Consider the following 144179-nt stretch of genomic DNA (forward strand, 5'->3'; position numbering starts at 1 on the left):
CCAGACCTTGACTTTTTTATATAAAAAAAACATCTAAAGTCATTAAGTTCCTGAACAGAAACAGTCCATGTAAAATTCAATTTATTATGCCCTATTATGTCTACCTTACACAATATCATGTAACATACATGAAAACTACCTACTAAAACCAAATACTAACAAAGCTCTGTTAATAAGACTTAATCTAAACATCTTCACTTAATTTAACCTATAAGAACCAGTCTTATGAAGTATTTTTTAAACACTTGCCATTGAAACTATTTCAGAAAAATATAGCAGCCTAACTCAATTATCACTTCCATTTGATGTATCCTTCTTTTATGAAGACAATACATCAGTATAAAAATGATTGACTGCAGATTATTATTATTACACCTGAGTGTAGGAAAATTACTTTGCTAAAAGAAACTTCTTGTGAGTATTGAGAATTAGCAATACCATATAATCAGAAAAAGAAGCAGTGCAAATTTGTCAGTCAAAAGTTATCCTACATCCATATTTATAACACTGAATGCTACTATCCAATGACACTCTTAATAAGATACTATTCATATGAATATAACATGAAGTAGAACTCCAATCTATCCAGAAGATTTCATTTTTTTCTGCAAGAATAAAATCCATACATGACAGAGGCATGGAATATGGTAAACTTCCCCTGTAATTTACACATTAAATATCAAGTAAATTTGTACATCTAAAATCTTAACCGGGAAATAAATAATTTCCCTTTGAACCAGTTATATACACTAAAACTTGCTAACATTCGGTGTTGGGTAAAATGACAACGTTTATGTAAGAAGCCACTTAAAAATAATTTACTACTGTATATCAATAGGCTTGTGTTATTTCCATTGAATCTGGATGTCTAGGTTTATTGACAGAAATATTTATACTTCAGTGCTGGAAGGAAAACTGTAATATCAATCAACTATGCCCTGTTATAGAATTAAGTACCTGGACTCGCATCAAACATCAAACAATGGGTCCCAGGTCAAATAACTTTATGAATAAGTTTTGGGAGTGCAGGAAGTGAAATACTAGACTTACAAATCATCAATATTACTCTTTTTGGCTAAAATATTATGAATTTCAAGGCAATATTATAATTGTTAATTACTTGACAAGTATCATACTACAAGTTTGAGAAGCGTGGCTTTTAATTGCTCAAACTTCAACTGTTTAAAATCTATGACCAATGAAACTGTACTATCTAATATTAGCTACTGCTTCACTGTTAAGACTGAGAATTTACCTTTTGAGAAATATTTGTATATCTAGAATGATCTGTAGTATACAGACATGAAACTAATACAGTACAGTAATGACAAAATCTATGACAATCTCACCAAAAATAATCTAACAACAATCACTCTTTTATGGGAATTCCTTCAATACTGTACTTTTTTAATAGCATATGCTCAACAATATTCTACACTGTACATAAGCTACCCTATATACATATTCATTACCTACTCTATAACCTACCTGGTATTGTAAGCTTCTGAAAAAAACATATATATATATATATAAAATTATGAAAATTTTAACTTAGCTTTAAACTGATGTCAGTAAATTATTACACCCTCCATTCCTGTTATCAGCTTTGATTGATATTATTAATTTCATCTTGTGCCATCAGCGTTCTTTAAGCTTCCATCTATTTCCCATATTATTAGGGGAATCAAGTTGCCCACTGGAAAGTTTTTTTGTTAACTGGCTTCAGCTTTTGAACTTCGAAATGTGCAGGTGAATACATGCATCTGAAAAAAAAAATATCTTTACTGCAAATAGTATTCACCTTCCGTTCATAATCTGACTCTTGATAAATAATTTGATACAGTTACTTTTAGCATTATCCATTAGAATATCTAGCATATTCAACTTCATCTTTAGAGATCAAGATAACTGAATGACACTTTTGAACCTTAACCTTGACCAAGCTTTCATGTTCTTAACAAAAATGTCTGAAGGAAGAATACTGCTAATAACCTAAGTTTGTAGAGAAAACAAGAATAAGAAAAAGTTGAGCTTGGGCAATTATCCAAAACTATAGTAGCAGCCATATGTTATATGTGATTGGTGCTTTCCTATTAAGTCTATTCTTTAAACAATGGTCTTATGAGTACTGCTCCCTGGGCTATTTTCCCTGTTGGAGCCCCTGGGCTTAATAGCATCCTGCTTTTCCAATTAGGGCTGCAGCTTGGCAAGTAATGATAATTATAATGGGTAATGTTGCATTTGGAGTATTAAGAAGTGAGTAAGATTAAAATCTAACAATTATATAGGTTAATAGAAAATTAGGTATAATTATATTTTTCGGGTATAATAAATGGAGGATATTAAAATCTTTTCAAATGCATTAGCTATCTGAAAAGGTTTCAATGAACTAATTGTTTTAGTACTTGGATTCAAAGCCAATGAGTTTTAATTTTCTGATGGATAGAAGCAAGCCAATTATAGATAAATTGGTCCTCTCAGCTCATATCAGACTTTGCTATTGATGTGTTGTTTAATAATCGTTCCATGGCACTGCCCAAAATGACAAATTTGGAAGTAATATGATATTTTCATAATAAAATAAATTTTTGAACATACTTACCTGGTAGTTATATATATAGCTTAAGTCCCTGACATCACGGCAGAATTTCAAAACTCGCGGCAATCGCTGATTGGGTAAGCAGGTGTACCACCGGTGCGCCCTCTACCCAGGTACCTAGAACCATTCCAACTATTCCTCAGATCTTCTAGGCCCTTAGGTCTCTAGAAGGGAGGAGGGTGGGAATCAAATTATATATAACTACCAGGTAAGTATGTTCAAAAATTTATTTTATTAGGAAAATATCATTTTTAAACATCTGACTTACCTGGTAGTTATATATATAGCTGATTGACACCTTTGGTGGAGGGTCAGAGACAGCCAACATTGTTGGAATTTACCAAAGAGTTAATAAACAAGCTTAAGGGTTCGTACCTGATAAGGAAGCTGACTTCAAAGAATTCCTGCCTCATTATGTCCGCTTTCATTACGTGATCCAGCGATCCACCCAGGGGGCTGAAGACCTCTAGGAGCTGTCAAACCGGTGTATAACCTCTACGCAACAGGACCTCCTCCAATACTCTTGTTCCGGGCGCTCTCAAGAATCAAACTGACCACCTGACTAAAATCAATGATTGTGGAAGACTGCATCCAATCTCCACAAACCATAAAAATACAATAGTTCCAAGAGAATAAAAGGGTATTAGGTTACGGGAATGTAGTGGTAGATCCTTCCCCCACTACTGCACTCGCTGCTACGAATGGTCCCAGGGTGTAGCAGTCCTCATAAAGAGTCTGGACACGTTTCAAATAGTGTGAGGCGAACACAGATTTGCTCCTCCAGAATGTCGTGTCCATAATGCTTTGCAAAGACCTATTCTGTGGAAGGCTACAGAAGTTGCCACAGCTCTAACTTCATGTGCCTTGACCTTCAAAAGCTTGAGGTCTGCCTCACTACAATGTGAATGAGCCTCCCTTATTAAGAGCCTGATGAAGAAGGATAGTGCATTCTTAGACATCTGTAACGAAGGTTTCTTGACTGAGCACCAAAGTGCTTCAGACTTACCCCGTAAATTCTTACTGGACACAGGACCTTCTCTGATTCCTCTCCAACCAAATCCGAAAGGTTTGGAATTTTAAAAGCCTTGGGCCAGGGTTGTGAAGGGCGTTTGTTCTTAGCAAGAAAGCCTAGCTGTAAGGAGCAGATAGCCTTGCTATCTCTAAAGCCTACATTTTTGTTGAAGGCATGAATCTCACTGACCCTTTTTGCTGTCGCCAAACTGACCAAAAAGAGAGTCTTCATGGTGAGGTCCTTAAACGAGGCTGAATGTAAAGGCTCAAACTTGTTACTCATTAGGAACTTCAAGACTATGTCCAGATTCTAAGCTGGCAATTCCTGATGTCGTTCCTTAGTCGTTTCAAAGGATTTGAGAAGGTCCTGGAGATCTCTGTTATTGGACAGGTCCAAATTCCTATGCCTGAAGACGGCCACTAACATGCTCCTGTAACCTTTGATGGTTGAGGTCGAAAAGTTACGTTTCCTTATAAGGTACAGTGAACCCTCGTTTATCGCGGTAGATAGGTTCCAGACGCGGGCGCGATAGGTGAAAATCCGCGAAGTAGTGACAGCATATTTACCTATTTATTTAACATGTATATTCGGACTTTTAAAACCTTCCCTTGTACGTAGTACTGTTAACAAACCACCCTTTAATGTACAGAACACTTAATGCATGTACTACAGCACCCTAAACTAAAACAGGCACAAATATTAAAGGCGATTTTATATCATGTGTTTCCTAAACACCTAAAAAGCACGATAAAAAATGGCAACCAATGTTTTGTTTACGTTCATCTCTGATCATAATGAAGAAACAAACTCATTTAGTGTACACATATATGTACGTATAGGTTAGTTTTTGCATCGATTATATTGATTATACAGTACTGTATGTTGATTTTTTTATTACCAATGTTTTAGTTTACGTATTTTTCTTAGGACTTCCAAATGAAATCTTTTTCTTTATGACGCCGCCTGAAACGACGGCGTGTACGCTCAGTAAACAACCACGCTCAGAACAAACAAGGCATTTAACGCGCATGATGATAGTGATAAATAATGATACAGTACATACAGTATTTACAGTAAAAGCATTTACAAAATATGTTACCTTACAAATATAAATTATACAGTACTTGTACGTAGCAAAGCAGGAAAACAATTTGAGAGAGAGAGAGAGAGAGAGAGAGAGAGAGAGAGAGAGAGAGAGAGAGAGAGAGAGAGAGAGAGAGAGAGAGAGAGAGAGAGATTGTTTTACGTACGTAAATGTAAATTTTAAACAAAAAAAATATGATAGGTTACAACATGTAGACTTTTAAAACCTTCCCTTTAACTTAATGCATACAGTACGTACATTACTAAACTATAAAACAGGTTAAAGTAAAAAATAAAGATTGTTACTGTACTCACCACGAAAGAAGTTCAAGAAAAACTTGAATGACGATGGCGATGAATTTGCTGCACAGTAGAAATGATGATGATGAAGCTGATGATGTGTTCTACTGTGCAGTCAATGATAGTATTTTACGTCTCTTCAGACGGAGGTGTCTTTTCCTGGGACACCTCTTCAACTTCTTCAATTTCTTCCGAAGGCGTACTAGCAGGAGGAACTGGCTCTTTTTTGCGAGGCTGGAAAAACATTGTGATCGGAAGTTGTTGCCGCTGCTTCTTTTTTCGATCCAAGAGCATCCTGTAGGGAGTCGTGATGTCATCAACCTTGTTGCAGAATTGCATCGAGCGAACCATATCCTCGTCCCACTCTTGTAACATTTCTTTCGCCTCCTTCATATGGTTGCAGAACTTGGCAAGCCGTTCTAATGTTAAGCCCGTTTCTTCGACATTTTCTTGGGTCTCTTCCTGGGTACCCTCACTCTCTTCCTCACTTGCCGATTTCGTCAGGTCTTCGAGGTCTGCGTCAGTTAGGGGCTGGGAATGGCAGTCCAACAACTCGTCGACGTCTTCAGTCGTCATGTCGCCAAACCCGTCACCCCCAATTATGGCAGCCAACTGCACAGATTTCCGTATTGCAGAGTGTTGGATTTCCGACGGAGTAAATCCCTTGTCGTCGTAAACAATATCGGGCCACAGCTTCTTCCAGCTCGCATTTACGGTTGCAGGTTTCATCTCTTGAAGTGCCTTTTGAATATTCTGCAGGCACGTAGCTATGGTGTACTGCCGCCAGTACGCCTTCAAGTTGAAGTCTTCATCCTCGTCATCTTGGGCAGCATCCACACACGCAACGAGGTCCGCCAAGGTATTCTTCGTGTAGAGGGCCTTGAACGCCCTGATAACCCCCTGGTCCATTGGTTGAATTAATGACGTGGTGTTGGGTGGCAGGAACTCAACCTGAACGCCCTCACGCGACAGGTCAGTTGCGTGTCCACCAGCGTTATCCATAAGGAGAAGGATCTTGAATGGCAAGCCCTTCTCTAAGAGATATTCATGGACTTGCGGGATGAAACACTGGTGGAACCAGTTGGAGGTCAGCATCTTCGTAATCCATGCTTTTTGATTGTGCATCCAGTACACGGGAAGGAGATTCTTATTTTTATTTTTCAAAGCGCGAGGATTTTTCGACTTATAAATAAGCCCCGGCTTTAACAAAAATCCAGCAGCATTGCCACACATCACGAGGGTAACGCGATCCTTGAATGCCTTAAAGCCAGAGGCTTTGGCTTCCTCTTTGAACAGGAAAGTTCGCGACGGCATTCTCTTCCAAAACAAGCCGGTTTCATCCATATTAAAGACTTGTTCCGGCTTGTATCCACCTTCAGCGATAATGTTCTTGAAAGTCTGGTTCACGTAAGTTTCAGCAGCGGCAGTGTCAGCGGAAGCAGACTCCCCATGCAGGGAAACGCTTTTCAGGGCGAAGCGTTTCTGAAACTTCGCGAACCATCCTTTGCTTGCGGAAAAACGTTTCTGAGGCTGGGAATCAGTGGATGTCCCTGGTTGAGGATCATCTGCATCATCATCATCTTCAGCATGGTTGCCGTCGTCCTCTTTAGGTTCCTTTGCAGCAAAATTCTCATATAAGCTCAAAGCCTTTGTTTGGATGGTGTTCGTATCCAACGCTATGTTCTTCTTCCGGCAGTCGGCAATCCACACAGCTAAAGCACCTTCCATGCGTACGATCGTTTTATTACGCGTTGTAACGACTCGCTTCGCTGATCTGCTAAAGGTGATTGCAGCAGTCTTTCTAATGTTCGCCTCGTCCTTCTTGATGTAGCGAACGGTGGATTCGTTGATGCCAAAATGGCGGCCGCGTAACTTCTACCATCTTTTAACATGTCGAGAAGCGTAACCTTCTCAGCTATCGTAATCATCCTTCGGTGGCGTTTAGGCTCACTACCAGCCTTACTAGAAGCAGAACGCTTGGGAGGCATTGTAACAGAAAGTTCAACAAAAAGTTCAACTTAAAACAGTCGCACACAGCACAGATTAAACTTCACAAACTTAAGAACGTCTACTCAGCAATACGCGGAAAGAGAAAGTGAACGATGCAGCCCCGCGAGAACTTTGATGCTGCGGGTAGAAGATGCGGGCAAAACACCAATCACAGGCTAGATAACAAAACTTGAGTTTTGATTCGTCATCTATCAGCGCTTGAACCAATCACAACCCGTCTTAGTACTATGGCGCGTTGGTTACTCATAGAAGATGCCCCCGCGCATACTGAACGTACGTAGATTAAGTACAATACCGTAATAATAATAAATAATGATAATAATACTGTACAGTAATAATAATAATAATAATGATTAATAATAATAACAATAATAATTTTATTAACAACAACAATAATAATAATAACAATAATAATAAAAATTTACGTACGCTATTTTACGCCTCTCTCTCTCTCTCTCTCTCTCTCTCTCTCTCTCTCTCTCTCTCTCTCTCTCTCTCTCTCTCTCTCTCTCTCTCGTACGCTTACAATTTTCGAAATGTGATTTTTGCAACAAAGAATATTATTGGATGCAGTACTGTACTACGTACGTATACATACAAAAGATTCATGGAAAAGAAGCACATCCATTACAGTACACACCATTCTAATATGGTATGACTGCATCTGATTTGCGTTTCATGTTCGATTTAATTTTACTACGTACTGAATTATCGTATGATCACATTCTCTTTTCGTGTTTTATTTCTTTCTGTGCTGAATTATATATCATATGTAATGCAATGAACAATCAGTAAGAGCAGATATTACTAATTACAGTATTAATGGAATTACAGGTAACAAAATATCGTATTTGGTTGTCTTCAGATTTCGCGGTATTTTCGAATTTTCCGGAAAATCCGCGATATGTATATATATATGGGTTATGGGAAAACCCCGCGAAGTGGTGAATCCGCGATTGTCGAACCGCGAAGTAGCGAGGGTTCACTGTATAGAAGGAAGTCACCAATCTGAGTCGAAGAGGCACTGGAAGAGGAAACAGAGCTGACTCTGCACCATTCTCTAAAAACTTCCCACTTGGATTGGTAAACCTTGATGGTGGAAGACCTCCTTGCTCTCGCAATCGCCCTAGCTGCCTCCTTTAAAAAACCTCTAGCTCTCGTGAGTTTTTCGATAGTCTGAAGGCAGTTAGATGTAGAGCTTGGAGGTTTTGATGGTACCTTTCCAAGTGGGGTTGTTTGAGTACATCTACTCTCAATGGTAGGCTTCTCGGTGTGTCCACCATCCATTCCAGTACTTCTGTGAACCAATCCCTTGCGGGCAAAAAGGGGGCCACTAGAGTCATTCTGGTTTCCTCGTGCGACACAAATATTTGCATTACTTTGTTCACAATCTTGAACGGAGGAAACGCGTACACGTCCAGGTGGGACCAGTCCATGAGGAAAGCATCGATGTGAACTGCTTCGGGATCTGGCATTGGGGAACAGTAAGTCTCCAGTCTCTTCGTCTTCGAGGTTGCGAACAGGTCTATACAAGGACAACCCCAAGTCCGCCACAGGCTCTTGCAGACTTCCTGATGAAGCGTCCACTCTATAGACAGGACTTGACCTCTTCTGCTGAGACTGTCTGCCATCACGTTTCTTTCCCCTTGAATGAATCTTGTTACTAGGGTTACATTCTTTTCTTTTGCGCAAAGAAGGACTTCTCTCGCTCTCTCGTAAAGGGACCTCGAGTGGGTTCCACCTTGCTTGGCTATGTAGGCCGACGCCGTAGTGTTGTCTGAGTTGACCTGTACCACTCTGTTCAGGACTGACCCTTCGAAGCCTTTGAGGGCTAACAGACTGCCAACAGTTCCTTCTGGTTTATGTGGAGGATCTCCTGGTCTTTTGTCCAGGAACCCGAGATCTCCAACTTTCCCAGTGTTGCTCCCCACCCCGAGTCCGAGGCGTCGGAACACAACACAAGGTCTGGGTTCCTCTGTTCCAGAGAAAGACCCTCTTGAAGTTTGATGGGATCGTTCCACCACTGAAGGCATCGCTTTGTGGCTTCTGTAATGGGGATACATTTTGTCTCCAGCTCCTTTCCCTTGTCCCAATGTAGATTGAGGTGGAACTGAAGAGGGCGAAGATTCAGTCTTCCCAAGGAGACAAACTGTTCCAATGAGGAAAGGGTTCCCAGAAGACTCATCCAATCCCTCACAGAACACTTTTCCTTCTCTAAAAAGCATTGAAGCTTCACCAGGGCTTGTTCCGTCCTTGAGGCAGACGGAAAAGCCCGAAAAACTCGACCCAGAGTCTCCATCCCCAAATACAGAATCTCTTGGGATGGAGTCAGTTGAGACTTGTCTCTGTTTACCAGAAGACCCAGTTCTTCTGATAACTTCAACGTCATCTGCAGATCCTCCAGACAGCGATCGTAGGAATGAGCTCTGAGTAGCCAGTCGTCCAGATACAGAGAGGCTTTGATACCTCTTGAATGCAACATCCCGCTACATTTGTCATCAACTTCGTAAAGATTTGAGGCGCGGTGCTAAGGCCGAAACAAAGAGCCCGAAACTGGAAAACTTCCTCCTTGTACATGAACCTTGGGAATTTCCTGAACTTCGGATGGATGAGGATGTAAAAATAAGCATCCTGGAGGTCTAAAGAGACCATCCAGTCATCCTTTCTGACTGCTGCTAGGACTGATTTCGTTGTCTCCATAGTAGACTTCGTCTTCTGAACGAAGACATTCAGTGCACTTACATCTAGGACTGGTCTCCATCCCCCCGAGTTCTTGGGAACCAGGAACAAGCGGTTGTAAAATCCTGGTGACTGTAACTCTCGCACCCTCTCTATTGCCTCCTTCACTAATAAGAGACACATTTGATGTTGCATCGCCTGTATCTTTGATTTTTCTCTGTATCTGGCCGAGAGATCTATGGGAGTCACTACTAAGGGAGGTTTCCCTACGAAAGGGATTTTGTATCCCTCCTTGAGTAACTGTACAGACCAAAAGTCTGCTCCTCTCCTCTCCCAAGCTTACCAGAAGTTGGTTAGTCTGGGTCCTACTGTTGTCTGAAGGCGAATGCAGTCAGACTCTGCTTCGCCCTGGTTTCGAGCCACTCATCTTCGCTCTCCTTCCCTCAGGTCTGGTACTACCCCTGCTGAAAGTTTTCCCTCGAAAGGGCTGAGAAAACTGATGGGATGGAGCTTCGTCCTTAGGCTTGCGGCTTGAAAAGGAAGTAGGCAGAACCTTCCTTGCCATCTTTGACACCAAATCCTGTGTGGCCTTTTGGGCTAAAGCGGAAGAGACCTCTCTGACCAACTCTTGAGGGAATAGGGAAGAAGAAAGAGGTGCGTACAGCAATTCCGACTTCTGTATGGATGTAACCCCATTTGCCAGAAAAGAGCACATTTGAGCTCTTTTCTTAAGAACACCCGCCAAGAAGAGAGCCGCTAACTCGTTGGACCCGTCTCTTAAGGCTTTGCCCATGCAAGACATAATGTAGACGAGGCCTTTTGTGTCCACATCCTTCAAAGCATAAACCTTTTTCCCCAAGGCTCCCAGAGTCCAGTCAAGGAAATTAAACACCTCGAAAGCTCTGAAGATGCCTTTGAGAAGGTGATCCAGCTACGACGTTGACCAAAACACTCTGGTTCTTCTCATGGCTGACCGACGAGGGGCGTCCACCAGACTCGAAAAGTCTCCTTGGGCAGAGGCAGGAACTCCCAAGCCGAGAGCTTCTCCAGTCTCATACCAAACGCTAGATCTGGATGCCAATCTGGCCGGGGGAAAAGAAAAAACAGTCTTTCCCTGGTCCTTCTTATATTGCACCATCTTCACGAACAGAGACTCCTTCGACGCATTCCCTAACATAAACTCTAAAGGTGGGGAACGAGGAGCAGCAGGAACAAAATAATCAGGAAACTCTTCGGAAAAAACTCACATAAGTTTCTTTAAATCCACCGACAAATGAAGGATCTTAGGATCTTCTCCTTCCGAGATTTCCTCTAAGGGATCACTAGGGGAAAGGTGATAGTCGTTCCCTTCTTCCGACAGGTCTCTATTCGAGGTAGAGACGTCCTGTTTCCTTGGAGTCAACTCCTTAATATCCTGACTTCTGGCGTCAGGGAGTCCAATATTATGACGCCTGGCGTCACGTTGTTCCAACACTTAACGCTCGGAACTATGACCTTCGCGATCTCAACGCTCGGTCTCATGACGTCCGAGGGTCTTACGCTTGGCGTCCTGACGTCCAACTCCTTGACGCTCGGCGTCATGCATACCAGTCACTTGACGCTTAGCATGATGTTCCTCCTTACGACACTCGGCGTCGTGACTACCAGGTTCCCGACGCTTGGTAAGATGTTCCTCTTCTAGACGCTCGGCGTCAAGAACCTCTCGACTCTTAGCTTTCTGACGCTTGGCGTCAAGACGTGAAGATTCCTGACGCTCGGTGTCTTGGTGAGCCACTCTCTTCTTGTCTGCAGGCTGATAGACTTGCATGAGGGAGGAGATTTTCAGCTGCATATCTTGCGGTACACTAAGGTTCGGATCAACTTCTTGTTGTGGCCAAACAGGAGACGCTGCTTCTTCAACAAGTTTGCCTTCCACGTCGCTCAAGGAAAACACAGAGCGTTCAGGGGACGAATACCAATCCAAAGGAGGAGGAGCAGCATGCACAGAGGTCATGCCAGCCTCTGAAAACTGTCTTCCAATCGATGGAGATGGACGCCTGACAGCTTCCGACTTCCTTCTATCTCCTACCGACGTAGCAGGGCGCTTAGCAGGAGAACATTCTTCGGAGCAGGATGAAAATGCTCCGGACTGCTCCAATGGCTGCAACCTGGAGCCTAAGGTGTCATGACACGACACTGCTCGACAGCGGCAATCTTCCTCTTCAGAGGTCTCGATGCAAGACGCCAGCCCCGTCTGGGGGCTGCGTCATCCTATGAAGACGAAAACACTTTCACCTCGCCTTTCCCATGGCGAGGGTGAGCGTCCTGTGAAGCATCAACAGGTACGCTCGAGGGGACAACTGCTCGGGCGCTAACACCTCTCGTTTCCTTTTGCCTGTCGACATTCCTTTTCCCCCGGCCAGATTGGCATCCAGATCTAGCGTTTGGTACGAGACTGGAGAAGCTCTCGGCTTGGGAGTTCCTGCCTCTGCCCAAGGAGACTTTTCGAGTCTGGTGGACGCCCCTCGTCGGACAGCCATGAGAAGAACCAAAGTGTTTTGGTCAACGTCGGAGCTGGATCACCTTCTCAAAGGCATCTTCAGAGCTTTCGAGGTGTTTAATTTCCTTGAGAAGAGGTCTACGGCTAGGAGAACGACAGGTCCGAGCAGACGCACCCTCCACTGCTCTGATTAATTTCACAGAACCTTTAGCACTGACACTTGCACTCTTTAATTCCTTGACATCGGACCATAGTTTAGTCCTGTCCTCTGTAAGCGATTCCACTCTCTCGCCCAGGGCTTGAATGGCCACCACCATGTCCTTTAGAGTTGGTTCATTAGCTTTAACAGTACAGTAGTGGGATCTGGAACTACCACTACAGGGAAGGGATCAATAGGTTCGTTGATACGAGGAGGGGTACAATCCCTAGAAGAATGAGATAAACTCTTACTCCTTCTGATCCCATCCCTCTCAAGCTTACGAGTGTAGCGGTCATACTCCAACCACTCACTCTCAGACAAAATAACACATTCATCACAACGATTAACCAACTCACACACTTAGCTCTACATTTCACACAAATGGAATGGGGATCAACAGAGGCTTTAGCAAGCCGGGTCTTACAACCCCTCACACACCTTCTAATACTTGAAGAAGTCAGACATTATGAAAATTTTAAAGAGAGATCATACAAGCAAGGGTCAAAACAACAAAATCTAATTGGGTCCAAGAAAAATCCAAAAACAAATCCAAACGAGCGAAAGCCAAAGCCAAATTGTACATCACCAAAATAACTGCAATTAACATAGGCTACAACGAGTGAAATTCCAACGATGTCACCGGTGAGGTGGCAGGTTAGATCTGAGGAATAGTTGGAAAGGTTCCAGGTACCTGGGTAGAGGGCGCACCGGTGGTACACCTAGCTACGCAATCGGCGATTGCCGCAAGTTTTGAAATTCTTCCGTGACATCGGGGACTTAAGCTATATAGATTACTACCAGGAAAGTCAGATGTTTAAAATTTTATTTTTCCTAACTATACAAACCTGAGCTCTACTATGAGATATTAGTTCCAATGTAGCTGGAATCTAGCCATAAACTTTTTAACGGGAGGAGTTAACGACCCTCCACTAGTTAGCGGGTCTGGCAGAGGGTAGACCAGCTACTCCACTCACCCACTCACCACATACATTGTCACTTTTGGTTGCAGGTAGGACTTCTAGGTGGACAGGTGATGGCAGGCAAGTATAAGTAAAGAGCAGGACATAGGTAAGGGCCACATGGAAACTGTGAAAACCTGTAATTCACACCTTTAGTGCATTGCATGAAAAGTAAACATAAAGAGTATTCAAACATGAATAAAAAAAAAGATTCACAAAATTTCCCTTATGTAACACAATCCGAGGCAAATATCTCATTAACATAATTCTGTTTCCCTGCCTACAAATGCTTGACTGTTTAATTACTATTATATAGCATCAACCACTTTAAAAATTCTGAATATATATTATAGTACAGTATTAATATTAATAAACCCATCTTTACAGTAATAGAACAACACAATACTGTATACAGTATACGTGCTTCAAATACTCGTACAGAGGCCTCTTCCAGGGACCTGTGAACTCGATGATGTCCCTTGCAGGTAGCTTAAGTTCCCTATGAGGACAAGACTGCTTGAAGCTCGTCATGATCATAAAAAGCTCCCACAAGCCGAAAAGGTCTAAGCCCTTTAGTTTAAAGTATTGGCTCAAGGCTATGTAATATCCTTTCACTGCTGATACAAAGACGAGCTTCTCCTGGTGAAAGTAGACAAGAAAATTATCTATCATTTGTAGAGAGGATCTGACCGGAGATATGACTCCTTTACGTCAATCGTAGAAGAAGGCTTGGTAAATACTTGAAGAGGATGTATACAGATAATCCAGATTTCTCTTGTGCAGTGTTTAGCAAAATGTATTTCACTTGGAGATACTAGATAATCTTCAATTATAGTGACAGGCATGTTACCAAGTTGTGATACCTCTGCATATGGGGCTACCAAAGTAGGTGGGGCCACAGGGGTAGTTCTTTTTGCACCTAGACTAATAGTGTCCGCAGGTCTGGGTACCCTTTGGTGTGTGGGCATTTAGGAACCACCAGTTACTCTGATATTCAGAAAACAATAGTCAACACTACTTTGATTACTCTACAAACCAGGCAGAATGACTAAAGAGTGTACATAGTCGTCGGTGTTATCCCACAAATGATGAAAAGCATCCTAGTACTAGAGAGACTGGTGGGTGGGGCACTGGTGAGCAAACAATTAGGAGCTTTTTGTTGAACTAGGTGGCAAACATGCTGATGAATGGGGAGCCCCACAATCAAAATTTTCTTCACAACTAGTGGATGAAGAGACCATTCTACTCCTATGACTTGTCTCTGGCAGCTGAACTTGTCGACAATTACAATCCTCTTGCCAGGAATGAACCTTACATACTGCTCCACCACATTATTGAGCACCCATACATGAGCCTCCTTTGCCAACTCATTAAGGTGCTGTAAAACACTACCTTTTTGGTTGTTGACGTAGGCCACCAGTCATGTGTTGCTCATCAACACGACTGAGCAATTTATTCGGCAGTATTGGGAGACTTGCAGCTCAAGGAGTGCTGCCTTTATCTCCTAACAGGTTAATATGCAGGACCTTTTCTTTGTCCGATCAACAACCTCCAGTGGTCTGATTTTTCGTACACCCCCCTCTTTTCTTTGACTTGTCTATGAACAGCAGCATTTCTGGAGGATACTCCAGAAGAGTACCTTTAATGAAGTTCTCATCTTCCAACATCAATGGTAGATTGTTCTATACTTCCTTCTCACTGGAACAAGATGGTGTGATGGATTGTTGGCAGCTAACCAGTGTCTCATCAGACATCATGGAAGGGATTACTGGAGGAGACATCCATGAAGCACAAGCTTAAAAAAAGATGAGGTTATGTCAGAGAAGCTGTTACCACTGTTGAGTCAGGAGTTCCTACTAGGTGAGAAAAGGTCACAATAACTTTCAGAGTTTGCTGATGATGATGTCAGATGGGAAGAATCTAGTTCCTGCTGTGCCTATCAGCATTCTTGGGTATTCCATCCTCTGCTTGGGTGTGAGCCTGGACTATTCCCCATTTACCATAATCCCCAGATTGTAGCAGACATAAGAACACTGTTTTGGTACTGAAGCAACTCCCTCCTGGAGGAGGACAGGATAAGCCATACATAAAGGTAAAGTGACAGATGAATGTCGTTAGTATTAGCACAAGCTAAGACTGTGAACAGTGTGGTGAACAATTGGGGTGCAGTAGCCAGTCCAAAGCAAATAACTTTGAACTTTTATATCTTGCTTCAAGGACAAAGCGTAGGTATTTCCTGCAGGACTGATAGATTGGAATTTGGAAATATGAACCTTTAACATCCAAAGAAACCACAAAATCGTTCCTCCAGATGGCTGCTCAAATAGTGCTTGCCATCTCAACTTGAAAGGAGTCTGCAGGACAAGTTTGCTGAAAGGGGAGAAATCAATGACCGGTCTCCAATCCCCAGTAGACTTCTCCACAAAAAATAGATTATTGTAATAGCCAGTAGAGTTGTCCAGTATGATGTGCAGCACATCTTTCGCCTTTGTACAAAGGCCGGAAAGGGAAAAGATTTTTTCAGGAGTTGGGTATCAAGACAAGAATGAATCTGTGACTGAGTGAGGGACGACGAGATATGATGAACAGGAGGTGGTAACCATCCGGATGGCTTCTAATATCTTGTCTTTAAATCTGAACTGCTGCCACCTTCCCAAATGGCTTAATACGCATCCCCATCTCAAGACAGTAATAGGAAAGGACTGCTGGTCCTACTAACCTCTACTTCTCCTACCCCTACCCCTACCTCTCCTGATAATTATTTCTAAGCAAATTCAGAGGTTGTAGTTGATGACATACAGTCACAGATGTCTTCGAGGGATTCTTAAAAAGGGACTGACCAATGAAATATGGAGTCCTGACTTGTCTTCTACTTGTTCTCTACCGTATCGTCAACTTCGTTGGATGGAAAAATTCCATAGTGCCAGAGTATCCCGTTGATTAATTTGCCTCACACATCAAACAACTACTGCATCCCTCTGTTTAAGAACCCAGTTACCCACTTGTTGGCTGATTGGTGCATCAAGGTGCCAGCCTTACTGTTTGAAAAACCATGTCAGCGATCTTAATCTCTGGGTTTGACAAATTCTGAGAAATAGCAAGGTGATCTAACCAGAGAGAAGCCTGAAGCACACCATAATGGTGGCTTCCATGGTAGCAGACTTGGATGCCCAGAATATGATTCCTTGTCTCGAGTCTCTAAATTGGAGTTCCTGGAGCCAGAATCTTCAAAGCACCATCAATAAGAAGTGGAAAAGGGCTGTCCTCCTCAGCAACATAAAACCTCCTTTGACAGAAGTGTGTGGAAGGGAAGATCTTGTTTGAGCAACGCAAACGTAGTAAGCTCCTCGGACCAGAGATCTGGGAATCTACGTTGCCTAGAGCAACTTGAACAAGCAACTTGAACAAACTCTAACCAAGGCAGCTCTAGGACCAGCCTTATCCCGCCCTTGACTGATGCTCTAATGATTCCCAAAGCCAGTAGTCTAAGTACCGTATCAGACGAATTCCATATGCTAGGCATTTCTATTCTGAATTGAGTCCTGTGGCTGAACTCATTCGGGGCGGAGATATCCATTACTGGTCTACAGTCCTGAGGTTTTTTTGACCAAACGCAACTGGATGAAGAAGCCTGGACACTCATCTCGTACTTCTTCTAGAGTGGCCTTTAGCAACCTCGTCTGCACCTCCAACTGAAGGGCAAACTCTTTCTCTCTTCCTGGTTGATAGAAAGACCACGTCGTCAAAGCTGGAATGAGGAGAGGGAGAGAGCTGGTGAACGGGAGTCAGTATCTGAATCGAACCATGTCCCCCTTCCACTACTCTGCACTGTGAAATTGTCACCTCCGCCATTTCTTTGTCAGGCATTATCCTACTGGAGGTGGTTGAGTGGAGGAATTACTGGTCCTATCGTGATCGAGGGCCTCGCCTACCTTTTCCTCTGTGATTCTAGTTCTGACCCCTTTGTTGGCGAAATAGCCGACCAGAATCAGAGGGCTTTTAAAACTCCCATGGTTCAGTTCTGGGTCATGTCTACAGTAGGTCTAAATGCCTCTGGTCTAGAGGCTGATCTGCAGGTTTGTCTTCACAGAAGGAATGGCCTAATATGATTATTGGAGGTAGAAGACAGAAGGCTATTGAAAGACACTACCCAATAGACAAGTGTATCCTGATTGAGTTTTCTCCAGTTCTCCCTGTTCTAGGGGGAGCAGAAAAGGACTCAACTGAAGAATTCCCAAGGTTCCACACCTCCCTTCGATTTCCTTTTCTCGCTAACTTAGAGGTGACAGCATCTCACTTCTTTAAAATCCAGTCAGCCTACTGGTTAGCTGAGCTTGAATCAAATCTCATATTAAAGGAAGAAGGTTTGTATTCGTGTAAGAACAAAGGGTTTTTAGATAGCATAACCACACCCACAAAACCTGTCCTAGGATTTATGGTCTTTTAAGACTACCTGGAATAGCCCTTCCGATAACTGTTTCATATACAAACTAGTTCATGTAACAAAATTAAATTGTTCCTTACCCAAACCTAGGAGATCAAGGGCTGAGGTAGCTACGTGGACTATCAACTGGAGTCCACTTTCTACTGTTAGGTGAAGGTGTATTGTAGCTGCTTCCAGCAGCAAGCTGTTATGTTCATGCCTCATGTTCTGTTAAATTAATATATCTTTATAACTAAGTAAATCATGAAATAAATATTTTGCATATAAATTACAAATTTAAAAGTAATTTCTAATTTTCCCTAACTATACAAACCCTGTTCCCTTACATAAGTGAACAATTACAGTGAAGCTGGAATACGGAAATTAAAAATCATCACAAGGTACCAACAACTGGCCAGTAGTTACCTGCCGGTAGTTAGTAAAAAGCTTTTCTTTAATATATCTTTGCCCAAAGCTGTAGATAAGCTTAGATTGTGGATCAAAAGAAGCCAAATAGGAATTAAAAGAACTTCCAGAGTTGTTGTAGGGATTAGAGGAGCTTGTAGGTTAGTTTAAGGAATAAAAGCCTGTGGTGAATCCATTACTTTTATTCTATATTTACTGCATTGCGTTAAAGCTCAATAATATTGTAGGATAGGGTTGGTAAGGTAGCAAAGGAATGGTATGGTATGGTAAGGTAAGGTAAAGTATGGAGAGGGAAGGTGAGGTTAGGTTAGGTAGGTGAGCTTATGTTGAGTTAGGTTAGGTAAGGGTATATAATATGAGATTAGGCAAAGTAAGGGTTGGTAAAGTAAAGTAAAGCAAGGTAGGGTTAGGCAAAGTGATTGTAGGTAAAGTGGAGATAGGCAAGGTAAGAGTAGGTAAGGTATGAGTAGGTAAGGTGCGGATAGGTAATGTAAAACTAGGTAAGAAAATGGTAAGTAAGGCGAGGTTAAGTAACTAAAACATTAACAGGAATTTATTTTGAAATTTTGCTAGCTTATTTTGGCTTAAGTCTCCGATTTATACCCTTTTTTTATTTGTTCTTTTTTTTTTTTAATCCAAGATGTCCTAGCTAATCTGTATCACTAAGGCTACTCTGATTAACTGGGAGTTTTCCGAGGCTTCTCTAGGGTAGGTCTAATCTTCCATGAAGTTGCTATATCTTGAAAAAATATAGGATTGGCTATAAAATATACTTCTATCAGACTATTTTCACACAAAAAAAGAACACCTCTTCAACGGTTGAATCATTTGAATATCAATAAAATTATTATGCATTACCTTCACAGTAATGGGAAAGTGCTTCAATATACTGACATACTGACACAGACAGGAGAGACACAGACACAGTCATAATAGTAACTATAGGTAGTTACTATTCCAATTTCCAAATTCCAAACTTTCAGCCTCTCAAGCTTTTCAACGAGAGCTTAACAGGCTGCCGATTCGCCGAACACCAAAGAGGTTCCAATCATTGGTTCCAACAATGTTCAGACAAATTTAACACTTTTTCACTTATTTATTCCATAATTTCAGTCACCTTAACCATCTAATTTCATTAAAATCTGAACTTAATTGTTGATATAAACTGGAACTAGAACTAGTGGTAGCGAGGTTGATAGCAGTGGAACAAATGATTGTTATTGAAACACACACACAGATATATATATATATATATATATATATATATATATATATATATATATATATATATATATATATATATATATATATATATATATATATATATGAGAGAGAGAGAGAGAGAGAGAGAGAGAGAGAGAGAGAGAGAGAGAGAGAGAGAGAGAGAGAGAGAGAGAGAGATTAAAGTGGTTACTCTATAATACGGCCTTACATTAGTATCTTTCATGTCTTTGCTCAAAGTTCTGAAAGTTGCTAAAATAGCTTATCAAAATTTGTATAGACATCCCTGGCTGTGTACTTTCCCCAGGTGTTAAAAGGTATGAGGTGTTACGTGAAGTCTTATGTGGACCTCTTGATCATGAACAACATATACCTTATTTTCATGTCATTACTCAAAGTCGTAAATATGTCCCCATCGTCACTAACCCTCGTACTTCATCACACAATCCCCTAAAGCGTGGCCTTTCTTGAGACAATGATTCTTGAGTAAGTTGCCAAATTGATATGGTGGGCAGCATTTCATCAAAATATATAATTCATTTATTTAGATATTCCGCCAACAAACAATGACAAATACACAAGCACACACGGTTAAATATTAATAGTGATAAAATTATTAAAATTAAAAATAATCCCATTTTCTTTTTAAACAAATACTTCAAGGAAACGCTAGACACTGATATCTCCCATACTTTCCTGATAAATGGTGAGATACATTATACAGATGCGTCTGTCCTTGATATATGTATACAAGTACCTTAAAGTCACATGAACAGCAGCTCTGCTAGATTTCATTAGCTATAATACCTCACTAAAGGGATTTTTAAGTTTTAGGCCTACAACATAAAAAGTAATTGCAAGAGGTTAACGGCCAAGATAAAAATTTGTAGCCCAGTTTATGGGGGGGAGGGGGATGGAAGGATTTGTTTGGCTTTCACACCGCGTATTTTTTTATCAACACCATTAATCAGTCATTTACACAAATTATAAAGTTCATCCTACAGTATTACTGTACTTACCGTCAGGGTAACCTTTCCTAGTAAAAACCAGCTTTTCCCCATAGAATATGTTATAAAACATCAAACAAGGGATTGTTTCTATATATTTTGAAATATATATATATATATATATATATATATATATATATATATATATATATATATATATATACTGTATATAGATATATATATATATATATATATATATATATATATATATATGTATATATATATATATATATATATATATATATATATATATATATAATACCAACTAATTCCCCTAAAATCAAGAAAAAACCTTCAACTCCGTCCCCAGTAGCTATAAAGCATTTGAATGTAATTTCATCGAAATTCGGGTTAGTTTTTATCACCAATGTTCGAAACTTCCCGATGGCAATACATTCCAGTCTTCTGATCTGCTATAACTTGATCAGCTGCGATTGGGTGTTGCCTTTGTTTACTTTAGCTTCACGTACACGTGTCCAATATCGAACCAATATAGTCAATTTCTCCTTCGAATAATTCAAAGTATACTTGAAATGTAACAAAATAATAATTACACCCATGTACTAGTTCCTTCACTATATGAGCTCAGTAAAATAATAGTATTGATTTGAATAACAATATTACCACGTGTTACTCAATACCTCACTCAACCAGCAAACAGACAAGATTTAAAGTTCATCCTACTCCTTATGACGTCACAAAGGCGCATTTTTTATGTAAATAATTTGGCAATTGAAATGTATCCATCTGATAGAATATAATGATAAAACATTTTATAAGAAAGAGACTGACTGCTGTATATCTTGAAGAAAATATCTAATTCTCATAAAAACAAAAACAAAATATTCGTTCCAAGTCGATTTAATGGATATTTGGGCAGGGTTTTTACAGCAGCTCATAAGTTCTCGGAACTTTCTTTTGGCGGGATATTCCAGTCCTATGATTGGTTGGTTGTATCTTCTCAACTGTGATTGGTTGTCGCCTTTGTTGACAAATTCACACATATACCTAACATCGTAGCCAAAACGCAGTTAGTTATTCCTTCGAAAATTACGTATTTGTTTAGCTTACGCATCTAAATAGATCCACTATTTATCTTATTATTAAATCAAAAGTATCATGAGTTTGTTTTCATAAGAATTGTAATTTTTAATTTTAAATTCATCTAAAATAAGTATAGGTATTTTACCTCTACCCAGTTGAATTCATTCATAAAATACAAGAATCAATGACGTCACAGCCACCAATCACAGCATAGGACAAATCAGTCAATGATACGCCAGATATTTCCCGCTAAGGAACCACATATGGTAAGAGGGTTCCTCTAATTTATTGGGCTGCTGTTGGCAAACGAGTCAAAATTTCCTTCAAGTTTTTCTCACCCTATCTTTTTTTATGCATAAAGTGATAATTATTTAAGATCCATTCATTCATTGTTTTTACTAAAAGATTGTTTTAAGTTTGTTAAACTAAAATTTACAGTTATTAAGCCATTACCTTCATGTATTTGAAACATGACTGGTATTTTTACCTCTACCCTTTATGACGACATATTTGCTAAAAAAAAAAACAAACATATGATTTGATAACATTTTTTTCAAATTATATTATACTTGAATTTGTAACAAAATGCGAATTAAAAAATGTTGAGTAGTTACTTAGCTATTTAAGCTCGATATATATTAATAGCTCACTCAAACCAACAATCAGAGGCAACACAAGTTGTAAACTACATCCTCCTCTTGATGACGCCACGAAAACGCATTTAATAATAAAAATGTATCCTTCTAATAGAATATGTTATTAAAACCTCTAACAAGAAATTGCGTCTATATATTTTCAAGATAATTTATCTTTAATTTCCTTAAAAACAAAACAAAAAGTTTTCAGGTCCGTTTAAAAGCGATTTTATGGAAATTGGGACAGATTTCTCGAACAGCAACTCATACCACCGAAACACACACACACATACATGCACACTCTCTCTCTCTCTCTCTCTCTCTCTCTCTCTCTCTCTCTCTCTCTCTCTGATTGGCCAAATCTTCCTCAGCTGTGATTGGTAGGTCACTTCAGTATACTACATGCTCGCATTTCTAACATTGTAACCAAAACCACAGGCAAGTACACCTTTGAACATGACATATTTATTTGACCTATGCCCTTCAACAAGATTTTTTATTTATTATCATCCAATAAGTGCATTTCTATTAAAAAAATAAACAATTTAAGCCATAAATTTACCTAAAATATGTATAGGTATTTCACCACTACCCAGTTGAATACATTCATGAAACGTGATTTTATGACGTCTCATACACCCACCAATCACAGCAGACGACAAATCAGCCAATGAGACAACAGTAATTTCCCGCTAAAAATGCATAAGGTGAGAGTGTTTCTCTGATTTATGGGCTGCTGTTGGCGAACAAGTTAAATTCAAGCAAGGCAACTTGTCCAAACGCTCTAGCTGAGAAATGGGGGGGGGGGGGGTTATGAACTAGTTAAATTTATAACGACGGTTTTTTTTTTCTTTCATAAAAGATAATGATTTAGTAATGATCAGTTCAAGTACATTATAGTAAAATGTAACAATAATATCTATCACATGTTCAAGTACATTATAGTAAAATGTAACAATAATATCTATCACATGTTCAAGTACATTATAGTAAAATGTAACAATAATATTTATCACATGTTAATTACCTTTCTCAATCCAAGCAGATATTATCTAATGTCTAGACCAGCTGAAAAAATCATCCTGCTCATTATGACGTCACAGAGATATATTTTCTCAATATTTGGTAATCAGAGATTATCCCTCTTATCAAATCAAAATATATCAAAACATCTTATATGGTATTTTTTCTATGTATTTTTAAGAAAGTACATCTTTAATTAACCCAGAAAAAAATCAGCTGTCACCCATATATATGGAAATTCGGGTATGTTTTTCCAACAACTCATATGTCACGTACCGCTTTCTTGACGGGATATTCCTGTCCTCTGATTGGTTATTACTTCCTCCACTGTGATTGGTAGTTGCCCTCTCTTCCAGTCCAGACGAATACACGCATATCTATCATCGTAGCCAGAACACAGTCGAGTATTCCTTCAAATATGACGTATTTATTTAATTTATTCCAATTAACAAAAACTATTATCTATTCAGTATAAAACTGATGGTTTTTTTAAGTTTATTTCCATGAAAATGATTTTTTTAAGGTAATAATTAAACTTCAATAAGTATAGTCTTACTATTGGTTTTCATCCCTACCCAGTTAAATTCATTCATAGAAATACGATTGCATGACGTCACATACAATCACCAACCAGAGCTGAGAAAAATTCAGCCAATGAGACGACAGCTATTTCACGCTAAAAAGGTCCTACGGTGAGAAAAGCTAAAGCTTGAGAGAAGGTTCCTCTTACTTATGGGTTGCTGTTGGCGAACGATTTACGTTTAAGCGAGGGTTTTCGTCCAAACGCTCTAGGTAAGAGGGTTCAGGGTTGTGGACTGGGATTGGTTCTTCCTCTGGGTTATGAAAATAAAAAGAAAAGAAAAGTAAAACTTTCAAGCAAGCCAATGCCAGGAGCATAGAAGAGAATATCCACTTTCAGGGATGGCTGAAATCAAAGTGGAGTTGTAGTGAGTGAGCGGGCCATGCAGGGACGGGGTTGGCGGTGCTTCCTTGCTACCCACTTTTAACACCCATACTGGTTGTTGACACCTCGTTAAAATATTTTCTAGCCATGTTCCAGCTTGTGCTGTAATCTTCTCCTATGTAAAAAATGATGGTTTTTCGTGTCAGAACAATATTTTTGGGAAGGTACTGCGTGGTTTCCAAAAACCCTCCCGCCCTTCCTAGTGGAGTGCATTCAGTTCGGCTCAATCAAGAATGGTGGTTGGGTCCTGTTGATGATATAGATGCGTAGGCAATAATGGGAACAATGGTTCTTTTCTGATATGCCATGCATGAATCACGTGGCAGACAACATGCAGATCAGATTCGGATTTGCTGTGAAAAGTTCTAATGCGCCTGAACTTACAGGTCTCCCATATACAGTACTTGATTGGAACCGGTGGTTGTCAATTTATCAATTTATTAGTTGTACATTGAGTGTCCCACTTCTTGGCTAAGAATAAATCATTATACCCTTTCAGTTCTTAGAACTCTTTAAACCCGTTAGGGTATACTCCCAATATAAGACTACAATGTTTGGGCAAGGTAAAGTCATCCTTATGAAACACCTTTATTTTCTCATGCTAATTTTGTCAGTTTTGCTAGAAATAGTGTTTTCTGGCAAAGCACTGTCACTTTGATAAAGTACCGAACGAACCATGGTTGAGAAGAACCCCCCCCCCCCATCTAATATTGCTTCTGCTAAATGATTGAGATCTGACGTATTCAGCATGGGATCCCCCTCCTTTAGGGTTAGCTGGTGGCATGCCCAGAGGGATGGATCCTTGGATTTCCATCTCAAGTCTGGAAATGCCTCCAGGTTTTCGAGTTTAATGTCATCCAATGCCACATTCCTATATTTATGTATAAACACATTACTGTACACTGGCTAGAATGTGCTACCAATCACAGGGCTGCTAAGGGTTGTCTACCAAGTCTCCATCTATTTCCATGGCAGAAGAATCTATTGTGCCAAACCCTTTCCAACTACTGAGGTTTCAACACTACTGCATAGGAATGGAAAGAAAAATTCCTTCAGGATCCTTTCTTTGAAGCTGGGAACCCGAAGGGCCAGCAACAGCCGACACCTTAGATCCGGAAAGAATAGACCCCCTTGGATCTTTCCTTGTAAGCTAAGCCCCTTCCTCTGCAAAACCCATAAGCTCTTCTGAAGGACTCAACAATAAGGCCTCCTCTGCTGAGTCTAGGTCATCCTAGGGTCAAAAGTCAATAGCTTGGAATGGGGCCTGGTCCACTAAGGGCCTATTTTCTTAACTCATAACCGCTGAATATTGGATATTAATATTAACTAGACCTCCAAGTTCTTTGTTGGGTAAATAACTCAGCGGAACTTGCAATCTTAAAAAAATCCTTTCACCCACACACAAAGGAGAAAAACGGCCTATGTGTATGATGTTCTGCCTCAGGATCAGTATTCTGAGCGGCATTATCCAACTCCAAACAAATGGCACATCTCTCAGGGTCCCAAGTCCTGCCCCAAACAGCAGAATAGTCATTATGTATCCAACAACACTTGAGACCCCAATTAGAGTTATCCGGGTTATAACATCCTACTCAGATGCAGTTAGGCTTCATCACCTACATCTGTAATAGTAATAATTCAAATGAAAACACATTATACCAGGACAGAACACCATTTACATTCCGCAGACCCTTCATATAAACACATGGTTTACCAACACATGGGGCAGGTCCTACACAAGTGAGCCTAACTAGGTTTAAAACATGTTCTTATTAGGAAGAATTCCCATGTGGCTTTACTTAACCCTCCCATATCCTCGCACTGCCCATGCTGTATCAGATGATATTGGAAGAATGCAACACCAGGTCTAACTATCTAGTAAGGCCTACCACAAGACACACCCTAAAGTAGGAACATCCACACATCACTGTAGGAGGGTAGACATACCTATTTAGACTTGAAATAGGAAGAATTTCATACAGAGTAGCTTAACTAATTCTTCCATCTCCTCCCAATACTCATATCAGATGAAATTGGAAGGATACAACACTAGGTCTAACTATCTAGTCAGACCTAGCATAAGGTACACTTTAACATAAGAGGGAGACCACAATCGCTCTCATTAGGTAACATCATAAAATCTTCATTCTATAGGAAATTTGAAAGACAGGATGTACCCTAATCTCATCCCCAATTAACTAAATCCTGATGTAATAAACGGTAACGTACCGGAGAAAAATGACTAGCACATAAGTGAAACATCACTAAATGGCACCAGTGAGTAAGCCCACATGCTCAAAACTGTAATTATATGTCAAAATAGGCTTCAAATAAGAAAATCCCAATAAATTAAACACAAATCAGGGCCAAAGATGGTACTTAAACTGAAAAAAGGGAGTTGACAGAAAAAAAAACACATATTGAAGACGATGCCAGCCATACGGATGTATTTCCAAAAATAAACAAAGCCTCTTAACTGAATGCTGGCGCCATAAGAAGCATTACCTATAACTATGAAGATCCTTACCCTCAAGAAGAATTAAACTGAATACAGGTACTTAACTTGATAATACTTGATAAAGCAGCTGCACAACATGTGCACTTGTTGAGGGTGACAAAGAAAGAATGGTGGTTAAGCCTGTTGATAATGGAACTGTGTTGGCGAGAACTGAAACGATGGTTCTTTTCTAACACGCCGTGTATGACGTGAAGTGGCAGATGATGACCAGATTTGGTGCTGTGGCAAGTTCTAATGTACCTGACCCCTATACTCACCGAGTCCATGCTCATCACATTAATACACTGGCCCTAGAACAGGAAAACTATATTTCTTTGTAATAAGGTTGTATTGCATTCCCTGATCTACCCTTAAACATGAAAGTCCTAGGAGACCACACAGCACCTCTCCAAAAATATTTTCCCATTGCCAAAACTGCTTTATTATTGTTTGAAATATGTTGTTCGTCATTCTACAGAATTGCTCACAATAATGTGGCTTATAATATCTGACCTGATTAGTTTCTCAATCTGAAGAAACCTCTTGGGAGACTAGATGTATGTAGCCTTGTCTATAACATGTAATAGATTATTACAAGTACTATATCAAAATCAAGATCCTAACTAACATTTGTTCTATATATAGAACCATATAAACAGCAAAAACAGTAATAACTTTGAATTCATAAATTTTTATTGTAAGACTATGCTCTGCTTAACTTTCCTTTTCCATCCATTGTGACATCCTCTTTTCAAGACTCATGGGAGAGGGGTTCATGCTGCAGTATCGTATCCAGTTTTTGTTCTCAAATATATATATATATACATATATATATATATATATATATATATATATATATATATATATATATATATATATATATATATATGTATGTGTGTGTGTGTTTACAAAGTGAAATAGAAGATTCAGTACAAAGTGGCAACTCAAGAACAATGGTTGTTCAGTACAAAAATAAAAAAGTAACTGTACTAGGGCTTTCATTCACTTCACTGAAATAACTTGTAACGAGTTTGTGAAACATTGCCAAGTAAAACATGATGCATACGATTGCATTGCGTTAAGTTGAACTTTTTTCACCCAAAAAAAGATTAAGGGAATCATACAACACACCACACAATCCACCTATGTAATATGATATAATTTAAGAGTGCTTACTTTGGCAATGAAGGGATATTATGATCCAGGCTAGGCTACCAACTTGTCTTCTGCCTCATACCCTAGTTGTCTTTTAGAGTGACAAGGACTGTAGCATAGAAGGGTTTAGTGACAGAAAAGTCTAAACTAAACATAATTTGTGGTTCTGTGATAAGATGTTTGATCTGTAATGTGTAACAAAGTTTTAGAACCCTACTGAAAGAAACTTGGAAAAGCTCTGTATACTCAAATAGGGGAGTTAGCTTAAGGAGATGAGTAGGACCAGAGTTACCATTTTAAGAGAAGATTCACTGGATTCAGAACTAGGAGATAGGTATGACCAAAGTTACTATTTTAAGAGAAGATTCACGGGATTCAGAACTAGGAGCTGGGTAGGACCAGAGTTACCATTTTAAGAGAAGATTCACTGGATTCAGAACTAGGAGATAGGTAGGAACAAAGTTACTATTTTAAGAGAAGATTCACTGGATTCAGAACTAGGAGATGGATAGGACCAGAGTTACCAATTTAAGAGAAGATTCGCTGGATTCAGAACTAGGAGATGGGTAGGACCAGAGTTACCAATTTAAGAGATTCACTGGATTCACAACTAGATGGGTAGGACCAGAGATACCAATTTAAGAGAAGATTCACTGGATTCACAACTAGATGGGTAGGACCAGAGATACCAATTTAAGAGAAGATTCACTGGATTCAGAACCAGATGGGTAGACCCAGAGTTACCATTCTAAGAGATGATTCACTGGATTCAGAACCAGGTGGGTAGACCCAGAGTTACCATTCTAAGAGATGATTCACTGGATTCAGAACTTTAACAAAGAAAGCTAGCAATGACAATTATTTTAAGTTGGGCAATTATTTGAAGTTTCTAAAGGTTGAGACTTGCCATTATCAACTTCATCCCCACTACAGTCGCCTAGCCTTGTCATCTCTGGCTTTTCCCCTGAACTAACGCTAAGTTCCCTTTAGCTTTGGTCAGGTGTCATTACAACATGCTATCACATGAGAGGTACAGTGAGGGAAAAAGTCTGTTCACAACAATTTAAATCATAGTATTGGTCCTATGTACACCCAGCAAATACGAATAATGACCTTCCAGAAAAATTCCTGTGCACACACCACATAATAATTGCTTAGAAAACCTACGGAAGACATCTTAATGCACAGTAATAAGCAAACAATCTGAAGGGAGTCTTGCCAGTAGCCAGAGACTGAAGAGGCAAAGAATGGCCATTCAATTACTAAGTGCATGTGTTTATTGAAGGGATAAAATGTAAAATTTTAAATTTTACAGGTAAAGGTCAATTAAACCAAGTTTCTGGAGAAGCAGTATGAACATCAAGGAGGTTCATGGAAAGTTACAAAAATATATGACGGTACTGTCAACTACTGATACTGTTTTGACTGGGGTATGAATCTTCAGAAGTACAAAAACTAAACCCAAGGCTCAGTACACACAGAGGAGGAGGAATATTTCAATCCACACTTGACTACTGTGGTTGGTATTCTCTCACTCAGTCCAAAGTACTCGCAATTATTTTAATCTCAGCTTTGGTCTTGCAACTAAAGAAGGAATATTCTAATCGTCACTATATGTGCTGTGGGAATTACCTTCCCGAGAGAAGAATTTACATCTACTGTACGTGGGTCTGAGAGACTGATAATGTAAGTAACAGATAATGAAATTTACTTTTGAGAGACAATGGTCATCTTTGGGCTTTACAGGTTTATTACCTCAGTACTTTGAAGGGACACATGGCTGTGGTTAGAATTGTATGTCAACCTCCACTATGTTCAGTATTATGCTTGTGCCAACAGGCGTTATGGTTGATGTTTGGAAGACCCTGCAGACTTTTTCTTCCCCACAGGAGCTTCATCATTGTCAGTCACCCAAACTTTAACACCTAGTGGTGATTTATTATGTCAGTTTGGGTGGCAAAGGTTAGAAATAACAATGCTCCTCCACCAGGTCTTCCTCCTCTTCATCTTAAAACATTAATCAAGAAAGCTAATAATTTCTGGGGGAAAACCTCTCACAAGAAGTCCTCCTTTGAGAGAAGGTAATGGAACTCACCCAGTGACCAGTACCTTCTGAGATAGTCTACCACAGAGTGAACCTGAAGCAACAGCTGCTGGAGTCCTCCCAGAACTGAGCCTGGCAGAACAGGTGAGAATGGATTGTGAATGCCCACACTGCCATTCTTGTAAGGACAGTAAAAGACTGCTACAACTAAGTGCCAGAGGGAAAGTTTGGCATTGTTTGACAAATAGTGTTTACTCTTACATGCAGGAAGAAGCATAATCCCAGGCTTGAACATAAGACCACCTCCTACACTGAGTCACTGGGTTGGGTGCGAAACCAAAACTTCGTCAAAGTTAAGAGTAAAGTATTGTACGCAGGACCAACTCAGTCTCTTGGTCAACACTGACTTTGGAAGAAATAAGAAAAAATCCAGATTGACAAAGCTAAAGAAAAGAGCCAATGAGGTCCTTTGGCATCAATGGAGGAGTATGTAGTCCTCTCCCATTACTCAAATCTTGACCAACATTCATCCCTAAGAAAAATTTCATAAATTTGATTGAATCATAGAAATTTTGTCCCGAGGCCAACCACCAGGAAAATATCATGTAGATCTACAGACTACAGACATAAATCTACACTTAACTTTTCCAAGACCAAACAAGATGGAAAATGTCCAGCAACTATATATCTATTGCTAATGTGGTAAAATCTGACTCGCCTTGATCATACAGACTGGAGAATCTCCAGATCCTACTCTCATTATCCTATCACCTTTTTACTAATTCAAGACATTCTAGGTTATGCACAGCTGGTTACTCAAATTTTACATTAATGTATTCATGAGTTAGGAAAACATAATTCGCTTTTATATTTATTAGAAAACTTTCAAAAAAATATTTTACAGCATACACACATCTATGAGACATAATTCAGCCTAACATTGTTTTTTCAATTCATGTATCACCAGCCACAGATCATCCAGTGACTGTGTTAAAATTAAACAGTATTCAGTCACTCACAAATTCCTTACAGGTAAAGATACACAATAGTTGTACAGTAGTTAAGAAGAAATAACTTAACTGACACAGGTAATAAGAGCAAACAATTTAACCGAATTAAAAAATCTTAAGGAAATGTACTGAACCCCTATACAGTACTTGGCTGCTTTACAGTTAATAAGTCTGCATTTTCCATACTTTATAATTGGCACACTGCCTTGTATCAAACCCAGTTTACAACATTTCATTTATAATTCTAAATCATTCATTCATTCATACATGGATTAGCATAAAATTTACATGCATTGTATGAAACCGGATGGACGCAATAGCTGTTAAAACAATACAATAACTCCACTAAAAATGGCATAATGACGAAGCACAGCGGCACTGGACTATGAGTTTGTAATATTTCAGTACAAGACATCTAACATACCAAAAATCTTTATAAAAGCCTTACCTAAATGATAATCGGCATTTGTTAAATTGATATTTAACTGGACGGATTTCGATAAAAATATTTGTAAACTACATACATTCTAAAGGACGGATCGGATGAAACACATGTGCAGAGTATATTTAAAAAAAAAAAAAAATATCCAAATTCCCAGTTCAAAGGAATGAAGTATAAATTTTAAAATTACAATATAACAATAAACCATCAAGAAAAATGTTAATGCATATGAAATTTTAACTTATTAAGACCTTTTTCAGAGAAATTCCTCTGAACAATAATATTAATACTATAGTAATACAGTAACAGGAGTATAACCATAAAATACAAAACTATGAAAATTTCATAAACAGATGGATTTTTCTTTAAAATTCAAACTTATTGAATCTAAACCCTTTCCAAAGGGATTTTTTCCCAAAATATAATATACATGTTACACATGACAGCAACTACATTATTGAGTTACTGAAATTATCAGAATTGGGGAAAGAACAAATGTACTAAAGAATAAATGCTAAACATTCCAAATTATGATAATTCAAATATTCATACAAAATTCAAGACAAAATATTTTAAAAACTTCATACTCAAAGTAAATGCTTACATTTCAGGAGCATCTCTCATTCAATAATGTAACTAGTTTCTGATAACTATACAATAAAAAAAAATCAATAAAACATTGCCACCATTTGTGCTCCAAGGTACAGAAATTTGAGGGTTGTATGATCAAGTTATTAATCATAACATCACCTTTTCTTAATTACAGTATACCATTAACATTTGTTAACACACAGCCTAAACCATGGTATAAGTTTAAGTAGAGCACTTGTTATCGATGTATTCAATTTCAATACAAACATTCATTTTCTTCATGACTACAAAAAATCTGCGTAACTATAATTTGCTTGTCTCTAATAAGTCTTTGGCTTGACAAGAAACTTTCAGCTACACAAGGCAAAACTCTGTGACTGTCATACATAACCTAACAGAGCTAACCTATTCTGCAAAACCTAAAACTTCCTGGGGAAAAATGAGTGCTAATACTCTGGAATACGTAAACTATTGCAGAGACGGAAAAGAGAATCATGAGGTGAGGCATGTTCAGTGAAGGTGCCGAGCTGTAAATTGGACAGTAGGGACATTGGTATGAACCGCAGACTTCACAGATATCAAGTGTGTTAACAGTTGAGTTCATCATCACCATTTGGAAACGTTCTGAAATTATGGAAAAAAAATGAATTTTATAGCTAACAATTATGAAAAACAAATTTTATAACTAAAAGTTGAAATCTATAAAAAGACCACTTTTTATTTGGTTTACATCACCTGCCATGGAGAAAAAGAAAAAGTGCCATTCAAAACTTATGCAGGGATTGATTCCAAGGTCGACTCCCCACAGAAATCAGAAATTGTATACAGTATAGTTTTTAAATAAACTTCATATACTGTTCTCTAGTAGGGTGTCCAATATCATCTTAAAAACTTTCATTTACATACAATAAAAAATTTAAATCCACAGTGGATTACTTTTATAATACTCTAATATCTAAACAAATAAAAACACTATTTGTTTTTTTCTGTACTGTATACTGTATTCTGTACGGTGTTACTGTATGGACATGAGTCATGGTATGACAATGAAATAATTTCCAACAGATTTTGTAGATTTGAGAACAAAGCCTTCAGGACAGAATTAGAAATGAAACTATAAGAGAGATAACTCAAGTCCCATATGTAGATGAGATCATGGGGTACATGGATATGGTTTGGGCATGCTCTTCACACTCCCTGAAAGAAATTAGTTAACCAAACTTTCAATTGGGCTCCATGAGGTACTAGAAGAGTTGGAAGACCAAGGGCTACATGGCTGAGGACTATATATAAATGAAGACCAAGGCCTACATGGCTGAAGACTATGAAGTAGATGATGATGAATGGAGAAGTATTGATTTAAAAGCTCAAGATAGAAATGACAGGCAAAATCTAACCGAGGCCCTTTCTATACAATAGGCATAGGAGGAGATGATGATGATGATACTGATTTGTAATAAGATTACATGAAAAAATAAAGGCATTCATTATTAATGTAACCATCATACCTAACTACATTACGCTACATTGAATACTTTACTGGACACACCAGTAGCAATAATTTTATCTTCCTTCATTCAAGACTTAAACATTTATTTCATTTACATATAACCTGAAATAGATAACTAAATACTGAACAGAATAATTTTAATACAAAAGTTCATATATAAATGAATTTTTCACTTGCATGTACACACTGTACTAAAGCTCACGACAATCCAACTTTTCTTTTTTTAAACTTCATCTGATGTTGATAATGACTGAAAAAAAATAATGATGATTTCTGTATAACACTGATGTGGTGAGGCATATCATAACTTGAACCATCTAGATATGACATCATTAAGATTGTTTACAAAGGGAGAACCAGTATACAACTGCAGACATTAATGCATTTAAAGAGGATCAAAGATGAGAGCTAAGTTAAATATCTCGTGTATCAAAGAATAAAGGTACTACAGTAACAGATTTTATTTTCTGTCCAAAATATGTAAAAAAATTTACGTATTTTTTCTTGTCCTCATCAAACAAGTGTATATTATTGTTCATAACACTTAAAGATCAAACCCTTCAACATATGCACCTATCTAAGTGTCAAAATAGATTCTTTTACCTTCTATTTTGCATCATCTTCATCCAGAGGTATCAGCAGATAAGGATTTTTTGAGGTACAAAATATGTTACCTTTTTTCTTTTACTTTTCATCTGTTCCCTCATATCTCTTAATATAACAGTTACAACTTTCTTAAAACTTCGATTCAATTTCATTTTCTCACTAAAATGTAAATTCTTTATGCCTGCCCTGAGAATTTAGATATGTAACTGACAGATATGGTTACATTATTGTACAATAATTACTCTGATAGAAAAGTTACAATGAAACCCAATGAGGTTTCAAAGACAAGGTTTAGTGACAAGTTGAGAAAAATGAGCAACAATTAGTCAGGAAAATAGGCAATACAAAAAAAAAAAAAAGTAGGCTAAAAAATCAGTAGAAAGACCTAGAAAATCACACTTATAATAGAAGAATAAGGAAGGCATACTTATGAAAATTGGTCCCTTTTTCCAAAAAGGACATATGGCTGGGCTAATTGACTGCATTTTGAAATAGAAAGATATCTTCTCTGCATAACTGGATACCACTTACCTGGCTGATACTGTTCATATATCGTTGCCATCCTAACTTTAGTCAAGTTTGCCACAGGGTACCAACGCCTCATCTGATACTTGAAGCACCAAGACTCATTGGATGGAATCTGTATATAAGATGGGAAAAATTATGGATTTGTGTAACTAAATATGGATCTCACTGAAATACAGATTTATTCTAGCAAAAAATTTACAAATTCTAAAAAAAAATATTTCTTTAACAATCACCTCCCAGAAAGAATTTCAAATTGAAAAAAAAAATAGAAATAATTTGTTTTTCCAGAATAGGTAATTTAATTTCTAATATAAAGCACCAAATTTTTTTAGACAAATCTACAACATATTTGCCTATCCACAAACTCAATGAAGTCTTTGGTCCAAAAGAGTGATAACATGATTTTTAAACTTAAAAAATATTATATCCATACATCTGAGTAAAAAATACTAACTTGAAGTGTACTGAAATTCTAAGATTTATGGTTAAAATAGATGTAATTACTCTCTTCTTTGCTATTTTCTAGTACATTTATTCTAGGCTCTTTTTTTATTTTGTCTATGCATACAGCCTATGGACTAAAAATGGGACTAGTAACAAAGAGAACACAAATAAAATCTTTATAGGGAGACATCAGATTTTACAAGGATTATTCACAGTCGGAATTATATATAACTCTCACTACAATGCCTAGAAATGACTAGATTGAAAGGACCACATAGACAAAGTTGAAGCACAAAATGAAATTCAACTAAACCAGTACTTCCAGGACTAAATTTTGAAAATAAAGGAATTATGCTCCTGAACTTACATAATCAAAGAACCAAACAGTCTTCCTTGCAAATGTGTCTCCATGGCCACCGATAACATCTCTGATGGACGGGAAGCTACCACTCTTTCGAGCGTCATGAATACTTCTTTCTAGATCCAGCTGAAAAGCTACATATCCGGTTGGGACTTCAACTTCAATCACTGTGGCTGAGCTTTGTGCAGATTCTTCTAAATTAACCCATCTGTCAGGATAAAAGCATTTAGCAGTTGCAATAATTATCTAGAATAATAGCTGAAATACATGCAATATATTTGATGATACTGTGCATGTTAAGATGAAAGAATTTATTACAGCTTAAACTTTTCAATTTATCTAATATCTCTGTTAACCAAACTAGATACATTACGGTCATTTCATTGTACAAGGATGTTAATTCCCTTTTTCAATTTAGAATTTTTCTAATTCTTCAACTGTATTTCAGACAAGTTTAGTTTTCTACAACAGAAAACATTATAGAGGAAAGCAGAGGTATTCCCACCTTGCACATATGTTAACAACACACATAGACTTGTTGCCGAATTTGGAATATCTTTCCTCGACCATCAAGTCAAATGCTTCTACTGGAGGCTGTTTCTTCAAGTCGGTCCAATCTATACCATAGGCAACATCAAGCTGCAGGATTGCCTGACCAGCTCCATTTGCTACCACATTGACCAACCCCCAAACATTTGTTATCTGCAACCAACATGTGAAAAGAAAATAATAATACAATTCTGACTTGTTAAAAATGGCTTTGATATAAGTTCTTATGGCAGACATTACTTTATTGTCAATATTTTACAGATAAAATATATTTCTAATAAGAGATACTTTACTGAAAATGTTAATATGGCAAACTTGTTTTATTTCTAATAGAAAATCGAAAGAACCTGGACACAAGTGGGAAGACACTAAAGGGAAAGAATGAAATGTAAAAAGGGGAAAGCAGCATGCGAGGCCGTAGGCATAAAAATGCTGCCCAGAAACTTCGAAAGATATATAACTATGATAATCATAATTGTAAAATCAGTGGTCAGGTTAAACCATTTTATAATAACAATAAAGGATCAATGAAAGGATGCACAAAGTGGATCACATAAAAAATATCTGCTTTAAAAGCAACAAAGGTAAATGATAGTTGAGTAACTTATAATGCAACTGCAATGTCAACAGGTATTGTGTGTAAATATTAAGCTAGTGTAAAAGCCAATATACCAAGAACTTCATCCATAATTAAGCAAGTAATAATCATTATTCTAGTCCCAATAATTATCGGCCGAATAAACAAAACAAAATTATCATCATAGATCTCACCGGAATAATATTAATTTCTGAAATACTTGAATTTGAAATGACAACAGAACTTGAAGATCGGCCAGTCTCTCCAGTAACCTCCACAGTCACTTTCATGTCCGTAATATCACGCAGACGAGCTCTATAAGAGTACTCGGTCAAGGCTTGCATGGCGACAATTGTATCCTATAGGAATGAGAAACGGGATACAAGTTATCAATTCAATTATGTAATTTTCCATTACAAAGTACAGTACAAATAATATATAGTGTAGTTTCAATTAAAACAAAAAATGGCATACTTCCCATTCTTTACTAATGGGAACCAGAAAAAGTATGAGTCATCCAATTGTTGTACTTTGTTTTCCAAAATGATCTATCTCATGTCTAACAGACAACTTTTAATCTTCACATTTATAATACTAAGTAGAAAGCTACTTACAACAGTTGAGATGAAACCTCCATCATGCATTCGCATGGCATTTAACCATTCCACAATTCGTTCTTGAATTATATCAACACCATTACGAATAAGGTATACCATTAACCCGTATGAAGTTGCTTCTACTGCATGTGCATCCCACTTCTGTTCAAACTTGGGCTGTAGCAAGTTCCTCTGGTTATTCTCATATACACGTTTGTTAGTCTGAACCGATTCTCTTGACCAATATATGAGACCATCTGAAAAATTGTTCTTATTAAAACTTACATAATAGTTAAGCAATGTCATTCTACCACAAATTTATTCATTCTCATGTAGCTAATTTTATTCATAGAACAAAACCAAAGATTTATCGATCTATGGTTGTCTCACTTTAGTATCTCTTTACTGGTGGCTACGAAATAACCAGACTTATTTTACTTGTATCATCATCGAAGGCTTTTCACTCATCTTTCAAACGCAATAGGGAGAGCAGTACCGTCAGTGTAACTTGACCAGAGAAACAAAAACATCACTAGTCATTGTATCATCCCTTAGGAGCACCAACTTTCTATCCTGTTTCTACTTCATCTTACCACATCAAATATGTTTTAGCTCTCTTTATAGACCAATTGTTGGTTTGCTTTTCCATAGTTGCACCTCAACAATAAAAAGCCTCACCAGCCTTTGTGACAAGCCAACCGGCTCAAGTTCCATAAATCTTTAATAGTGTTTCCAAAATCGTTTTCAGATTTACTTGAAAAATACTGTTTACTTCCAAGTTTTCTTATTTGGGTTGCTTCTACAGTAACTAGCTACAAGCTGATAGATAAATTGATTGTATTCAAACTGATAGCTTCATTGTTTTAATTAGCCCAATTCTTTGCAGTTCTGACAATTACAACTGACAACATATTCCCCCCATTAAGATTCTGAAAATGTTAAATGGTGCATCCACAGAAAATTTTCAGCCTACAAAGATATTTCAAAAGCTAATTTTGGGAAATAATTATTATGCAGTCTAACATTGAAGTTGCAGACACATCTGTAAAAGAAAAAAGTCCTATTTACTCACTCTCTTCCCGTTTCAATCTGTCAAGTATATTAAAAGCTTCTTCTTTCTCTACCGAATCTGCTTCCGAAAGTGCATAAGCCACAATAGCAACCTCGTAAGGATCTTTGAGTGCTTGCAATTCTCTTTCTAAATACCTGTAAGAGATAAAGGTCTTTCACATATTTCCATAAATAAACATCAAGATACTGTACAACTAAATATTAAGAAATAAATATTAGGTGTCACTGAATGGCAATGGCTGTAATAACCAAAGAATTTTCTCATTTGTTAAGAGAGATTCCCATGGATAAGATTATACTAAAACCTTGAAATGAAATGATGCACAATGGTATGCAATGTATACTTTTCAAGCATTCATGTTTCAATTAAAAAATCTAGCAAGTATAAAATCTGTCGGTTTTAATCAAAGGATTTCCTAAAATTAATTTTCATTACTTATAGATTACTGGATATACAGTACATAAATTATCTTCAAAATACTGAATTTACTTTTTCAGAAACTATGAAAGGATTGCTTTTGGTACACATCTAGTATTTATCACTAATAGCAGTCATCAGCATTACCTACCTTACAGCTTTCGTTTTCGCATTGTTTGCGGCAGATCTCACATCGCCTTGCAGATTGTTTATGTTTCTCACTAAGGATATCACACACTGAGCTGTAAGACTAATGTTTTTTGCACCTCTCCACCTGAACCCATAAGACTGCAACCAAAAAGAAAAATTTTATTCAAGCAGGTAACTGCCTTTTAAACAAAAAAGGCTAAATCTCTTTTTGTAGTCTTATTACAGTATAGCATGTATGTAAGCCACGCATTTAGCATAACATTCTGAAAGAACCAAAATTTTACTTTATTTCATAATTTGTCAATGAAAGATATTTTTATAAAAAATTTCTAAGAGCTACCCCACCACCAGGAATCAATGAACCAGTTCTAAAGGACAGTTCCTCCTCAGTTATCCATAAAAGGTATAGTGAGATCTCTTGGGTCCCAATGGCATTGACTTTAATTCTACCTAATATACAAGCTCAGAAAATTTTAAGATGAAAATTCTATATTACCAAATATAAAGGCAAAATTATGACAAAGAAATCTTGGAACTTACTATTATAAATGAAATTTCAGGTGTTCAAGTCTCCTGCATCTTGGGGTGCAGTTTCATGACAGGAGGCACATGGCACCATGTTGGCCAGGAGGAACAATCATATACAGTAGGGTCCCGAATTATACGAGAATTTGGTCGATTAATGACCTCGTGTATATGGAAAATCGCGAATTTCGAAACACACAACTAACAGAAATAATTCCATTGCGGCCATGGCAACCAGCAATTTGCCTATTCAAATGTGTTTACTACCCATTTCCAATACTGTACTTTCTTTGTACTATACTGTATTTCTTTATAATATCAAATTGTTCTTGTAAATAAATAAAACATTTAATATACTTTAAAGTTCTAATAACTTGAAAAATGGTTAAAATTACAACCAGGATAGGTGTAAACACCATATATTTCCCGTTATAACACAACCCAAAATACAGACAAATTTTAATGTTTGTCATATCTATTGTATAATACAACTGGTGAATAGCAAAACCATCACTCTATAGACTAGCTTGTTGTATGATTGAAAATCCAGAATTATCAAAATAAAGGCGATTTTATATCATGCGTTTCCTAAACACGCTAAAAAGCACAATAGAAAACGACAACCAATGTTTTGTTTACGTTTATCTCTGATCACAACGAAGAAACAGACGCATTTATACATCTGTGTTTTTGAATTGACAGCAATTTTACCAAGTATAGATTATATGTTGAATTTGTTATTACCAATTGTGGGATCCGTGTGTACGATATGTTTTCCCGCGCATTTATAAAGATGTGCGGAGCCTGTTGCAGGCACTTGTAATCTGGGTATCTGATTAATAAACAATGAATCGTCATCGACTCTTCTTCCTCGACCCCAAGATGGCGCAGTGAGTAGGATACCTACGCCTGTGGAGCGTAGATCAGGATGGCACCACCTATTAGACCTCGTCTTGCAACGCCCTCCAGGAGGGCCATCGCAACTCCGTCACTTCGTCAGGCCCGCGACACCATTATGTCCCAGCAACGAGCTATCACTGCACTGCAAACCCAGGTGGCTAACCTGCCGGTAGCCGGAGTGCCACGGGTGTCCAATGCTTCAGCTCCTGAGAAGTGTGATGTGGAAATGTCTTCAGCGGCGTTCAGGACATGGAGGCGGTCTATGGAGTGCTGGATTCACCTGAACAGGTGGCCTAGTTTGGAGGCCGTCATGCACATCCGTCTTCTGTGTGTGCCAGCTCTACAGAGAGCTTTAGATGCAAAGTTCTCAACGGCCCAATGGTCATGTGTGAGCCCCAAGGAGGCATTAGATAGCGTTGAAAAGCTAGTACTACGGTCATCCAACCAAGCAGTGCTATGGAGCGAATTCTTTAATGATGTTCAGGCCACGGATGAGCCTATCAATGTGTATTTTCAAAGGTGTTCTCAGTTAGCTCTAGATTGCAAGTTCGAGTGCCCACAGTGTAATTCCGATCTGTCTGAATATATGCTATTGCGTAAAGTGATGGTAGGGTTGAATAATTTAGTGCTTAAAAGAGAAATTTTTCAAAGTTATCATAGGTATGATAGCGTAGACGCCCTCAGGGCACAGTGCATAGCATTTGAAGCTGCGGTTAGGGATGTAGGTGAGAGCGGGAAAATTTCCCGCCAAATTGCAAGTTATCCGCCAGTCGAGGCAGCCAATGTCACGGAGGAGGGGGAGTGTGCAGCCGCCACTATCCACCGTGCTGTGCATCGTACGCCGCCAACGAGGTGCGGCAACTGAGGCAGTTCGCACTCTGATAAGAATTCGTGTTTGGCCAAAGGTGTTACTTGTTATAATTGCCAGAAAGTGGGGCATTTGAAGAAATGCTGTAGGGGCAAACGTAAGGTCCTGCCAGAAGTATCTAGTGCTGTAGTGATTGCATCTACCGCCGTTGCGGGACAACCGTTATTAAATGTATCAGTGTCAGTGCCAGGGGGGAGGGAGTGTGTACCCACCACCGCCGTTGCCGATACGGGGGCCCAGGTTTGCGTCGCTGGCAGCGAGCTGTTGCAGCTGCTGCACCTCGACCCCGCAAAAGTTGAAAAGCAGCAGACGCTGAGAGATGTTGCAGGCATTCGTTTGAAGTGTTTAGGGGCAACTAAGTGTTGTGTATCATTAAATGGTCGATCCTCTATGCAGGAGATTTTCTTCGTGAATTCTGCAACAAATTTATACTTGTCATTGTCAATGTGTAAAGAGTTGGGTCTAGTCCCAGCTACGTTCCCCTATCATCTCGCCAGTGTTGCCACCGTCGATACAGTAGAGGAGGTGGATCTCTCACGTCCGACAGTGTTACCATTCCCCCCGCTGGAAGAAAACGTTCCCTTACTTCAAGATTGGCTACTCCAACGTTTTTCGGCGACAACCTTCAACACCTCCAAGTCACCCCTCCCAGTTATGGAGGGCCCACCCCACCGCATCCACCTCGTCACCGGGGCCATACCCTATGTTTGCCACACACCTGCAGCGGTCCCAAAGCACTGGGAAGATGAAGTCAAGGCTCAGCTGGAGGAGGACGTACGTAGGGGCATCATCCAGCCAGTACCACCGGGGGAGGCCACAGAGTGGTGCGCCAGAATGGTAGTAGTGGCCAAAAAGGATGGCCACCCGAGGAGGACAGTGGATTATCAGCGCTTAAATGCATGTTGCAAGAGGGAAATGCACCATACACCAGCACCCTTTGATATAGTATCTGGTGTACCTGTTCGAAGCTATAAGACTGTTGCAGATGCATTCTGGGGTTTCCACCAGGTGGAGTTGGATGAGGACAGCCGAAGACTGACAACTTTCATAACCCCATGGGGCAGGTACCAGTATCGTCGCACCCCGATGGGCCACTGTGCAGCTTCCGATGCCTACACTCGACGGTTTGATGACGCAATTATGGATATTCCTCGCAAGTACAAGTGTGTAGACGACACCCTTCTGCATGACATAAGTGTTGAGGGAGCCTTTTGGCACACCTTTGATTTTCTGGCTACCTGCGCGAAGAAAGGCATTACCCTAAAACCAGAAAAGTTCTCATTTTGCAGGAGAGAGGCTACCTTTGTTGGTTTTCACCTGGGGTGGGACTCGTATGAGCCTACAAGTGAAAGGTTGGCTGCCATAAGAGACTTTCCCATGCCAGCCCAACCATCAGTTACGGATATCAGATCCTGGTATGGTTTCGTCAACCAGCTGGCACCCTTTTTGGCCACCGCGCCCCTCATGGAGCCCTTCCGGGAACTACTGAAGAAATCTACAGGAAAGAAGGTATATTGGGACGAACAACTGCAACACAAGTTCCGACAGGCTCAAGATATTATTTGTCGGCTGGCAAAGGATGGACTACGGTATTACGACAAGACTAGGCCTACAGTAGTAATCACAGATTGGAGCAGGGAAGGTATAGGTTTCGTTGTCCTGCAACAGTACTGTGGTTGTACCTCCCTAGAGACCCCTTTTTGTTGCAAAGGGGGTTGGCGGCTGGCTCTGTGTGGGAGTCGTCACCTGTCTGCTGCCGAATCCGGATACGCAGCAGTGGAAGGAGAAGCTTTGGCAGTGGCCTGGTGTCTACGGAAAGCAAGATTGTTTCTGTTGGGATGCCCCTCCCTCATTATCGTAACAGACCACCGCCCACTAGTGAAGCTTTTGGGGGATAGGGCCCTCACAGATGTGGTGAACCCAAGGTTATTCCGCCTTAAAGAAAAGACTCTGCAATATAAGTTCACAATAAAGTACCTGCCAGGAAAGTGGAATTCAGCAGCCGATTTTCTATCTCGGTACCCCTCCCTAATGGCAGTCCCAGATAAGGAGGACACCATACAAGAAGAAGATATCTCCGCGGCGGTAGCAGCAGCAACAGTAGCTGTATTGAGCCAAGATGACGGTATTACAATGGACGAAGAGATGGTCATGGACGCAACAAATAATGATCCCGTATACCAGCTGTTGCTTGCAAGAGTCTGTGCTGGGGACTGGCCTAAGCAAAAATCCCAAGAACTAAAGTGTCTTCGACCCTTCTACAGCGTAAGGGACAGGTTGGCTGCTGCACAAAGTATGGTGACATATACCCATGAGGAGGGGGCAGTGAGATTAGTGGTACCTGACTCATTACGTAATAAAGTAGCAAGGAACCTGCATGCCAGCCATCAAGGGCTAGATTCGATGTTACGTCGTGCAAGAGCAACCGTGTATTGGCATGGAATAGCAGGCGACCTGGAACAATGCCGAGCTTCCTGTGATGTCTGCAACCTGCACACGCCCTCTTCACCGCCAGAAGTCATGATTGTTACCCCTCCCCCTGAGTACCCCTTCCAGCAGACGGTGGCTGATCTCTTTCAACTCGAAGGACAAGTTTATTTGGCCTACGCTGACAGACTGACGGGTTGGCTAGAAATAGCGCATTTCCCCAAGGGAACTGGTTCCAACAAAATTATAGCGAAACTACGTGGCTACTTTTCCAGGTGGGGGGCTCCCGAGCAACTCTCCACTGATGGAGGCACTAACTTGGCTAGTGAGGAGATGATGGACTTTCTTAAGAAATGGAGGGTTACTGTCCGCCTTTCATCTGCTCATTATCCGCAGTCAAATGGGAGGGCAGAGGCTGCTGTGAAATCCGCCAAAAGAATCATCCGCTCGAACACGGGGGCCAACGGTAGTTTGGACAACGACAGGTGCACACAGGCAATGCTGCAATACCTGAATACGCCCTTGAGAGAGATAGGCAAGTCACCAGCTCAACTAGCAACAGGAAGAGCACTTCGTGATGGTGTTCCTACAGCAAGACAGCAGTATAAGGTAGATCGCCACTGGAGAAGAACCCTTCGACAGCGGGAAATATTGATGGCATCGTCTAGTGACAGATTTCCCCAATCACCAAGACAACGCTCTTGCAACATGACTCCATTGCATGAGGGCACCCAGGTTAGGATTCAAGATCCCGGGACTAAAAGGTGGGACAGATCAGGTGTCATCATCTCCCATCACCCATACTGGCAGTACACAGTAAGGCTTGACGGGAGTGGAAGGTTATCATTGCGCAACAGAAAACATTTAAAGGGACAGATAGCTTGTCCCACGCCCAGCCCACCGTCTGACCCAACCCCTAGCACCACACCAGCTGACAGCAGCAGTGAGAGCCCGCCCAGGTCTAGCTCCCCCACACCCAGTCTACCCCGTGCTACGAGACCGCAACGCTCCAGGAAAGAACCTGGCTGGCTCACTGAATTTGTTAAATAATATGTAATTGTCATTGCTTTTGTGTACTGCTAGCCTATAAATAGATGATTTCCTTGTCCACGTGTTATTATGGATTTTTTTTTTTTTTTTTTTAAAGAATTATTGAAAATTCATGCTATACTATACATCTGATAGTGTTGCTCACATTGCTTTGTTCTGTGAATGTTTTAATTTTTTCTTGTATGGCTATGTTTGCAGTATGCAGTTGATCCATTTCTATTATGCCAATTCGACCCATTTTTATTAAGCGATTATTGATTTATTTACTCTGATTATTTTTGTGTAGCTAGATGCTACATTGTGCATCCTATCTGTTTTGTTACTGATTTACCCCATTTGATAATTATCAGATTGCAGTGTAATTGTTGTAATTATTACATGTCAATCTTGGAGGGGCATGTGGGATCCGTGTGTACGATATGTTTTCCCGCGCATTTATAAAGATGTGCGGAGCCTGTTGCAGGCACTTGTAATCTGGGTATCTGATTAATAAACAATGAATCGTCATCGACTCTTCTTCCTCGACCCCAAGACCAATGTTCTAATTATTTTTTATTAGAACTTTCAAATAAATGAAATGAATGCCATTTATGAAATGTTTTTCTTTATGATGCCGCCTGAAACGGAAACCTTCCATTTGTTTACGCTCCATCTTCGATCATAATAAACAAACGAATGCATTAAACACACATGATCTAAGTCATAACTAATGATATTACAAACATTTAGTAAACATTATGGTATTACAAATATTTTACTTACCGTATCCATATAAATTCCTAAATTCGTAGCAAAGCTGGAAATTTTTTTTTCCTTATGCGTTTAATCCACAATAGCAAACTGCCGCTAATGACAGAGTGATAACTTACGATAATTCTAAACTATTACGAAAGATAATTGTCCTTTCCATATCCAAAATACTTTTCCTAACTTCAGTTATAAGTCAACTTGTACCCACCTCAATTATGGATCCATATGCAAAAAAGGTAAAAGAAGAAAGTACTAGGCCTATTTTTAAAGTCACCGAACAATTAGGTTACCGCTATAACGTTCGATGTGTGAGAGAGAGAGAGAGAGAGAGAGAGAGAGAGAGAGAGAGAGGGATGGTTTTAAAGTACTAAACAATAAATATGATAGGTTATAACACATTGGTGTTTATGTAATATTAACTGTATAGATGGTTTGAATAAGTTAAGAAATGGTGTAAACAATTCTTTGTTATTGTATTCGCGCGGAAGCTAGACATCAGCTGATGTGATCACAGCCAAAAGTAAAACAAAAATAAGTTAGCAATACTCGATTTTTAAAACACACCCGAAATTTAACAACATAAGTACATGTTTTATTATAGCGCAATTGACATTTAAAGAGTAAAAATTTTCTGGAATAGAATGGTGTTTCCTAAAAAAATAGTGGTTTGCGGACAAAATCGGTTACCGTATTTTAAGCTAGGATTGAAATGAATGTATACACGGTATAATTTTTTCGTTTTGTATTTAATTGACACTTCAAGAAAACCGATTTTGGTTTCTTCATCTATTTGTAAGTATTGTATAACGAGAGAGAGAGAGAGAGAGAGAGAGAGAGAGAGAGAGAGAGAGAGAGAGAGAGAGAGATCAGCTGTTGTAATTGAATGTCGTGTTTTTGTTTCGTGTACCCCCTGAAGCGAGGAATTGATCGCCACAACTAACAATATTCATGTTAATTTCATTCTTAAACTCAAGTTGCCATATGTGAACTATGGTTTTATTTATTACGGAGAGAGAGAGAGAGAGAGAGAGAGAGAGAGAGATTTCTGCCATCAAATCTCTCTAGAGTTTTGATGGCAGAAATATATATCTCTCTCTCTCTCTCTCTCTCTCTCTCTCTCTCTCTCTCTCTCTCTCTCTCTCTCTCTCTCTCTCTCTCTCTCTCTCTCTCTCTCTCTCTCTCTCTCTCTCTCTCAGATTTTATTTTACCGTCTACTCTACAAAACCAATGTTTGCAAATCAAATGTATACTGTTTAAAATATGACAAAATATTGACGACTCGTTACCGAAGTTTAGGCTATTCACTGCCGATAAACGAACCCAGTCTACTCGTGAAAACCTTGAACGCCCAGAGGGAAAAATAAGGCTTTTAAATATACTGTACTAAACAAAAATAATGCTTTAATATACCATCATTAACACTACCATTACAATTATCGTAAGGTTGGAGAAAGATAAAGATTGCCGAGAACGTAACCACATTTCTGTTTACATTTTGTCAGCTGGACTCGCACAGTTAACAGTTGATTTCATTGTTGATGTGGAATTTTATCCTTAAATAGGCTATTCATTATGAAATTATGTTAATGAAATGTAATGTTAATATTGTTTAGTAACATTTATTATAAATCACCGTATTTAGGGCAACCAATATACTTAAAAAGACAATAGATTTGATACATTTTGTAGTGCTTGACTCGCGAACTTTGAACAGCCTCGCAGATACAGAAAATTTATTTTTGAAAAATAGCGATCGCGGAAAAGGGGAATCGTGTAATTCGAACACGCTTAATTCGGGACCCTACTGTACATTAATAATACCAATCATACATTCATTAGTATGAGGGCATTCAAAAAAAAAAAAATGTGGGCACATACGAGTTACAAGGCTTTCCACGAAACAAAGTAAAATATTTACTACATGCTTACATATGCATCTGCCTTCTTGTCTAGAGGGACCTCCTGATATGAAGGTGTTTCCATAAAAGCTCCTGTGTCTGTATTCTGCCATTTCACAAGCCATTCCACAGCCTTAGAAATAATCCTCGGTTCTACGTATATAAGATTTTCCCAATCTTGAAACTGGGCTTGCTGTAGAAGACGAGTTATCCAAGCTGTAAGCCTGCAATATAGGAGAAAATGTAAAAGTTTCAGCTACTTATACATTTCATCATCAAAACACACAAGTTACAATACTCAAAATAATGCTGTTTATAAAACTACAGTATTAGAAATTCATCTTTCCCATGAATAAAAGTGATATACAGGGTACCTTGCAGTACAAAAAGAAGCTATGTTGGAAATATGACAAATTTGGAAATAATTTCTATTTTTCCTAACTATGCAAACCTGGAGCTCTTTACAGTGGATATATGTTTTGGTGATAGCTGAAACTAGCTATTAAGCTTTATACGAGGTGTAATCACCCTCTGCTAGTTGGTGGAGGGGGAATGGGGAGTAGATCACCCACCCCACTCACACCTGCACTAGAAACCAACCGTCACTTTGCAATTGCGGCAGGACTTCCGGGGTTGATGGGAGGACCAGCATATGTAAAGAGTTCCAGGTTTGTATAGTTAGGAAAAATACAAATAATTTCCAAATTTGTAATTTGATCAGAAACTATATACAAGCCCTTATGCTCTTTACAATGGAGACTCACTAAATCCTGGGTGGAAGTTCAAAAACCAACTGGTTGGTGATTGACCATGGATGTTACCTTTGCTTTGCACCAAGCTGTTTAGAGGCACCCTGACACCTCATCAATTCTTGAGGGTTAACAGCCCGGGCAATCCATGCTAGGTGTAAGAATTTAGCAATGTGACTTGATCAGGTAAGCATAAAATTGGAATTAACTCCTCACAACCTAGAAATTGCCCGACTCCAATTCGCTTGGCAATCGGGGATTTAACAAACACATATATACCCGGTTATACAAGGGACAATGGTAGCCACCTACAGTTAGAGAAGGTCAGCTTGCAGAGTTCCTCGGATGCTGGACCCCAAGAGAGGGAAGAATGAAATAGGAAGTGGCCAGTCACTCGCGCATCAATTCTAGACCTATTCACAGATAACATCTGCCCTCAACCGACTGCTACTGTAATTGTCCTATAAGGGAGCTGAGGTGTTACTGACCATGTTTTGTGCAGCCACCACAGGCCCTAAGGTAAAAATATCTAGGTTCCTGTAGTTTATGTCTTGCAGGTAGTGAGTAGTGAACATGGTTTGCGTTTTCTACACGCCCACTTGTAGTAACTGTGTTACAGAAAAATTCTTTTTGAACGCCAGGGAGATGCTGACACCCCTAACGTCGTGAGCTGGGGGTCAACAACCAAAAGGTGAGGAACCTGGTTGTATGGCTGGCTCGATTACCTGTCTAATCCAGGAAAATATGGAATTCTTAGACTTTCCCTTTGACCCTTCCCGTGCTCACAAAGAGCCTGCTGATCTGTGTAGTGGGCTCTGGCAGTTCATTTTAGGTATTTCCTCAGAGCCCTTACAGGGCAGAGTAACAGTTCATCAGGGTTATCTATTAAGGAATGGATAATCTCAATCCAGAAAGGCCCGAATCTAGAATCCGCTACAGCCGGATTTCTAGTCAGTCACAAACTTGGGGATAAAGCCAATTGTCACCTGGCCCCATCTCCTTGAATGGGCAATGTTGTAGGAAAGACCATGTAGCTCACCAACTCTCTTTGCAAAGACTAAGGCTAGCATGAAAACTGTCTTTAAAGTTAAGTAACGATTTGATACTTGACGAAGAGGTTAAGAGGCTATTGGCGCTCCTTTCAGAAAATGTAGCATTTGCACATTCCAAGGAGGACGTCTAACTTCCGACTGAGGGAAGGTGCGCTCAATTCCAGATGAGAAGAGACAATTCCATCGAGGAGGAAATGTTAACTCGCTTAATCTGAAAGCAAGGCTCAAGGCTGAGCGATAGCCTTTGACCGCTGAGACTGAGCAAGTTTTCCTCCCCGAGATACAACAAAAACTTTACTATTATTGGAATAGTGGCATTGAGGGGAGCGATACCCAGTACAAGACACCAGCCACAAAAGATGCCCCACTTTGCCTGATATACAGCAGCAGACAACTCCCAGAGGTACCCTGACATTCTCCTTGCAAACGGTCTCAAAAAATTTCTCTCTCCAAGGAGTTGCTGAGTAACCTCCAGGAGTGAAGACAAGTCGATGGAATCACCTGTCATCATCGCTAGCTTTATGATCATCAAATGCACCAGTGTAATAGCAATCACGCTTTCAGGGCATAAATAAATATCTACCCTTGGGGAGAGAGCATGCTAAAGGAACTGCTCGAGGATCTATGGGGGAGCATGAAGTTCTGTCACTCTGCGCACTAGTGTTAAGCAAGGTGTTATTGTGCATGCCACAGGCTCGCTAATATTAAACATGCAAGTGTGATAGCGCACTACTGTTGTGCATGTATCAGGACCACGCTAAGCACAGTCAAGTTCTGGTGAGACAGGATTTTCCAATCAATGTGTTCATCATTAAACAATGATTCAGTCCAAATCACTTTACACACAAAGACATAATGCTCACGAGTATGCACATCATACATAGAAGGATTACAGTCCCTCTTTCGGGAAGGATAACTTGTTCTTCCCGATTCCATCTTCTTTTCGAACTTGTAGGGGGTTGAACAAACTGGAAAGTCTAACTCAAGGGCGTTATATTAGTCAACCACTCAAGTTCAGACCCAATGAAAATGTCATAAGACACTAAGTTTTATTCCCCTTCAAGGGAGCAAATCTAAAGGTGTAGTACAGCGTTGTCAACGGGAACAAGATCTGAAGCTTTAATAACTCCTCCTGAGGGAGAGGCTCACCTGTTTCACCAAGGTGATCTCCCAGCCTCTAGACTTAAATAAAGAAAATATTAAAAGATTTGGTGGCAGGAATCAAAGTGGCTGTTCAGTGCACCGCCAAGGGGACAAAACTACCCCACCACTAGTCAGAAATTATTGGCTCCTGTTGACACCTAATTATAAGTTGTTTAACTGCTGAGTTTCAGCTGCACTTGAATCAATTTCAAAATTGAAAGTTCATATTCATGTAGGAACAATGCTGATTTAGATTAATCGATGCTCTTCAGAAAATACGGGAACAAGAAAATTTTGAGTTACTTTTTGAGAAGAACATGTCACACAAACAACTTACCATACACTAGGTGCTGCATTGTCCCACATCTTGAAAGAACCATCAGCACCAAACCGGTACATTATGGCGGCCAATTCCACATTAAGTTGATCAAATCTATCTCCTGCCTCAGCATAATCTAATTGATTTGTCAACCTTAGATAATGCAAAGTCCAGAGATTTGCACCAAAATTGAAGGCAGAAGGTTCCGTACCTCGGAGCTCCTTACGCAACAGTGTGACTGAATCAACTGGTTCCTGCAAACAATATGAACATTGCAGAATCAGAAAAGCTAGAACACCAACATAATTGTTTTTCAAACAAAGAGGATTTACATTTCTTTCTAAAATAAAGCATAACATTTTTACAGGAAGAAAGAAATTTATATTCTCAAGAAAGATAATTACTAATTTTCTGAGTAAAGCAAGCAAAAAATAATTTTTTTTTCAAAAGTTGAATTTTCAAGGAATTTAAAATTACCAAAACTACAATTGAAAGACAATGAAATTTTTCCCCTATCCTTATAAATGATGCGATATATTCTAAAGTAAATTCACGATTAAAAACAAGAACATTAATTTCTGTATAACTGGCAAGGTTTAAACTACATGAAAATTTAAAAACTCTAAATACCTAAATACTGTATTGTCTCTACTTGTGACACAACTATTTAACAAAACTTTGATTAATCTTAACCCTTTCTCTGACCCCTGTAACCTTTATCTCAACTCTCATTTTACCATAAAACCAAACAAAAGAAACTCACATCATAAGGGTACCTGGGACCAACGACATCACCACAAATGGAAACATGACCCCTGGGCGATCCAGCAACAAAACGACGACGGATATCGAGTGGAATGACAAAACTCTCTTCTATTATGATGTCCATGTATTCGTAAACAACCGCCCGATTCTTCAGATCCAGCAAGGTTGATGTGTGACGTTCTATAGTTGCACCTTCCGGCTAATAAAATTAGGTACATCAGAATCATCAAAACCTCATCTTATTCATACTTGTATAAAATACTACATCAAATGCCAAAACTGTATTTTCATGTATGAAAATACCAACAAATTTACAGTACAGTACATTAACATTAAGTACTTTGATCACATCAATCCAAAGTAATACATGAATTTTGAAATCTATATAGCTTTCATAGGTATCTCACGAGATTTAGGAAAATACATATTTCCTGTAAAACAATACAGTATATTTGGAGCTCAATTATCATAAAATTAACCTTCAAACAAATTAACTACAGTGCATGATTTTTTGTCATGAAATTTTGTCTTAAGAAGCTTTTGGCAGATCAAAGAACTCTAATTTGTCAATGAAGTGTTTGGCAGAACAAACAAGAATTTAATTTTGTTAAAGAAGTTTGGGGCAGAACAAACAAGAATTTAATTCATACATATTATGCATTTACACATCATAAATTAGTAACCTGAGGAGTATCAAATAAGGCCAGAATAAGATATTTGCAATGCTTAAAATTTGCAATATTCTCAATAAAAACCTTATTCCAACATTCAATAGTAATCAAGATCTTGACCTTCAAACTTATGACACTAAATGTAAAAGATTAATAAAATTAAAGTTTTTTTTTTTTTTGTTAAAATTACTGTTCATTCATATAATGTTGCTCATATATTTTTATTTTCAATAAATATAAAATCCCAAAACACATTAAGGAGTAACAATAAAGTAGATATTTAAGTAGCTCCAACAAAAAAATTATATAGACTATGCTTCAAAACAAACCCATTTCTGTTAAATGACTTTCGATGCTTCTAAATAGAATTCCCAGACACTTAAAAGAAAAAAAGGTGTCCAGTCCCATCAGATGACACACAAAACCTATTCCCTGGATCAATTACTGGTAACCTGAATTCCTTGTTTTGAGTCAGAGTGGACCTGTTCCATCATTGACTTCAGCCAAAATTCAGCTTTCACCATAATTTACTCTCTAACACTTAATGAAGGGGTTTTCTTTATAAAATCATACATATTACATACACTAATATTGTACTAAGATATGATTTCATTGCTTGCTCGGTGACGGTTCGATGTCTTGCAGCAAGTGACTGGCCTGCTAAAGTTTCAGGTTATTCGAAATAGCTATTATCTGACCTTTCAAAATCACCAAATAAGGTTCATTAAGGATCTTTTTTTTCTCTCTCCATTTTTCTGTAGTTTTAGAGAAGGGTTCAGCCCCAAGTCATTAGATTATCTAAAACTCTGTACACCTTGTTATTGCAATTTCTTCAACCATTTTGGGGGATCTTTTTCATCTTTCCATGACTTTGCAGTGAGGGGTTGTGTCACTGTTTTGGGTGTACACAGTTTTTACTTTGTTTCTTCACACTTGTGTAAGTTGGGATATTATTACTGTTCTTAATATTTACCGGAGTTTAAAGGGTAACGAAATTAGATTATGTTTTTGATAATCCATTAATGAGCTAATGATCTCATTGTTACTGAACTGTATTCAGTTTTCTTTTATTAATTCTTTTACTTTGCTAATATTGCTTACATTGTCACTATGTGGTTATAATCAATTTGGTTGTATAATATACCTCTTTGGAATACTGTGTTACTTTTCCATTATAAAAATGCCACAGCATAGTTATTGTTGGTTAGTTTTTTTTACCCATTACCTGGTTCTAAGTTTAGGTGTTGCTACACTAAAGATTTCATTGACCAATTTATTTTCTTCATCACTTTGCAGTTGCTTGTTGATTGATGTTGTATTCTTTAATAAATATATTGCAACATCATCTTATCTATTATTATATTTTATCTTTACATTTACTGGTTTAAGGTTAATTTATTTAAGAATAATGAGGCCTCAACACCTCATTTACTCCTACCCCCACCAAACTATATCTTATAAATAAAGGGATTGGGAGAACTGTAAAAAAAAAAAAGGTGACGCATTAATCAAAAACTTACCATGTGACCTCTATCACTATTGAGAAATAAAAACCTTGATGAGGCACTGTTGCAATGTACTTTACTACAAAAGTGCTCTTTCAACAAAAAGGATGAAGTCGTGTACACAGCAGATTATTATATATTATGAAAGAGCCGCTGTTACTAACAATAATAGAATTATGTGGGTAATAATGTATCATCAATTAATCATCATCAAGGAGCAAAACACATAATACATACAGTATAGTATTCCCTTATTGGATGCTAGATAATAGTTTAAAATTTTCCTAGTGACTCTTGATTTAAAATCCTTGTCTAAAACAATATGCATGCAAACCTACTCACAAAGCAAAACTATAATAAATATGTTTCACCATCTCCATAAACCCTAAAGTATAGCATACATGCGTTATAGAATGTACACTAAAATCATCAGTAAATCCATGATGAATTCCTTAATATCTAAATATTTTTGCCAAATCAGCAAAAGAAACAATAAAACAAAACTTTAAAAAAATTTCATACCTCTACAACCAACGTAGCTGTTTCCTCATCTCTACCAATCTGCGTGATGGCTGACACAGTAACTTCTATTTCACCTTGATCAATGGTGGCTACAATGGGGAATATAATTTCCATTGCAGTTTCTGCATTAACCTGTACAGTAAAATCAAACTCATTATGAATACATTCAATATAGTGTAATGTTAAAACAATTTGTAATTTACATTGACATAAAAGTATTATAAGCACATTAGCCACATTTACCATTATTATTGTTGATGCTGACAAATAGTTTAAACAATACTGTACTTGAGTTGCATTTATGCTCATCTGAAGGATTTCTTTTTGAATGAGGAGTAGACTGAACAACATAAAAAAGAATTACAGTAACCAAATGAATTGTTCATTAAATGAAAAGTGAAACCTGGAGCAGTGTAAGGTAAAAGATATTTAAATTGGTCAATGAGAAGACTACAAAGGAATGATAGAGAAGTAAAATGTGACAAGAAACATAGCCAGGAGAATAAGTCTGTAACCTTTAGTACGACTAACAGTCTGCCAAGCAATGAACTGTAAGCTATACAAACTACAAGGACTCTCTCAGCAATGAACTGTAAGCTATACAAACTACAAGGACTCTTGAGTAGAAAGGGTTATTCTCATCATTCCATGAAGATCATAAAGCTACATTTACTGACAAACAATAAAATACAAACCGAAACCAGATGCTGATGGTCGCCAGCCTCAGTTCGTGGCTTGTAGAAATCCACGACACCTTTGTCCTCAACAGCAATAAAACGATGTGTGTCAGCACCATGGAGGACCATAAGAATCATCATTTCTTGTGGAAGGTTATTGAAAACCATCACACGCATTCCAACCTGTTTAAATGAATAGGCTTTGACTTTAACTTTTGTCACGGCAGAAAGAGCAACGGTGAAATTTGTGTACCATGATGGAGCAGGAGCTACAGTAGTAAGGATACTAACTTTGGATACCAAATACTAATTTCCTTGAAATATTATCTTCATAAAACATGAAACTGATATCAAGCTACTATTGATATACAGAAAGATGAGTTGAAAGAAAGTTACTCTAATAATATCAGGTCAACATAAGAATTTCATTTGTAAATAAATTTGCATATAGTACAGCAGTATTGTGTTGTTAAAAATACTGTAGTTTTTATACTTGACTATAATAGATTACCTAAAAAGCATTTTATAAGGAAACACATTGCTTGTTTTTTATTAAATAATAGTTGTATGTAAAAAGATAGCTATAAATCCAATGATACTCCTTAACTCTTTATCGCCTTGGTATAATTTTAATAGATAAAAGGAAAATGTTAAATTTACTATTTTTTCTAATAAATAAATTAACAAATTAATAGTTTGATAAATATGCATGAAAGACACGTAGTCAGTTGGTAAAATAAATCTATCAAAGTTATAACTCTTGGTTTGTACTTCTGGTGCTCAATATCATCAAAATATATTTGGATGTTACGTACTAATATAGTAAACAAATTTGAAGAACTAATAGGTCTAATTACACTTATTACAGGCTTAGTTATTCTCGTTAATGCCTGTGGACAGGCCTATAAGCATAAACTGAAAGCTTAAAATGTTAACTAGAATTCTGTTTTATTGATATTGGATTGGAGAATTCAATTTGCATTAACCTGTGCTGTAGAATGGAAAGTCAGGCATAAAATAGTTCTCAATGAATGATGAGGATGAGTGACAATGCATGAACTTACATTTATCTAAATTCTACATATACATACCTGTTCACCACGCCGGCATGAATCTGGCATCTCCAAACTAATGTATATAATAGGCATGGCAGAATACTGGAGAAAGAAATATTTAATAATTAACAAAGTTTCCATTGCTCAACAGCCTAAATGATTAAATCTGTATTACAAGCTAAAAATTGTAACTAATACTTATTTAGATGTGTCTATAACATTGCTATGTGCAGTAGTTTAATCGGAAAGCTGAGTGAACATCTATTTACCCTGTAATGCTTCACGGCTGATAAGAAACTGAGAAAAAGGAAGTAGAAATTTCTTCACAAAATAATTTGGATCATAAGGTGCTTACCCACATCGGTTCTGGAATCAGTCCAAAGCCATGCTCCTTACTGACACTAAAAGCATTGAGAACATATGGATCGTCAACTTTTGGCAGTTCAATTGTGGTCTGTTCATGGCCTTTGTAACCTGCACAGTAAGAGAAGTAAATATTGTTACTGTTACCAAGAAGTTTAGCTTGACCAAAGAGTTTCACTACAAATATGTTATTTTCCTTAGTAAAATAAATTTTTGAATATACTTACCCGTTGATCATGTAGCTGCAGCTCTGCTGCCCGACAGAAAAAACCTACGGGCGGAATACGCCAGCGATCGCTATACAGGTGGGGGTGTACATCAACAGCGCCATCTGTCTAGTAGGTACTCAAGTACTTCTTGTCAACAAAGAACCAATTTTCTCCTCGGTCCACTGGGTCTCTATGGGGAGGAAGGGCGGGTCCTTTAATTCATGATCAACGGGTAAGTATATTCAAAAATTTATTTTACTAAGGAAAATAACATTTTTCAATATTAATCTTACCCGTTGATCATGTAGCTGATTCACACCCAGGGGGGTGGGTGGAGACCAGCATACATGTTAACATTAGAAGCTAAGTATTCCGTATTTCATTTTAGCAGTTATTCAAAATAACAAACATAAAATTAATAAGTACCTGGTAAGGAAGTCGACTTGAACAATTACTCTGCCTTTTTAAGTACGTCTTCCTTACTGAGCCTCGCGATCCTCTTAGGATGCTGAGCGACTCCTAGGTGCTTAAGTATGAAGGGCTGCAACCCATACTAAAGGACCTCATCACAACCTCTAATCTAGGCGCTTCTCAAGAAAAGAATTTGACCACCCGCCAAATCAACCAGGATGCGAAAGGCTTCTTAGCCTTCCGTACAACCCAAAAACAACAATAAAAACATTTCAAGAGAAAGATTAAAAAAGGTTATGGGATTATGGGAATGTAGTGGTTGAGCCCTCACCTACTACTGCACTCGCTGCTACGAATGGTCCCAGGGTGTAGCAGTTCTCGTAAAGAGACTGGACATCTTTAAGGTAAAATGATGCGAACACTGACTTGCTTCTCCAATAGGTTGCATCCATTACACTCTGCAGAGATCTGTTTTGTTTGAAGGCCACTGAAGTTGCGACAGCTCTAACTTCATGTGTCCTTACCTTCAGCAAAGCATGGTCTTCCTCATTCAGATGAGAATGAGCTTCTCTAATCAAAAGTCTGATGTAATAAGAAACTGCGTTCTTCGACATCGGTAAAACAGGTTTCTTAATAGAGCACCATAAAGCTTCTGATTGTCCTCGTAATGGCTTCGTACGTCTTAAATAGTACTTAAGAGCTCTTACTGGGCATAGTACTCTCTCTTGTTCGTTTCCAACCAAACTGGACAGACTTGGAATCTCGAACGATTTGGGCCAAGGACGAGAAGGGAGTTCGTTTTTAGCTAAAAAAACCAAGCTGTAAGGAACATGTAGCCGTTTCAGATGTAAATCCTATGTTCCTGCTGAAGGCGTGTATCTCACTGACTCTTTTAGCTGTTGCTAAGCAGACGAGGAAAAGTCTTCAAAGTGAGATCTTTAAAAGAGGCTGATTGAAGCGGTTCGAACCTTGCTGACATCAGGAACCTTAAAACCACGTCTAAGTTCCAACCTGGTGTGGCCAACCGATGCTCCTTCGAGGTCTCAAAAGACTTAAGGAGGTCCTGTAGATCTTTGTTGTTGGAAAGATCTAAGCCTCTGTGGCGGAAGACTGCTGCCAACATGCTTCTGTAACCTTTGATCGTAGGAGCTGAAAGGGATCTTACCTTCCTTAGGTGTAAAAGGAAGTCAGCTATCTGAGTTACAGAGGTACTGGTTGAGGATACTGAATTCGCCTTGCACCAGCTTCGGAAGACTTCCCATTTTGACTGGTAGACCTTGAGAGTGGATGTCCTCCTTGCTCTGGCAATCGCTCTGACTGCCTCCTTCGAAAAGCCTCTAGCTCTTGAGAGTCTTTCGATAGTCTGAAGGCAGTCAGACGAAGAGCGTGGAGGCTTGGGTGTACCTTCTTTACATGCGGCTGACGCAGAAGGTCCACTCTTAGAGGAAGAGTCCTGGGAACGTCTACTAGCCATTGCAGTACCTCGGTGAACCATTCTCTCGCGGGCCAGAGGGGAGCAACCAACGTCAACCTTGTCCCTTCGTGAGAGGCGAACTTCTGCAGTACCTTGTTGACAATCTTGAACGGGGGGAACGCATAAAGGTCTAGATGGGACCAATCCAGAAGAAAGGCATCTATGTGAACTGCTGCTGGGTCCGGAATCGGTGAGCAATAATTTGGGAGCCTCTTGGTCATCGAGGTAGCGAACAGATCTATGGTGGGCTGACCCCACAAGGCCCATAGTCTGTTGCAAACATTCTTGTGAAGGGTCCATTCTGTTGGGATGATCTGACCCTTCCGGCTGAGGCGGTCTGCCATGACATTCATGTCGCCTTGAATGAACCTCGTTACTAGAGATATTTTTCGATCTCTTGACCAGGTGAGGAGGTCCCTTGCGATCTCGAACAACGTCATCGAATGAGTCCCTCCTTGCTTGGAGATGTACGCCAAGGCTGTGGTGTTGTCGGAGTTCACTTCCACCACCTTGCCTAGAAGGAGGGACTTGAAGCTTCTCAAGGCCAGATGAACTGCCAGTAGCTCCTTGCAGTTGATGTGCAGTGCTCTTTGATCCGAATTCCACGTGCCCGAGCATTCCCGACCGTCCAGTGTCGCACCCCAGCCCGTGTCCGATGCGTCCGAGAAGAGAAGGTGGTCGGGGGTCTGAACAGCCAGTGGTAGACCTTCCCTGAGCAGAATGTTGTTCTTCCACCAAGTCAGTGCAGACTTCATCTTCTCGGAGATAGGAACTGAGACCGCTTCTAGCGTCATGTCCTTTCTCCAGTGAGCAGCTAGGTGATACTGAAGGGGTCGGAGGTGGAGTCTCCCTAACGCGATGAACTGGTCCAGCGATGAAAGCGTCCCTATCAGACTCATCCACTGTCTGACTGAACATCGGTTCTTCTTCAGCATGCTCTGGATGCATTCTTGGGCTTGACTGATTCTGGGGGCCGACGGAAAAGCCCGAAAAGCTTGACTCTGAATCTCCATTCCTAGATATACTATAGTTTGGGATGGGACGAGTTGGGACTTTTCCATATTGACCAGGAGACCCAATTCCTTGGTCAGATCCAGAGTCCATTTTAGATTCTCCAGACAGCGACGACTTGACGCAGCTCTTAAAAGCCAGTCGTCCAAATAGAGGGAGGCTCTGATGTCTGCTAAATGCAGGAATTTGGCAATATTCCTCATCAGTTTGGTAAACACTAGAGGTGCCGTGCTTAGGCCAAAGCACAGGGCTTGGAACTGGTAAACCACCTTCCCAAAACGAACCTTAGAAAAGGTTGGGAATCTGGGTGGATGGGGACGTGAAAGTACGCGTCCTTTAGGTCTAACGAGACCATCCAGTCTTCCTTCCTGACCGATGATAGAACCGACTTCGTCGTCTCCATGGTGAACGTCTGCTTGGTGACAAAGACATTTAGAGCACTGACGTCTAGCACCGGTCTCCACCCTCCTGTCTTCTTCGCCACTAAGAAGAGACGGTTGTAGAAGCCCGGGGATTGATGGTCCCGGACTATGACTACCGCTCCCTTTTGTAGCAAGAGAGACACCTCTTGCTGTAAAGCTAGCCTCTTGTCCTCCTCTCTGTACTTGGGAGAGAGGTCGATGGGAGTTGTTGCTAGAGGGGGCTTGCGCAAGAATGGAATCCTGTACCCCTCTCTGAGTAACTTCACAGACTGTGCGTCTGCACCCCTGTTCTCCCAGGCCTGCCAGTAGTTCTTGAGCCTGGCTCCCACTGCTGTCTGAAGAAGGTGGCAGTCAGACTCTGCCTTTTGAGGACTTGGAACCCTTCTTCTTGTTGCCACGTTGACTAACGGCACGAGTACCTCCTCTGCTGGAGGTTCTGCCACGAAAGGGCGGAATGAACCTAGACGCTGGTGTGTCCATCCTAGGTCTAGGCACGGAAGGTAAAGCTGTGACTTTACGTGCGGATGACGCCACCAGGTCATGAGTGTCTTTCTGGATCAACGAGGCGGCAATCCCCTTGATCAACTCTTCAGGAAAGAGACACTTCGATAGCGGAGCAAACATCAGTTCTGACTTCTGACATGGGGTGACTCCCGCCGACAAGAAGGAGCAAAGGTGATCCCGCTTCTTGAGAACTCCAGACACAAAAGAAGCCGCAAGCTCGCCAGACCCATCCCGTATGGCTTTGTCCATGCAGGACATGATGAGCATGGCAGAATCCTTATCCGAAGGGGAGGTCTTCCTGCTCAACGCTCCCAAACACCAGTCCAGGAAGTTAAAGATCTCGAACGCACGGAAAACTCCCTTAAAAAGATGGTCCATGTCCGAAGAAGTCCAGCAAATCTTGGAGCGTCTCATAGCCAGTCTGCGGGGAGAGTCTACCAGACTTGAGAAGTCGCCCTGGGCAGAGGCAGGAACTCCCAAGCCGAGAACCTCTCCCGTGGCATACCAGACGCTAGATCTGGAAGCAAGCTTGGCTGGGGGAAACAAGAAGGATGTCTTCCCAAGCTGCTTCTTGGCCTGCAACCACTCTCCCAGTACCCTAAAAGCTCTCTTGGACGAGCGAGCGAGTACAAGCTTCGTAAAGGCAGGAGCTGCTGACTGCATGCCTAAAGCGAACTCAGAGGGAGGTGAGCGTGGAGCTGCAGACACAAACTGGTCCGGATACAACTCCTTAAACAGGGCAAGGACTTTCCTAAAGTCTAAGGAGGGAGGCGTAGTCTTGGGTTCATCTATGTCGGAGTGTTGGTCGTCCAAATGCGCAGCTTCGTCGTCATCAGAGATTCCTTCATCCGAAAGCTGAGGAGGAAGCGGCAAAGGAGGACTCTGAACGGCAGAATCCGGCAGCACGGGTGCATGCGTAGCTGCACTGGATCCAACATCATGCCGCTGTTGGTCAGTCTGAGAGCTGGCAACAACCAAAGCGGAGTGGTGGTGCGTGGTGGGGACCACCGAGGGTTGCGGAGACTGACGCACCGCGTCAAAACACGGCAGCTTGACTCCACCTTCCTGCTGATGCGGTAGCTCACGCACGGCAACGGAGGGTGCTGCACGTCGGCTAACGTCAACATGCGTCTGGCAGGGTCGACTGCGCATAGGTGGTGGAGCTCTCACAGCCGGAGTGTGGGAGCAGGCAGCCGCAGTGTCAGCTGGGCGCACAACCGTGGCAGGTTGTAGGCTAACGGGTGCATCGTCAACCTTCTCAGCACGATACTCCTGCATGAAGGAAGCTAGCTGAGTCTGCATAGACTGCAGCAAAGACCACTTAGGGTCTACAGCGGCTGGTGCGGCAACAGACGGAGTGATTGCCTGCTGCGGAACCACTCTACCTCTCTTGGGAGGTGTGCAGTCTACGGAGGACTGCGGCGAGTCCGAACTGACCCAGTGGCTACACCTGGGCCGCTGGACTCGTTCGGAAGGGACCTTGCGCTTGAGAGGTCGTGAGACCTTGGTCCAGCGTTTCTGTCGAGAAACTTCTTCCGCAGACGAGGAATGAATGGGCTCACTCGTCTGTTTGTGGGTGGGACGATCTCGGCAAGATACGTCCTCAACCACGGAGGGAACGTCTGTCCGCTGATCAAGGCCTGTCGAACCCTTTGGTCGTACGACATTGCTTCTCCCCTGGGCTTGGGAGCTTGCAAGAGGTCCCGGACTGGGAGGACGACAGGCACGAACAGACGCACCCTCATGCGTAACACTGACACTTTTCACTGCACTGACACTCACTTCACTTCCCACTGCACTTTTGTCTTTCAACTCCCTGACGTCAGCCATGAGTTGATTGCGGTCATTCGCTAATGACTCAACTCTCTCACCAAGAGCCTGAATGGCACGCATCATATCCGCCATCGAAGGTTGATGAGAGCTAGTAGGAGGGTCGGGTGTAACCACTACAGGGGAAGGAAAAGGTTGAGGGGCATGGGGAGAGGAAAAATCAATAGAGCGAGACGAACTCCTCCTGATCCTATCCTTCTCTAGCCTACGTGCATACTTGAGGAATTCTTGAAAATCGAATTCCGAAAGCCCAGCGCATTCCTCACATCGATCTTCCAATTGACAGGCTTTACCCCTACAATTGGAACAAACGGTGTGCGGATCGATCGAGGCCTTCGGAAGACGCCTAGAACAGTCCCTAGCGCTACACTTCCTGTACTTGGGGACTTGAGTAGGGTCAGACATCTTGAATTAGTCAAAGGGGGGAAATCCAAAATCTATCCAAGTCGTCAACAAATAATCCAAAATCTAATCAATGAAAGTGAGAAAGTATTGAGGATAACTTCTGCACAGCGAAAGCTAATTACTAGAGAGAATACTTCACCAAATAACGTGAAAATCAACTCCAGAAAACAACAGCGTATCAAGTAGGTCTTGCCGGTGGCACGACAGAGAGAAAATTGGTTCTTTGTTGACAAGAAGTACTTGAGTACCTACTAGACAGATGGCGCTGTTGATGTACACCCCCACCTGTATAGCGATCGCTGGCGTATTCCGCCCGTAGGTTTTTTCTGTCGGGCAGCAGAGCTGCAGCTACATGATCAACGGGTAAGATTAATATTGAAAACTAATAAGATTCACATGAAAGATTTGTTACTACTGAGAAGGGAACATTGGGGCTGGATGAAGTTAAAGTCTAATATCTTTTTAATATTTTGTAAAATGTTTTAAATACTCTTCAAATCAACTGAATTCAAATAAGCAAATCAAGCACTCAAATTATTCAGCAGTGTAATTCTCAAGTACCCATTGTAAAATCAATGTCCAGCCTTGAGCAGTCCTTTAATCATTCTTCAAGAATAAAAGCAAGTCATAAAGATTTAGAAATGCATGAAAATTAGAACTTAAATGCAAAGGCCCATTCTATAATAAACCATCTCATCAACCAGTACCAGCCGAACTCAGCTGAATCCCTCGTCAGGCTGAGAGGAGCGAAGAGAAGTAAAGTCCCCCTCCCCCTTTTTTTTTTTTTACATCAGCTAGCCCCCCAAATCTGGGGGTAAGTGCCTTGGTTAAACAGTATATTAATTGTTACAGAACAAATGTGCTAAATTAAGATATTCAAAGCAATTTACATGTCTGGGAACTTAGCAAACTGCAGTCTTTCCCAACTCACTATCAATTGAACAAATGAATGATGAACATCTGTACAGTACTGTAAAAATTAATAAACAGGAAAAAAAAGTATTTAGCCTGGAATGTTTTTTCATATATTATATGAATATTTGTCTAACTTTCCAACTCTCCCTGAGAGAGAGCCCTTGTAAAACTCCCTCCATACCCTTCAAAAAAAAATTCCACAAAACTTTCATAACCTGAAATTGAATATATTAAAAACAATCCATAATTGAAATTTTGATATCTAATTCATTTCCAAAACTTTTAGTAAATTGGTCTATCAGAAAGATCTAACAGAACAAGTAAAATGTGAAAGGAGGGGGGGGGGAAGTGTTGTGGTAGCATACTGGAAATGTCCCTGTCTTAGAATCTGTAGGATAGGAATTCGAGCTCAGCTCAAACCCAATAGTTTTGTCTGCAACCACACCATTCTTGTCAGCTAGGGATGGGGGTACTGGAAAACTACCTGCTGAATCATTAGTAGCCATTGCCTGGCCCTCTCTGGTCATAGCTTAGGTGGAGAAGGGTTTTGGTGCTTATCACATGTACAAATTGTTAGTTTCTAGGACACTGTTCTTTCTCTTGCCTCTGCCACTCATGAGCAGCTACTTCTGAGCAGTCTTTAATCCTACAACCTGGGAGTCAAAACAAAACAGCAGAATACACCCATTTTCTACCTATAAAGTGATAGATAAGACACACAGTAACTCAATATGATACTGTGGCTCTAAATCAGCCTTTTCATTCAAGCAAAGATGGTATATGACTTACCAATGTTCTGATTAATCCATAACCAATCACCATCTTCTGTATCAAAGAAATCTGAAAAGTGCTGATAACGATCCAAGCGCCAGTTTACCTCATTATCTGCTAGTGGATCAACGCCTGGAGGTAAAAATAGTTTAAATGAGTTTCATAATCAAAATATATCTCTTCCCTATATAATTTTATACAAAACTGGCTCAAAACAAAAAAAAAAAAATGAACAATTTGAATAAAAGTTACTGTACATACAGCCATGAATAATATGAAATCCCAATTACAGTGTGACAATTTTGTTAATACTTACACTCAATTTCATCATGACGATCAGCACAGTCAAAAACCCCATCACAACGTTTACTTGTTAGATAACAACCACCCATCAAACAAGGCGAGTACCCTTGCGACACATTACACTTATTATCTGAAATGGAAAATAAAAACACCATTTTGCCTTATTAATCCTAATACATTTAAAAAACGTGGGAATTGATAGCAACTGTAACGTATGCAGTTAATATCTTTTATGCATTTGGAATAACCATACAGTATATAAATGGTAAAGGCAACCCTTATCAATTCCCTGTTCAGAAATACTAAGGATTTTTCATACAAACCAAATAATTACATACTGTATTGCTTAATTTCTGTAGATGCATTAAACCCAGTCACACTGGAATTATTTCATTATTCACAACATTATCTCCCCCTATATAATAAAGAGCAAATAAATACATGAATTCATTTCCAGTCACACTCGACTCTCCCCGTCTCTCGGGTAGGGGGAGAGGGAGAAGTCATACCCTGATGAAAGGGTTGTGCGCGTGTGCCTATCTATCTAAATATTTAGCCACCAGTTTTGACAGGTCCTGTACACTAGTTAGTCATAAAATCCTATATTTTCTCCTCAAGTGTGAGAGGCATGATAAATACTTTGGGGTGGCCTTGAGATAGGAACAGCCCACCTAAAGACCTAAAAGAGTACATACAGGATAAAGAACAGTAGTCTAGCCCCTAGTACACACTTAGCATGATATTGGGGTTGTAGTAACAAAACCAAGTAAAGATTTTAATAAATTGTTATTGGCTAGAAGCAAGGTACTTATTATCAACAAAAACAGGTAGGCCAGTACAGTACCTCCATCACCTATTTCAAGATCATACAATATACAGGCAGGAGGATGCACATTAATCATAAAGTTTAATGAAGAATATTAACATACTCTACCCTCCCCCATATAATTACTTTTTTTTTTTAAGTAATTGGGATAACAACATCGACAGATCCAAAGCTTATACAGTAAGACCAAGCTGCCATTGTGACCTTGGGTAAAGTGAAACACAACCCGGCACAGATAACAAACAGGCCAAAGAATTGGTTTTTCCTACCTTTCGGGACAAAAGGAAGATACTTACTTGAGGTGGGATGGAAGCACAAAGAGTTTTAATGGTCTACTATAACTACAATTTCATGAACTCCCCTTTCTCTAAAATGGGAAAAATTCAATATCTTTTCTAATTAATAAAAAACTAAAAAGTCAAGGAGAAAACTTTAATAAAATGTAAGTGAAGTAACCATCAATGAAACTGAATATGCTAAAAAGAATAAACAAAATAAATAAAAAATCATATGAAAAACCAGAATCATGAGCAATCTTGTTAGGAAAGGCAAATCTGGTAATGAGTGTTGACTGCAGTAAGTCACACTAGCAAGTGAGTATAAAGTGATGGTAGTGCCAACGGTAAGAAAGAGCACCAGCAGCGAGTTTCCTGGATCTTGAACATTACGAGTTTGATGAGACTGGGATTTTTGTACCTATAGTAATTAGGCCATTTATGAATAATGGGGTTAGGAAGAAATTAATGTATTCAAATAGAGAATAATACTTTAATATAACAAAACTCAAAAAAGCAAACTTTTTCAACTAATGAAATCTGAAGTAATAATTAAACTAACTGTCAAAACAATTCAGTCCCCATCTTACCAGCATAACCAGGAAGAACACCAACATGCGCATCAGTGAAAATAACAACTCCACTGAAGTCCATAGTTCTGTTAGCGTCTGGCCCATAGTTTCCAGCAGAGTAGTATTCGACTTGTTCTGGTTGGTAACCTTCACGGAATCGCCAAGACATCTTATGAATAAATCTGAAAGAAAACCACTAAGTTACATTTATTAAGTAAATATTGCATACTATAATAAAAACTATTTTTTGCATTGTACTAGTCACTCCCCAAAGTAGGGACACTACTTCCCTCAGTTTCTGCATCTGTTTACTTCGCAAGGTCAATATTTCATAAAAATCACATGTCAAGAAAACAACAAAGGTACAATCTTGGTGATAAATGACTTTCTATCCTAAAAATTTATTTGAAGGACATCACTGGTAGAAGTGTTTTTTAATAGAGCAATCAAAAGTACATTTATTGCTGCAGAAGGCATAATTTGGATATGATCTTAAGATGAGGGAATACTTCAACTTCATCTTCCCAAAATTATAAAAAAAATTGTGCAAGACTGCACCAACTGACTATTATGCAACAGCAGACAAAGATATAAGCTAAATTACATATCATTAAAAACATAGCTTATCACTTTTGCATGGCACAAATAAATCAATACATTGTTACTACCAGATGGATTGCATTGGATTTTTTAATTTATATTTTAGACTACATAGCCTGATGCATGGCTTGTGAAGCCATTCAGCAGCTAAGTGCAATTCGGGGAAAAACCTTACAGTTACACAGGTTTGAAAACTTTGGGGGAGGATGCAGCAGTTAATTTTTAATAATTCTACTTACTTCGACAATGTATGTTTGCTGTTTGCCATTTTTATATAATTTTATGTTTTTAAATGACATTAGTAACCTGGAGTTAAAATTAGTTTTACAAAGAAAAAATAAAAAAAAAATCTCATTAAGCCCATGATTAGCAAGCAAAATGACGTAACATTGTCTTAAAAAACTTTCCAATGGCCCAGGAATCTCCGAAAATTGTAATGTAATTGGGAAAAAAGAAGAGGTCTGTTCAATATCAAACCATAAAGATGGTCTTATATCAGTAAAAAATGGTATTCTTCAGCTCCGCAAATGCTATAAGTTGAGAACATTTGCTAAACATTCTGCCACTTGTAATGGCAATACCAATGAGACTGAAGAATACTCCTACATGTACCCATAACTAATGCACAAGTATAGTTTTCTTTTTAATATAAAATCTTTCTAAACTATAATGCAATTTAACACATAGAAACACTTTCAGGTATTCAATAGTCATCTGTAAATCACAGTACAATACACCAATAATATATCACTATGAAGTTCTCACCTTGTTCTGTTGGCAAAACTATGAAGTGCATTCAACACCGAAGCATGAGAGAGTTCATTACCTCCTCGCATTGCGTATGTAAACTCACGAACACCCGATATGCCATAAAATGCCCCCGCCGTGCTGTAGGTTCCCATCTCTACTGAACGGACACTGTGATCTTTATCTTGGTTTAAAACCAATTTCACCTAAACAGGAACAAACAATTAAAATAAAAAAAACAATTGACATAAATTACAGGGCACACATATAAGACATAAGTCTACTAAACCTTTCCGTTTGTACCAACTGTTAAATTGCAACGGGCACTAGGATCAATTTAACAAAGCTAAATTAGAGAAAATATAGTTACAGAAGTATTATAAAGATGCTTCAAACAAACAAAATCACAAATTTTTTCAAGTTATTTGTATTTTTCCTAACTATAAAAACCAGAGTTTTATACCTTGGAGAATAGATAATAGTAAAGCTGGAACACAGCAGCGAAAATTATAATGTGTAAACAACCAGGGGTCCCACCACAAGCTCATTGACAAACCACTTAGATGGCAGTAATGACTTTCTCGAGGTTGGTATTGGCAAGATGGTTTGAGTAAAGGACACATGTTTGTATAATCCGGAAAAATATAAATTACTGTACTAAAATAATTTTGTGATTTGTTCCTACACAAACACAAACGATTGTCTTTAACCTAGACTCATATTTAGGTGGGAGGAAGTCCCCATTCCAATTGGCTAGAAACTTGACCAGGGAACTGTAACTCGAGCACCTTTGATGCTTGTAAGAGTAAGGGTTCCCCACACATCATGAACCCAGCAGGAGAACCAGCGGGTTTCACAGTCCTGGCCTTTTAAAAGGTTGTCCTCGAACCAGAAGCCTCTGTGTTGTAGACCTGGCAAATGAAACCGGTTTGCTGATGCTGTAACTTTTATTCTATTTTAAGATTATGGGTTTGTATAGCTTCATCACACTCCCCCTCTTAAGTTGTGAGGGGAAAAGACTTCCACTCACTCATTTACACACTGAGTGGGCTTACCTAACAATCAGATCAAGTCCAGTTTGCAAGGTCTTCTGAAGCTGTACCTCAAGAGATGGGACGATTGAAAGGAAAAGTATAGGCCAGTCATCCTTACTTTCATCCCAGTATTATTCGCAACCTCATCCTTTGATGTTTCCACACACCTGTCTAAAGAACCTCCATCACAAAAATTCTTTGTGAAAGCTAAAGAGATACCAATATTTCTCACATTGTGAGCTTTTACACATCTCCCTTCCGTGGAAGGTGAAGTGAGCATTTGAGAGACCTCTCTCAGTCAGAACAATATCTTGTCCTTCCATTTTCCCATGCTCACAAAGAGATGTTGCAAGTGAGGTCTGACTGTCCTCATCCGCTTTGCACCTCAGTGCTCTGACAAGACACAATAACAGCATCTCAAAGGCTCCTAATCTGAAATGATAAAAACCTGGAATCGAGCAACAACGGATTTTGAGTTTTAGCTGCGAAGTCAGTCAAAGGAGAGCAAGACCTGCCTCCACCTATTTGAATGGGTGATGTTGAATGAGAATCCATGGAATTCACGGACTTGTTAGTTGATGCTAAAGTAAGCAGGAAAATCACAAATTTTAAGTACTGTAATTTGTATTTTTCCTAACAGTACTTACCTCGAACTACTTTCTTAGGAGGATCTGGGATCTCCTCATTAACCGACCAAGAATTTTGCGTAGTTCCCCCTCTCTCCGTTACCTTGTCGGGGCGCTCCGGGGCGGAAGGATACTCGCCCTGGGGAGCCCTGGGGTCAGCGCGTGAGGAAGCGCTGCTAGGCCGTCAGTAAACATCTGGTCGCGGCGTAGATATCATCTCGCCGCTCTCTCTCACTTATCCCGTCCAATCACCTTGTGTACCACGTGTTTCTTTGTGTTCCTCATCCCTTGTGTCCCACATGTTCCTTTGTGTTTTTCATCCCTTGTGCACCACGTGTTCCCGTTGTGTTCCTCACCTTTCCCTTGTGTTCTTGTGTTGCTTGCGTGTTCGTTTTCCATCATTATGGAATCCCAGCGCCGTTGCCCCGGGCTACAAGCTGGTAAGTCTTGTGGAGCCTGGCTTTCTAAGCCAGATGTCGACCCGCACACTCTGTGCTCCTCGTGAGGCTCCTCTCAATGGTTTATAGGGTCCCCCCCCCTTCAGGGAACATAAAATCTTCACCATGTTCCACGACGGTGGACTCGCCTCAACTGGAGGTAACTCCGTTTGAGCATTGAAACTTCCTCCAAGGAAATATCTACTCCCTTTAGTCTAAAGACTTTGCTCAAGACCGATCCATAGCCTTTTTCCACTAAAATGGAGCAGAGTTTCTTCTTGCAAAGGTTCTAGAACAAAAAGTTTGCAATTATCAGAACAGAGGCTCTAAGAGGAGTGACACCCCTCTCACATCACCAATCACAGAAGACAGCCCACTTAGGCTGGTAGACTGCTGCAGAGGATCTGCGTAGGTATAAAGACATCTGTTGCACAGTCTCTCAAGAAAAGCCTTCTAACTAAATATTTTCCACTCATGGAAATGAGAGGACCCTGCTACTCTGTGGAAGATCCTGGCATGTGGCTAGCATAGCAGATCAGGGGAGAACAGGTAGTTCTATCAGTGTCTGTTAAGAGCAGCAAGGTCTGGGTGCCAATCCATCTACTGCCACTACAGTGCTATGAGAATTATCAGTAGGTTTGTCATACCTAAAAGTCTGTATACGACTTGTCTTGGTAGGCAAACGGAAAGGCACGTACTGTATGTCGAGGCCATCCCCATGGATGCTGGAATGTGTCCTTGAATGCTGCTTCTGGGTCTGAAACTGGAGAGGAATAAATTGGTAGCATGTGATTCAAAGGTAGCGAATAGATCCACTGTTGCAGATCTCCACAAAGTCATCTCCATCCCTATGACGACATAAAGACCGTTCTGGCCCAGCAACTGTATATGAGACTTTCTTCTCAATTTTTCCACTACTACGTTTCTTTTGCCAGTGTAATTGCATTGAATTCTGCCCATCTGAGTCCTCACAGCTAGACGGCACAGTTATAGACCCACAGTTGGTCCTTGCTTGTTTATGTAGGACACTACCGGTGTTGTTGCTCATCAACACCACTGAATGTCCTGTCAGAAGAGGGCAATATTCCTGGAGGGCTAAAGTGGAGGCTTTCATCTCTTGGAAGTTTGCGTGCTCATAGTGTTCTTGACTCGTCCACGTATTTGACTCCTGTGCTAACCAAGGTGAGCTTACCATCCTTCCCTAGATGCATACGTAAAGAGGCGGCATTCCGGTGAAGGTGAGCTTACCATCCTTCCCTAGATGCATACGTAAAGAGGAGGCATTCCGGTGAAGGTGAGCTTACCATCCTTCCCTAGATGCATACGTAAAGAGGAGGCCTTCCAGTGAAGGTAGGAAGAGTGGGCATCCATTAAGGAGCTTTGTTTCTTCCGTCAGCACCAAAGTTCCTTTCTGGACTCCTCCCCTATCCGTACTGGAAAGAGCAGATCATCCAGATGCTGTGACCAGGATCTTTTTAGTCCCCACTGCAGGGATCAAAGGTGAGATCTGCCTCAGGGAACTAACCATTTTAAGGATGTCAAATGCCCAAGAAATTTCTGCCAATGGCACGCTGGAAGGAGGGACTGCTGCAAGAATGGGACAGCTATCTTTCGCACGCGTAATATCCTTTCATGAGATAGGAATACCTTTCCTTGTACTGTCTATATCTATCCCGATACACTACCTTTTGAGTAGGGGATAAGATGGACTCCTTAAGATTTATCATACACCCCCTCTCTTGACAAAATGAGAGAACACTGTATAGGAGATGAACATGAGCTTCCTTAGATTCCGCAAGATTCAGCCAATTGTCAAGACAGCGGAGCAGACGAATTTCATTGGCATGCACCCATGAGGAAGCCAGCTCAAAGATCTTCATGAAGACTTTGGGCACTGTTGACAGTCAAAACGCAGGACCTAGAATTGAAACTCTCCCCTGCTACTACTACTTGGAAGTACTTCCTGTGGTGGAGGGGTGAATAGGGATTTGTAAGTATTCGTCTTTCAAGCCCAAGATGACAATGAAGTCCTAAGGCTTTACTGCTTATCAAACTGTAGCTGTAGTTTCCATCCTGAATGATATCTGCTGGATGATCCCATTCAGAGCCGAGAGGTCGATGACCAGTACCCAGCCTCCAGACAACTTCCACACAAGAAAGAGTAGACTGAAGAAGCCTGGAGAGCTGTCGGCGACTTCCTGATGTGAGCCCTTCTCCAATATGGCTCAAACTTCTGTTTACAGGGAAAGATTTTCTGACGACTCCTGGCGATAGGATGATGATGTCACCAGGGGAAGAATGGGGGGGAGAGAGGAGACCAGATGTACAGGAGGAGGTAAACGAATCGAAAGGCATCTAGAGAACATCTCTCTGCACTATGAAACAATCACCTCCTTCAGTTGACCTGCAGGCATACCCCACTGGTGCTAAGGTTGGGGAGTACCCTTCCCAACAGATGTGTTTTCCTCTTCCTTTCCCCCCGCCCTTACTGCATCTCTAGTTCTGACACGAGGAGAAAGACTGTGCTGAAGGGTTTTCAAGGATAGACTATTACCAATAGGTCCCATCTCGCTAAATTGGTTTCCAAGTCTGTGACAATTGAGCAGTTGTTTTGCCTGTCCCGATGGTGTAGGTTGAGGCTGTAGAAAGGACACCAAACACTGCAGGATATAATCCTGAGTTTCCCTCCATTTTTTGCTGCCACCTCCAACCCTTAAGAGATATACTCAAGCATTTATCATGCCCATTCTACTTCTACCTTATATTCCATCTAAGGTTCAACAAAAGTGCACTTACTATACTAAAGCGATCTGGCATGCCATGCAGATAATTTTGAACAAATACAAATACGTGGAACCATGAACACCAATGATGAGGGTTTTAAATTGCAACCATAGCACAGTTAAAAGGAGTAGTTTTTCTAAACTATTATCAGTTTATGAAGGAATATGGCAGAGGAGATGACTCAAACCAGAGGCATCATCTAGCGTCTAGCACTGCCAGATCAGAGATTGTATGGTAAGGCCAGAATTGTTGCATTTTGGCTGTAATGTACAGCAGTTTGGAAAACTATTGAAATAACCAGACACTTTTAAGAATAAATGTTGCAAATAATTTCAAATATGTACTTACTTTATGGGATGATATACCATCTACAGGCATGGTGAGACTATCTGCTATCACTTCATAACTCTGCGTTAAATGATAAACCACAATCTTGAAAGCTGGAGCCATCTCCGAACTAACTGGAACGGACACAGTTTTAACACTGTTTCGACTGATTTTGTCCAGCACTTCTTGGCCAGCATAAAGAATCATTTCCTTAGCCATGATCTTAAAAAGAAAAGAAAAATCTTAATCTCTGACCCCAAATAACAAATTAAGAAAACCGTGATCTTCAAAGTTTAAGATAACAAATCATAGCAAAAAAATGTTTTCAGGAAAGTAAATAGGAAATACTTTAGTGAACTATAAAATATAGCATACATGAAAACTGAATTGCTCTTCTTTAAAAAACAAAGGAATATGTTCCTCTAAGCATATACTAATATAAATAAATCCTGCTATAAAAAGTATATTACATATGTTCCCAACTTAAAATGATGAGGACATTTTAATATGTTCATCTACATGGCATATATGAATAGCATAACTCCTCACCAAGTAATTGAAGGATTCCATGTTGAAATTTGAGCGGACATGAAAAACCACAAACTCTCCAACGCTCACTTCTTTACTACTGGTTTCAACGCCTATGTACTGTTCCTGTAAAACAAAGAGTTTTGTTAAGATACAGAACAGAAATATGGACAGTATCTTAAAAAGTAGACAAAAATCTTTGGCTCTTCCTAATTAGACAATTACGGTAGTGTAAATGCAATTCTGTCTTACCTTCTTTGAGTAATGTGCCAGAGCTTCTGCACTTGCAGCAGCAATAGAACCTTCATCATCTTCATAGTTTGCTGTTAGCGTTAATGACGCAGTTTTGTCGGGAACATCAACGACGAAATGAAAAACTCCTTTTTCACGATAACCCTAGAAATAAGTTTCATTACCAGAGGGGCTTTCATTAGAATAATCTTATTTCAGGACTTTCATCAGGCTGACCAAAGGGATGCAAGAACTTGCTTCCATAATTTCTTAGTGAAACAAAATTCCTAAATCTTGGAACTTTCAAGTTCACTGATAAGCTCGCTAATACCAACTGAAGGGGTTGAGTATTTTCATCAACCTACATTTCACGGTCTCAATCCACTTACTTATTGCTTTTTCAAAATTTAGTTGAGTAAAGGGAAATTTAAGTCTATAAAAAGAGATACAGAAACACTGAAGAAATTTAAAAATTTAAATCTTTCATAAAATAAATTATCAAAATGTAATCAGTCAAAATTTTCATATACCTGGAACCTCTGGTTTCTAAGGAACAGGTCCAACTTGCGTTCCACCAACTGGTGTTCCGACAAGTAGCGTGCTCCCGAATCATAATCGTAATCGTAGTTGTAGGCAAAGTCTTTCAGTTCATAACCTGGATACTTATTTTGATACTCTTGGGCTTTACGGTTGTAATCCCAAGAATTCCGAAGGAAGCTCATCTCCTCTTCGTCAGCATCAACTCGTGGTATCTGGAAAGGGGAAGAATTGAAACACAGTTAACATTAAAATTAATCTTAATCTAATAGTTTTCAAACTGAAAATCTTGAATGATATACATCTTAGTATTGGTCAGAGATTGAAAACATTAAAATTTTGTTATAAATCTCATTCTGACCAAGTACCAAATTATATCACTTATCATGAATAGGTTTACATATGTAATCCCTGAGTGACCCTGAACTGCATTGCTGAATGAATATGAATCATGTTATGGAAATGTTCATATATCTTAAGACTGTTAATTCAGGAATGAACCCTTGACATGAAATGAGCTCTCCTCATCTGATCTATGAATCCTCTTCTATACCCTATTCTCAGATTACCTGGGTTTTCCAACTGTACCCTGTCATGGTATTTTCATATCTACTACTGTAATGCATATTTATTTTTCATCAACTCTTATAAGTCATAGGTTTGAGGTAAATATGACAAACTTATAACAGAGTTTGTATTTTTCCTAACATAAAACCCGAATTCTTTACTATAGGAGATATTCTAGCGCGAGCTGGGAAATATGGCATAAAAACCTTAACAAGGTCGTTAACGACCGGGCAGGTAGTAACCCACCTGTTAGTGGTGGGGGGACCGCCAGTCGGTAGCTGCTATTTACCTTCAATTGGATTCTAGCTAGGACTATTCTAGGGGGCGGTGATGGAGGGAAGATTTGTGTAAAGAATTCGGGTTTTGTATGTTAGGAAAAATACAAACTCTGTTATAAGTTTGTTATTTGTTCCTACACTTGATACAAACCCTCATTCTTTACAATAGGAGACTTAGTCTTGAGGCTAGGGTGGCCAAGGAGTTCCCTATTCCTAGGGAAGACAGTCCTCAGACTAGACTCTTTTGAAGCCACAATCTTCCGTTGATCTTCTTTCTTTGTAGATCCCCATAATCTCAGCACGACTGAAGGTTTATAGCTTCGTGGAAACAAATGTTTCAGGATGAAGTGGGTCAGGAACATTCGACTCGGACCCCTTCAAACTTAGGATTCCCCCAACCTTGAAAAGGGGATACCTCGTGACCACGAGTATAACTTATACCCTGTGGGAGGAATCAGATGAGTATCATACCTTATTTCCATTGGCGAGCCCAGCTGAAACTGGATACAGACTAGAATCCCCAGATGGGAGGGAGAAGGAGACAAAGAAGATAGATGGATGTCCTTCTTAAAACCTAGTGTAACCCAGTATCCTCAGCCAATGGCTACTGTCCCCTGAAAGGGTGTAAGGTAGGTAGGTAGGTACAGCACCCATTGACCTGTCACAATAGGCCCTACAGAAAGGGTATCTAGAGACCCATGTGTCACGTCGCTCAAATAGTGAGCGGAGAATGTAGATTGGCATTTCCAGACCCCAGCACTTAAGACTTGGGAGACTGAGAAATTTCTCTTAAACGCCAGTGAGGCAGTCACTCCCCTCACTTGATGGGCTCTGGGTTGAGCTGCCTCTGGGTCTTCGTGAAAAGACCTCACAATAACTCTCTTGAGCCAGAAAGGGATGGTGTTGCGAGAGGTTCTCTTCTTTACCTTGTTGGTACTAAGGAAGAGATGACAGAGACGTGGTCTGAAAGGTCTGGTGCGCTTCAGGTATTTCTTTAGCACCCTGACTGGGCATAGTAACGACTGGTCGGTATCCTGTGTTACCTTATTGAGGCTGGAAAACTGAAATTATCAAAATCTCTCATCGGTAGATGAAGGATTACGAGTCTAGCCACCAAGCCCGGTACAGTACGAAGTTGCGACACACTTCCCCCCTATCCCCTAGAATGGGTGACGATGTAAGACAGACCATGTAGCTCACTGATCCTTTTAGCCGAGGACAGAGGTACGAGAAAGACGGTCTTAAGGTTCAGAAAGTAGCCTGAGGCCCTTAAGGGCTCATAGGGCAACCCCTTCAGGGAACGTAAGACACGTCTCACGGTGATGGTCTAATCTCAACTGGGGGGGCAAGATCACTCAAAACCACGAATCAACCAAGGTGATGTCTTCTGAGGAGGAGAGGTCAACCCCTTCTCAGTCTACAGATGAGGCTCAAGGCTGAGCGATAGCGCTTAATCGCCGAGACTGAGAGGAGCTTTTCCTCACTGAGGTACAAAAGGAAGTCTGAAAACTACTGATTCCTTTCTTTTGAGAACCTAATTGCTCCAAATGGTCGCTGTTGTAGCGGTTAAGAAGTCCATTGTCTTGGCCCCAGCAGTTAGGACTTCCTGTAGGGACTGCATGGAGTCTTGGTTTGACAAGTCCTCGTGGCTCGCGAGGTAGCCGACTGTACCAGACCACGTGTCAAGCCAAGAAGGAGCCCCAGAAGGGACATTAAAGCCGCTTCCATTGCCGAAGCTTCTGTGACTGAGAAGAGCCTGGAAGAGTAGTGTCTCTTCGAGGATTAGCCCGGTGTGAGCCTCGCCGTGATCAGAGGAGATGGGTTGACGTCTCTGATCTCGTAAAAGGGCTTCTGTCTCCTAAACGGGAATTTATTGGATTCCTGAGACTTCAGGGAACCCGTTTCTCCCGCGACCGCCTGCGATACCTCCTCAGACGGCCTGCACGGTGAACAGACCAGTTTAAAGGTCACTCATGAATGACAGAGGCAAGGGGCAGTGACATTGCACTAGCAGTTAGGACAATGCCCTAGAGACTGACCATATATTATATGGTCAATGACCAAGCCTCCTCTCCATCCAAGCTAGGACCAGGGAGGGACAGGCAGTGGCTGCTGATGACTCAGCAGATAGACCTATAGGCTCCCCAAAACCCCCCCAACCTTAGCTCACAAGGATGGTAAGGATGCAGACACTAATGACACTAACGAGTCTGAGCAGGACTCGAACCCCAGACTGTCAAACACCAGTCAAGAGACGTTACCAATCAGGCCACAGCCAGAAGATCAATTCTGGTCTTAGGGTTTGGGGTGGACGGCATAGCCTGTCTAAGGCTGGAGCGTCAAGAGGTTGAGGAGACAGATGCAAATCGCCTAGGCATGAGATATTACACACAGTTCTTAGAGTCCTTAAATAGGAGGATTCTAAGTCCTTCGACGGCAGCTCTTCCGAGGAATCCTCAGGCTGCACTTATTCCTCGTGTGTTATTACAGGTAAAGCGGAGACGCGAGTAGCACACAAACCCTATGTTTTACCCCTCGCATCTTTCTTATCGAAAGGGGAAGAACGGTAGAAGTCGGAGTGTCTGGAGGTAATGGCGAAGACCGTTGACGAGTCGGAAGACTCTCTGTCATAAGAGTAAAATACTTGATGACGATGGTCACGCGTATAGCGCTAATTGTGTGCGTGCGCGGACACTTTGTGCTAATTGTTACGAGAGCCCGACAACTCAGCGTAACTGAAACTTGAAGGTTCCAAGTCTTGTGAACTCGAAAGTCCAGCGTGACAGAGGCCCGAAGGACTCCTAAGGTCATGAGAACCCGTAGGATCAACATGACCAGAGTTCAAAGGCTCCCATTCACGCCCGCAGAATGGGTGATCGTCACGAGACCCCTCGGGGTCAACGTGAGAACCAGTAGGTTCAAAAAGACGTCTCCATACAGTACGAGGGGGAGAACATCAGGGATGAAAATAACTCCTCCGCAAGGTAGGTTTGTTCTCCCGAAGAAGAACGTCACTTAAGACAAGGCTCTCGCTCCGCCCCTGGAGGAGAACCAAAAGCGTAAGGGGGAGGAGCATTGATCGGCAAACTCCTACAAGTTTTCTCTCGTGAATGGGAGGAAGGTTCTCCCAAAGGAGATCGCCTAAAACAAACTTTCTCCCTGCTCTATGGGTAAAAGTGTAGGCGTAATAAACTCTCTCTCGCGAACGAGGGAGAAGTCCTCTCAAAGGAGGATATCACCTAAGGCAAGTTTTCTCCCCGCTCTATTTGAAAAAGTGTAGGTGTAATAATTTCTCTCTCGCGAACGAGGGAGAAGTCCTCCCAAAGGAGGACATCGCCTAAGACAAGCTTTCTCCCAGTTCTATGGAAAAAAGCATAGGCGTAATAATCTCTCTCTCGCGAACGAGAGAGAAGTTCTCCCGAAGGAGGACATCGCCTAAGACAAGTTTTCTCCCAGTTCTATGGGAAAAACGTAGGCATAATAATCTTCTCGTGAACGAGAGAGAAGTCCTCCCGAACCCGAAGGAGAACATCGCCTGAGCCAAGCTTACTCCCAGCTTTTATGGAAAAAAAGTGTAAACGTAATAATCTCTCACGAACGAGGGAGAAGTTCCCCTTGAAGGAGGAACAAGCCTTAGACTTGCTTTTTCCCAGCTCAAGGGGAGAAAGCACAGTCTTCGGGGACGAGATAGCAGAGGCAAAACTCGTCGAGCTGTCCGCAACTCTTCGCGAAGGAGTGAAGGTTGCTGAATGGCTGAAGTGAGGAAGCTCTCCCTCGGAAAGGGAGTGGTTCTCTCACGCAGCCCAATTCCGAGGGAGGTTATCACTTCCTCGTAAGGGGAAGTTCTCCAACCCTGGAGGCAAACCTCCTGGCAGCAATCTATCCTTCCCAACAACAAGTTGATGAAGTTGCAGGTTGACAACGAGTACTACCTCGTAACATAGGCAACTCATGAGCTGCCACATGAGGCGCAGGATAACGAAGAGCGGCCGAAGCCATCGGCATTGTGTTCTACATCGCTGCCATCTGGGTGTTTTCTTTTAGCCTCTCTTTAGCCTCTCTAATACATTTCCCCTTTTCCTCCTGCTCTCAACCGAAGAGAAGGGCCGAACCCCTGCATCTTCTTCCGAGGTTTTCGAGAGAGTTAACTTAACTCATTAGGGAGCAAAGGAACTGGAGAGGTTGTCCTGTCTGAAACATGAGAGCGAGGGATTGACCCCGCGAGTGTATGACCGGAGATTTGCGTGTGTAGTGCTAATTGCGTGCGAACACCTTGCGTGACGGGACTCTGAAGACTCTGCCATAAAAGTAAAACTCTTGATGGTCATGGGCGCAGTGTTGGTAGAGCGCACGCGAACACTCCGCGCGACAAGAGTCCGAAGACTCTCTGTCATAAGAGTAAAACTCTTGGTGACTTGTTTCACGAGAACCCGAAGGTTCAGCGTGATCGTGTGTGCCCCTAGAGGTTGTGTTGCGAGAACCCGAAGGGTCAGAGCAACAGGAAACGGAAGTTTCCCTTGTCACGAGACACCGAAGTGTCAGCATGACTAAATGCACGAGAACCCAAGGTTTCAGCTACTTGAGTTGCGAGAAAACGAAGGGATAGCACACCGCGAAAACGAAGGGATAGCACACCGGGAAACCGAAGTTTCCTTGTCACGAGACCCCAAAGGTTTCCTTGTCACGAGACCCCAAAGGGTCAGAGATCGAGAAGTCGAAGGCGAGAGCGATCTTCTCTGAAGATAAGGAGTGAAAGCGAGGAGAAGCGCTCTTTCTGACTTTTCTAGAGCGAATGGAGACCCTCAAACTATTATGCGAAGAAGAGGGTTCGAGGTCAGGACGTGCTTTGCCCTTGGCCGCGCTCCTGGATTCTTAGATGATCCCTCGCAAGAGAAAGACGACAGCGAGGCAGAAGGATGACAAGAGGGAGCGCTCTTCTTAGGTTTGTGCCAAGAGCGCTTATAGTCTCAAGGGGAAACAGAAGGCGAGGAAGAGCGAGAACGATGATGTCTCTTCCTATATCGCCTGCCTCTTCGGCGAGAACATCTAGGTGAAGGCGCGCTAGCTCTCCTTTTCCTCTTCTCTCTCTCTCCTGACCCCCGAAGAGGACAATGACGAGGAGGAAGCGCTCTTCTTATGTTTGTGACGAGAGCGCTTATAGTCTTGCGGCAAGACATCTCGTGAAGAGATAGAAGGCGAGGAAGAGCGAGAACGATGATGACTCTTCCTATGTCGCCTGTGTCTCCGGCGATAACGTCTGGGCGAAGGAGAGCAAGCTCTCCTTTTCCTCTTCTCTCTCTCCCTCCTAGCCTCCGAGAGGCCGAGGAGGAGGAGGAGGAAGTACTGCGATGTTTGCGCTTGCGACATTGTAATTCGTGGATGCGCAACGGAGTGCGAAGTAGGCGCCGCAGGAGCTGAAGTTACTATATCCACTAAAACTTTCGTGGGCGAGTTGATGGGAGGTAGGCGAGGTCCGGAACTCCCGAAGGTTCCAAAACAGAAGGGACCTGAGGCACTACCTTGCCCGCGAGGAACTGGTTCCAAACTTCCTCCATAGGAGAACAAGGAAGTCCAAGGGCAGGCCATACCGCTCGTACATGATCTGGAATGGAAGCAGTTACAGAGTCATTCCCGGTGGCGGAAAGTATTGGCCCACTGGGGGAGGCAACGTGATCCGCCTGACCAAGAGGAATGGGGATTAAATCAATGGTGCCACTCTTCCTCGACTTCCCTCTGGAGGGAGGCAGGCAAGGAAGAGAGAAAGGTCTGAAGGGAGAGATCGAGAGGCCGAAGAAGAGGTCCGTGACTCCTTACCTTCGACAGCGATCCTGGAGGTAAAGAGTCATTCTAGGACTTCCTATTCTACCTCTCTTGAACTTCTCCCACTGAGAGGGCGACCACTTCTACATACTTGGCAGGGGGAGCCTTCAGAACACCTATGACCTCTGTACCCAGGGCATAGGGAAAGAGGATCCACCTCCAGCGGTGACATAAAGGTGCCCAGAACACTTCCTCATAATAGAGAACATCACATCTAACAAAGAAAAAAGAAAAAGGATACAGTAAATCAAAAATCCAAAAAAGAAAGGCTAGTCTGCCAGTCAAATAAAAGCAGGAGCAGCAGTGTTACCACTGCGACGGCTAGAATTTGATTGAAGGGAAACAGCAGCTACCAACCGGCGGTCCCCCCACCACTAACAGGTGGGTAACTACCTGCCCGGTTGTTAGCGATATTGTTAAGGTTTTTCTGCCGTATTTTCCAGCTCGCACTAGAATATCTCCTATAGTAAAGAATGAGGGTTTGTATCAAGTGTAGGAACAAAAGTACTTTAAGCAGTCCATTAATAAGAAATTAATAAGGGACAATTTTAAAGTGAAAAGGAAGAGCTCAACCTTTTGAAGAATAAAATTATTAATTTTGAGAAACAACACAAAATGCTCAGTATTCGTAACTTGGAGTGAAATAAATGATTCAATGAAGTGTTAACGGAAAGAAGAAAATTGCAGAGTAAAACTTCTTAACACTTGTACATCTTATCAACTTTACTCTAAAATTACATTGGCAGGTGATAATGACAAAACTTTTACTACACATTGACCATTTCCCACCCAAGATTCAAATTATAAAGAATTCAGTTAGATACCTTCACTTCCAGAACCGTAGTTCTGGATCCTGAGAGGGAAATAGCGTCTGCTTTCACAGTTAGGCTGGATGAGCGAATCTTCTCGACATCCAAAGGCTGAAGGTCATGGTATGATACAGCAACCTTAAAACCGCAGAAAAAATTCATTATTATGTAAAGCATTGTAATAAGTACCATAGACATATTTTGCACTAAAACTACAGTAGATGGTACATATTGTAACTTCAATATTACACTTCACTCCAAAGAAAGCAATGTATTAAAATTTCTTCAAGTAGCATGAATAAGTGATAAAAAAAAATTGAGCAACAGAGCTGCATTTTCATAATTATAAATCATTTATGTCTTCAAATTCAATTACAATGTACTTAAATTTCCACATTTACCTAATAAAAACTGCATTATACTCGAGATAAAATTTTGTCCAGACAAAAATTCTTTTAAGTCATAAATACCATGACTGAATGCTGATAGTAACAAATACTTCATTCACATCCGTTCAATAATGTTGAACTACCCAAAGCATTTATTAAAAAGTTCTTAGGACAACCTAAAGCATTAAGCTTTGGTACATTCATAGGGAACATTTATGCATGACTACCGGCCTAGTGATTTTGGATACCCTGGTATTTGCAATTGTTTAATTCGCAATTTTTCTCTATGTTAAATTGTCTAATCCCATGCAATTACAAACTCACAATAATCATCTGTCTTTTCACTTTTAAAACATTCTCGCTTTGTAGAGACAAAGACAGCAGTTTAGTACATAAAAGGGAGAAGCTAAGATTATATAAACCCCCCCTCTCTCTCTCTCTCTCTCTGTATATAATTCCAACTGCCATAAACACACTCACTCACTCTCTGCTCTTAGTATTCTCCCTTGTTAATAATTCCAACTACCACAAACTTATCTGAGAGAAATTCTGGTAAGTGCTATCAAATGCACAGTATTTGATCCTATTTTTTTTTTCATTTATTCATATAGTATTGCCATACTTTATCCCTTCATTTTCATACTTTCTTGTTTTCCTTCCAAGAAATAACATTGAAATGTTTTCTTTGTCAGAGTTCGGATCATCTGGATTACATGCAGTACCTACTGTAGTGAAAACTTTGCCTTAGGCATCAAATGCTCAGGTCTTTGACCGAGATACTTTATGTTTAGGGGTCTGTCATATTTTGAGAACACTTATTCTATCCACTTCGGTAATGGATGATTAATGAGTTAAAAGGAAAAGATTATGGTGCGAAACAAACATGGTCTTGGTGACCTGAAGAGCCATCTTTTCTGTTAACTCTTACTTAACAGTATATGTCTAGTGATATACACAGGTTGTCACATGGGTTAACAGCTCATGTCTACTAACTTAAGTGCAGTCCCTATGAAAAAAAAAAAAAATTATATGTATGGCAACATGATTTAATCTAATAAAATAACTGCAGCCTCATATTCTAGTTCTCATTCAGACTAAGTTTGAAAATACCACTTTTCTTTAACCCTGAAAGCATTCAAACACAGCATGCCTGGTCTGTCACCCGCATGCTTGTACATACATCGCTTTAAAAGGTCATAAAATAGGCTAGCATGATATTCCTCGCCTCAACTAACTATAACTAAAACATTGACACTTAATTGACCGGCCATGTGCCAATGAAGTGAGGTCCCACTACAAATATACAAATGTTTCCATTAATTCAAAAATACTTGAATAACATAGAAAATAAAACATGGTAACAAAATAAATCCTATAATAAAATATACTTACAGATGCTTCAAAGGGCATTCCAGGTTTGAATATATATGGTGGAGAGCCTATGAAGCGACAATTTACAGAAGAGTTAATAATCTTTGCCATAGAATACCCGCTCTCATTCAGCATCATAAAGGTCTCTTGGATCTCTGCTTCAATTCGAATTTCTGAACCATCTAAATCGCTAACTCTTTCAGCAATCACTTCCATGGGAAAACTGAATTCATGTTCTCCATCAAACTTGAAAAAAAAGATCACACAAGTATTATTTTACATATACGATAACTCTCAAGTCAACAAAAAGACAATTTTTTTTATTAATCAAACTCACACCGTGCCCAAACACAAGACTAATAAACGCTTGTGAAATTGCAAGTTCCTTAATTCCTTAAAACTTCAATGGAAGGCAGGCAGATAATTAGACTCGACTGCCACTTTCACATGAGAAATTACCAAAACTTAAGAAAAACAAAAATGCTTCTAAAGCATTCAAGATTTCAGAAACAATCTCTTGTCAAAATTACCAAATAAAAATATTTCAGTAGCTCAAGTATTGGTAAACCTTTCTGAAAATAAAAAAACAATAATATTAGGGAAAACCATGAACTTGGCCTTTTTTAACTGACTAAAAGTGGGTTATAAACATATTTTCCATGTTATCAACTATTAGTAGGAGTCATGATCACCAGAAGAAAAAAAGCTATTAATAGAATACTGTACATAACTGTTAATTATCTGATTCTCTAAGAATCAAAATTCTAGATGGTAAAATATTATATTTGTGTGTGGGTTGGGTATAAGGTAAAACTATTTTCTTCAATGACATGAATTTCTTATTTGGATTGAAATTCCTAATTTGGGCTACATGAGCCAATGCTGATCCATTGTAACTCTTCAGCACCCAGATGAAACTAAGGGAAAACTCTTGTAGTTTTGCTTTGTAGTAAAAGTTAAAAGAGGTTGGACATTAATATGGAAGAGAAGAATATGTAACATAAGTACTTTAGAGGGTAAAAAGTGATTGTGCATAAATGTACAAATGTCTTCATAACTACTGTATTCATTTTATGTAATAACCATTTTTATTGAATAAATAAATAATTTTGACTGACTTTGCTGCTAGGGTTTTCATAAATATATACAAAGACTTGACATACTAATTTTAAGGCAGATGTACAGTAACTGGGAGTGAAAAAGAAAAATCCATTACGGCCACAAAATCACCTAATGTATATAGAGAAAAAGTAAAGGAGCAATGAAATCACATCATTATAATTGTTAATCTAATGTAAACATAATAGTGCATTAAACTAGAACCAAAATTTCTTAATGTCATACAGTATTTATATGACATTATGGTATATTTCATGTAGATGCTTTGCATCTTCAACACCAACTGCAGTAATTTCTCCATTTACTCTTCATCCATTGAGTCGGTTTAATTTTACTTAAATCTATTTTCCTCAACTTTACCACATTCCCTTTCCTATAATGACACAAGAATAGCTTCACACGAGGCTATTCCAGTCTAGCAACTTCAATTATTGATCTTCTTATTCAACAGTATTTTTAGAAATAGGCAACGCATGTTGTATCTTAAAACATTAAAGCATGCTATACTATATAGTACATAAAACAAAGAGAAAATAAAAAGCCAGTTAAAATGCATGAAAACATGATTGAAAATCTCCGCTCAAAATTTTGCCAACACATATTACTGTGTATGTACTTAAATGTGTATTGGATAGCAGTTCATACTGAACAATCTATCACTATAATTTCAAAGTTAATCATCTATTAGATGCAACCATGTAGACCATCCATATATGACCCATATGTTTTTTAAGTAGGAGATAATATAATAAAAAATATAATACCTGGTTCATCAAAACCTCATAACTTTGAAATCAATTCATTTTTTTATATGTTTCTAAGTTCTAAGTGTACTACACATTATTAACAAAGATGGGCATAAAAAATAGAAGCTTGAATTTAAGTTTGGCCAATGGGTAAATGTTTAAAATCTTTATTTTAATAAAATATTTACAGATCGCTGGCACAATATGTGATCTTTATGCCAAGTATATCATTAAATTCTTAGCATGTAAAACTATAATCATGTTTTGAGCAGAACTAAAAAAAAATTATGGAGTACTTACTGGATCAACAACTTCTTCCATAACATATGTCCAGGTACGCAGTCTGTTATTCTTTACGAAAAGTTTGATCGTAGCATTTCCAAAAGCTCCCTTATCATTACCAAATTCTCCTCCTGCTGTCCCAGTAATTGCCTCATCAGTCTCTAAAAAGTACTTAGGCATAAATACTTTAACCTGAAAAAAAAAATACACTATCAGTAAACAAAAATTAAATGTTTATCATTCTATAAGCATTTTTCTAATCATTACCAATTCTTCAACAATTTTGATACCAAAAAAAATATTTTTGAGACAATACTAACCAGATTCTAAACTTGTTGCATGATCATGCTCATTTAAACATGCAATCATGGTGTGGATTATGCACCAGATAAATTTTTAAATGCACAACTTACTTCAAATCGTGGTGTGTACCATTTTTCAACTTTGATTGGGTGAATCTCTTCTTGGCCATTAACTAAAGCCTTGATGCCCCAATACCCAACCTTGGGAAGGAACGGCAGAGTAAACTCCATGGAAATCACACCAACGTTTGTAGGACGGGAAGGCCAGCGACGCATGACATAGCCATCTGGGTCCTTTCAAGTGAACAAAATCATACGTAAGCATCAAATATAAAATATGATGGAAAGATATTACCAACAAAATCTAAAATGGCTGAAATGAGGTTATCAACATCTTAAACAATACCTTTGCCTTTTCACCATAATAAAAAAAAAGCAGTTCCTAACATTAATATTAGAAAATGCAGGTAAAGTTATGCCATGCAATTCAAGAATCATTTAAGTCCATCACATTAACTTTCACTTATCATATATTTCACTCTAGTTTCATGGTAGCATGGTACATTACTTTACATATAATGTTGTATTTACAAACCAATGAATATTTATACCAATACTTTTATATACAGTGAATAAGAAAACACTATATCACCTAATTTTCATAAAATGATTTCCCCACTCTACAGACTAAAGATAAAGGATTTCAATGAAAATATTAATATACTGCACAGCACTCCATGGTCTCAATTTTACATAAGAATAAAGTATGCAGCTGGCAGCTAAAGACCAACACAACACAACCCAATTGAATAAATAACCTTGGAAATGGAAAAGGCTCTTTTAATTATTGTACAGCAAGATAGCTTTTTTTTTCACCTTAATATTTTCAAAATTATGGCAGTCAAGGTATTACCAAATACAGTACCTAATAAAATTTACCGTATTTGACTTTTCAAACATTTTCATAAACATTACATAATGACAAATTTGGAAGTAATTTGTATTTTGCCTAACTATACAAACCTGTACTCTTTAATATGGATATATATTTTCAGCACAACTGAAACTAGCCATAAACTTCTAATGCAAAGTGTCAACAACACTCCACTAGTTAAAGAAGGTAGCGGTGGGATAGGGTAGACCAGCCATCCCGCCGACACACTGACTGATAGTACAGTATTACGTCACTTGATTTTTGGCAAGACTTTCTAGGGGGATAGGTGATGGCAGGAGAAGAATGAGTAAAGAGCCTAGGTCTGTATAGTTACGAAAAATACAAATTACTTCCAAATTCATAATTAAATTTACTCCTACAGTAATACAAACCATTCGCTCTTCCTATGGAGACTCGCCCTTAAGTGAGTGGAAGTCCTTAACGCAACTGGCTGGGAATTTAACCTGGGATACAGTGCTGAGCTCACAGGAGCATAAGAGAATTACCCTGACACCTAGTGAAATTTCAATTAAGCAGGAGAGCTAACGGAAGGAGCATTCATGGTGAGTGGGTGGTAACTAAGCAATGTGATTTGACCCACTAAGAATAAAGCTTGATACACATCTTCAAACTTAAATCTAGATATTGCTCGCCTCCCCCTTGGAGGGAGAATGGGGACATAAAATATATTGCATATTTTACACCACATAAGAGAAATGGTTATTACCTACAGTTGGAGGTAGACCAGCTTGCAGAGTCCTCCAGATGCTGTGCCCTAAGAGAAGGGAAAAATGAAGTATGAAAAAGACCAGTCATTCTATCCATTCATCCAAGACTAACACCGGATAACGTCTGCCCTCGACCGACTGTTACTTGCCCTGTAAAGGTGGTGAGAACTTGTTGAGCGGCCACCACAGGTAGCGGGCGGTAATGGTGGCCTGACGTTGCCAGACACCTGCTTGAAGGACCTGAGCCACAAATTAGTTTCTCTTAAATGCTAGGGATGTGCTTACACTCCTAACATCATGAACTCTGGGTCTACAATCACAACTAAGAGAGTCAAGATTCAATGTGCAGTCGTTGACCTTTTGAATCTACGCAGACATCCGTTTCGCTATAGCGTGCGTAAAGCCTCTCTGCGAGAGAAGCAGGATAACCTTCAGGCGTGAAGTCGTAAGGAAGCTACTGTCCTGTAGTATATCTCTGAGTGTGGCTGCCAAAGCAGGTTGCGTGGGCAAGCCAACTCCCTTAGTATCTCTGTGAGCAGAAGTAGAAGGTCTGGATACCGCTCTGCTTGCTGCTACATTGTAGCTATCAGGGTCATCAAAAGGTCTTCAGATGCACTCACCTTTCTGAGAAGTCTCCTCAACAGACAGATGGGGGGAGATTTGTACACGTCTAGGTTGTCCCACGGATGTTAGAAGGCATCTTAAGGAGGTCTCTGATACTGGCAAGCAATATACCAGAAGCTTCAGGTTGAGATGTCACAAACAAGTTTACTATTGGCAAACCCCACAAAGTCAGGACTTTGTTGGCTACCCAAAGATGTAAAGAGCTCAGTTTGGCCATAATAATATTCTTTTTGCCCAAAATAAATCAGACTGACAGAAAGATTGAGTTGTCTTCCATCAATCGAAGTATTTCTACGACTAGTTGGCAGACCGGCCGTAAAAATACCTTGTGGTTTGTTCAGATACGCTACTACTGTTGTATTGTCGCTCATCAATGCTGCAGTGACCTAAAAGGATATGTTGGAAGTGGTTGAGAGCCAGAAAGGTTCCCTTCATTTCAAGAAAAGTTTATGCGACAAATCAGAATGGGACCACAGGCCGGAGGCCATGTGTTGCAACTGGAGAGAGTCCTATTGACAAACGTGTGAAGAGCATTAAATCTGGGAAAGGGGAGATCTACTCCCTTGAGGAGATTGGATTTTGCTATCTACCAACTCAATCACTCATTTGCTCTGATCCTACCAGTACTCAAAGATCCAGAGGATCCTTATTTTGAGACAAGGTCTTCAGTTGCCACTGGAGACCAAATGCAAATACGGCAATTGGGCAGCAGACACTTCAGGGGCATCAAGCGCCCCTCAGACGCAGCCATAGGTGTGCTTGCAGCGTGTCTTGCATAAGAAAGGGACTTGCTGCTTCCTTGAATTTCTCTATTCTGTTTTAGACCAGAAAACCCTGCCTTTTGGGGTGTCTATTATCTTCCCGATGTATACCAGTTTCTGTGCAGGTTGAAGAGAAGATTTTTAAATTTATCCCCAGATTATGACAAAAGGCAAGAAGTCTGTCTCAGTGTCAGAGAAAGGTCTCCACCAAATCTGCAAGAATCAACCAATCGTCTAGATAATGAAGGAGACGGATGACGCTGGCATGGGCACAGGTTGAGACTAGAGTGAACATACTTGTGAACACCCGAGGTACTATGGTGTCATGTATGAAAAATTTTATACAAATGCCAAAAATATGATTTAAAGTAAATGCACAGGACATAGGGCGGCAGTTGCCGACCTATGACCTCATCTCCCCGATCCATGGGTAGTGTACCAACCGTGTGTCACACAATCGTACATTGTAACGACATTTCATTTTGTGTATATATTATGCTTGTATCTTCACTCTCCCCTCGCACTAAAAAGAACCTGAATAAACATGTATCTTTTTCTCACCGTTAATTGTTAACGGGTGTGGTATCAGTTGAACAGGAAATTTCCTGTTGCATTGAACCTGAAATAATGTATGTGTTTTTCTCAGTGTTAACTGTTAACCGGTGCGGTGTCGGTTGAACAAGGAATTTCCTGTTGCATTGAGTTTTTGTATATAAAGGCGAGTGTTTGTATTAAGTTACTTAGTTGCTTTCATCCTGCCTTTGAGTGGTAACCTTCTCTCGGCCCGTCACATTGGTGACCCCATAAAGGACTTGATGACCAAAGCCGACGCCCTTATGGACAGCCAGTTCATGGCCTTCAAAACCTCCATCAACACCTCCACTCCTGACGAAGAGGACACCTATTCAACTTCAACCGAAGCTGACGTGAATGCCGTAGGACACACACGCCTATGAATGACGTAGGACACACACGCCTATGAATGCCGTAGGACACACGCCTATGAATGCCATAGGACACACACGCCTACCCCACGACGAGCCGGAACGGCAACAAAGCCACCCATCATCCACCACTCGCTCGCGCCCCAACCAACGACTTCTACAGCCACTCACTGCCGCTAATCGGCCGCAGTTTTTGCTACTACCACTCCAGATTCAGGGCGCCCTATTTAACATGTACAGTATGACATTTTTAGGGGGGGGAGCCATGTACCAACCGTGTGTCAAACGATCGTACATAGTAACGACATTTCATTTTGTGTATATATTATGCTTGTATCTTCGCTCTCCCATCGCACTAGAAAAAAACTGAATAAACATGTATCTTTTTCTCACCGTTAATTGGTAACCGGTGTGGTATCAGTTGAACAAGAAATTTCCTGTTGCATTGAACCTCAAATAATGTATGTATTTTTCTCACCGTTAACTGTTAACTGGTACGGTGTCGGTTGAACAAGAAATTTCCTGTTGCATTGAGTTTTTGTATTTAAAGGCGAGTGTCTGTAATAAAGTTATTCAGTTGCTTTCATCCTGCCTTTGAGTCACAACCTTCTCTCGACCCGTCACAATAGTGTGGGAAGCAGTTCGAGATGCTTTCCTCATTATTTGGTATTTGCTGACCCAAGCAAGCGTGACTAAATCTGTTTCCATGTCAACAGGTACACCGGGGAGAGGGGATGCAGGGTGAGAACCAGTCTGGTGCAGTTGCATCACCTGCTACTGCTGCCCCGAGAAGAGACAGGCCCTCACACACCCCAGCAATGTGTGGGGAATAAGAACAGCTGGGAAGAGAAGATTAGCCCAGTCAAATACGAGTTACATTCGAGTCCGAGTAGGGAGTGGGAAACCGTCAATATGCCCACCTGCCATGGTAAGCCTACCTCAACCATGGCGGATGTCGATACGCCAAGAGACGTCTAATAACTGTTCTTTTTTAGTTGTAACAATTTTAATCATATAACTGTCTCCCCGGGTGTGTCTATTATTTACAAGTTAATTACCATTATGATTGTTCCAGTAGTTTGAAAGTCAGTGAGAGACTTGTATTTCTTCTGTTTGTGATTCCCAAGATTTAAAGTTCTATTTCACTCGCTTTGAAGAAGATTGATGCTCATATTTCTGTGAAAATTAACTTGGACAATAAATCCTCTTACGATGTAAAAATCGTTTAATTCACCGCCTTTCATCATTTATTTAACTGTCCACATCATGTGACAATGGACAGGCCGAAGCATAGTACTTGAAACTGGTAAATCTTGTAAAGGATGAATCTTAAATACTTCCTTGATGCAAGATGGATAAGGATCTGGAAGTATTGTCTTTTAGAGCTAGTCTGATCATGAAGTCCTTTGGTCCGACAGCCAGTCTGACCATTTCTGCCATTTCCCTCTTGAACGAAGTCTGATGGACAAACTTGTTCAGAGTGGAGAGGTTGATGACTGGTCTCCAGCCTCAAGAAGCCATCTCTACATGAAAGAGTTGACTGAAGAAGCCTGGGAACCAGTCAAGGACCTCTTGGAGAGCACCCTTCTCCAACATGGGCTGAACTGCTGCCTGAAGGGCGGGAACTTTCACTGATCACTTCACAAAGGATAATAAATCATTGGATGTCAAGCCATAGAAGGGAAAGAGAGTGAATAGGATGTGGTCCGGTGCGGACGATTGAGATCGTCCAAGGTTCAGCCACAAGGATCCCCATCTTTGTCACCTGTGCATCAGGCACCCTCCCACCGGTGGTCAAGCACATGTTGCCAAAGAGTAGGGGCAAGACATCACTGCCCCAGCAACTCAACGAGTTAAACCAGGAAGGACCCTCTATTGATGAGCTACATAGCTTGAGTGCTTCTCTATTCGGCAGCTGCCTGTGGAACCTTGAAATGACGGAGTCTCGCCGTTTCAGGAATCACTTCATCCACTGGTTGGCTACGTTGTGACCGAGAAACAACAGTTTTTGCCCCAGAAAACAAATAGGTGTTCATAGCATTCTTTTTGACTAGATCAGCCAAATTCTCATTGGCGATCAGAGAGCCAATTGAGCCAGACCAGTAGATGATCCATGAAGCAGCCTGTAAAGAAGCCTTTGCATACCACACAATGTTCACAGCTTCTGCAGCTGAGAACGCCACTTGCTGTGCCGCCAACTTGTCCAAGGGTAAGATGTATGCCAATGCTAAGACTGCTGGGTCTAAAGGCAAAGGTGAGGAGTGGTCGTGCCACACTTCATAGTACGTCCTTTGCCAAACAAACAGGTAAGGAAGTAACCGTGAAGTTATTAGTCACACCGAATCGGGAGATACAATTTTCCCTGGTACCCTTTACCATCCTAGACCAGGGCAACTCAATCCTGGTCTTAGCAGTTCGGGGGGTTTGGTAGAAGAGATCAAGGACAGTATCCTTCCCCTCGGGATTGGAGTATAATGGATCACCCAATCCACTGGTTTTCCTTATGCAGCCCAACACCTGCATAAAAGATTGATCAGACTATTTCTGATCGCTGGTGGGCACTTTACGGCTAGCTCATCCAACTATAAGAGCCTGAGTTAGGTCAGATTTGTCAACTACAGTCCCAACAAGAGCACAAGGCCTAGAGGGGAGGTCCTGCACCTTAGGCAACGAAGAGACAGGTACGGGACTGAGAGCTGCCTTATGTTTATCTGGAGCCTCGTGCCCTTTCAACGCCCAGTTCTTCGGAGGGGTTCTTGTATCCTTCCGCTCCCGGGGCTTAGCAGTGAAGAAACGAGAACACTAGCAGTCTCCTTCTGAGGAGCCTTCCCCGACTTTGTTGTCTGCAGAAAGATCAAGGGAGCAGCCACTGGCTCCAGGGGTGGAGCAGATGATTCAACACTCGAGAACCGGTGACAGTTGGTAGTGGTTTGTATTCTAAACCTCCCTAGGAGACCTCGAACACCTGCTTGTCCTCAGGTCAAAGGTATACCCTACCTCATTCTCCTTCATCTTTTTGTTAGTTTTTCCCACTGGGGATTAGGCTTGCATTTACCAGCCTTAGTATCAAGATACCATTGGTATCAAGACGAGAGACGAAGTCAACAGAGATTCCAACGGCAGGAGGAAGAGCATACTTGGGAGCAGTACTCCTACACTTGTGGTCCAAAAGTGGGTTGGAACTCGCAAGAGATACTGACACTGAGAGGGAGATTTGAACGGGTTAAAACAGCTTGCTTAACAGCCCTAACAAGCTCTGCAAACCATAGCAGATCCTTTGGGAAAGAAGGGATGGCCGCAAGTGCTTTTTGCGAGCGGTGTTCTTGAGCATATTGATCACTAGGACCAACTTTTCTCAGTGCAAGAAAAGTGGGACGCTTGCTCGCAGCCAGAGAAGCAAGTAGACCTCCATCAGGAACAGGAACAGGTTTGCCAGGCCCCCGTGGACGAGACTGGAGAGCGCACAACGTGTCAGTCTCAGCTCTAAAGGAAGGTGCTACTCGTTGATGAGCCGAAGCATTGCAAACAGGTACATAAAAACTCACAAGAGATCTTGCAGGAGGTTGGCAAGTGGCATTGTGCATGCCGAAAGCAGGGTGCGTATGCTCAGAAAGTGCCAAGCAAGGTAATGATGTCTTGTCTGTGAATGGGTGCTGCCAACGCTTGTGAACAACTGAACTAGACTGTGCTGTCACCAAAGGTTAGTGCATGCGAGGCTAGACCCAGGAGTATCTAGCACTCATGAGGCTCGTTGTGCCTTGGAGGCACGATGAAAGGGAGCTGCAACTACTTGGAGTCTGCTTCCACGATCACCAGGTTACACCGAAAAGTTTAGCTCCAAGTAGTTGGAGCAAGGCAGTGACAAGTCACATAGCCACTTACGAGGAACTTGAGGGGAGACCACTAGGGGAAGCAATAGGGGTCCTCCAACCCCAAAGATTGTCCGAGTGTTATATGGACCTTACTTTTGTTTGATCGCCCGCCAGAAGAAGACAAGCGAGAAGTCAACGCTGAAAGATATTAGGCGCTGGAGAAAAAGTCGTTCAGACTTCTTCCGTAGCCCATCACATCCCTCTCACTAGGAGGGCGGCCACTCGCGACTCTTGTCACAAGGAGAATCCTGTGTGCAGGGGTGTCGTCTATACGCAGGGTAAAGGCGGTGAGGATCGGTCTCCTCTGCGGACAAGGGCAGTTAGTAATACCCAGACAAACCCGTATTGTCGCAATCCTCAGCAAGGCGCACACACCTGTTAGAGAAAGTAAGTTTAGTTTACGGCTAGTAAGAATCTTAATTAAGGTTAATGGGAGAGCGAGACAGCACGTTTTCACACTACCGAGTTTAAAGTTTATAGCTAGTTCCAGCTGCACTGAAAACATATCTAAAGTAAAGAGTGAATGGTTTGTATTTATGTAGGAACAATTAACAAATGGATTTTCTACAACCCTCATGCACAATCACTTTCTACAAGCTGTGGTGCAATTACTTATCTACTTACCAAAATGTAAACATCCACTGGGTCATCATAAGGTTTGAGCTCCGTATTCAGGAGAATGATACGGAATTTAACTGAAACCAACAATGATAAGATGAGCTTATAAAAAAGTGTCTAGTATACAAGACTAAACAGTCTACATTTAAGTTATAAAACAATTTGACTTTTAACATAATTACTATATTTTCTTCAATTTTTTTCATTTCATTCTAGCAACTTAAATTTAAAGTACAGTGCAGAAATTACATTTAATAAAATGAAAAATTGGATCATTAATGTACTAAATTTTACACGATGTTACTTACGCAGGTTGAAAACAAGAAAATTATCAACCTTTATAGAACAATACACTTACCAACTTGCTCTCCAGTGTATATGGGACGATTGGTCTGAATAAGAATGGTTAAGAAGCGTGTTGAGAAATGAAGTCTGGTGTCATTCATAAATACAGTGCCGCCAATTGTCCCAGGGATGTTTCCTTCAACTCGTAGTCTATAATGACCATCAACACTAGTTTTTGGTACCTAAAGATTAACATCCTCATTAGAAAAAAGAGGAAACTGAAAAAAATTGCATAAAACTGCAACTAGACAACATACTCACGCAACATGAATCATAAAATAATTCATAATTATGTCAAAACCCACAATATGATTTATAACAAAGTGTATACAGTAATTACGTCAAAGTCCTGTGCTAGGATTTCATATTAAAGAAAAAAATTGCACATTCAACATCCTAATACAAACAATAATGGCCACACAATCATGTCCATTCTAAACAATTGTAACACTTTTCATCTAACATCCACTTATTTACAGTGGTGACCTTCCATCATTTGAAAGAGGCAAAATACTTATCATTAACCTAGTTTTCTATATTTTCTATAATTTCACAGAATAAAGAGAAAACTGTGTACTGCATAGTTTCACTAAAGAAGTTATGGTGAACATAGGTCCAATGCTTGCACCAATAGCCACCTTACAAAGAGAAATACAGTACTGAGAATTCAAAAGATTGGGTTGAAAAAGTCACTGTGGCCGCTATTATGTCCAATACAATATGTATAATAATTCACTAAGAATAATAATTAGTTCTTGAACACTTGCTTTTGTTTAATATCCAGAGATTTTATCATCAAATGAAAAATCACAAATTTCCTAACAGTACTTACCTCGAACTACTTTCTTAGGAGTATCTGGGATCTCCTCCCAACCGACCAGAATTTTGTGGTTTCCAGTATCTCCGTTTTCTATAGTGGGTACCTCTGGCGGAGGATTACTGGCCATGAGGTGGCCCGGGTCAGAGAGCGTGCTCGCCCAGGTCTCGACCTCCAGTAAGTTTATGATAGATAAGGTTCCAAAAGTCCTGTAAGGCACTCAGGGCAGGATGGGTGGGCCATAACAGGTAAGTACTGTTAGGAAAAGTACAAATTACTTAAAATTAGTGATTTGTTCCAATACGGAGTACTTATCTCGAACTACTTTCTTAGGAGACTTATACTTTAGGAGGTGGGAGTGGCCTTTCGGACCGAGAGACCGTTGACGAAGGGAAAAAACGAACCTAGATAGGAGGCTAGGTTCTGCTGACCCAAAAAGAGAAACGAGAAACTAGGGAAAACTATGCAAAAAACTATCTTAGTTTCTAAGTAACTCACCTCTGTAAGATTCTTCGGAGACGTATGCATTCACTGAACGTGTACCCCACGGTAGGTGAAGGGATCAAGGGTAATGGAGGGGAAAGGTGATACGGGGGGGAAAGGTAAGGAAGGAACCTGTGTCTCTTGGACTTACCGCCCACGGCTTCCCCGGGGCTACGCCTTTAAACCCTCTGGAGTGCAGAAATGACGGGACCAAGAGCGAAGCTGTCCAAAGATTTCCTAGAACAGTCCTTTAGGTAGTGAGCCGTAAAGGTGGACTGTCTTGACCAAGTGCCTGCCCTCAGGATCTGGCCCACTGCCATGTTCCTCTCGAAGGCCAACGAAGTACTCAGGCCCCTAATATCATGGGGTCTAGGCTTTCCTGGAAGGGAGATTCCAGAGCTGTCGTAGGCCCTCATAATTACCTGCCGTAACCAGAAGGAGACCGTGTTCTTGGAGACTGGCTTCTTCACTAGCCCTGAGGAGACTAACAGACTCTTGATCCCAGGCCGAAGCCTGGACGTTCTCTCTAGGTACTTATGCACCGCCCTGACTGGGCACAGTAACAAGTCCCTCGGGTTGTCCGAACGCGGAATCGCTGGCACTGAGAACCCCTCAAACCTAGGGTCTCAGTAAGCTGGGTTCTGAGTCTTGGCTACGAAGTTAGGTAAGAATCTGAAAGTTGCTTCCCACCAACCCTTCGAGTGTGAGACCTCATATGACAGCCCATGGAGCTCACTTACTCTCTTCGCCGATGCAAGGGCTAACAGGAAGACCGTCTTAAGGGTGAGCTCTTTGTCCAGAATATCTTTGAGGGGTTCGAAGGGCGGCTCTGACAGAACTTTCAGCACTCTAGCCACATCCCACTGGGGCACCCTAGAGGCCTGGGGGGAACACGACTGTTCGAAACTCTTGATGAGCATCGAGATATATCTAGACGCTCCTAGATCAATGCCTTTCAGGAGGAAGACTTGGCCCAGCTCTGCCCGGACTCCCTTGATGGCTGGTATGGACATACCCACGTCGTCTCTCAGATAGCCCAGGAAGTCGGCTATCTCGTAAATGGAGGCCTCCAACGGCCTGATGTTCTTTGAGGCGCACCATTTAGTAAAGGTGGCCCACTTCGCCTGGTATACCGCGACCGAGGACCGTCTTAGGTACCCCGACATCCTTGTTGCTGTCTTCAAAGAGTATCCTTCCCTCTTCAGGAGGCGCTCAATAACCTCCAAGCGTGTAGGCGGAGGGACCGAGGGTTTTCGTGAAACCTTTGGAAGTGTGGTTGCCGGAGGAGGTCTGGCCTGTCTGGAAGGGGCCAAGGAGGAAGGCGCGCCACTTCCTTTAGTTCCGCGAACCATTCTCTCTCCAGCCACCAGGGCGCTCCCAAAATCATCCATAGGTTGTTCGCCCACCTCACTCTGTTGGGTCTGGCACAGGAGAACAAAACACGGGGAGCTGTGCGTTTAGCCTCGTGGCGAAGAGGTCTATCACCGGCAAACCCCACTTCAGGATGACCGTCCGGAAGACTTTCAGGTGTAAGGACCACTCCGACCCTACTACTTGGCCCATCCTGCTGAGGCCGTCGGCTAGGACGTTCTTCTTTCCCGGAATGAACCTGGCTGTGACTTCGATCTGTTCCTCCGCCGCCCATTCCAGGAATTACGTTGTGAGACTGCACAGCTCCTTCGACTTCAGTCCTCCTTGCTTATGCCCTTTGCACGGCCATCAGCTCTAGCACGTTTATGTGACGGCTCTTCTCCCTGAGGGACCATTTCCCTTTTGCCGACTCGTCGAGAACGTGGGCTCCCCAACCCTCCTTAGATGCGTCCGTGAACAGCAGCATCTCTAGAGGATCGATTACGACGGGCATTCCTTTGAGGGTGTTTGTCCTGTCGTGCCACCACTTCAGAACTTCCTTCGTCTCTGGGAATACCGGGACTATTTTATGCGGGGAGTCCCCCTGGTTCCAGAGCTCTTTCAGGTTCCATTGAACTCCCCTGAGTTTGAGCCTCCCCTGGGGGACCAACTTTTCCAATGACACGAGGTGGCCTACCAATCTCTGCCAGTCCTTGGCTCTCCTGGGCTGGTCCGTTAGGTAGGGTCGAAGTATCTGATCCAGATTGCCTAGCCTCTCCGAGGAGGGGAAGGCTCTCACCAACTGGGAGTCTAGAACCATCCCCAGGTAGGTCATCCTGGTGGAGGGTGTCAGCTGTGACTTTCCCAGGTTGATGGAGATACCCAAGACACCGCAGAACCGTAGAAGCTTCGCCCCTTGCTCCCCCAGAGGCTAAAAGCAACAACCAGTCGTCTAGGTACCGAATCAGGCGGATGCCCTGCTCGTGTGCCCAGGCTGAGACTGTTGCGAAGACCCTCGTGAAGACCTGAGGGGCTGTCGACAGTCCGAAGCAGAGGGTTCTGAATAGCAACGCTTGGGTACCCCATTTTACTCTTAGGAACTTCCTGCAGGAGGGGTGGACAGGAATCTGGAAGTAGGCATCCTTGAGATCTATGGACATCATGAAGTCCCCTTCTCTCAAGGCCGCCAAGACCGACTTCGGGGTGTCCATCTTGAAGTCGGTCTTGCAAACAAACTTGTTGAGGGCCGACAGATCTATGACCGGCCTCCATCCCCCTGTTGCTTTCTCCACCAGGAAGAGTCTGCTGTAGAACCCTGGTCCGGGATTCCTGACTGGTTCTACCGTCCCTTTGCGAGCATGGCCGATACTTCCTCCTGCAATGCTGTTCTTCTCAAGGGGTCCTTGGGCGCCAACCACTCCGCCTGTTGGTCCGGGATCAGAGGGGGCGGTTCCGCTAGGAAGGGCAACCTGTACCCTTCCTTCAGTACTGCTACGGTCCACGGATCCCCTCCGTGGTCCTGCCAAGCTTGCCAAGAGTGTTTGAGGCATCCCCCTACCTGAGGCTTCAACAGTAGTAGGGGGCCTCCCTTCCTATCTCCTTCTAGAGGCGCGGCTGGATCGCCCTCTCTTGGAGTTGGAATAGGCTGGCCTAAAGTTAGACTGTGGGGCTGAACTACCCCTACGGGAGGGCTGCGGGGCTTGTTGCCAAGACACCGAAGGGGAATCCCTCCTCGGTTGGACTGGCGAAACATGGGACGGGTGAGGGATGTCTGAAGATGGTCTCCTGTGGGCTGGCCGTCTTGCAGGCGGGGGTCTGGGCTCTCCCGCTTCTTTAAGCTTCCTGACCCTCTCCATGACCTCCTCTACTGCCTTCAGGGGGAACACAGACTCGCCCCACACTAGTGAGTTCCTCAATGCTCTCGCCTCCCGCTCGGGTAACCTCCTCACCAGCTTGCTCAGCACTGTGTCCCTCTTCCGCAGGACCCAGTTGGCTGCTTGAGAGAGCGACTGGTAAGAGAAACTAGAGAGCTTTTCCCCCCGAAACTAATCAGTTCCCTCAGTAAGGACTGATTCTCGGGGACGGAGAGGTCATGAGATGACTGGAATCCCACCAACGTGCAGGCCCACCAGTCTAACCACGAAGACACGTAAACCAGGTCTAGGGCCATATCCTCCATACCTCCATCATGGAGGTTCCCCTGGTGAGAAACACACCGGAGCGGAGGATGCCCTATCTTCAGCCGCTACTTGGTTCAGGATGGCGATCGCTGGCTCGACTGTACGGGGACCTCCGCGACGCCCCTCCGGGACATAAAAGCGTTTTAAGTCCCTGGAGGAGTTTGGAGGCACCCTGGCGCCTGAGGGCATCCTCTTGCTGGCTATGAATCTATCTATGTGGTCCATACCCAGCTTCACGTCCCTCGCCAGGGGAAGGACCAGGGAAGGCTTCTGTTGAACTGAGTTGTCTAGCAGTCTGCTAAGGCCAGAGAGCCAGGCTTGTTCTGCCGAGGGCTTAGGCTCATCCAGCCTATGGTGACGCCTGATGAGGGCCAAGACCTTCCTGTAGGTGGAGACGTCATCCGTTGAGCATTCTCCCCCTTCTACGAGGTCTTCCGCTATCTGATCCTCCACATGGGAAGCCTCGTCGATGTCGGAGGGATCTACGTGGGGAGGAGGCATCTTTTTCTCGAGCCGACTCATTGGCGGGGCGACCCGCTGAGCGAGCGGATCCGCTGGGACGGGAGTAGCCGTCATGGGTCTACTCCCTCCCGCAGAGCATTGCGGAGCTGCGGGCTTCTCTGTACCAGCTGGCTGGCTTTGGCGGTCAGGACAGGCCGCCGAGGGACCGGAGGCCGGGACAAAGCTGCCAGGCCAAAGGAGCGACTCTTTCCACTGGGCGGATGGAGCCGGAGCCTTCGCGGACTTATGCTTGTCTACCGAGAACTGGTGCGACGACCTCCAACAATGATCAGGTCTGCTGGAGGAGCCGTGCCGCGAGGGTAACGAAGGGGCTCCAGGGAGCCAGCCAGAGGTGCTCGGGGCGGCAGTAGCTTTGAGGAGATGACTCCGGGGGATCGTGGCTCGCACCCAATCACCTTTCGACGAACAGCTCCTCGTGCTTTTTCCTGGAGATCCTGGCGTGGCGGGATTGTGAGCGGGACCTCTCCCGTCTCCTCCTCGAGTCCCTCGGGCCTTCATCCTCCAAGGAGAACGAGTCCGATGAGAGGGAGGAGAACGACGACTGGGAGGAAAGAGAGCCCGCTGAGTCGTCCGAGGCGTCTTGAGTTGCTGGGGGATCTTCGTGCCGGTCCGCTGGCGAAGAAGGCTGTAGAAAGACGGGCAGGAGCGTTGACGACGGTGCCGGGGGAGACCTAGGAACCTTCTTGTGGGCGAACCAGGCGTCGAACTCCTCCTCCAGTCTCATGGGCGACCTGAAGGGTGTCCTCGGAGGCGCCCAGGCGACGGGATCCGAACTCGGTGATTCTCCTTCCTTCTCGGCGTCTCCCCCGGTCGCTGAAGTACCTGAAATACACACCCAATATGCGGGGGAAGAGGCCGTAGCAGGCTTCCCCGCCCCCCCCCCCATCGGATCGTCGGAAGAGACGGGCCCTGCGGGCACCAGGACCTCGTCTCCCGAACACACTCCCGCCCCTCCCTCAGGCCCCCCACTTGCCTGAACCGACACAATATCCCCACCAACAGGCATCTCAGACTCCTGGGGAAGGGTAATGGGCCTCTTCCCCGCAACGGACTTACCTCGTCCCCTACTCTTGGTAGGGGAAGGCGGTAGGGAACCCCTCTCCGAAGAGGCATCGGGCGACGCTAGAGGCAATGAAATGCTGGACTTCTTCGGTGATCTCTTAGTAGCCTTCTTCTTCTTCGTGCCGTAGCGCACCCACTGGATCTCGCTCCAAGACTCGCACTCCGGACACGTGGCTGTAGGGGAACAGATACTGCCCCTACATGAAGAACACAAGGTTTGGGGGTCGACCTCCGGCTTGGAGAGAAAGGCACCACAAGATTTACTGGGCATAGGCCCGGGGCAACGGCGGGGATGCTCTATAATGAAACACTAAGCACCAATCGACACAGGGACACAGAGGAAAGAGGTGGATAAGGTTAAGGAATGAACACGAGGGGACCACGTGAAGACACAAAGAGTCGCACTGGGTGAAGAGAGCGCGGCGAGATGTTAATCACGTCGCGACCAGAAACTTACTGGAGGTCAAGACCTGGGCGAGCGCGGTCTCTGACCCCGGGTTGCCCTCATGGCGCATATTCCTCCGCCAGAGTTACCCACTATAGAAAACGGAGATAGGGGAAACTACACAAAATTCTGGTTGGTTGGGAGGAGATCCCTGATACTCCTAAGAGAGTAGTATGAGGTAAGTACTCCGTGTTGGAACAAACCAACTCTTAAAATGTTCTTCCTAAAAAGTAATCTGTTTATCCAGAGTTAAGTACTGTAGCTTCATAATTTATAATATATAAAAACAAAAGGTACCTAATGTATATGTAATTTTTAATTCACCTGCAATAGCATTGTCTCTGGGTAGCCCTCTATTACTTGCTGCCTTCCCGAGGAAACTTCCACTCCATCCTTTTGTAAAGAGGCTCGTACATCGACAGGATGCTTGAGGTACAAGATGCTCACAACCACTCTATAAACCGAACCTGGTCTAAGAGTTCGAGAAGCAAGGATCATGTGTGTTCTGTAAAAAGCAAGAACATTATCCAACTATACTAAATCCAGTGTATTTCCTTTCAAATAAAATAGAGTATACATTAATTGACTCAGTTCATGTATATAATTACAGTACCTTATTCAATATTTGTAATATACAGTACTGTACTCAAAATGGGATGCTTTAAACAATAAAATCTAGACCACTTTTGGAGATTAAGTGTAGACAAATGACATTACTGTATACAGTATAATGAAATTAAATGCTAATAAATATGGCAAATTCGTAGGTAATTTGTATTTTTCCTAACTATACAAACCTTAGCTATTTAATATGGGTTATTACTTTCGCCGTAGCTGAAATGACGAGCCATTAGAATTTTAACGAGAGTTTACTACCCCACCGCTAGTTAGCGGGGGGTAGGGAGGGTACCTTGGTATACCCCCCTCACACACCTGTGCTTGAGCTCACTTTGCTTAGAAGTAAGACTTCAAGGGGGATAGGGCTGGCGGGCAAGTTTGACTAAATAGCTAAGGTTTGTATAGTTAGGAAAAATACAAATTACCTACGAATTTGTCATTTGTTCCGTAACTGACATACAAACCACGCTATTTAATATGGGTGACTCACCCGTTATGAAGGGTGGCAAGTCCCAGCCAGTACTGGCTTTTGGCTTTGCCCAGGGACTCAGTATCTGAGTGTGTCAGCACTCAACAATAAGGAGTCCCTGCACCTAGCTAGAACCTTGCTGCGCAAGGGCTGCGGCCTACGTAAACTGTGTGTGAAGGTATGAAGTGTGACTCGTCCTAGGAAGTTGACCTGTAGTCCTTTAGATGGAAACTTTAGGCTAGGACTCTCCCAATACCACCTCATCAGGGTATGGGGACGTGACTGTATTAGCTTAATACTAGGAACACAAGGAAACCTGGTTTACCTGCAGTGGTTTGAGGTCAGCTGTGCAGAGAACCAAGGATGCTGCTTTCCCCAAGAGAGGGGAGGATGAAGAAAAGAATAAGGGCCAGACATACCTTTTCATTCATGCAAACTAAGACCGGGTAACAATGCTCTCAACCTTCTGCAACTTGTCCATTAAGGAGCCTGAGGTTTTAAACCAGCTGTTGTGCAACCACCACAGGGCCGACAGAAAACGTATCGAGCCTCCTGTGGGTCACGTCTTGTAGGTAGTGGGCTGTGAAGGTCGTCTAACGCTTCCACACCCCAGCTTGGAGCACCTGCGTCACTGAGAAGTTCTTCTTGAAGGCCAGGGACATAGCTACGCCCCTGACGTCATGTACTCTAGGGCGACGTGACGGAGGAGGGTCTAGATTCAGGGACAAATGGATCACCATACAAATCCATGCCGAGATGGTGTTCTTGGTAACCCTCCTCTTAGTACTCCCAGTGCTCACAAACAATGCCTGCACCTGGGGACGTACTGCAGCCGTTCTTTTGAGATATAGCCTCAGACTCCTTACTGGACACAGTAGGAGATGGTCTGGGTCATCTTGTTACAGAACAAAGACTCAAAATCTGGAAGGAGTTGAACCGAGGGTCCGGCACCCCCGGATTCTGAGTCTTAGCAATAAACTCAGGGACGAATTTGAACGTTACCTCCCCCCATCCCCTTGAATGGGCGATGTCATATGAGAGATCATGAAGTTCACTGACTCGCTTGACCGAGGCCAAAGCTAGTAAGAACACCGTCTTCCAAGTTAGTTGGCGATCTGAAGCCTGGCGTAATGGTTCGTAGGGAGGTCTCTTAAGAGACCTGAAAACTCGAACCACGTTCCATGGAGGAGGTCTCACTTCCGACAGAGGAAGTTCCAGCGAGGAAGAAATGTCAACTTCTTTGAGCCTGAAGGCTAGACTTAAGGCTGAGCGATAGCCTTTCACCGCCGAGACTGAAAGGCGCACTTCTTCCCGCAAATACACGAAGAACTCCGCTATTGCTGGAATAGTGGCATCGAATGGAGAGATACCCCTTCTACGACCCCAACCACAGAAGACTCTCCACTTTGCCTGGTAGACAGATGCAGATGACTTTCGCAGGTGTCCAGACATCCTGGTCGTAACTTGTTGCGAAAATCCTCTCTCAGCAAGGAGATGCTGGATAGTCTCCAGGCGTGAAGTCGTAGCGAAGCTACGGCTTTGTGGAGGATGTTGGCGAGTGGTTGCTTGAGTAGCTCATGTCGCGGAGGGAGTTCTCTCGGAAGTTCCGTTAGGAGTTGCAGAAGGTCCGGAAACCATTCCGCGTGATGCCATAGCGGAGCTACAAGGGTCATCGAAAGATTAACCGATATTCTGGTCTTGTTGAGCACCCTCCTCATCGGACAGAACGGGGGAAAGGCGTACATGTCGATGTTGTCCCACCGTTGTTGGAAGGCATTTTGCCAGAGCGCTTTGGGATCCGGGACTGGGGAGCAGTACAGCGGAAGCTTGAAGTTCAGCGCTGTAGCTAACAGATCCACAGTCGGGGAACCCCACAAAGTCAGGACTTTGTTGGCTGCTAGATGATCCAAAGACCACTCGGTACTCACTATCTGAGACGCTCTGCTCAGACTGTCAGCTAGCACATTCCTCTTGCCTGGAATGAAACGTGCCGATAGTGGAATTCAGTAGGCTTCAGTCCATCTCAGTATCTCTACTGCAAGATGGGATAGCTGCTTTGAAAAGGTACCTCCTTGCTTGTTGATGTAAGCCACTACTGTGGTGTTGTCGCTCATCACCACCACAGAGTGACCCGCCAGGTATTGTTGGAACTGTTGAAGGGCCAGGAATACGGCCTTCATTTCTAGCAGATTTATATGGAGGCACTTTTCTGATTCTGACCACAGGCCTGAGGCCTTGTGTTGCAGAACGTGGGGTCCCCACCCTTTCTTTGAGGCGACCGAAAACAGCATCAAATCCGGGGGGAGGACGAGAAGATCCACTCCCCTTCGTAGGTTCTCGTCTGTCACTCACCACTGAGGGTCCGTCTGTTCCGCAGGACCCATAGGGATCATGACGTCCAGGGAATCGTAACCCTGATTCCACCGAGACTTGAGTTGCCATTGGAGGGATCTCATCCTGAGGCGACCGTTGGGAACTAGACGAGCCAAAGATGAGAGGTGACCGAGGAGACGTAACAACGATTGGGCTGGAAGTTCTTCTCGTCTGAGGAAAGGGCTTGCGACCCTCCTCAGCCTTGCTATCCTGTCGTCTGATGGGAAGGCTTTGTGGAGATTGGTGTCTATGATCATGCCTAGATATACTGTACCAGTCTTTGAGTGGGAAGCAGAGAGGACTTCTCGAGATTTACCATGATCCCCAGATCCTGGCAAAGTCCCAGAAGTTTGTCTCGGAGTCGAAGAAGGGCTGACTCCGAGTCTGCTAGGATCAGCCAGTCGTCCAGATAACGGAGGAGACGGATGCCGATCCTGTGTGCCCACGACGATATTAGGATGAACACTCTGGTGAAAACCTGTGGTGCTGTGGAGAGACGGAAACACAGCACCTTGAACTGGTAAACCTTGTTGTCTAGGCTGAATCTTAAGTACTTCCTGGAAGACGGATAGACTGGGATCTGGAAGTACGCGTCCTTCAGGTCCAGTGTACACATGAAGTCTTGCGGTCTCACAGCAAGTCTGACCGTGTCTGCGGTCTCCATGCTGAGCGGAGTTTGCTTGACAAACTTGTTCAGAGCTGAGAGGTCGATGACTGGTCTCCAGCCTCAAGACGCATTCTTTACAAGAAAGAGTCGACTGAAGAAGCCTGGGGACCCGTCGACGACCTCTTGGAGAGCACCCTTCTTCAACATGGTCTGGACTTCTGCCCGAAGTGCTTGCCCCCTTGCCGATCCCATGGCAAGGGAGCTCAACGACACTGGATCCGCTGTCAGGGGAGGTAGAGATGTTGTGAACGGGACGAGATATCCCTGACTGATTACGGAAATCGTCCAGGAATCGGCCCCGAGTTGCTGCCACCTGTCCGCGCAACTTTGTAGGTATCCCCACACTGGTGGACATGCAGGAGGACTGCCAATCCTAGCGTTTGCGGCCTCGGCTGCTCCCTCTAGGATTCTTTCCTCCCCTGGAGGACTTTTTGCCTTTCTTGTCCTTGACAGGAAAGGGCTAAGACACCGTCGTCTTCGCTGCAGCTGCCGGTTTCGTGGTCTTGGTAGGACGTGGTTGCTGGGGTGCTGGAGGTTTATAGGGCTTCTATGTTAGAGCCCTATGTAGGAGGTTCCGTCCTGGTTGGACTTCCTCCACCTCTCAGCCGTCTGCTCCACGTCCTTAGGCTCAAACAAGTTCTTCCCCATAACGGAAGAATGCCTGAGCCTGCTGATCTCGGTATTGGGGACCTTTTGATGGAACCTCTCAGACACCGCATCTCGATGTTTCAAGATGGTGTTAGCCCACAAGTTCGAGACTTGGTGGGCTAGAAACTCGATCGTGCGAGTGCCCGAGAGTAAAAAGGTCTCCATAGCCTTCCTGGTACTTTCTTTGGACAAATCCTCTGAACGTAACAGGATGCCTAGGGACCCTAGCCAGATATCCAGCCACGAAGTGGCCTGCATGGCACACTTCGCTACCTTCTCCTGGCTAAGGATCTCCGTAGCCGAGAATGAGACGTGCCGGTTGGAGAATCTCTCAAGAGGGACTCCTCTGGTAAGCTTTTCCAAAGAGTGGTGCAAGGGAAGAGCTAAACAAGCCTCCTCAACGATGTCAAAGTACCTCCTCTGTTGGACACGAGGAGGTGGGAGAAGTTTGTTGCCGGCGCTGGATCGGCTGGAGGAGGCAAGCTCGGAGAGTTGGTCTTCGACCTTGTCTCTGGCACTCTTGACCCCTTGAGACCAGGACAAAGCTGCACTGGCCTTCGAGGGTTTTTGAGTCCCAAAGACCTCGGTCCAAGACCATGTCTTTGCCCTCACGAGGGGGAATCTCTGGATCAGCAAACCCATTGAGATTCCTCATAAGGGTCAGAACCTACCAGAACGCATGTTCCGATTCCTGCAGCTCTCCTCCTGAAGGGCTAGCAGCGAAGTCTCCTGTCCCCAAAGGCTCTTCTTTGGGTGACTTGTGGACGTTTTCCGAGTGCTTGGCTGGCTCCGGTCTTAACCTTGATGATGACTTCGGCACAGTCTTGTAGTCCTTCGACTCCCTCCTGGGAGGGATGCAGGACTCCAACAATGATGGTGGGAGGCTCTTCTCCACCCCTACCCGAGAAGACTTTCCAGCGCGAGGTGGGATTTCCCTCATTGGTGCGATGGGGGAACGCCTCACCTCCAGTGACTCCCCTGAGGACGGGAAATCTTCGTCCGAAGGGGAATGAGAGAAAGTCTGAGAGGTGAGGAGGCCTTCCTCAAGAACATACGAGGAGTCAGCTTCGCCCTCGGAGAAGTTACCACGTTCGAAACTCCTCTCTTCCTCTTCAGGGGAGTAGAAGCTGCCAATGATTTGTGGCCCAGCTCAGAGAGAACAGGATTGAAGGTCTCCATGACCGCTCTGACCAGGGTCCCAAACCAAGGCTGCTCGCTGATGGCTGCGCTGTCAGAAACTCCCTCTGGAGGGAAGGGGATCGACCGATCCCTAGGAGGAGTTACCAAAGGGGGGTTCGCCTGAAAAGATGATGAAGGAGAAGAGAAGTCCCTGGATCTTTCCGGAACCTTCCCCCCTGCCGGCGAGCGCGCTTTTCTGTGCTTGCGGGGGGGAAACGCGACGATGATGACTTGGCCGCGCGTTGCCCTGCAGCCTCGGGCGTGCGGGGGTTGATGATCGCGCTGGGGAGCGTGCTGGCGCTCGCGCGATGGGAAATGCCCGGGGCCGCGCGCGGGAGACTGTTGGCGAGCGGGCGAATGTTAGCGCGAGAGCGATGGCGCACAGGGGCGCGAGCTGGAGAAAGCAGAGGGTGCGCTGAAGGAAGGTTAAGCGCTCGCGGGCGCGCAGGATCCGGCCGAAAAGCCTGTGCGGGCAACGATACCGTTGGGCGCGCGCGTGCAGGAGACACATCTCCTGCAAGCGGGCGCACATGAGTGTGCACATCAGGCTGTGGAGATGGCCATGGGCGCGTGTGCGCAGGCGGAGAACGATGGCGCGTTGGTGAACACTGGCGAGCAGGGGAAGAAATTAACTTCCCTACTGCGCCCAGATCAGAAGATCGTGAGCGCGCAGGAGATCGTTGGCGCGTAGGTGAGCGCTGGTGCGCAGGAGAACGATGGCGCGCAGCAGGTTGAAGGCGCGCAGCAGCGCGCTGGCGATCCAGAGAGCGCTGGCGCGCTTTAACAGGAACTTCCTCCGTAGAAGAGCGCTGGCACGCAGGTGAGCATTGGCGTGCAGGTAAGCGCTGGCGCGTAAGGGACGTATGCACCAACTTGCGCATATGCCCTTGATGCCCCGAAGGGACCGTTGCCTGTTTTACAACAGGATGCGTTGGCGCCCACAGCAAGTTAACAGCCAGGAACGGCGACGGCAGGTCAGCAGGTGTGACGGGTGGATGGTCGGCGTGTCCTTTGTAAGGACGACCTCCCCACAGAAGGAGATCGCGAATGCTCTGCAGAGAGGTCCAGGTTTGTAGCTGGAAGAGTCGGAGAACGATGGCGAGGTTCCTCGGCGGCGGACTGCGGAGACGATGAACCGAAGAGGCGCCTCCTCACACCCTTGTGAGGTAAAGGAAGGCCTCTACGGCGAAGAGGAAGGCGGGCTTTACGCCTTTTTGCGCTCTCTGGGGGCCGTGGTGTCAGCAGGCAGACCATCAGCAGTCCTCCAAAGAGGAGTCTCTGTGAGTGAACTTCCCCGAGGGAGAGAATCACCGGCAGGAGAGACCGTTGGACTTAGTTCCTCCCTCGAAGGATGAGCAGAGGGAAGAACCAAGCCTTCAGCTACAACAGGTTGATCAGGAGCAGAGGTCTGAGATACCGCATCGGAAGCCTCTGCCACCAAAACGTCGACGATAGACAGAGGATCAACCTCTGCCAAAGTCGCCGATTGTTTGACAGCGGCCCCCAACCGGATCATGTCAAACAAGGCTTCCTTGGAGGGCGAACCCTCAAGCCCCAGGGAAGCCCAAAGCTGAAACAAATCATCATTAGACATGTAAAGATTTAAATCCTCCCCCGGGGGAGGAGGAGGAGCTGCCTCGCTATAGGAGGCAACTCCCTCTCCCGAACCCCGAGATCGGGCAACAGAACTATGGCCTACGCTACCACTCGACAGTTTCTCGGAAGAAACCGATCGAGCGGGAGCTTCGGAGTAGGTTTGGGCCATGGAAGAAGAGCCTTTGGGATTATCTCCTTTCAAAGAAACCTTCGAAGGAGAAATATCCCGTCTGTGCCCAGATCAGAAGATCGTGAGCGCGCAGGAGATCGTTGGGGCGTAGGTGAGCGCTGGTGCGCAGGAGAACGATGGCGCGCAGCAGGTTGAAGGCGCGCAGCAGTGCGCTGGCGATCCAGAGAGCGCTGGCGCGCTTTAAAAGGAACTTCCTCCGTAGAAGAGCGCTGGCGCGCAGATGAGCATTGGCGCGCAGATGAGCATTGGCGCGCAGGTAAGCGCTGGCGCGTAAGGGACGTATGCACCAACTTGCGCATACACCCTTGATAGCCCGAAGGGACCGTTGCCTGTTTTACAACAGGATGCGTTGGCGCCCACAGCGCATTAGCAGCCAGGAACGGCGACGGCAGGTCAGCAGGTCTGACGGGTGGATGGTCGGCGTGTCCTTTGTAAGGACGACCTCCCACCGAAGGAGATCGCGAACGATCTGCAGAGAGGTCCAGGGTTGTAGCTGGAAGAGTCGGAGAACGATGGCGAGGTTCCTCGGCGGCGGACTGCGGAGACGATGAACCGAAGAGGCGCCTCCTCACACCCTTGTGAGGTAAAGGAAGGCGGGCTCTACGCCTTTTGCGCCCTCTGGGGGCCGTGGTGTTAGCAGGCTGACCATCAGCAGTCCTCCGAAGAGGAGTCTCTGTGAGTGAACTTCCCCGAGGGAGAGAATCACCGGCAGGAGAGACCGTTGGACTTAGTTCCTCCCTTGAAGGATGAGCAGAGGGAAGAACCAAGCCTTCAGCTACAACAGGTTGATCAGGAGCAGAGGTCTGAGATACCGCATCGGAAGCCTCTGCCACCACAACGTCGACGATAGACAGAGGATCAACCTCTGCCAAAGTCGCCGATTGTTTGACAGCGGCCCCCAACCGGATCATGTCAAACAAGGCTTCCCTGGAGGGCGAACCCTCAAGCCCCAAGGAAGCCCAAAGCTGAAACAAATCATCGTTAGACATGTAAAGATTTAAATCCTCCCCCGGGGGAGGAGGAGGAGCTGCCTCACTATAGGAGGCAACTCCCTCTCCCGAACCCCGAGATCGGGCAACAGAACTATGGCCTACGCTACCACTCGACAGTTTCTCGGAAGAAACCGATAGAGCGGGAGCTTCGGAGGAGGTTTGGGCCATGGAAGAAGAGCCTTTGGGATTTTCTCCTTTCAAAGAAACCTTCGAAGGAAAAATATCCCGTCGCCGAGAAAACCTCTCCCACTGGGAGGTAGACCACTCTCTACACTCACCACACACATTATTTCTATCACACCGCTGGCCCCGACAATAAGGACAAAGGGTGTGAGGGTCCGTATCGACCGCCGACATAAACGTTGCCACACGGGCGGTCGGGTAATCCAGAACACTTTCGCATAGCAGAGGCCAACTTCACGCACACCTGTAAAAGGAAAAGCATAAAGCATTAAATGGCTGTCAGGAAGGCGAGGGTGAAAGCGGACACGTCCGACTACCACCCGAGCCGAGAGCAAAGAGCTCAAGCACAGGTGTGTGTGAGGGGGGGTAGCAAGCTACCCTCCCTACCCCCGCTAACTAGCGATGGGGTAGTAAACCCTCGTTAAAATTCTAATGGCTCTTCATTTCAGCTACGCCGAAAGTAATAACCCATATTAAATAGTGTGGTTTGTATGTCAGTTACGGAACAATTATTATTTCTATTTCTCTCCTTGCTTTCCTTATTTTGATCACTTTTTTTTTATATTTTCAGTCAAACTGATATTCAAGCATTTTTCCTTTTGAATCCAAATCAATAAAGTACTACGATAGCAATATGTTCTACTTCCATCCTCATGATTACATAACATCTAGACTAATTATCCTAAACAACAGCATTCATACAGCAAGGAACAAACTTGTAGCCTAATAGTGCCACAGCTATTTATTATTTGAGGCCAAGACGCTGACTTTGACATCCAACCAATAAAATGATTCATTAAAATATTACCAGAATTTGAAGATACGAATCAGTTATGCCTATATCCACCCAAGTGCAACAAAAACAAATATAAGATAATGCTGCTGTCTTTCTTAAGCTAAGTACTTCCAGGGTGTTCAATAGGTACTTTTCAAGAAAAAAAAAAAAATTTAAAATAAGTTAGGGGCATAGACTTTCATCACAATGTAGATAGGCTACAGCTTGCCAAAAAACTTTTTTAACTCACTGGGAAATACACTTTTCATGGTCCACAAACATGATATAAGCAAAAAAAAAAAAAAAAAAAAAAAAAAAAAAAAAACACTCGATTCCAGCTAATAAAAAATCTAATTATTAGAGAATTCAGCATAAAAAAATAATCCTTTGACAATGAAAAGAAAAAAAAAGTTACCAGTATTATTATTATTACTAACTAAACCACAACCTTAGTTGGAAAAGCAAGATGCTTTAAGCATAAGGGCTCCAACAGGGAAATATAGCCCAATAAGGAAAGGAAATAAATACATAAATAAGCTACAAGAGAATTAATGAACTACTAAAATAAAACCTTTTAAGAAGAGTAACAACATTAAGGTAGATCTTTCATATACTATATAATATAAAAAAAAAACAATAGTGTGCCAGAGTGTAAACTCAAGCAAGAGAACTCTACCCCAAGACAGTGGAAGATCATAGTACTGAGAACAAATTTTTTGACTTTGGAGTGTCTTCCTACAAGAGTTTCTTATCATAGCTGAATAGCCTGGCCTATTCTCTACACATTCTTCTCTTTTCTCATACACCAAACAATTCTTCATTCAAAGGGTTAACTACTGTGCTGTAATTGTTCAGTAGTTACTTTCCACTTGGTAAGGGTAGGCAAGGCTAATTTAGCAATGGTAAAGCAGCTTTTTGAGGCAGGCACTCGAAAATAAAATCATTGTCCTCTAGTCTTGGGTAGTGCCATAGCCTCTTGACCATGGTCTTCCACTGTCTTGAGTTCTCTTACTTGAGGGTACACTTAAACACACAATTCCATCCATTTCCTTATTTCCTTTCTCCAATTTGCTATTTTCCTTGTTGGATCCCTTGGGTTTATAGCATCTTGCTTTTCCAACTACAGTACAGGTATAGCTAAACAAGTAATAATAATAATAATAATAATAATAATAATAATAATAATAATAATAATAATAATAATCAATACCCAATAGTTTAGTTTCATTTAATGCACTATATTAAAACCTACATACACCAAAGAACTTCAGTACAGTATTTGATACAGTTCCTATCTAAAAATGAAAAAAAAATAAAAAACATAGCAGAAGAAATACATAAGCTGCAATGTTATAAACAAGAAAGAACCTTCTTGGAGGAAAAAACCTGTTCTTGAAATTTGCAAACCATACTGGGCTACTGTTTGGGCCTTTGTGTGACAAGAATTTTATATCATGATCAAGGTAACTACATACATGTATGTACCATTGCTTTAATAAGATACCTTGGGAATCTAATTACAGTATTCTCACAAAATATGAACTATTAATACATGTATTTATTAAACATACGCCTCCAACCAAACTGAACACCTAACCAAATTGTGCCCCATACACACCTAACATTAAATTAAGCTGAACTTTGATAAGGTTAGTGAATGTAGGTACAGCAAATGTTGCAATGTACAGTATATGGATACATAACAGGTAGGGAGAATGTTGAAACATTACCAAGAAGCAAATACAGTACAGTATATGTTTTTCTGTATAGGCCTACGTGTATTAGGGTACCTATGAACAAGAAGAAAACAAATTACTTGAGAGATATGCAAATTATAGGGGTGAAACCAGAACAAATAGCTATCAGTGTAATTTAATATAAGATGGTATAAAATGAAAGAAAAATAGTACACTACTAGAATAATCAGAGGTATGAATTTGACGATTTTAGGAAAACTAAATCACCCAAATTACTTTTATTGAACTACAATAAAATAAATGCATAAGCTTTTGAGAGTGAATGAAATAACTAGTTTCTATTTAATATATTCTGGGGGCTTTCATATACTTTTACCTTTTGGTTGAAAATTTATTCTTTTTGTTGAGTGCATATTTAATGTTATTAAAAATTTACGGATTCTACTGTATTAAAATGTTTTTTAGAAGGATTTCAGACATCTCTCTAGGCAAGCTTACTATTATCTTACCATATCTATGCTATATTTGAGTTAGCTTTCCTGTATAGTCTAATAGGTCTAAGGTGGACCCACTTTGCGTGTGGCCTAAATAATTCAACATGCGATTCTATCTCGAAGACCCACTAACCTAGCAATTATACGAGAAAAAGTTAGGAGGCCTCGTTCATAAATGAGATGGACCCCGAGATGGTAATAGCTGAATACAGACTACTTATCGTAGGCCTAACGATATTATACACTGACCAGTTCATCTAAAGCTTTCCGTATAAATTTCTTAGGTCTAACGTAGTCTAAACACTTTCCCTTTCCATTAGCCCGGCCTTCTGCGACATTATTACCACTTTAATACGGAGGTTTTTATCTTTAAAACGTTTAAAAAAACAGTACTTTTAATTAAAAATGTTGTCCTGACCAGCAATATAATAAAACCAAAACTTAAAAAAAAGAGAGAATTAATAGCTTGAATTATATAAATAAATTTAGCACAACAAATTTAAGAAATAAGGACAAAAAATATAACTTACGGATGATTGTATTTATCTCGGAGGCGGGCTCTATTCCCGATTATATTTCTCCAGCTGTTATCACTGCCGTATGCAAATCCCCTGGGGTCATCGTCTGGTCGTCCCAGGTCTTGGGATAAACATGGGAGAAAGAAAACGCCAAAAAGAATAAAGGCGTTGATCCACAATAACTTGAAAGGTGATGTCACCTGTAGAGCCATGATAAGGAATGCGATTCACGGAGACCTCAACTCTGCCGTACTCATTTACACTTCCAATAATTTAGTATTTTCCACATAAATGGATTCCCATTTGCACTAACTCTCGCTATTACTGTAGAACTGTATGATATGTACGCAATATCATGCGTTGGTAACGAAACAAACGGTTATTAAGACGCCATTCACACCTGTTGACGGTAACCACACCCACAGTGTTTACCTGGTCTCTGCTGGACACAGACTAACTATTTTGAAAAGCTTTCTGCCATTGTTCACCAAATCAGTTACATTATCCCTTCAAATCTGTTTATCTTGGTTATTTAGTACACTCGTAAATGTATAGATATAATTTACATGGATAATTACACATTATGATAATCTATTAGAGCGATTTAAATTAAATCTTTAACACAGACGCAGTAGTTTCTTTTGTTTTTTTTCTTTCAGGAAGCCCACGCCCCTCGCGACGCCATATCTATTCGGCAACAGCTAGTGTTTTATTTAAAATTGACCCCATAATACTACAGTGGATGCAGCTATTTCTGCACAATAATTTATGTTGCTTTATTCTAGCGTTAGATCAACACAGGTATTAGGCATTAATTATAGGGAGAGATATATCTGTGTGAGGCAATCAGGCAACCTTCCATTGATAACTTAGTGAGTCGATACCCAAATGCCTCACCTTAGAACTTGGTCACCTTGTGGTGAAAAGGAAATATTGTTTTGCAAATGAACATTTGACGATCACTTAATACCCTAGGACCTAGGTAATACGGGTTTTATTAAGATTATATTCTACAGTGTATTCTAACGATCGATTTGCATAGTGCTGTATAGTAACTCAAGGAAATGACTTGATATAAACAGGTGATATTGTATTTGTTTAGAAGAGAAAATATTCCTTCATAATAGGAAAACTTGGTTTAGTCCCTTACTGAAGAAGTATGTGTTTCAATTTCGGGCGGGTGTCAACACAGAGAATGAAGCGGGATTCATTGTTACTATCATTTTGAATTTTATATGGCATGGAGGGAAAATCATATGACCCATGCTCGTTTTAGATACACGTGGAATGTTTAAATTATGCACGTGTTACAACCAACGTTATTTACTTTGTGGTATCCATATCTTAACACACATCAATGTGCATAGCTCTAACGAATGTGTGTTTTATGTACCTTGCACACGATTATATAAAACCATTGTAACGTTTGTGTTCCTAAGTGACGTATTTATCCATTATCTACAGGTAAATGAAGAATGGAATAAAAATAACATTTTCGTATCTCGTTTATTATGGTCAGCCAGACGAAAAGAGTATTTCTTGGCCGTCCATATGGAGTAAATATGTACATACTTGGGACTCTTTATCCCGAGGCGATGAGACCAATGTACTACGAAACGTGTAGAGAAACTATTTAAATTTATGCAGCAGGTATAGATATGCGTATATAGTCGTACACACATACACGTCCAGTGTGGTATACGACAGTTTATAGCCCCTTTATATAATAGCCTGCGTTTATATTAACGTTGCATACAATATTGTGTTTCCATCTTTGCATCCACTAAACTCAGGCTATTATATTTCTTTCTTTGTCTACATCTTTTCCCCAAAAAAGAAATATAATAGCCTGCATTTAGTGGATACGTAGGCTATTATATTTCTTTCTTTTGGAAAAGATGTAGACAAAGAAAAAAAAAGTATAATAGCTTGCGTTTAGTGGATACAAAGATGGTAATACAATATTGTATGCAACGTTGATATAAACACGCACATATATATACAAAAATATATGCTATAATTTTGTGTATAAGAAGCTATTGAGTTGAAATAAAGATTCAGAGGTAGCTTACTACATTTACTACACGTTCGTCCTTGAAGAGCGAGTTCCGAAAAACAGTCCATATGGTGTTTTTTTTTTCTCTCTGCCATCGTAACTGGCTTTGTCTCCGGGCAAGGAACTATCAATTGATCGTGGTTTTCTGATTTCCGCTCATATATTACGAATTTGAATATCGATTATAACTGCATATGACAAAACGTACTGAGTATAGACAATATATCAAATTAGTTTTACAGGGGAAACTGTTATACAAAAGGATTAGCAAAACTTGTATCTTGATTGGAAAAAATGCGTAACATTCATAATCAGAGAGAGAGAGAGAGAGAGAGAGAGAGACCAACCTGGATCGTGGTCAGAATTAATAGCAGGCATAATAACCTCACGTCTCTCTCATACCCAATCCCAATGCTGTCGTAAGCAAGTATTTATGCTGTGTAGATTAGATTTTTTTATTTGGATAGATTCTCTCTCTCTCTCTCTCTCTCTCTCTCTCTCTCTCTCTCTCTCTCTCTCTCTCTCTCTCTCTCTCTCTCTCTCTATATATATATATATATATATATATATATATATATACTTGTGTGTGTATATATATATATATATATATATATATATATATATATATATATATATATATATATATGATATATATATATATATATATATATATATATAAATATATATATAAATAAATATATATATATATATATATATATATATATATATATATATATATATATATATATATGTGTGTGTGTGTGTGTGTGTGTGTGTGTGTTGTATTATAAAGTAAAATACATTCCTACACTTACGACTGAATAATAATGTTAATATTAATATTGCCTCATATACAGTATGTTGGCCAGGGCACCAGCCACCCGTTAAGATACTACCGACAGAGTTACTGGGTTCTTTGGCTGACCAGGCAGTACTCCATTGGATCCCTCTCTCTAGTTACGGCTAATTTTTCTTTGCCTACACATACACCGAATAGCCTAGCCTATTCTTTCCACATTCTCCTCTTTCCATATACACGCGACAACACTGAGATTTCCAATTAATTCTTCTTCGCTCAAAGTGGTTAACTACAACACTGTAATTGTTCAGTGTCTACTTTCCTCTTGGTTAGGGTAGAAGAGACTCTTTAGCTATGGTAAGCAGCTTTTTTATGAGAATAGTACTTCAAAATCAAACCATTGTTCTCTAGTATTGAGTAGTGCCTAGCCTCTGTACAATTGTCTCTTACTGTCTTGGGCTACAGTTCTCTTGCTTTAGGGCACACTCGGACATAGTATTCTATCTTATTTCTCTTCTTTTTTTATATTTTTATAGTTTATTATATGAAAGATTTATTCCAATGTTGTTACTGTTCTTAAATTATGTTATTTTAATTGTTCATTACTTCTCTTGTAGTTTATGCATTTCCTCATTTCCTTTCCTCACTGGGCTATTTTCCCCTTCTGGAGCCCCTGAGCAAGCATCCTGCTTCTCCATCTAGGGTTGTAGCTTAGCTAATAATAATAATAATAATAATAATAATATATTACTGAATTTTTATAAATGGTAATTCTCTCTCTCTCTCTCTCTCTCTCTCTCTCTCTCTCTCTCTCTCTCTCTCTCTCTCTCTCTCTCTCTCTCTCTCTCTCTCTCATAATCATATAGTTTCATAATTATTAATAGGCCTACCATTTTGCCTTCTCACGATACAGGAAGATTTTGTAATCGAGAGAAAGGAATTTTCATATGAAATTGTGTTGGAGAAATTTAATATACAGACAAAAAACCACCGCCAAGAAAAGGATCCTGACATGAATTATAGTGTTTTGCACATTTATAAATAACCAAAATAAGGACACCAGTAGTATTATTAGAATTGGGTAGATTAAAATTTATACTCACGTTATATTATCAATGATTTACAATGGAAAGTTTAGTAGGAAATAAAATAAAAGAAAATTGATTTTCACACACACACGTACGCACTATATATATATATATATATATATATATATATATATATATATATATATATATATATAAATATATATATATATATATATATATATATATATATATATATATATATAGTGTTTGTGTGTGTGTGTGTGTGTGAAAATCAAATTTCTTTTATTTTATTTCCTACTAAACTTTCTTTTGTAAATCATTGATAATATAACGTGAGTATAAATTTCAATCTACCCAATTCTAATAATACTACTAGTGTCATTATTTAAGTTATTTATAAATGTGCAAAACACTATAATTCATGTCAGGATCCTTTTCTTGGCGATGGTTATATTGACCGACTTTTCCTCTAACCCAAAGCTTCGGAATTTTGTTCCTTCTTCCGAATTTCCTTTTGCTGGAAATAAGTCACAACTATAGGCGTGACCCCGTCGACGTAGTCTACACAAAACAGTCACCATCATCATCTCTTCCTATGCCTATTGACGCATAAGGCCTCGGTTAGATTTCGCCTGTCGTTTTTATCTTGAGCTTTAAAATCAATACTTCTCTATTCATCAACTCCTACTTCACACTTCATTAACCTCAGCCATGTAGGCCTGGGCCTTCCAACTCCTCTAGTGCCTTGTGGACCCCAATGAAATGTTTGGTGAACTAATCTCTATTTGGGGGGGGGGGGTGCGAAGAGCAGTACAATATCGTAAAAAGACAAAAAAGAAATAAAAAAAAGAAATTTGACTGCAGTCAAGTGTCATGAAGTCCTGTTGAGAAGGGAAACAAAAAGATATATGATTACAGTAATTGACCGATGGTGGTATATAATTTCACGCACAATGTAGCCTAACCGTATGATCAATGCTGTGATACCAATCATTTTACGCACATCATTTCCCCGTTTAGGCATTAACTGTGAAGTAAAAATCTTTAATCGTTTTTTATTGATACGAAAAAAAAAAAAACGAAAATATTAGATTGATGTTGGATGGGAGAATGTTAGACATCATGTACTCAAAACTGGTGTGTAATTAACTATTTATCTCCATCGACCTGCTCGGTAGGCTTTTTCTTTTTTTTTTCTTTTTTCCTTTGAAAACGTCTCTCTCATAGGAAACGATGAAAGCCATTATTGCTGTCTTATTTTATTCAGTTCCCTTTTCCAACTGGGCTACGGTCTGCCACAATTAACTGAATGTCAGATATCTAATTCACTATTTACGCAGTTATTCCATTTCAACATTCCGGGTTCAAGTTGATAAAGCCAGATGGGTATAAGCAACGAACGTGTCCGTACACACACACACACACACACATTAAATGAAGCTAGTAAGTAGGCCTACTGTCGACTTACTAGAGCATGCATCAGACAGTAAAAATAAATAATACCGGGATATCTTATTTATATACGTGTGAATGTGTATGTGTAAGAAAATGAAAGAGTTAATGAAAGAAAAAACCAAGAGCATAGGGAAGTGTAGTCTATGGGAGTACCCTCGCCGATGGTGTCAAGTAAAATGAGGAAGGAAACGAAGATAAGGAAATTGGAAAAACAAATAAACAGCCGGACAGGAAATGGGACACGTGAAATCAAGATACCATCGTTTGCCGACCAATTTTGTTCGCGTGCCATGATTGTGTTTATAAAACTTGCTGTGAGTTTTATTACTTTTGTAACCGTTTTGTTGCTGTAGTCTTTCAAGCATTCATGGTCATATGCTCGGACACCTTCTAAAGGTATGTTTAGAAAACTTGCTGAAAATATTTTGCTGTGGTCTGCTATTATAGTTGCCCAGACAGTAATTTATTAAGAAGATTTAGGCTTAGATTTGCGTTTAATTTTATTTAAAAGATTTTCCAGTAATATTAAAACAATGTCAATAGATATTGAAAGATGCGGCGATTCATGGTGATATTTTTAAAACGCAATAATTATTTTTAAATCTTGGATTTACGTGACTCACCCCTTTCACCTGTTCTTTCAATGGGCCTTAATATCTTCAATCTTTGAGGTGTCTAGTGGGAGCTTGTCATATGGTCTTGGGGCGGCATATTTAAAAACTCTATAGCCTACATTAGACATAAGTTTTGGGCTGGAAAAAATTCCTAAAAGTAAAGTCAAATAATGTGTAAAAACAGTGGGTAATGTTATGACATATGGGACACGTTGGAACTTTTGTTCCTTCGTTATGCTCTCTCCGTTATTTTAATTTCTATTACAAATACATTCAGTATTGGAAAAAAAAAACTGGTGAAAAAGCAGAATATGGAAATCGATGTAACAATCAAACTTCTAATACAGTTACAACATATATATATATATATATATATATATATATATATATATATATATATATATATATATATATATATATATATATATATATATATATATATATATTCATTTATATCTGTGTGTTCAATTTTGAGAAATAGGTATACATTTAACCTATAATGAGAAGTAGAAACAAGTATATAGTTTCGGTACCTGACTGCATTACAGTATCGTGACACTGCCTTGTTGTTAAATGAAACACCTTCATTATCGTTAATTGTTTTTGTGAAGTCTCAATGTGTCATATCCGGTGCTTGAAAACACAACAATAACGCCAGCATCGTACAGCTGGTAAGATATCAATGGCTTACACTGCTGTTATGCTAAGTCAGGCATTTCATGCGAGTGCTTTCGCTGCAGACGAAACAATAATTTTTTTTTTCTAAATTGTCCAAGGAAAAAAAAAAGGTGAATCACAATTCCAACCGCATTATCATGTTTTATTATACGAAGGGCCAAGGTGCATAGTGAATAGACGACAAATTTGGAACTTGCTTAGGTACCATACAACCGTTGGATTACACATTTACATGTCGTAATACCTTATATAGAGACGAATCCCGCTAGGACCCAACGCACTTAATATATTCACAGTAGTTATATACTAGTTTTCACTGGTTCCTTTAACAGATCAACAGCTTATAACGGATTATTCTGAATTAACAAACGGAATAATAATAATAATACCGAGGGCAACGATAGTTGAAAAAAAAAAGCAGGACGATATAAGTCTAGGGGCTTCAACTCCAACAGAGAAAATAGCCCAATAAGGAAAGGAAATAAGGAAACAGATAGAATAGTGTCCCTGAGTGTGTGTGTGTATATATATATATATATATATATATATATATATATATATATATATATATATATATATATATATATATATATATATATATTGTAAGTCTAAAGGACAGGTGCTCCTGAGATTAGACTTGATCTAGGTCCTATAACAGTTTAGACTCGTACCTGTCCTTGTGATGTCTGCGAGGTATAGCCTACATACAGTAAATCAGGACACAATTTATGTCTATACGTTACTTATTTTCTCAAACTTGTAGTACTTTATCAATTTTTATTAGGTTACAGTATATTTTTGTAAGGTATAAAAACTTCTGGTTTCTACTCTACTCTTACAATGAGAAGCATCTGCATTATTAACCTTTATCTACTAGTAAAGTGCATGACTTAATACATTTGAAATATGTTTAGAAGCATTGAAACACCCTTGCTAGAGTGTTTTTTAATAGCAAATACCATTATTATGCAAAGTGTACTGTATAAACCATGCTTCTCTACTACCTCTATATTTTCTCCTTCATTCACATTCATTATCGAACAATTTGCATCATCTGGGAATTTATCAATAGATTTGGGGATTTTGGGTGTCTGATGGGGATATTCTGTACAAATTTCTATGAAGTAGAAACAAAGGGGAGTAAACCTTTATATTGTTGCAATGATTTTACTTGCAATTATGTGAAGTATAGTGATTAATTTCTGTATTAGTAAAGCCTACTTGTTCCGAAGAAAATATATTTGTGCAAAAAGGGATTTTTTTTATCATGTGTTTTTGGGGATTTTTAGACTAACCCATATGACAACACTGTTATATCGATGCTTATACTGCCATGAGAGAGTTGAGTGAACAATAACTCAAACCACAAACACCCTAGTACTGTATAGTGAAACTGATAGGTTTTCCCCAATTACATTTGGGTGCTAGAATGACCTTAGAACCTAGTACCGGGCTATAATCCACTCGCACATCATGGTAACTCCTTTCTTCACCTAATTTGTGACTCACTTCTCTTGCCTTAACATCATTCAAAATATTTACTAACAAAATACCTATGCATGTCAATTTCTTCCTCTGTCCATATTGACATTCAGTTTTTACACTTCTTTTAAACTTTTCACACAACCTATTTTCTTCAATGTCTGACCACTATATTTAATCAGGCCAGTATCATCTGCAAAAATTTCGAAACCGCATCTACAACTGATTTTCTTATCCTACAACTTTTAGACTTCTAACATCACTTCATATGAATCATGGATAAACCCATAACTAATGAAACCTTCACAATGTTAGTTTTTCATATATTTACACAAGGAGACTCAATAGCAAACTGCAAATCTAACAGTCCATGCTACAGGGGTCATACCATCACACCTTTATACAGGTTCAGTATCTGCAGTACTGCAGAAACCAAGACAAAATATACTCCAAAACTACTCAAACTTTTAGGATGGGAAAATCCCTGATAAAGAATCCTGATTCATTTGTTTTGTGTTAGCACAGGGAGAGTTTTCCTTACAAAAACACATTGGCTATGGTAATAACATCCTCTGGGTGCTTATTGCTTTCGGTAAGTAGACATAATACAGAAAATAGCCAATTGTATCAAAGGTAAAAATATAGCCTACCGTAAATGATGTGCAATTACCCTTTCTAGGATACACGAGAATAACAAGAATAAGTAAATATTAACAGAAATGATGATTATTAAATGAAAATATTCAGTCTTTAATCTACTTCCAATCACAGTTTTAAAAGCGAGAGAGAGAGAGAGAGAGAGAGAGAGAGAGAGAGAGAGAGAGAGAGAGAGAGAGAGAGAGAGAGAGAGAGAGAGAGTCAAAGTCAAAAACTTTTATTCCATTATAAAATGGTTATTCTGTTACATAACAATATACATAACAATATATATGAGTACATTTAGTTTATCGATATCAATATTTACTTTTTATAAATTTTTTTAATTGATGATATTATTTTATTGTATTATTGCCCGAAGAGCTCTGCTCCACATGGGCTTGGACCGAATCTTTTTTGTAAATATTTTGTATGTATATATGTTTTTGTCCAATAAACATTATTATTATTATTATTATTATTATTATTATTATTTACATAAAATTCACAATAATTGGATTGTAAAAATTTAGGATATATATACATTCAAGTAAAATTTTAAAAATATTGCTTAAGTTTCTTTTTGAATAAATCAGAACTAACATTTATACATTTTCTTATTTCCAGAGGTAGTTTATTCCAGCAAGCTGGGCCCCTTATTGCCATTGAGCGTGAACCCAAATCAGTTCGATAGCTGTCTACAAATAGATTTTCATTCTGTCTGGTTAATGCATTCCTACAATTACCAACTGTAGGAAATGTGTATAGCCAGTTGGGATATTCTTTTCTCAAACTTTTAAAAACAAAAACACAAACATCGTACATACACTTTTCTTTTAATTTTATCCACTTTAATTGCTGGAGGGTTGGGGTGATGTGATCGTGTTTTTTCACCCCAATAACGGCTACTCTACCAGCAAAGTTTTGGATTTTTTGAGCTTTTTCCATGTGCATATCATTAGTAGACCCCCATATCTTAATACAGTAGTTTATTACACTCAAGACCAGACTTTCCACAATAAAAGCTCGAGTAGTATCATCAAAGTAATCTTTTACTCTACTTAAATACATTAGAATGCCACTAACTTTTCTACTCAGCTCGTCAATGTGAGTACTGAATGTCATGTACCTGTCCATGTGTAGACTTAGATTTTTCACATGTTGACTTATCTTTACTTCATCACCATCGCATTTTATTATAATGTCATTTGGAATTTTGCTAATATACTGTGAGCTACCCACAAACATGCACTGTGTTTTAGTGGCATTTAATAATAGCCCTTTTCTTAGAAAATATTTCTTAATTTTGAGCAATATTAGTTCAGCCTTTTTTATCAAGCCATCTAAATTTTCTATTTGATCAGCCAAAAGAACTTGGGTGTCATCAGCGTATTGAATTAGCAAGCAGTTTTCTATGTATTTAATCATGTCATTAACGTAGACTAAAAACAGAATTGGACCTAGGACAGATCCCTGTGGGACTCCAAATTCAACCTTTTCAATGCAAGAATTTACGTCTCCTAATCTAACTACCGGACTTCTATCCTTCAAGTAATCTTGAAACCAGAACGTATCAATGTAATGTTCCTTAAGAGATTTACACAATTCATCATGGTTGACACTATCAAATGCCTTTGATAGGTCACATAAAATTAATATGGAAATTTTTTTTCTATCAATATTTTTATAAATTTCATCTGTTAATTTCATCAAAGCTGTTTCTGTTGATAAACCTTTACGGAATCCATGCTGAGTGTTAGAAATCAAATTATTTTTTTCTAGATGTTCCATTAACTGATTACATACAATCTTTTCTATTACTTTCGATATTACGGGAAGGATAGAAACAGTTCTATAATTACCAGGGTCGTCCTTGTCTCCTTTCTTGTGAAGAGGGTCTACGAGGGGTTGTTTCCAAATAGAAGGATATTTCCCAGTTACAATCGATGTATTTATGATAACCGTGATATAATATGCAATAACTGTAAGGGAATCTTTTAGAAAACTAGTAGGAATACCATCCGTTCCGTAAGCATTACTATTATTCAAACTCTTAACTGTTAATATTATTGTTTCTACTGTAACTGGTTGCGGTCTAAACAATCTTATATTATTGCCAAAATTATTTTGAGTGTTTCTAATATCTTCATTTTCGTACTTTTGTAGAATTTCCTGCGTTTTATCATAAGTTATTTTTCCTACATTAGCAAAGTATTGGTTAAATTGATCTGCTCTAGCTTTTGGGTTGTCGTGTTCAATCTTTTTATTTGTTTTAGTAGATACAATATTATTCATAATTTTCCATGTTTCTTTGCGAGATTTACTTTTCTTGATCTTGTCTTTGTTATAATAAGCTTTGGCAGTACGCATTTTCGAATTGATGAGTTTTTTCATTTCCTTATACGAATTGTTAAGATTCTCATCATGTCTATTCTGTTTAAGCCTTTCTTGCATTTTGTCCCTTTCAATCATACTGTTTTTGAGATCATTGTCTATCCAAGGTGCACTGGGTCTCCTTATTTCCTTCGTGGTTATTGGGGCACATTTATCTAAGGCACTATTATATACTTTATTGAAAATTCCTGTTTGAATATCTGTGTCATCAGTGTGCATGATTGTATCTAAAATTATTTTCTGGTCTAGCAATGTATTGCACAAAAAATCTGCAGAATAATATATTAAACACCTAGAGGTTACCGTGACTAACCTCGTATCACAAGTGAGTGATCTAAAGGACAAAATGGAGTCTATTGAGGAAAGGATCACTGCTGTGGTGGAGGACAAACTACGCCACCATCTAGAAGAGATAGACCGTAAAATTAGTGAAAAGGACAAAATAATTACCGACCTAACAAATAGGGTGGCGACACTTGAAGCCAGGCCAGACACATCTAGAGAAATGAAAATTCTCGAGGAGAAGCTGGATGAGATGGAAGCCCAAATGATATGTGATAATCTTGTCCTGTCTGGCCCTGCTTTGCCCGCTCCCCAACCAAACGAGGATACACGGAATATAGGCCGAGATCTCGTGGAAAGGTGTGTCCAAAAGAATTTTCCTGACCACGTCTTCCTTGAAGGGCGAAGGATCGGTAAGAGAAGGGTCGATGGGTCTTTTGAAAACAACAACATCTTGCTGAAAGTGATGTCGCGAGCTGTGAAGGCAGACATCAGACACTCGTGTTTTCAACACAGGAATGACACTGCAAAAGGTTTCTTTATAGGCGAAGCGCTCACAAAGAAACGTGATAAGCTTTTTTATGAATTACGTAGAGTGAAAAGACAGCAGTATACCGGTCTGTTCCTACATACTCGCGACGGAGTTATTAAAGTGAAAACTTCCTCAGCGGGCAAAACTTTTGCTATCCGTACCCGAAAGGACCTTGATCTATTCTACAGTAGTACAGGGCTCAGTGCCCCTGAGTGACTTCAAAATATGTGCTAAATACTCCATTGTTTTCAGTTTCTGTAACCATTTTTTCTAACCTCATTAGTTTTTTCACATTTAAATTTTTGAATTTACACTCACAATTTTTTCTTTTTTTCAAATTGCATTATTTTACTTTTAACACTGCCATTTCCACTATTGTTAGTAATATCATTACTATTATCAAATTTACCATTTTTACTTTTACTGATATTAATATCATTATTATTTTTTTTCTCCTTTTTTATTACTACTATTTTTGTTAATATTATTTTTATTATTCCTATTTCTGTATTGTAATTACAACAATTATTTCCTTGTTTATATTTTTTACAACTATTTCCAGTTTTCACCGTAACGAAATATTTTCATTTTTTGTATTTCTAAGCATATTGTTACTAAACTATTAATTACTAATTTTAACTGTGGTTACGTCTCATGAACACAAATCCTGTATATCACATTGATCCTGATGAAAACTTTATTGATTTTGTGAACACATCTGATCTGTTTTCCTGTAAATATTACACTACTGACACATTTAATGATTCTCTCCCTAATCATATGCGGCAATGCCTTTCATTAATAAGTTTTAATATTCGAAGTTTCAAGAAAAACCATGACGAATTTATTGGCTACTTAAATAACTGCAACCATGAATTTGATATCATTGTATTGACCGAAACATGGGCTAAGGAAGAAACTCACTGCATGAATTATCTTCCTGGGTATAATGCGTGTCACAATTATCGGGAAGGTCGGAGGGGCGGCGGTGTGAGCATTTTCGTTAAAGACTCTATTGATTTTCAACCTCTTGATGACTTCTTCAACATTTCTAATGATAATTTTGAAAGTGTCGGTGTAACGGTTTCTATACCAAACTCGCCTCATAAAACAGTAATCTTAGGTATCTACAGACGTCCAGGAGGTAACGGAAATATGTTTTTCGACTCGTTAGAGGAGGTGCTAAGAAATCCAGGTATCTCCCCTATGAATACAATTGTCACTGGGGACTTTAACATCTGCTTAATGAGGGAAGGGGAGAGCGAGACCACCCGCAGACTGATTAACACAATGCGATCTTTTGACTTTCGCCCGTCAATAACTAGACCAACAAGAGTCGGCTCGAATGACTCGCTGTCTTGTATCGACCATATTTGGGCAAATAATAATCTTGTTGGTAATAGTGGGATATTCTTAGCAGATATCACAGATCATTTCCCAATTTTCTGTAGTCTATTAATGCCTATATTAAACAACGTAGACAACAAAATAAAAATTCAATTCAGAGATATGAGCGAAGTGAATGACAGGAAATTCACGGAACTCCTGAGGGGGAAAGACTGGACCGAATATGGTCAAGCCTCATTAGATCCTCACCTGGGGGCGGCCTCTTTTACGGATGAAATAGACAGCTTTTTCAATGAATGCTTTCCCTTAAAAACAAAATATGTAAGTGTTAAAAGATTGGTGAATAAGTGGCTCTCCAAAGGGCTACTGAAATCAATTAACATTAAACATAATTTATATCGAAGAATGAAATTGGGTGCTTATAGTGCCCAACGCTATAGAAACTATTGTAATATGTTGCTTACATTAATTCGCGTGGCAAAGAAAAAATATTTTGATAGTACTTTTGATCAACTCCGAAATGATGCTAAAAAATCCTGGGATCTCATAAATTCGTCCCTTAGGCCTGGAAAGAAAAAGCGCACTTCGCTAAGAAAACTCATTGGTCGTAACGGCGAAACTATTACTGACAGCCAACAGATTGCAAATGCTTTTAATCTTCATTTCTCTACAATTGGCATTACTCTCCGAGATGCCCTGCCTCAAAATAATCAGTTAGATTTTCATTCCTATTTGCCTCCTTCAAATCAGCACTCTATTTATTTGACCCCATCTTCTCCACTTGAAGTAATCAACATTATAAAAAAACTAAAGAACAAAAAAGCAAATATTCATTCTCCCCCTACTAAACTATATAAGAATAATGCTAGTTTACTTGCCTTTCCTATATCCTTATTGTTCAACCGTTGTATTGCCTCTGGCATTTATCCTGACATTTTTAAAATAGCATGCGTTACTGTGCTACATAAGTCTGGTGATAAATCGGATGTCAATAACTATAGACCAATAAGTTGCCTTCCCTTATTGAATAAAATTTTTGAAAAATTATTGTACAATCGACTCTACTCTTTCTTTACTAGATGTAATATCTTTTCTTCCTGTCAGTATGGCTTTCTGCGTGGCGTTAGTACAAGTGATGCTGTAAATGACCTTCTTGAAAATATCTACAATGCGATGAATAAAAATGAATACCTTGGTGCGGTCTTTTTAGATTTGAGTAAAGCCTTTGACACAGTGTCTCATGATGTGCTGCTTAAAAAGCTCGAACATTATGGAATACGTGGAAATGCGTTACTCTTACTAAAATCCTACTTAACGAGTCGTAAACAATTTGTGACCCTCGATGGCCATCTCTCAGAGGTTATGGATGTCAAAATAGGTGTTCCCCAGGGATCAGTCCTAGGACCGTTATTTTTCCTCGCCTATATCAATGATCTACCTCGTAGGTAGGTTAAGCTCCATACTCTTTGCCGATGACACTACGCTTCACTTTAGACATAAAAATATCTACTCCCTCTGTGATACACTAACCAATGATTTAACTCATGTAAAAAACTGGCTACTAGCAAATAAGTTAACCTTAAATGAAAGAAAGACATACTTCATAATCTTTTCTCTACGAAGAGTTCCTGATAACATAAGGGTTTCTATAGGAAATCACACTCTGGATCAGAAGTCCAGTGGTAAATTTTTAGGGATAATTCTTGATAATAAACTAACTTTCTGTGAGCATGTAAATATGACAGTTAATAAAATTGCCAAAGTAATGGGTATCATATATAGATTAAAAGAGTATTTCCCCTTATATATTATAAAACAATTGTATCACTCGTTAGTATCTCCTCACCTAAATTACTGCAATACGGCGTGGGGGAGTAGTAGTAGAAATGTCTTGCAACCATTAATTGTAATTCAAAAAAGACTGGTAAGAATCATAAGCTCCAGTGATTACTTAGCTCATACATCGCCACTTTTCCGGTCTCTCTCGATATAATAATAATAATAATAATAATAATAATAATAATAATAATGTTTATTGGACAAAAAATATTTACATTCAAAGATTTACAAAAAGAAAAAAAGACTCAGTCCAAGCCCATGTGGAGCAGAGCTCTTCGGGCAATAATACAACAAAATAATATCATCAATTAAGTAAAAATAAAAAATAAAGTAAATATGGATATAGATATACAAAAAGTACGCATACATATACATAATCATATGTATACAAATAGATACATATAAATGAGAATCTTAGCCTAAAAACAAATGGAAATGCATATTTATATGATAAGGAAAGATGGTATATGAAAGCTAATGGTATATACATTGAAAAAATTGTAGATATTAAGCAAAAAACTCAGTAAAAGAACTAGTTTTACAAATAAAAAAATATTCTAAACAATGAAACATACTTGCGTTGTGGTTAGGTAGGCAAGTATAAATATTTATTAATAAAGCTTAATACCCAGATAACAGGAGATTTGTATATGATTTCTTAAAAGACCGAACGCTAAGCAGTGCCTTTAGATAAGCGGGCAGAGTATTCCAAAGTTTAATACCTTGGTATAGATACGATTGCTCGCATCTATTAATACGTATGAAAGGGAGAGTTAAGTTTGAATTTCTTGTTCCATATGGATGAACTGATTGTTCCTGAATTATTTTTCGTCTAAAATCTGGAAATTTGTTCAAAATAAGTGTTTGGAACATCATATTCATTAAGGAGAGCTTATAATTGTCTTCCAGCTTCAATAACGAGAGAGACCGGAAAAGTGGCGATGTATGAGCTAAGTAATCACTGGAGCTTATGATTCTTACCAGTCTTTTTTGAATTACAATTAATGGTTGCAAGACATTTCTACTACTACTCCCCCACGCCGTATTGCAGTAATTTAGGTGAGGAGATACTAACGAGTGATACAATTGTTTTATAATATATAAGGGGAAATACTCTTTTAATCTATATATGATACCCATTACTTTGGCAATTTGATTAACTGTCATATTTACATGCTCACAGAAAGTTAGTTTATTATCAAGAATTATCCCTAAAAATTTACCACTGGACTTCTGTTGAAGCTGGAAGACAATTATAAGCTCTCCTTAATGAATATGATGTTCCAAACACTTATTTTGAACAAATTTCCAGATTTAAGACGAAAAATAATTCAGGAACAATCAGTTCATCCATATGGAACAAGAAATTCAAACTTAACTCTCCCTTTCATACGTATTAATAGATGCGAGCAATCGTATCTATACCAAGGTATTAAACTTTGGAATACTCTGCCCGCTTATCTAAAGGCACTGCTTAGCGTTCGGTCTTTTAAGAAATCATATACAAATCTCCTGTTATCTGGGTATTAAGCTTTATTAATAAATATTTATACTTGCCTACCTAACCACAACGCAAGTATGTTTCATTGTTTAGAATATTTTTTTATTTGTAAAACTAGTTCTTTTACTGAGTTTTTTGCTTAATATCTACAATTTTTTCAATGTATATACCATTAGCTTTCATATACCATCTTTCCTTATCATATAAATATGCATTTCCATTTGTTTTTAGGCTAAGATTCTCATTTATATGTATCTATTTGTATACATATGATTATGTATATGTATGCGTACATTTTGTATATCTATATCCATATTTACTTTATTTTTTATTTTTACTTAATTGATGATATTATTTTGTTGTATTATTGCCCGAAGAGCTCTGCTCCACATGGGCTTGGACTGAGTCTTTTTTTCTTTTTGTAAATCTTTGAATGTAAATATTTTTTGTCCAATAAACATTATTATTATTATTATTATTATTATTACGTTTTGGCTTCTTAATATCTATGATAAATGAAATATGTTCATGGTCAGCTACAATACTTGGATTTACCTCAATTTTAATGACACTTTCCTGCTTGTTTGTTATTAACACGTCTAGTAGTGTGGATGAGATGGGGCTAACTCTAGTAGGTTTATTAATCATTTGATTTAATTTGGTGACTCTTAAAATATTATGTATCTTTGCTGAACCTAACATCAAATCATCATTTAGATCACCTATTACATAAATTGATTTATTCTTTAGAGAAATCATTCTCAGACATTCCAAAATATAGTTAAAAGTATCATTTGAAGCATGCGGATGTCTATAAGCAACCAATGATAACAGAAGGTAGCTTACGAGATTGTACAGAGAGCCAAACCTCTTCTACCCCCTCTACTCTTTGAACATTAAGATTACAAATATTAACAGAAAGATTATTTTTTTACATAAATACAACAACCTCCACCTCTTCCTTTGTCACATCTATATATTGTATAATTAGGAAATTCAATGAGTGAATCGACAACATTCGGGGTTAACCAAGTCTCAGTTAAACATAATACATCAATATTTCTGTTTAAGAGCATTAATTCAATTTCACATATCTTACTAAGGAGAGACTGTACATTCAAATATTCTGTCAATTCAGCAAACCAGAAATCATGTCTTGCTTATATCCTACTTTTCATCCTGGATTATTCATTCACGAACAGTATATTTATATAGTGAAGATGGGGTAATGAATTTGCGGCAATGCCTTTCACTAATAAGCATTAACATCAGAAGTTTTAAGAAAAATCACGACGAATTTATTGGTTATTTGAAAAATTGCAATCATGAATTTGACATTATAGTGCTAACTGAAACTTGGGCTAAGCAAGAAATACATTGCATGAATTTACTTCCAGGGTATAATGCTTTTCATAATTATCGTGAGGGCCGGAGGGGTGGTGGTGTGAGCATTTTTGTTAAAGATTCACTTTTGTTTAAACCTCTCGATGAGTTAAGCATATCTACAGATAATTTTGAAAGTGCCGGGGCTACAGTTTCTGTTCCCAATTCCTCTCATTCTGCTATTATCTTAGGTATATACAGGCGTCCAGGAGGTGACAAAAATATGTTTTTCAACTCGCTAGAGGCGGTACTAAGAAGTCCAGGTATCTCTTCTGGGAATACTGTTGTCACAGGGGATTTTAACATCTGCCTAATGAGGGAAGGGGAAAGCGAGACCACACGGAGACTGATCAACACAATGCGGTCTTTCGAATACCGACCATCAATAACTAGGCCTACCAGAATCGGGTCAAATGACTCTCTTTCCTGTATCGATCACATTTGGGCCAATAATAACCTCGTTAGTAACTCTGGGATATTTTTAGCTGATATCACTGATCATTTCCCAATTTTCTGTAGCCTTTTATTGCCTGCACTAAGCAGCATGAATGACAAAATAAGAATTCAATTTAGAGACGAGCCAAATTAATGATAGAAAATTTACAGAACTACTCCGGGGTAGAGACTGGTCAGCAGAATATGGTCACGCCTCCTTAAATCCTCACGTAGGTGTGACCTCTTTCAGTGACAAGATTGACAGTTTTTTCAATGAGTGTTTTCCCCTAAAAACAAAATTAGTTAGTGTTAAAAGATGATGAATAGGTGGATTTCCAAAGGACTTCTTAAATCAATTAATATTAAACATAATCTGTATCGAAGAATGAAATTGGGTAATTATAGTAGCCAACAGTACAATAACTATTGTAATCTGTTATGTACATTAATACGCAAGGCAAAGAAAAACTATTTTGAGAGTACTTTTGACCAACTCCGTAGAGATGCCAAAAAATCTTGGGACTTAATCAACTCGTCACTAAGGCCGGGCAGAAAAAAAGAGTAGCTCACTCAGAAAACTGATTCGAAACGGGGAAACCATTACTGACACTAAACAAATTGCAAATGCTTTTAATCTTCATTTCTCTACAATAGGCGTTACTCTAAGGGATGCTTTACCTCAAAATATTAACTTAGATAATAGGTGTCCCTCAGGGATCAGTCTTAGGACCGTTATTTTTCCTCATCTATATTAATGAGTTGCCTCGCTCAGTTGGCAGATTAAACTCCATACTTTTTGCCGATGACACCACGCTCCATCTTTGTCATAAAAATATTTATTCTCATTGTAATTCTTTAACTGCTAACTTAAATAATGTTAAAAATTGGTTACAATCGAATAAATTGACCCTAAATGAGAGAAAACATATTTCATAATATTTTCTTTGCGCAAAGTTCCCGGTAACATAAGAGTTGCAATAGGAAATCACACTCTTGACCAGAAATCCAGTGGAAAATTTTTAGGAGTAATGTTTGACAATAAATTAACCTTCAGTAAGCATGTGGATATGATAGTCAATAAAATTTCCAAAGTTACAGGTATCATATATAGGCTAAAGGATTATTTCCCGCTATATATATTAAAACAACTCTACCACTCTTTAATATCTCCTCATCTAAATTACTGCATTACAGCGTGGGGGAGTTGCAGTAGAAACGTCCTGCAACCGCTAATCATTATGCAAAAAAAAAACTGGTGAGAATAATAACTTCGAGTGATTATTTAGCTCATACATCACCTCTATCCCGGTCTCTCTCGATTCTGAAGTTGGAGGATACCTACAAACTCTCCTTAATGAATTTGATGTTTCAAACACTTTCGCTGCATAAATATCCATCCATTAGACAAAAAATAATTCAGGTACAATCAGCACACCAATATGGAACAAGAGACTCTAACTTAACTCTTCCCTTCGTACGTGTAAAGAAATGTGAACAGTTTTATCTTTATCAGGGAGTTAAACAATGGAATACTCTGTCTGCTTATCTTAAGGCATTGCTTAGCATTCGATCTTTTAAAAAATCATATACTAATATGTTATTATCTGTGTACTAAGTTTTATTAGTTGATATTTCTTCATGACCTAACCATTAATGCAATAATGTTCTTAATTCTTATATTGTTTATTGCTTGTATACATTTGTAATTCTAGCATTTCTACCATATCAATGTTTAAATTCAAAATTTGCACTATTTATTATTCCGCCCTTCTTTATTAAACTTTATTATACGCATATACACTTCCATTTTTAGGCTGAAAATCTCATTTATATGTGTCTATGTGTATATGTACATGTGTGTATATGTATTTGTATATGTATGCATATGTATATACTTATGTATATGTATGTGTACATTTAGTTTATCTATATCAATATTTACTTTTTATAAATTTTTTTAATTGAAGATATTATTTTATTTGTATTATTGCCCGAAGAGCTCTGCTCCACATGGGCTTGGACCGAATCTTTTTTTGTAAATATTTTGTATGTAAATATGTTTTTGTCCAATAAACATTATTATTAAACTTTGGAATACTCTGCCCGCTTATCTAAAGGCACTGCTTAGCGTTCGGTCTTTTAAGAAATCATATACAAATCTCCTGTTATCTGGGTATTAAGCTTTATTAATAAATATTTATACTTGCCTACCTAACCACAACGCAAGTATGTTTCATTGTTTAGAATATTTTTTTATTTGTAAAACTAGTTCTTTTACTGAGTTTTTTGCTTAATATCTACAATTTTTTCAATGTATATACCATTAGCTTTCATATACCATCTTTCCTTATCATATAAATATGCATTTCCATTTGTTTTTAGGCTAAGATTCTCATTTATATGTATCTATTTGTATACATATGATTATGTATATGTATGCGTACTTTTTGTATATCTATATCCATATTTACTTTATTTTTTATTTTTACTTAATTGATGATATTATTTTGTTGTATTATTGCCCGAAGAGCTCTGCTCCACATGGGCTTGGACTGAGTCTTTTTTTCTTTTTGTAAATCTTTGAATGTAAATATTTTTTGTCCAATAAACATTATTATTATTATTATTATTATTATTATTATTATTAAATATCTATATGAATAATTACAAAGTTAAATGGAATTTTCCATCTCTGGAACTTACTTTCAGTTGTCACTAACACATCAAATAAAGAAAATCTTTTTGGCAAGAGTAAACACTGAAGACAATATTGAAAAAAAAAGATATTCATTTCTATTTATGTCTCCATGAATGGAATTAAGCTATTGGTGTGACTGATTAACTTGAAGTTCTCTGGCATGGTGACATCATAGGTCTTTGATACTTATTTAATTTACATAAAAACAAAGAAAATAATACCTATACCTATATCCATTAAAAACATTAAAAGAGGAAAACCAAATCTTATCTAAAACGTTAGCTTTAGAAATAAATCCAAAAATGCTACTAGAATCCTAAACATTCTCTTCATGAATCCTAGCATGGATGTACTTGCCATTTTCAAAAAGAGCCTCAGGACAGTATTGTATAGACTTATAAAATACACAAGACTGGGACACTCAACTGGCAAATGTCCTACAGTCAATGGGACCAAGCAACTATCACTAAATGGCTGGTAATTTAACAGCCACCAAGCGCTCATGCATTAAACAAGTATGTCCAATAAGAAATCAGTGTTCTACTTCAATATAAGGGATTTGATATCCTTTAATATGACAAATTTGGGAGTAATTTGTATTTTTCTTAACTATACAATTATGAGTTCTTTACTATAGATATAGATGTTAGGACAAGCTGGCATACAATTATAAAATGTTTAAAGAGGCGTCAACAACCATTACGGTCGTTACCTAAGGTAGCGGAGAGAAGCTCCGCCGCTCCCTGCTCTCTCATTGTCATACCTTCACTTTGATCACACCTGGGGCTTTCTCCAGGGGAAGGTAATGGCAGGACAAGTACACTATGTGTAAGGAACTCAGGTCTCTTTAGTTAGGAAAAATATAAATTATTTCCAAATTTGTCATTTGTTCCTTCACAAATACTGTGAAAACCTCTGTTCTTTACAATGGAGACACTCTTAGGTGGGTGGAAGACCCTTGAATTAAGTTAACTTTTTGACCCTGGTTCACTGCATTTGAGTATGATATTGCAAGGGATGGGCATCCTGGCACCTCATAAACCAAGGGCCTGTCAATACCAGTGAATTAAAGGCCCATGTGAACGTATTTATGGCCGTAAGAACGTAACCGTGATTGTCTTGTGCTATGTAAAATCCACACGTTTGTGAATACTGCATACAAAATAGAGACCAGATTGAGAACATGACAGGGAATATAAAACATATTCTACTGTAGATACCAGCAGTTGAAGAGATCCAGCTCATGGGGTCTTCGGATGTTGTGCTCCAAAGAGAGAGGTAGATGAAGAAAAGAAAAAGGCCAGTCATTTCTTTTTCATTCATCCCAGATTGACACTGTAACCTTTGTCCTCAGATGATTGCTAATAGTCCTGCGAGGAGCTAAGGTAGCTATACGACTCGTTGTGCAGCTACCACACGGCCTATCGAAATAGGGTACTGAGGGTACGTTTTGCAGGTAATGGTTAGTAAAAGTATATTGTTTCTTCCATACCAAATTTGTAGTAACTGCAGCATAGAAAAGTTCTTGAATCTAGCCGTGCGGACAAGAAAGTGCTTGATTTGTGGGCGAGAACCTCGAGTTTGTTCAAGTAGCACCTCAGCGCTCATGCGCGACACAAAGGCCGCCGATCAAGATCATCTGTTCTGAATTTGAATCTAGTAACAAACTCAGGGATGAAGCCGACAGAAATTTTCCCTCATACCAGAAAATGGGTGATATCGTAAAGGAGACCATCTGACTCGCTAACCCATTAGCAGTGGTTAAAGTAAGAATAAATCATTTTCTGAGTTAGATCACAGTTCGAAGCATGATATAACAACTAATAAGTGTTCCTTTCTGGGAATGGATAACGTTCCATGACGGTGGTCTCGTTTCCATCGAAAGGCAATCCTGTTCATAATCCATATGAGCATGGACAACTCTACCGAGGAAGAAATAGCAACCTCTCAGTCTAAAGACCTGACCTGTTCTTTTTTGCTGGGAATGAACTGGGCTGAAAGAGATTGCAATGTCTTCTGTCTCCTGCAGCATTTCAACGGCTAGTTGCAAAGTTGCCGTGAAATAAAACATCCTTGCTTGTCTGGATATAACCCTAATGGAGCTGTTGAAAATGTTGAAAAGCCAGGTCAGTTGCTTTCAACTCCAGGAGGTTTGTGTGGCATTGCCAATGTGATTCTGCACAACTCAGAGGTCATGCACTGCAGCAAGTGGGCTTTCCTCCCCCGTCCTTTTATACATCCGTGAAGAGCATCAACTTGGGAGAGAGAGAAAGATCTACCCTTCTGAGAAGGTTCAGGTCTTCCCTAGCTTCATTCACCCCAGAATGAAGTGACCGCATGCATAGGAGACTCTTGAGGACTAGGCCAGGTGACCCAACAAGTACTGTCACAGATGGGCTTGTAGCAATGTCCGCATCAGTAACTGATGAGCCACTTCTTTGAATCTTGCAATTCTTACCTGCGTTGGGAAAAATTTCCTCTGCATTTCAAGATATACAAGAGGTAGGGGTTGTATGAATCAGATTTTTACAGTTAGGCAGATATGCGAGAAATATTTAGCAAAAGGTAAGGAGGTGTATGTTGCGTTTATGGATCTGGAGAAAGCATATGATAGAGTTGATAGGGAAGCAATGTGGAATGTGATGAGGTTATGTGGAGTTGGTGGAAGGTTGTTGCAAGCAGTGAAAAGTTTCTACAAAGGTAGTAAAGCATGTGTTAGAATAGGAAATGAAGTGAGCGATTGGTTTCCGGTGAGAGTGGGGCCGAGACAGGGATGTGTGATGTCGCCGTGGTTGTTTAACTTGTATGTTGATGGAGTGGTGAGAGAGGTGAATGCTCGAGTGCTTGGACGAGGATTAAAACTGGTAGGCGAGAATGATCATGAATGGGAGGTAAATCAGTTGTTGTTTGCGGATGATACTGTACTGGTAGCAGACACAGAAGAGAAGCTTGACCGACTAGTGACAGAATTTGGAAGGGTGTGTGAGAGAAGGAAGTTGAGAGTTAATGTGGGTAAGAGTAAGGTTATGAGATGTACGAGAAGGGAAGGTGGTGCAAGGTTGAATGTCATGTTGAATGGAGAGTTACTTGAGGAGGTGGATCAGTTTAAGTACTTGGGGTCTGTTGTTGCAGCAAATGGTGGAGTGGAAGCAGATGTACGTCAGAGAGTGAATGAAGGTTGCAAAGTGTTGGGGGCAGTTAAGGGAGTAGTAAAAAATAGAGGATTGGGCATGAATGTAAAGAGAGTTCTATATGAGAAAGTGATTGTACCAACTGTGATGTATGGATCGGAGTTGTGGGGAATGAAAGTGATGGAGAGACAGAAATTGAATGTGTTTGAGATGAAATGTCTGAGGAGTATGGCTGGTGTATCTCGAGTAGATAGGGTTAGGAACGAAGTGGTGAGGGTGAGAACGGGTGTAAGAAATGAGTTAGCGGCTAGAGTGGATATGAATGTGTTGAGGTGGTTTGGCCATGTTGAGAGAATGGAAAATGGCTGTCTGCTAAAGAAGGTGATGAATGCAAGAGTTGATGGGAGAAGTACAAGAGGAAGGCCAAGGTTTGGGTGGATGGATGGTGTGAAGAAAGCTCTGGGTGATAGGAGGATAGATGTGAGAGAGGCAAGAGAGCGTGCTAGAAATAGGAATGAATGGCGAGCGATTGTGGCGCAGTTCCGGTAGGCCCTGCTGCTTCCTCCGGTGCCTTAGATGACCGCGGAGGTAGCAGCAGTAGGGGACTCAGCAGTATGAAGCTTCATCTGTGGTGGAAATGTGGGAGGTTGGGCTGTGGCACCCTAGCAGTACCAGCTGAACTCGGTTGGGTCCCTGATTAGGCTGAAGGAACATAGAGAGTAGAGGTCCCCTTTTTGTTTTGTTTCTTCTTGTTGTCGGCTACCCCCCAAAATTGGGGGAAGTGCCTTTGGTATATGTATGTATGTATGTACAAAGTCCTGCTTTGATTTCAAAGAATTCTCCAAGTTTACCAGAAGTGCTCATGGAAAACACTGAGAAGCATAGCTTGAAGATGGAGACAGGTATATATTTCCCTACAGATTAAGACTTCGGTACATCTTTGAAGACAGAGAGCGAGCTTACCTACAGTGTCGCAGAATCTTGTGAGACCACAGTGGCGAGGCACTAGGTAGCAGGAGGATCGTGTGAATACTGTAACTACAAGCTCTGAAGAGCCAGCACACTGCTGACAAGTCACACTCGAAAATAGATCAGGATTGTGACTCGCCATTGGTTTGAAGTTTTGATTGAGACTTGTCATTAGGTTGAAATTTTAATTAAGACTCGCCACCGGTGTGTGCTCATGATCAAGACTGTCTCCAACCACAGCTAAGAGCAACTAAAGAAGGTATGAGTGAGTAAGGGGTGTGGTGCTTCTCCCCGCTACCACTGGTAACAACCATTACCTCAATAAAAGTTTAATAGTCACATGCCAGCTGTCGCTAACTTCTACAGTATATTCATAGTAAAGGACAAAGATTTGTATTTGTGAAGGAACAAATAATTATTTGGATCTTGATGTGTCCCATCAATGATATAAAAATGAACAGTAACAGTTAATAGTCTTTGATTGCCAAAAATTATAATCATCCATATCCAATAACTTTGTAATGTAATCAATGCAAAATTGTAATTGTCTTTCAACCAGTTATTCTTACAACTTCATGAGATGGAGAGATCACCTACTTGAAAGGTTGTAAGAATTTTAGATTGAAAAAACAGTGGATATTCTGTTTATAATCAGTGAAAAAATGTTACACTAAGTACAGATCCAGCATCATGTCTCGATTTTTCATAAAAAAGCAAGAATTTCATGATTACAGAATACCAAGTCTAAAAAGAATATAAATTACTGGGTACCCTGTCATGGATAGGTTGGTTGCGGATCTTACCCTGATGAGAAATTTCCTCATTACGTAAAACGGTGGGAACGCATAAATATCCCAGTTGTCCCATTAAGTTGGAAGGCACCCCAAAGCGGTATTTATGGGTCCAATACTGGCAGCAGCCTACTTTATAAACAAAGACTGAGTGCTTGCTGAGGTGTTCTTGATGGACAAAGCCCATGTGAGGCCCTACAGTACTGAAACTCTTATGGGAAAATGTTCATTCCTACAATTGCATTAAAGAAAGCTTAACTACTTATATGGAAAAGATTCCATCAGTTATTTAAAATCAACCAATTATTTGAAACCATTCAAAACGTTTTTACCCTTCACCTTTCCTCTTGGATTACCTCATCTATTTACAGATCCTCTCATCTCTTAGCTATTCTCTGGCTTTTTCTTCTCATATCCTCTTTATATAATTTGAACACTGGGTTTCTCTCTTTTCCTCAGTCTACTTTATGGCTATTCATTACTTTTCTTCTTCCACTTTATATTTTGTAGTTGCTAACTTTAACAGATCCTGCCATCCTGTCTTAATTTCAAGATTTTTATTTCTTCAACTTTCTCTTCCTGTCTTTCTTCTCACTTTCAGTATTAATCAGAATGTAGCAATTTATGCTGTGCTATTGATCAACGTTAACAAGCATTCTCATCACGATACAACCTACATGTGTTTCAGCTTCTCTACTCTTATATAATATAATCTCAAAATACTGACGCAGCTTTAAAAATCTTTTAGACTTTCAGCGAACTTTATTTTGTTGGGTTTCTTTCTTCAAAATAAAATTTTCTGGCCAAATCCTCAAAACTGAATACTTCCTACATGCTAATTTAGGATTCCTCTGCTGGAGGTTCTTCTAGCATTGTATAACCTTTCACTACTTCTTGGTTTTTTCTAATTTCCTCATTAGTAAATCATGTTTTAATTTGAATGAAGACTGCAGCATTGCTTACATTTTTTATCAATGTTTATTTTTTAATAAATAATGTTGTACAGTACATAAAAAGAAAAATTATAAAAATACACCTTTAAGTTCACATTCTTATTTCTCATGTACCATAAAGTATTTACAAGTTCTAGCTGGTTTTGTGAAACAATCAGATTAAAACAAAAATTCTTTTCTCTAATTCTGACACTTGAGCAAGACTAACATTCTTTACTACAGCATTTCATCTACATCATAAATAACTCTAATATTACTATAGTTATTACTACATACAGTAATTTCATTAGATCACCGAGTGAGCAATCATAATTATCTTCAAGTTGGCTCATAAGAATTTCTTTTATTAATTATGTTAGAACTTAACTATATATATTAATTACAGCTCCCTAAAAATTTACCAATTTGAAATTTGACTAGTTGAAAATGTTAAATTCTGATTACATTTCTTCCAACAATTTTTCAATATCTAACATTCATTGTTTGAAGTAGGTTGGACAATAACATGAAGCAAGTTTAATTAACTTACAGAAAACTCCATATCATTTCTTAGAATCTTGTCTAGCAAAAATCCGAAGTTATACATCACTGTTTATTTGATCTTAATCAGATTTAGCTTTTTAATTGCTTCATCATGTTCAATTGTAGGTACAGTATTGTTCTGTAATCTCTGCATTAAAAGTGACAAACGACAAAAGTGAATAAAGATTAACATACAGTACATCACGTTTACACAACTTTATCAAAGATGCTAAATGTCACCTTGTCACCTTTTGAGCTCACCAACATTACAGAAACTCTAAGCTACAGCTGAATTGCTATAGTACTCAACCAAAACATTTAAGATATTTCCCTACTACCCTTATAAGGCTATTAATGAAAATAACTGTTGAAATATGAATTGTCGAAGCAGAAGTAAAGAATTTCCATTTGCAAAATATTTCAAGAATAAAATTTTCCAATACATTTTGATATCAATAATGAACAACTATTACACAAGTCTCTGTTTTGAGAGGAAACTTAACCCTTTCTCAAAATAAAAATTCTTATCTTTTTCGGAAATCATCTCTTTGTTCTTTTCAAATTCTCTTCGTACTCTTTGGTAGAAATACTCTTGATCTGTTAACTGTAAAGTTCTACCATACTGCAGAAGGGCACGATACAGCTGCAGCACTTGAGTTCGCGTAGGAGCCATTATAATCAACCTGGAAAGCAACCACAATTCTAAAACAATTTTATTCATTGCTTATATTATTATTATTACTACTTGCTAAGCTATAACCCTAGTTGGAAAACCAGGATGCTATAAGCCCAAGGGCCCCAACAGGGAAAATAGCCCAGTGAGGAAAGGAAACAATGAAAAATAAAATCTTTCAAGAACAGTAACATTAAAATGATATTTTAATTATAAAATAAATTTTTGAATATACTTACCCGGTGAATATATATAGCTGCAACTCTGTTGCTCGACAGACAAAAAACTGTAAAAAACTCGCCAGCGATCGCTATACAGGTTGCGGGTGTGCCCATCAGCGCCAACTGTCGGCCAGATACCATACTCAATGTAAACAAAGACTCAATTTCTTCTCATCCCACTGCGTCTCTATTGGGGAGGAAGGGAGGGTCGTTTAATTTATATATTCACCGGGTAAGTATATTCAAAAATTTATTTTATAATTAAAATATCATTTTTAAATATTTAACTTAGCCGGTGAATATATATAGCTGATTCACACCCAGGGTGGTGGGTAGAGACCAGTTAAATATGTTTACATCTTATGAGCTAAGAGTTTTTATTTCATTTTAGAAGTTATCAAAATAACAAAAACAAAATAAATAGGTACCTGGTAAGGAAGTCGACTTAGACGATTACTCTGCCTTATAAGTACGTCTTCCTTACGGAGCCTCGCGATCCTCTTAGGATGCTGACAGACCCCTAGGAGCTGAAGTATCAAGGGCTGCAACCCATACAACAGGACCTCATCAAACCCCTAATCTGGGCGCTCTCAAGAAATGACTTTGACCACCCGCCAAATCAACCAGGATGCGAAAGGCTTCTTAGCCTTCCGGACAACCCATAAAAAACAACATTAAAAACATTTCAAGAGACAGATTAAAAGGATATGGAATTAGGGAATTGTAGTGGCTGAGCCCTCACCCACTACTGCACTCGCTGCTACGAATGGTCCCAGTGTGTAGCAGTTCTCGTAAAGAGACTGGACATCTTTCAAGTAAAATGACGCGAACACTGACTTGCTTCTCCAATAGGTTGCGTCCATTATACTTTGCAGAGATCTATTTTGCTTAAAGGCCACGGAAGTTGCTACAGCTCTAACTTCGTGCGTCTTCATCTTAAGCAAAGTTCGGTCTTCCTCACTCAGATGTGAATGAGCTTCTCGTATTAACAATCTGATAAAGTATGACCAAGCATTCTTTGACATAGGCAAGGATGGTTTCTTAACTGAACACCATAAAGCTTCAGATTGGCCTCGTAAAGGTTTGGTACGCTTTAAATAGAACTTAAGAGCTCTAACAGGGCATAAAACTCTTTCTAGGTCATTGCCTACGATCTCCGATAAGCTGGGAATATCGAAAGATTTAGGCCAAGGCCGAGAAGGCAGCTCATTTTTGGCTAGAAAACCAAGTTGCAGCGAACAAGTGGCTTTTTCCGACGAAAATCCGATGTTCTTGCTGAAGGCATGAATCTCACTGACTCTTTTAGCCGAGGCTAAGCATACCAGGAAAAGAGTCTTAAGAGTGAGATCTTTCAGGGAGGCTGATTGTAACGGCTCCAACCTGTCTGACATGAGGAATCTTAGTACCACGTCTAAATTCCATCCAGGGGTAGCCAAACGACGCTCCTTGGTGGTCTCAAAAGACTTAAGGAGGTCTTGCAGATCTTTATTGTTGGAAAGATTTAAGCCTCTATGCCGGAAGACCGATGCCAACATGCTTCTGTAGCCCTTGATAGTGGGAGCTGAAAGGGATCGTCCTTTTCTCAGGTATAAGAGAAAATCAGCTATTTGAGCTACAGAGGTACTGGTCGAGGATACAGAAACTGACTTGCACCAGTCTCGGAAGACTTCCCACTTCGATTGGTAGACTCTAATGGTAGACGCTCTCCTTGCTCTAGCAATCGCACTGGCTGCCTCCTTCGAAAAGCCTCTAGCTCTCGAGAGTCTTTCGATAGTCTGAAGGCAGTCAGACGAAGAGCGTGGAGGCTTTGGTGTACCTTCTTTACGTGTGGCTGACGTAGAAGGTCTACCCTTAGAGGAAGACTTCTGGGAACGTCTACTAACCATCGAAGTACCTCGGTGAACCATTCTCTCGCGGGCCAGAGGGGAGCAACTAACGTCAACCTTGTCCCTTCGTGAGAGGCGAACTTCTGCAGTACCTTGAACGGTGGGAATGCGTAGAGATCCAGATGTGACCAATCTAGGAGGAAGGTATCTATATGTATTGCTGCTGGGTCCGGGACTGGGGAGCAATAGATTGGAAGCCTCTTGATCAGCGAGGTTGCAAAGCGATCTATGGTTGGTTGACCCCAAGTGGCCCAAAGTCTCTTGCACACATCCTTGTGGAGGGTCCATTCGGTTGGAATTACTTGCCCTTTCCGACTGAGACAATCTGCTATGACGTTCAAGTCGCCTTGGATGAACCTCGTTACTAGGGAGATGTCTTGACCTTTTGACCAGATGAGCAGGTCCCTTGCGATCTCGTACAACGTCAGTGAGTGGGTACCTCCTTGTTTGGAGATG

The 144179-nt window shown here is 40.5% G+C and overlaps 1 protein-coding gene and 1 long non-coding RNA gene across 2 annotated transcripts in view; both read right to left on the bottom strand.

Annotated features, from left to right (window-relative positions):
* Positions 1-30617: 30617 nt before the first annotated feature.
* Positions 30618-113868, bottom strand: LOC137623218 (CD109 antigen-like). The gene is made up of 31 exons (XM_068353938.1): positions 113410-113868; positions 101323-101503; positions 94153-94321; positions 93801-93871; positions 85425-85607; positions 85030-85203; positions 82886-83110; positions 81120-81242; positions 73624-73845; positions 73115-73258; positions 72884-72988; positions 72356-72556; positions 67145-67332; positions 65798-65961; positions 64120-64236; positions 63822-63935; positions 55844-55962; positions 55525-55590; positions 54452-54616; positions 53757-53888; positions 51057-51257; positions 50312-50547; positions 47062-47254; positions 38614-38750; positions 38046-38179; positions 36992-37230; positions 36572-36736; positions 35757-35953; positions 35258-35459; positions 34450-34558; positions 30618-32426 (listed from the first exon to the last, which is right to left on the bottom strand). Exons 1-31 carry the CDS (start codon positions 113607-113609, stop codon positions 32203-32205), a joined length of 5100 nt encoding a protein of 1699 aa, XP_068210039.1. The 5' UTR covers positions 113610-113868; the 3' UTR covers positions 30618-32202.
* Positions 113869-141608: 27740 nt separating this feature from the next.
* The window catches only part of LOC137615158 (uncharacterized), a 16309-nt gene continuing 13738 nt past the window's right edge, over positions 141609-144179 (bottom strand). Inside the window, exon 3 of the long non-coding RNA XR_011039167.1 lies at positions 141609-141626. This is a non-coding gene — a long non-coding RNA (uncharacterized lncRNA). The remainder of the gene's footprint in view (positions 141627-144179) is intronic.

This window comes from Palaemon carinicauda, chromosome 2 (assembly GCF_036898095.1).
Source record: "Palaemon carinicauda isolate YSFRI2023 chromosome 2, ASM3689809v2, whole genome shotgun sequence".
NCBI classification, from domain to species: domain Eukaryota; kingdom Metazoa; phylum Arthropoda; class Malacostraca; order Decapoda; family Palaemonidae; genus Palaemon; species Palaemon carinicauda.

Coding starts and splice junctions, on each gene's coding strand:
- LOC137623218 (XM_068353938.1), bottom strand. CDS start 113,609: ATGGCTCTACAGGTGACATCACCTTTCAAGTTATTGTGGATCAACGCC. Junction 73,259..73,623: donor TTAGAAACCAGAGGTTCCAG/GTATATGAAAAT, acceptor ACTTATTTCTAG/GGTTATCGTGAAAAAGGAGT. Junction 64,237..65,797: donor TGTTCTTCCTGGTTATGCTG/GTAAGATGGGGA, acceptor TTTCCATTTCAG/ATAATAAGTGTAATGTGTCG.